The following is a 144179-nucleotide window of genomic DNA, read 5'->3' on the forward strand; positions in this document are numbered from 1 at the left end:
GTGAAATGAAAGAAAATGCATCAAGTCTTGACTCTCTACGACAAAGGGTCAAAATGTAAACACAAACTTAATTGAAAGGTCTATGGCCACCTTGAATCCAAGATGCCGCTTAAAACCTATGTCGAAAGTATAGGCATTCAAAACTGCTGAAGCTAGGAAAACCAAATTTGACATGAATGTTAATCAGTAAGGGCAGGTGACGAAAAGATACGAAATGTTCAAAAACGCGACATCTTGAGTTCAAAATGACAAGCATGTCCAGCTCAAACCATTGGAGGTGGAAAAGCGAAATGTGGTATACTATTTACGTTTATTGTCAATAGTAGATACAAACAAAAAGGGGTAAGTCTACAAATTTTAATATAATTTATCCTCAAATTGAATTTGAAACCCCTCCAAATGCATTTGACCCATCCCGAAATAAATTACTGCGTACCTGCTTGTATTTCAATTATATTTTATGAGAATGCTGTTCTATACAAAAGTCAGGGTTTCAAGTCTGAACAATGGGAGGGAATTGTGCTTTATATTGTGCTTATTATTATTATTATTATTATTATTATTATTATTATTATTATTATTATTATTATTATTATTATTATTATTATTATTATTATTATTATTATTAGCCTGAAATATATGTAACCAACTTTTTAAACATTTGGAATATGAGGTCGAGCGTACCGGCACCTTTATTACTAGAAAAAGAACGCTGTATATAATGACACCTGAAAGGAACAACTAATGTCTTCATTGACAATAGAAGCATGCAATATAATATTTTATACACTTCTTAAATAACATTGCTCGTCTTCTTCGGCCAACTCTTCAATTGTGAATATTGTAACTCATTATAAAATAAATTAGAGAGACAAATGAACAGTGCTGCCATCTGTTGTCTGTAACCGGTGCCTCTAACTATACATTAATAGGTTTCTTTTAATTAATAGGAGTAAATATTCTCACATGAAATCCAATATTAGTTTCTCTGAAGTAATGATGTCTACAAAAATATTAGTTACAATACTTGACCTACGTTACAATACAACATGCTGTTTTTGTGTATAAAGATATGGATTCTGTTGATTTCTTCTTGTTTGTCAACATATTCAGCCCAAATACAATAGAACATTTCAGTAACCTGTTTCGACGGAAGTAGTCCATAGATCAACAAACGCATCACCGTTTATTATGACATTTTATAATAATTTCATGAACATATGATGACGGTATATTTGTTATATGTAATAAAAGAATTTCGCAATCGAAAGTACATTAACAAACCTACACACCATGGGTTAATACCTTAACAGACCATATAAATTTCGAGGGAAAGTTACATGCAAGGCCATTGGATGCATGAGCATAAAATATCAAGCTGCACTTTTGTTAGTCACACAATGTTTAAGCTCTGGGTTTCGGTTTGGTTTGCGAGTTCTTTCATACTGCAGGTAAACACACTTTTATATCTTTCATTTTTTAAGAAAGAAAACTGGACTTTTTTTAAAAAAAGAAAATTACTGATTCACAAAATTTAATATCTTTATTTTAATTCACTTTACGGATATCAATTGTGTGTATTTTATTTGTATCTGTGCTGCTGGTAAGAAGGGAGTGATGATTTCATCTCTATGTATGTGTGAGTGTGTTTCTAAATTAATTATTTCACTTAGTACTTAAACAGAATGTACAAAAATTAATCAATGAGATATTGATACATTTCACGTAATCTCAAGAGCGGCACTGTGCCGTTACAGAAAACAGATTACTCCAGTATGCAAGGTTTAGTTGTTTTGAAGCAAATAGGTAAATCGGAATAGATTTTCTCCGCAGAAACCGAAAATGACCTTCAATATATTGCATTAGTCCAGGTTTTTCCACAAATAACTGAAAATGTGAAAATTGAAAAAAAAAAAAACTGTATTTTTAAAATGATTTTGATATATGGTAACGTTTGTAAGATGTTCAATAACATTCTAGATGGAGGAATGACTGTGTAAGGCCATAAAAAACATATTTCAAAGCATACATAGCTAACATTCATAGCTGGACTCCACTTGAATCTTCCTCTTTTTGGATTTTCTTCGGTGTTCTTCCGTATTACAGTCTCTTTTTATAAATAGTCAGCCATCATATGGACAGTTCACCTTCCCTGGTATATCTTTCCATCACTTTAATGTTCTGATGGAAAGCCTCGCCATGTTCTTCCGTAAAGTCACTAAGATTATCAGGAAAGTAATTTACATGAACAAGAAGTAAGTGCACTTTCACTCCTATTGCAGCCAAGCAGTTTATCAGATTCCAACATCTCATCGACTAAAACGCTGTAATTTGCTGTAATTCGTGTTCCCCAAAACGTTTTGTACCACATTTCCAAATGCAGTCCTTGCTTGCAATTCTGTCTTACTCAAACTTTTCTCGAATGTTTTGTCCGCCACCAATTTTCTTATTTGTAGGCCTGTAAACATACCAGCTTTGACTTTTTCTGACGTGATTGACGGAAACTTTAACACCGAGGTAATGAAAGCATTTACTGTCTCTGCTTAAAGTTGTCAAGAATTACTTAATTAAACCTACCTTTATGTCTAACGGTAGCCGCGGAATTTTCGAGGGATCAACCAGTGGAACTGAAACAGTGTTCTTTTCTCCAGATATAACGGTACTCCTGACTGGCCATTGCTTCTAAACCCAATGTTCAGTTCTTGTTCTGGAGACTCATTCATATAAAAATCAAGGTTATTTTGTGTACCCTACTTGTTGGCCGAGAATTATTCCAATCACCTTGAAATCCCCGCACAGAGACCACTTATAATCTTTGTACTGCACCTTGTCCAGCAGAAATTTAAGATTTTCTTACGTCTTTTGCATGGTGAATCTAATGTGCTATTGTGATGGACGGATGGATGTAAGTGTTGTGTAATAAAATATCTTTTAAGCAGCTAGAAATGTCAATATACTATATATCTATGTCATTATAAAGCGTATTTGTTTGATTTTGATAGTTTCGTTGTTTGTGAAATAACCTGACATAATACTAAACTTTAAAGGTCAGTTTCGGAATCTGCATTTAAAAAATCCATTCCGATACATCATTTTATTTCAAAACAACAGAATAAAGTTGAAAAATGTATATCAGTATTAGGGGGATACCTAAGCGCCATATTCTTAACCAAGTGCACTTCGTTTCACATTGCGAGTTACCTCGTGGCTAAGAGGTTAGGTATGTGCGTTTGGCATAGGAGACTCGGGTTCTATTCCCGAAAGAAACTCATGTGGTTCGGATCACACGTTAAGCTGCAGGTCCATGTCTCATATAGACTCGCTGCTGAAAGAGACACTAAAGCCAAACTCGCATCGCAAATTACAGGTTTCACATTAAGAAATTAGGTAGGCTAGACCAGAGCCACAATTAAGAGGGACCAAGCAAGGGACGTGCTCCGGCACGAGTTGGAGGGGAAATATATATACTGAGGGTGTCAAATTTCGTGTTTACCCCGGGTGACACAAACCTTAGTTGCAGTCTTAGGTTTATAAGCAATAAACATTCAATATTGTAATCAAACGTGAAGTAGATTTCCACCCTTTTGGTTTCAACACAAGGATAAGGATGGATATTCAACCTCTGCTTAGGATTCTGAACCAATATTCAAAAAACGTTTCTTGTTACCTATTCATAGTCATGAAATTTGGTAATGCAAGTGGTGCAATGTCTCGGTGCCCTACACTCTCCTTTGGAGCTCATTAGTTATTATTGAATACATAAACCACCTTGCCATTCATTTTGTGTATGTGAGATATTTACATTATAAAATTGCAAATTAATACTTACGCCCAAGCAATGTTGAAGACTTTTGAAAGTGAACGCGTTACAGTGGTTAAGGATTCCAGTTTAAACTGTAGGCCCATGTCCAGGATCGCGTCCACTGGGTTCTACTTCGTCCAGAACCCCCAGAGTAACTTCCTAACTCAACATATATCTGTACATTTTCTCAATAAAACTATATCGAAATTGATCTTACACTTTATCTGTAATTTTACTCTTATAAAAGCAATCTATCATTTTCCCCCCTGAAAATATAGGTGGAAGTATTTTACTGTTACTTATTGTCTTTTCGAATTCAGAATAATACCCCCTTAATACTACATAGATGTAGTGGTTTGTAGTACTGGGCCCTTCCCCAAAAGAGTCTGGTTGCGCGCTTGTCCACGTCTCATGTAGCTTTGGTACTAAAAATTGATGCTAAATTTTCATCAAACAAACTGCACATATAATCTTTCTAACAATACCAATGAGTTTGTGGCATCTTCTGAGCGTTCATTTCCCAAACTAAGGCATGATTTTTTTTAAACTTTATTGTTCCCTTTCTTTCCTACTCTGTATCAAACTTTTAATTTTTATTTTACTTTTCTTCCCTATTCTGTATCTTTTTTATTTTCATGTTCCTTTTCTTCCTTATTCTGTACCTTTGATATTTTCATGTTCCTTTTCTTCCTTATTCTGCACCATTTTTTTAATTTTCATGTTCCTTTTCTTCTCTATTCTGTACCAAATTTTCCATTTTCATGTTCGTCTTGTTCCCCATTCTGTAACATTTTTTTTTCATTTTCATGTTCTTTTTCTTCCCTATTTTGTACCTTTTCTTATTTTCATGTTCCTTTTCTTCCCTATTCTGCACCATTTTTTAATTTTCATGTTCCTTTTTTCCCTATTCTGCACCATTTTTTAATTTTCATGTTCCTTTTCTTCTCTATTCTGTACCAAACTTTACATTTTCATGTTCCTCTTGTTCCCCATTCTGTAACATTTTTTTTTCATTTTCATGTTACTTTTCTTCCCTATTCTGTACTTTTTTATTTTCATGTTCCTTTTCTTCCCTATTCTGCACCATTGTTTTAATTTTCATGTTCCTTTTCTTCTCTATTCTGTACCAAACTTTACATTTTCCTGTTCCTCTTGTTCCTTATTTTATAACATTTTTTTTTCATTTTCATGTTCCTTTTCTTCCCTATTTTGTACCAAAATTTTCATTTTCATGTTCCATTTCTTCCCTACATCTTATATTATTTGGTGTGTTTCTTTCTATCGCTGTCTTCCTCTGTATTTTATTTCTTCTATTCACATGATTCCTCCGTGTCCCCTAGTGTGTTAAATCCTATGCCTTCTTTTTCGAATAGTCATCACTAATAATTTCTATCATTCTTTCATTCGATATCTTATCCACGAATCTAATTTTCAACATTCTTCTGTAGGCCTACTTTTCTAAGACTTGTATCTATTATTATTATTTTACTTTCTTGTAAGACGGTAGGAGAAAAGAATATGGTGTTTGTGAAGAAAAAAAAGTTAAATTCGAGATTTCAACTGATTTACACCAATCATGGCCCTTACAAGAAGAAAAAAGTTATTGTTGGATGTCTGCTCGTCTGCTCGTCCGTCCGTTCATTCCGATGTTAATGTTTTCACTCGCCTAAAGGCTATACTCTTCTACGTTCCGTACTAAATTTTAAACTTTGGGTTTTGTTATAAAATTCACTACTAACGGTTTTGAAATTTTCTTCCTACCCGCAAATTAAGGATAGTTTATTAAAGGGTAGAAATAAAAAGAAAAGACTTTCTCGAAAACAGCTCTAACAAACTTGTTCATATTTTATACATCAATATTTCATTAGCGTTCGTTAGCATTAGCAATTCTTTCATTATAGCGTGGTATTAAATCATTTCTCTGGGAAAAGGATAGAGAAGGGATGGTTTACTCTTAGGATATTTTTTCTTGGGAGATTTTCTAAAATAAAAAAAGAAAAGAAAAAAAGAAAAGAAAAGAAAGAAAAGAAAAGAAAAAAGAAAAAAGAAATCGGGTAGTTTTGTTCGTACTCCAAGAATGAATATTTAATAAACAATTCGACAATAGTAAACTATATGGCATAATTCGTTTGTCCTGGAAAAAAATATAGGAGGACTAGTTAATTCTTGGAGTTGAGTCTTGCATGGACGATTTTGCTCATATTTCATTAAAAAAAATACTAATAACTTCAAATATAGCATGTTTTCCTTAACTCTTGAAAAATATCACAAAGGATAGTTTACACTTCAGGCAATTTTTCTTTCCGGACGATTTTCTTCATACTTCATAAAGAAATGTTTCCTTAATAATCTCACAATATGGTGTAAGTTACTACTCATGAAACAATCTACAAGGAATAATGGGTTTCTGGAGATGGGTTTCTTTTTAAACAATTTTCTCAAAAACGCCTCAGGCGGCTTTCTTCACATTTCCTAAATAAATATTTCACTAATAATTAGGATGTTGCATAAATTATTTCTTATGAAAATATCCAAAAGGGATCGTTTACTTTTGAGGGCAAATTTTGTTCAGACGAACTTACCCAAATGTGTTTTCTAATTGTGTTTGTATTTCACAAATAAATGCTTCAGTAATAACTGCAGAACAACCTGATTCAATTTAACAAACAGTAGAGAAAAAGCGTAGTGCGGTAGCCCGTGTTGTTTTTCTTGTCACATTCATACAACTATAATTTCGATAATTTCAAGTAGGTCTATCTGGGAAGTATTTTGACGAAACATGCTTACTGTACAAAGAGGTCCGGTCAAGAATTGTCGGAAAAAGCATTCTACAAGAAAAGATCACTCTTAACTAGCATTGTTTATATTGGACTAACGATTATATATGGAGCATGAGACTGAATGGTTCAGAGACTTGGACATTACGAAAGTTAGAGAAGGAATATTTAGAGAACTTCGAAACATGGAGTTGGAGGAAGGTGAAGAAGGTAAAATGGACATAGAGAGTAAGAAACGAAGATGTTTTAAAACGGATAGTAAAGAAGAGCACACTTCTATCCAGCATCCTTTGTAGGATGGCCAATTGCATTGGACACATCTTGCGAAGAAGTTGTCTTCTTCATACCGCCATAGAAGGAAAGATAGAAGGAAAATGGGGAATAGGAAGAACACAACTGATCGATGATTAGGAAAAAGAAGAAAATATTGGGAATTTAAAGAGGAACCTGAAGATCAAGAAACGTTCCAGGCACAAACCTATTTAAAAAAGAAGAAGAAGAAAACTCATTACTTCCAGGACCTGCTAACTAGTGTTGTAAATAGAAAAAAAAAACCGTTCGTATTTTTTCAGAAATGTACGTTTTTTTGAAAAAAAAACATTGCCTCTCGTTTTTTTTCTAAATTTCGTTTTTTTCAAATAGTAATTTGTAATGCATCTTACGTCTATTTAAGTATGAAATATTTTTATGTAGGTGTAATCACCGTAAAATGCAACATAAATTAAACGCTAGGTACTAATACGCTACAAACATTTTACAATTTACATGAATATCATACCTATTAACAATTCGGGTTTCAGCAGTTTTCATCAATATCAACTAAGAAATAAAAGTAGAAATGAAATTTTGTTTTTTCGTGAAAGCAGGCCTTTAATATGAACGAAAATAATATCACAAACAGCATAAAATTCAAATAAGTTGTCTAAAGGTAAAAACTAATACTAATTTGCCTAATAGTATTTTTCTAAATATCATATATAAATAATTTCTCGACTAGATATATATGATATGCAGAGCCGGCTCTAGCATACCTGTAACACGTGCATTTGCATGGAGCGGCAAGTTTGGAGGGTCCGGCAAAATCTGTTATAAGTAGAGGCCGGATGTTTAGGCATAAAAACTTGAAAAATAGGCAGGCAAATAGGCACTTAAAATTTTTAAAAAAAAGCAGTAAAATAGGCACTAAAATGTAACTTGAAATAATGAAGATAAATACTCAATACAATTTTAAAAAAATAGATTAGTCATAAATAGTGTTCAAAGAATATAACAACATACCTGTTTGTTAATATCTTCTTTCATTCTATATGTAAAGAACGAAGCTCGATATATCTATAATCCCCGATATAAACTTTAAAACGTTATTTTTGATCATATCTTTAGCATTAAAGAATAGGCATTTTGCCTAACATCCGGTCTCTAGTTATAAGTATATTATTTAAATTAAATGTTACTTGTTGGAAACAGACTTCATGACGATGGTAGTTACATTTACTAAGCTGACCTATTTGAATACTACATTCATAAATTCTGTTTAGGTTGCATTAGTTTAAGGTTACATGGACAATGCTAAAGCAAAAGGTCGAATCAATCCGAGCACAAATTGCTTGTTTGTTTTCAAATGCAAGAATTCAATTCTCGAATAGTAGCGAATATCTGTTCCATTTAGTAAGTTTTCACAGTTTTGATATGACAACTAGTCTTGTTTTTGTCAGAAACAAGTTCCTTATCATTGAAGATAGAAACAACTTTTTTAAATAATGTTAACAGGTGTAGAAGAAAAATCAAGAAATAAAGATAAAAGAACTACTTGCATTGGAATTGCAAACCGATACATTGAGATTGAAGCTCGATATTGAATTTTATAAAAAGGATTACCATCTTTCTTCTGCTGGTGTGTTTGGTTTATCTTTCACTAACATAATAGTTTAATATTTAAAAAAAAACAGACACAACGGGATTGCATTTTTAGTATTTAATCCTTTCTGAGTGCGACTACACTTACCCTCCCCTTCGTTGTTCATGTTGGAGTAGCATACTTAAAATCATGACTTTTAAGATTTGTTCTTTCTGGAGAAAGGGGGAGGCGGCAAAGTATGCCATTGCACGGGGCGACAAATTGCCTAGGGCCGGCCGTGTGTACGATGATGAAAGTTAGTAGTTGATAATAATGGCACTTCTTGTATATGTATATACAAGACATGAATATAGGATGAATGAATTTGAAGTAAAGCAGGGTATTTCAAAATTAATTTTAGGATTTTGAAACTTTGTAGTATCTATTACAATTAACTTACAATTATAAATATTATATCAAATGAAAAAACAACTCAAACAGTTTTGTACGCACGCATGTACATGCATTGTTTATTCTGTCTGCCGTAAGAAAGAGCAAGTAGCAAAGATGGAGACTCGAGAGCAGAAAGCTTTTTGTGTTTTAATAAAGACTGAATCTGTATAGTGCAACCGTTTGTGTGGAGAATATTAAGGAGACGCTTGCAACTACGTCCTTATCGTTTGCAGTTGCTACAGGTCTAAAGCCTACAGACTACGTTTACGTGCCAATTTCGCAAGTGAAATATTGCTGCATAGGAATGAAGATTTTCTGGATCGTGTCGCCTCCAGTGATAAATCGACATTTCACCTAAGAGCTAATGTGAACACTCATAATGTTTGCATCTGGCCGTCAGCAAATCCTAGGAGATGGTACAGTTGAAACGAGACTTCCCTAAATTGAATGTGTTTTGTGCCATATGCGGAAGGTTTATGGGCCTTTCTCGTCTATCGACTAGATATGTACCATGTGACGAATGAATCTCACATCGGACATTTGTAGCAAAGACTGTTTGAGGTGCTCTTTTACTTGTTTCATTGTTTATAATTGTACGTAAAATGTAATAAGTACTACGAAGACTTAAAATCCCGATATTCATTTTGAAACACCCTGCATTTCTCACCAACAGTGTTGGAACTAAGATGTAAAAAAGAGAGAAAATTTTCCTTATAAAGTTATTGTTTACAACAACGATATTATTATTAGTCGAGACTATAACTACAACAACAACACGGGTTAGTGGTCAAAAAAATGTAATCAAATGTACACTAAGTGGCGAAAGTGGCACACACGGGCGTGTCACTTTTTTAATCCGCTCCTGTGTGGACACTAATTAAGATATCGGGATATTATTCTTGCCAAATATGATTGGACCATAGTTTATCATATTAATTTCTTTTTTTCTGGTATCGAATTTCCTTCTCAAATTTTACCCGTCAAAAATTCGGGAATTTTCTAATTTCGAATTTCCCTTACTCCTTTTTTTCCCGGTAGCTTCCTTCGTTGTAGAAAAACCTCATTAAGATTTACCAGATAGATACCTCGGATTGATACCTAACTGTTGACATCAATTGAACGACCCTGCGCGTAGTGTTGCCAATTAGAGAAATTAAAACTTCACTAAATTTGGGCGAAAAATTCGAGATTTTTGTTTATAAATCCGTACCTATACGTCCGAGTGCAAGTCAATTTACGCCAATCGAACATTTATCCTTACTTAACAAACGCAAGTACAGATCGTTACAATGGGGTAATTAGAGGGCGCACGAAAAATTCGTATTTAGGTTCTAAACCTTGATTTTTCTAGTTTTTACCTTTTATGTTTACCGTAATATATTTTTGATAATTAGAAGGCTTTGTTCCTTAAATATCGCCATAATACTTGTAGGATATATTAGTGGTGTACCAATGTTTAATTAAGATAGTCTGTGTCTGTCTGGTAGCAGTGTTGCCCGCTACAGAAAATTTTAATTCCAGATTTTAGAGGGAAATTTTGGGAAAATTATCTGTTTTGTCTCTATTATTTCCCTCTTGTTGGCTACATCGGAACAAACGTACTAGTATCTGAAAGTCTCGTCTTTTCCCTATACAACGCACTATAGAAAGTTTCAATAGGATAATTAGGGGAAGTACAGTTGAGGTTTACAGTAGACCTTGTTCTCTAATTGGAAAGATAAATTGTGATTTTTTTTAAGATAGAATGAGGTATTTTTAATTGACATGCTTACTTTATTAGATATCGTCACAATACTTGTAGGATATATTAGGGGGATACCAAGGCTTATTTTAAGATAGTTTGTGTGTGTCTGATAGCAGTGTTACAAGCTACAGAAAATTTTAATTCCAGATTTTAGGGGCAATTTTGGAAAAAATTCCCTTTTTTGTTTCTATTATTTCCCTCTTGTTAGCTACACTCGAATAAACATACCAGTGTCTAAAAGCTTCGTCCTTGGCCTACACAGCGCACCATAAAAAGTTTCACTAGAATAATTAGAAAAAGTACAATTGAGGTTTATATTAAACCATGTTCTGGAAATGGTAAGAAAATGGTGAATTTCTGAGAGAGAATGAGTTATTTTTTTAAATTTCGTGCTTTGTTTGTTAGATATCGCCATGATACTTGTAGGATATATTCTTAGAGTACTAAGGTTTATTTTCAGATAATTTTCGTCTGTCTGATGGGAGTGTTTCCAGCCAAAACAATTAATTCCCGATTTTAGCTGAGAAATTCGAAAAAATTCCCTTTTCCCTCTATTATTACCCTCTTGCTGGCTACATTGAAACAAACGTACCACTACCTGAAAGCTTCCTCTCGGCCCTACAGAACCCACCATAAAAAGTTTCAATAGGATAATTAGAGAAGCTGTAGACCCGGCATATTTGTTGATTTTTGCTTCTGAGGCGTAAAAAGTATCAAAATTTCATGTGTATGATGACAAAGAATTTTTTCTTTCCCTCTTTGAATGGAAGCCAGCTACTTCAGGATTTCACTGTATCTTGCCAACACACCAGAGAATTTGTTTAGGTGATTTGAACTCATATAACAGCAGTGGTGCTAGATACAAAAAAATTGAAATTCGGTTAGAGAATTTTTTGTAAATTTTCACCCTTACATTTACCTCAATAATTTCCCACCCGTTGAGAACACTGCAATGCAAATTACACCATAACATAGCCATATCCATTTTCTAAAAAACAAGGCCTTAACCATATCAATCAAATGAATGGTTTTTGAGCAATAAGTCACTAACTGAAAATGTAGGAAAACGCCAAAAATGACCTGGGTCCGAAAGAAATAATCACACAATTTTGCTCGTATAAGTACAAAGAAACAAACGATTTGTAAGTTACGAGGGCTTCGACTCAAGTTCTGTTGATTGTTTCAATAATCTGCAACATAAATCAATAAATAATAGTTGCCAGAAAAAAAAACAGACATTTGAAAAAAAACAGACATTTTTTTTTACAACACTACTGCTAACAGTCAGAATGCTTAATAATAAAAATAATAAACCATGCAACACCACACTTCATACAAATCTATATATATAAAAGAGAACGTACAAATCCTTTGTCCGCTCATCACGCTAATACGGCTGAACCAATTTCTTTTATTTTTGGGGGGTTATTAGGATTTGGACCCTAGATGGTTTTTATCATATCACTTTAATTTTCAATTACCAGTGTCTTGAGATAATTGACCATTCAGGTGTCCATTACGTACAAATCCTTTGTTAGTTCATCATAGGTATAAAAATAAACGTATTTATATGCAACCCGCATGACCGTGTCACTCGGCGGGTTAACATACATGACAGGCGTTATAATGGTTTTTATCATATCACTTGAAAGCGAAAAAGTAAAAATTATCTAAGTAACAAAGTTTATTGCGTTCGGGGGTGACCGCAGCGAAGCGGGGCGGGTTAACATAAATGACAGGCGATATAATGTTAACATTTACTGCAATCTTCTATGGTTTTTATCATATCACTTGAAAGCGAAAAAGTAAAAATTATCTAAGTAACAAAGTTTATTGCGTTCCGGGGTGACCGCAGCGAAGCGGGGTGAACGCTGCTAGTGTTGTCATATTTAACAGAAGAATGAAGTAGCAATTCGGAAGATAAGTGAATAAATAAGCGACACATGTGTCTATAGCCATTAGTAACTAATACTTTACAGAAGTATCCATTCCTAATCCTGTAGTTCATTGCAAGAAACACATCCTTTTTCAAAAATTTCGTAAACTACCTATGGACTTTTGGTATGTAATACTCAGCTTGGGATAGTGGAAGGGGGTAGGTCATCAGGAATAACATAGTAGATGACCTATATGGCACCATCCCGATATTTACAACACAGTTTTCAGCAAAAAGGACAAATGTTTTTGTGCCTTGCAGACTATTATCATATAACAGGTATACTGAAAGAAGTGAAGAAAATAATAAATATTTAAATTTAGAAAATTTCCCCGTACCCGGAAAATTAATTCAAATTATTAATTCAGTTGAACTCCAGGAGGGGCCACACCCCTTTGTTCTCACTTGCGAACGTGCATGCTTCAATTAGTACTACTGAAGCCCTCTTCGGTATCACTTAAAACTTCAACTCTAATTTGGCATGGCATCCATCGATGTCCTTCTACCACAATTGATATAATTTGAGTTGATTTTTAGTTTAATGTCCCTTTCAGCAGCGAGGCTATATGAGAAGGAGACCTACTAATTAACATAAAATCCGAACCACATGATCTCCCGCTGGGGTCTCCCACGCCAAAGGCTCGTACGCTAACTTCTTTTTTTTAAAAAAAAAACTTACTGACTATTTTTTTCTATTTTAACCATTTCTCAGGACTACTAGACTCGATAAGGACACGAACACACAAACATCGAGGACAGTTAAAATTCCACCCTTGCTACTACAGGGGGACTCGAACCCCCAATGGGCTTCACCTCACGATCATCAGCCTAACACCTCAGACCGCTCGATTACACCCACCGGCCCCGCTTAGCCGCGAAGGAGATCTAATTTATACAATTTGTCACAGAGTGTTTCAAATAGCTGTATTTTGTGGGTGAGTGTAGCTGGTTGTTCAATTTTAGTTCTAGAGGATGCCAAATGATTTTTATAGGATTGATGTTCGGAGATTGTTGGGGACATGACAGAGGTTGAGTACCATTCAGCCGTCTGACAGCGGCCGGTCACCTTTGCCAGTCTCGTTAAGACGAAGAGCAAAATTAATCCATATTAATGTAAATGCATAGTGATTACTTATTTTCTTTTAAATTAAAACTATTAAATTTACCATCAATTGACAATCCGGTTTCCCAATTATTTAACGAAATGAGTATATTTTCCTTTACCTTGGCAACTCTGAAGCCCATGGAAAATACAATTTGATTTGGTTTTGGTGAAGAATAAATCTCATTTCAGGTAATGTCTTTTTTATTTTAGACTGCAAGATGGATGGAAACGCATGATATCAGCAACGACAAATGACAATCTGTACGAGTTGTCACTGGAAAGCTCAACAAAGGTGAAGGTTATTTTCAAATGAAAAAAAAAAAAAAGGAAAATGGAGGAGAATAATAATAACTTTCTATTGACCTTGTCACTTCCTCTACATATGCGTCCGTCCATTCATCACATCACGCAAACAGCTTTTTTTTTTTTCGCTTCAAACTGCGCAGTAGCAGTCATTATAATTATTAATACGCGTAAGGTATAACAAAATGTGAACAAAATAATAATTTTGATGGCTAATGTTTAAGGGAAAAATTACAAACTTTGTGAACGTTGTTTTAAGAATAAAATGCGTTGTGATGGGCTGAAAGATTTACACTATTATCATCCGTATTGCATTTTAGAAGAAGAGTGACAGATTGAATTTCTCTAAATCAAAACTGATATTGGCAGGCACAAAAGTTTGTATCTTACGTCTAGTGATTTATATTTGGCGCTGGAGACCCTAGCAGGGTCGGCCTTAGGCAATTTGTGCTCCATGCAATGGCGTCATTTGCCACCTCACCTTCTTTCCCGAAAAGAAACCAAACTTATGAAATTAATTTCGTAAATAACTTCAAAACGGAAGGGTAATTCGAGTACAGTATTCAGTAAATTAACAAAAAGAAACTAATTTTCTGTATGTTCCAATCATACTGCCGTTATTCCCAAAATAAATTTTACCAAACGTAAAGAACTTTTGTTGCCGACTGTATATATTAGTATAGATACCTGCGCAAGTAAATCAGATGTCCAACATGTTTGAGATGTGATACGCAGCATGTTCATGAGTGCACTGTTTTCCACAATTTGTGCTGTGGAAAAATATTCATATACTAACCCCAATTCGTGCTTACATCTCGAAGATTTATGCTATTATGATTCTAGAGAGATGTGTTGTCAAAGGAAAAATATCCTGAAGGAACGTGATGATAATACTTGAGAGAGTATGTTTAACTTAACCCAAAGAGAAAACCAAAAGAAAACCATATGACGTGAATTCTGGTCAGCTGAGTGACCACACGAAAATGTTTTCATTATCTCAAAGAAGATTATAACACCTTTTGTCGATTCGTTCAGTGGTGGATCTAGCCCATGGCCGAGGAGCCCAGGCCTCCATTTTTTGAGTGACGAATATAATTTAAGCTATTATTTATGTAGTTTTCAAAGTTTATAGGAAATTCACGATATTACTATGGTAGTCTGGATTCTGACTGCCCCCAAAGCAGTTATCTTTCTAGATCCGCCACTGGATTCATTATTTCTGAAACTGCTGAAACACATTCTAAACTACAACAGAAGATTTTCCTAACTTCACTTGTTACATATGTGTAATGTAGCAAATTCTTACCTTTCTAAATCTTGATAAATATCTAATACTAATATGACCTTTTTGTTTTTAACTGCGATAGATTATTCCATGTTACGTGTCTGCTATCTGAAAATAAAACTAAATGATGTTACGGTCTGTGTTTGCTTCTTACAGAAGGGAGCACCGTGGCTCAGTAGTGGAGCGCTTACCTCTGGTCGTTTTTGGATCTCCGGTCAAGTAAGTTTGTGGTGGTCAACATCGTGTCTGTGAGTTTTCTCGGGGTACTTCCAGTTTCCTCCCACATTTCATTCCCTCAATTCCTTCATCATCATTCAGTTGCTTTAATTATCCATCTTTCTTAGACTATAAGGTATAATTGTGAGACGTATTTCATTCTGTTTTCATTTATTCTTACAGAAATGTTCTCTTGCTCCTATCGAAGATGCTACCGGTCAGAAACCATCAACATTGGGTACGTATTATTCAACGTAACATCTTTTCTCTTTTCAATAAAAGTAACGCAAAATCGACCACATATATTGACCAGAGACAGGACAGCTAACTCAAGGTAGGCGAAGGAGGAGAGGATGCGAAGAGAGCCCTGAGTGCATTGAACAGAGGCCGGACAGCCAAGCTAAGGCAGAAGAAGGCCGGATTGGGCCCTGCGAAGAGTGAGCTCTAAGTGTGCATTGACCATATATTTCAATCACGATATTGGAAATGGCTTTGTCTTGCATGTGCTTGAATGAATATGCGATACAGCCACCAGCAAAAATATCTAAACCCTAAATGCTCTAATTCTACTACTTGGGGTTCAGATAATTTGCAGTTTGTAAAACGCGTGGACAGATGCAACCCAACTTACACGTAACCCTCATGCACTTCGGCACTGATAGCAGTGGGTAGCACTCAGTCAGGTCTTTATGCAAGTAAAATTGTAAATAGATGATGCACGAAAGAGAATCTGAGATGAATCTCTATCGTTCAGAGCGTGTTTTCCAATGAACACCATATATTAATCTCAATATTGTTGTGTGTGTAATGTATTATTTCATTATGTAGTGTATGTTCGAAAAAAAAAACATTGATCACGCATGAATCAGAAAATGATTCAAAGTAGGTGAAAATAACGAATCAACTCTGGAACAACTGCTGGAAATAAATTTGTAAATTATTGTTTCCATTGACAGAACTTATCCAATTCTCCTCAATCCAACATCTTTTTTTCTTTCTGGAGAGAATATCTTGCTTGTCACACGGAGTATGTATTGAAATTGAAATTGAAACATTTCAAAAAGTTTGAACCTGGCCGGGATTTGAACCCAGGTCCGCTAAATAGAAGTTCAATAAGCGAACAACGTACCTACCTCGTTACTTCAACTGCCACTCAAAGTATTAGCAAGTTAAAATCATTGCCTATAACACTATACACAAGGTAATAATTCTCGTATAAGGAGATGTTCCTTATGTCTAAATTTCACGTCTAATCTTAACGAATTTCGAGATGTGTCCATTCAATTATAACAACTGTAACTTCATCCTTTTTCTTCCCTTCTAAGGCAAATATAAAAATAATGGTGAAATTCATGTATTTTTTTACATGAGAAGTCCAAAACTGAAATTCATGTCTCTATCGCTAGGAGATTCCATGTAATTGTTATCCCTTTTTCCTTCTCACCCGTTTCTCCCCATTCTAGGTCAGGCAGCAACAAACACTGAAACACGTTGCCTTATATAATTAGTTTAAATGAGAAGTATATACACACCAAATTTCGTGTCTCTAAGTTTTAGAGATTCTGAGATATGTCACTCTAAGGTAAAAAAATGTCTCCCTTTTTTCTCCTCACCCCCATCAAATTTCAAAAAAATTCTTCCGTAGTGGGAACTTATATCACAATTGCTATGCCGCATCCAAATTTCAACTTTCTATCATGAAGGGTTTGGCCTGGGCGTTGATCAATCAATTATTCAGTCAGTTAAAACTTCTTTTTTATATAAATGTTTCTTTTCATAACTTTATGCATTACTATCTATATAATAAAGTAGATTTAAAATCATTAGTCAATGGTGATGTTTGTTTGTTGGTTGGTTCAATAAATTTTAGCAGCGAGGCTATATGAGACGTGGACTTAGAGCCTAAAATGAGATCCGAGCAACACAAGCTTCTGCCGGAAATCAAACCTGAGTCTCTCGTGCTAAAGACACATACGCTAACTATATAGTCAAGAGGAGCTCATTAATCGTTATGTTATCGTACGCCATACCAAATTTAGAAATAAGAGAAGGATTAAAGAAAATCTGTTCCTTAGTCATCTGATCTAAACTTCAACCATTTTGCCTTAACTATTTGATCTCAAGTAATTTCGGATTTAGGATGTGACACACATGCGTAGCTCAGTGTTTAGTTCAAGACATTTTTAGTGCGTGCGAGTCCTACAGTTGATTGCCGATGATAGTACATACTTTTAAGAGGTCACCCATCGTCATGAGTCATTTGAATTAAGAAATAGCAAAACTTTATGGGAACACAGGGAAAACCAACAACAAGAGTAATAGTACTTCCTATGTACAGACCACACATCTATCCAAGTTGAAATTTCCGATTGGTCTACTTAAACTCTTTGGAACGTCATGTCGTAAAGTTTAATTTCCAGTTAAAAACAACAATATTAAATGTTGTGATATTCCCAAATTTGGGACACCTTTACCCATTTCAAGACTTGCTCTAATCCCTTACATACTAAAAAGTAATATTCAAACAGCATACCGACACATTTAAGATAATATACAGGGTCATGAAGATATTGACTTTAGACTGTATTGTTACCCTATAGTTCCTAGAAGTTGAGGAAAAAGTAACTATATTACAAATATTTGTAACTTGAATACTGATTGATCGACTCCAAGGGTACAAGTTCTATATTTCTCATTAGAATGGTGCATATTTACTATGGTGTTAACATTTCATATAAGCACCAGTGTTAAAATTCCACATAGGCGCGAACATTGCTCAATATTCTTGCACTTGTCTGTCAATATCCTCTACTGACTTACGTGGTTTGTTTGCCAAATATGACGAATCCATTCACTCAAATTAATTCAAAGGTTACTGCATTTGCTCGATAAACCTTCACTATCACGGATTATCGGTCTGGAATGTTAATATTTGTGAACGTAAGGTGAACATTTCCTGCCCAACTTGCTCACTACCTTTGTGTCTGAATGTTGAGGGATTGTCAAGTATCTTCCACAGTCATGAGTTCTTATATGTCTTAGTCTTTACTGAAGTACAAGAGCCATGAAAACTGTGCTACTATCTTTCCACACTAAACTGTCACACATCGTAACACAGTTTGATCTCGACACATTCACGCAATGCTCAGCGTTGCGACATTTTGAGCAGCTGCTATCACTCTGAAATGAAAACAGAAATTAACAACACAATTGTCCTTTTTATACGAACTTCAATTTCTTTTGGTTCATGTAGATGCTATGATACATTTTATTTTATGTAATAATGATGTTTGAGCTTGGTTTGATTAAAATTTATAATACAGTGCTTGTTGTTCCTAAATAACTTTCCTCAATTGTCAGACAAGCTTCAATTTATGTCCTAAAACGAAGTGTTTATATAATTTAAAAAGTTAAGTTTCCCATGTTAACTTTGTTGCTATATTACTTTTCCATGTGTTCAATGGCATGCAAAATCAAATCAGTCGCAATGGTATAAAAGCTGTGCAAATAACTTTTGATCATGACAGTGAGATCTTGCAATCATTCCACTTTTTTTTTCAATACAAAGCTTCTTCGTGGCTATATAGTTAGTTAGTTCATGTGCCTTACGCATAGAAGACCCCGACTCGATAACCTGTAAGTGCATGTTTCATCTTGCTGCCGTTGAAGTTTAGTGGATCGTGTTAGCATCGAAATGTATATCCGTAATGTAATGAGACTGGATCTGGTTTGTCCGTAATGTAATGAGACTGGATCTGGTTTGTCCGTAAAGTAATGAGACTGGATCTGGTTTGTCTGTAAAGTAATGAGACTGGATCTGGTAAAAAAAAAAATGTATTGATTCAGCCTGAACATATTGTTAAAATTCTTTAAAATAGTCTCATTGAACGTTATATATCGTTGCCAACGCGATTTCCACTCTACAAAGGCTCCCTGGAAGTCATTGCCGTAACCTCTTTCAATGACTCTATGACAGTCCGTCGGATGGTGACAACATCGTCGAAACAGTGGCCGTTCAGGTTTTCCTTGAACATTCAGAACAGAGAAACGCCTGGTGGGTTCACATTGTGGTAGTACGGTGGCTGTGGCAAACTTGCAGGCCCTATCTAGGTCAGATAGGTGGTCACAACGAAGGCTGTGTGGGCTAGAGCGTTAACTAGATGGAGCTACCAGAGATCGGCAATCTCCGGTGGTTTCCGTTTGACGCGCAAGAATTTCTTTGTAGAATACGGTGTTGAGGGTTCGTCTAGGAGGTGACAAACACTCAAAAACAGCTTTTGCGCCACGCGTGATTCTCACTGCGTCAGAGCTCGGACGCTACTGCTGCCCGTTGTGCTGTTTAGTTTAGAACCCCAACCACAAATCTCCCCGTTCGGGAGTTTGCTTCTGGCGACTGGAGCGCCGCGGAGCAGCTAACGGAAAAATTCTTTATAAGTTCAGTTTAAGGTGGAATGAGAACCACGTAATGAGTTAAATTTCAATTATCAGTCATCGGAAATCGAACACAAGACCAAAAACACGAGCTCTCGTCACTAGACAAAGGGAAAAGGCTGTCAACGTATCACGTAGCCTAGCTGGTGAAACGAACATTAATTTCTAAACCAACCAACTTATTAAAAGTTAGTTACGTATTTTTAGGATGTTTCTTTCAATTCCCACTATATTTGCAGCATTTATTATCATTATTTCAAGTGTATGCTCTAATGGGATCTTTTTTAACCAAACTTTAGAGATGCTGAGATCATTGCACATACATAATGAGGATGATGACGAAGAATCAAGCATTGAAGAGGAGTTTCCAGACTACGTGGAATTAGCCGAAGAAGGAGGAGAGGACCCCGTCTCTTGTTACTACTACTACACAATGAAGACAGCAAAATCTGGGAAATCCAAATCAGGTGGAAAGAAGAAGAAAAGCAAGAAAGGGTCTAAAAAGAAAGGAATGAAAAGTATGATGGGCAAGATGATGGAAATGGGGAAATAAACATGTAACAATTATTTATATAAATATATATTATAAGTGCAATTGAAAATGGTTTTAAAATAGCAGCTCTAATGAATGCTTGCACAGATACGGGAAGCATGCATCTCCCTAACAATAAAAAAATGAAAATTTCTGCCCGGAAGCATGCAAGTCTACTAGTAGCGTTCTGTAACAACTAAAACCATGAGTTAGTGTCTGATGAAGATAAAGTCAAGTTGTTGAAACTGAAACGCTGTAATGCTTTTAATAAATAAGTGTATATATTCTGGTCAGTTAGTTATTCATATATTTATCCATTTATATATATATATATATATATATATATATATATATATATATATATATATATATATATATATATATTCAAAGAAGAAAGTACCAATTTTAAACTAAAATTCTATTTGAAAAAATTATGTTACAAAACATTTGCAATTATTTATAATTTTAATTAATTACTGTTGCTTACTTCATATTGTACAAGGAGAGACAAATGGATAGCTTGGATACCAGGTCCAAAAATAAAAAAAAAACTAGTCATAAATAAATTTTATACAGTGGTATATACCTAGGTACTTGTCTATCAAGTTTTGTTTGTATATGTATATATATATATATTCCCAATATTAAGATAAGTTGTTCGTAACATAGTATATATTGATTCTCAAATTTCTCTTATGGAAAATTCCGTTTGGACTTAGGCATCCAACCGGCCCAAATATCAATCAAATGATCTCATTCGGGAGGACAAAACTCTCATGAGTAGCCCAAACTCTCATGAGTAAATTTCAAGAAAATGTTTTAAACTCAATAATTAATGCTATACCAAAGGCATATTCACGAAGAAATTAAATGTCGGCTACAAAAAGAGAATTCATATTATTATTAAGCTCAAAATCTTGAACTCTGTCTTTAAATATATAAGACGACCTGTGGTGCTGTATGGTCAGAAACATGGGCGTTTACTCTTGAGGGAAGAATGTAGACTGAAAGTATTTGAGAATAAAATCCTGAAACGAATATTTGGACCCAAGGGGAACGGGAATAGAGAATGGCGGAAACTTCAGAATGAAGAACTACATAATTTATACGGTTTACAAAACATTTGTAACAACCTGCTTCGTTACAGTTTCTTTTCGTTAATTTCGTAAGAGTTTCTTTTCATTTATTTTATTTTATTTTGTTTGATTATTTCCTGATTAATCAAATGGTGTTATAATTTTCCAACGTTAAACAATTAATTTTCAAAATGTTTCTAGTGTGCGGTTATTTTTTCCATATGCGCCACATATTAAGAATTAAACTCTATAGACCATGAATTTAATGTCAATTTTGTTCTTTTTAATTGTGATTTATATAACAATCGTACTCAACTTTCATCGAGTAGGAAGATTTCGGAAAATATTTTGTTTCGGCATAATTACCGTTGTTTATTTTGATTCTTTAGTGCACATAACATTGAAAAAATAATAATTAATTGTGCTTAGGTCATTATTTGTTTAAAATATCTCGGAACTAAGTTTATTTTGTATTATTAGTTGCAGTGGCGTATTTACGATTTTGTTTCGGGAGGGGCTTTGCTAAGTTTCGGGGGGGCTTTGCCTGAAAATGTGAAAATTCTGCAAGATATTTCATATACTTGACTATAGTAAGTAAGATTTCGGGGGGGGGCTTAAGCCCGGAAGCCCCCCCTAAATACGCCACTGATTAGTTGACATATATAGCGAAATGATCAGCTTCAGCTAAGTTTCTTGGGCCCATTCCCCTTGATGAGCTAGAAATTGTAAATTTCTTGAACAAATATGCTCAACTGAACAATATAATTCCAATTTAAAGTTGAGAGATATTCAAACGGATGGATTGTGTACCATATGATGCAAGAATTGTGATCCAAGAATTTTGAATTCTGGTTTTATTTAGAAATTCGAATGCTAAAAGAATAACATTGATTACTGTCAGTTGTTTCAACTTCTCTCTTCTTGTGCACAAAGTCTATCACCTCCATAACATCTCCTTATCTGTGTTTTCGATCCGATGCCTTGCCCTATTGCAACGTAGCTGCAAATGCGTAGCAGTGTTACAACATAGTAACAATGTACAGTTCGATGTTGGATTGGCACATGACACATTGTTAGGATTCAAATCTAGTAGGCTCGGGTTAATAGGTCATGTAGCGAAAACGGAAGAAAGTAATAACGCTTTCAAATTTTTAACTGGAAGTCTAATCGAAAAACGGTCATTAGGAAGGCTTAGGCGCAGATGGGAGGACAATATTAAGATGGATTTCGCAGAAATAGTAATACAAAGTAGAAACTGGATCCAGTTGGCTAAGAATAAAAGTCAGTGGAGAGCTTTTGTGAACGTGGCATTGAACCTCCGGGCTTCATAGGCCACAGAGTTGATTAGTTTACAAATTACGTCATTCATTGCAAATCAATTGCAGGTGACAGTTTTTGCTTTGCTGGAGTGGTTGTATTTATTTATTTATTTATTTATTTTTGTACTGTAGAAGTTTATGTTTACATATACTTTTAAATACTAGATTATCTGTAGGCTTATCGTATTTTTTCTTCAACTAACAGTGACGCAATAATTTTAACAGTGAAAATTAAAGAGCAGAATCAGTTACTCCTTTGCATCAAGTATCCTCCATTAATTTCATTTTGATTGCTGGATACTACACTTCCATCATTTCACGAGCCAAGAATTAGACATAGTGTGGAATCTAAAGTAATAATAATAATAATAATAATAATAATAATAATAATAATAATAATAATAATAATAATAATAATAATAATAGCGGTAGTGGTAGTGGGGAGACAAATCAATAAAGCGATGTTGTATTCGGCTATATCAAAGGGTTTGGAGTTGAATTAAATAATCTACAGGAGAGCTGAGCACTCTGTGACTCAGGGGCCGCGGTGGCTCAGTGGTAGAGTTTACCTCTGGTGCATGGGATCCTAGGTTCAATCCCAGCTCGCGCCCATTGAGTGTTGTGGTGGGCAAACGCCGTGTGCGTAGGTTTTCTCGGGGTTCTCCCGTTTCCTCCCACTATCTTCATTCTACCATTTCCTTCATTTCTCATTATCACCGTCTCCTTTAGCCTAGCCGGCAAAACCGTGGGACATAAAACTTACAGATTTCATTTCATTTTAATTTATTTTGTCACTCTAAACCTCATGAGGGGAAGTTTACAGATTAAATTCTTATGAAAACAGTGCACATCTGAAGCCTAGTTGGCTGTTTAAGGTATGAACATACCGTGTGAGGTTTTAGGATAGACAAATATTTTTGCGTAATATTTCTGCGTTTTCCTAACATTTTGGGCAACTCACACTTATTCCACTACCCGTCTTCTTTATTGTGAAAAAGAGACTAGCTAGGAGTGGCCAGTTGAAGAGAGACAAAATCTGCAACTTTTGGTATGTATGTATAAATGTAAGGTGAACTCAAGTTAGCTTCTCCCCAAAATGACCTCAACTCTTTGTCTTAATGTTCTGATTACGGGCCTGCAGTGTAACCATTGGTTGTATATACAACTTCAATAAATTCAAATTACTACGTTTCCTCAAATATAAATGCCACCTTTTCGTTTGAAAATGTATGACTAAATTTCTTGAGGGTGTGTTTCTGGACAAATGGTAGAAATAGGTGCGCACTCAGATGAGGGGGGGGGGATACTAGAAATTAGGGTAAGATAACCTAAGTCGGTGATATATTTTTGATAGTTTTTTCTTCTTCTCTGACGAACACAACTGTGACTTGAATCATGTTGGTTATAGCTAATAGATGGTTCAGGTATATTAGTTTCTAAACCTTGAGGTAGAATTGTTCTTTCTTTCAGTCAGACTTGTAGAAATAATTTAATGATAGAGTGTCGAATTGAGGAGCGAGTTTGTGATCATCGGCAAGTAACATTACGTTTTATATTGTGTCAGAGACGTAGACTAATACAAAACACATCGATAGAGTATATTCTACTCTGAAGACATGAGGAAGTACTGTGATAGCTATATTTGTTAGCTTTCTTCATAATTACGTATTGTATAGTTTTAGCAATCTAGTAAGAAAATTAACTATTTTCAACACATTTATAAAGTTATCAGGCAGACCTTATTTCGAAGAATTAAAGAAGACAATTAAATTTATTTATTCTGGTTTACAATGCATTAAAATGTTAGACCACGCAAATAATTAACATTCTTTTGGGGGGTGACTACAGTGTCGTACAGGATATCACCAAATTAGGTGTATCACTTAAGATTCTATCACTAACTTGTCACTCAAAGCAGTTTGGCGAAAAGATTTCAATGTTTATTTGGTCAAAAAATGAACAGAGAAATCAAACAAACGGAATTTTCACAGCATGTTTAAGATATCCTTTGTGAAAGCACTTTCAGCACAAAATATATATAAAACAAAAAATGGTTTCAAGTCATGTGGAATCATACCACTTGACTGTCGTGTTATTCCCAAGGAAAAACCTGTTACATTCGTACTGACTGAGCATTCTAATCCGCAGACAGCAGCTCCATCTTTGAGAGGACATCCGAACATCCGAATCCACAGGTTCCAGCTTTACCTATTGAGAAGACACTCGAGCACTCGGATCTAGAGCCAACTATTCAAGTACCACCAACTTCATAAAGCAGAACCTCGTCGTCTCCAATAAATATTATCCTAAAACTTCCACCACCGAACGTCAGAAAGAAGTCTACAAGAATAAGGGCAATCGATAGAAAAGCTGATGTTAGAAATGTCTCATTTTATAGGTTTAGATGATAACGGGGAAGGCCGGATCCAGGATTGTTTGAGGGGGGTGCACCAATAACTAAAAAAATAAACAATCACACTGAAACTCTTCAAAGTGACATTTGACAATATTCTTTACACCTAACAACGCTGATACTTAGGACGGGGTAGGGGAGTATTTTAAAGAGGGTCGCAAGTGTTATGCAGGAAAAAAAAGTTCTATTCTCCTAGTTTCTGTTTTCTTCCCTACTTGGCAAATGCTATATTGTTTTGCTTGGCAGGAATCCTTTTCCTTCAACCTTTTGAAAATCGGCTTAAACTATTGCTTTTGCAAAGCTCAGCTTTCTTTTAAAGCCTAAAGGGAGCTGGCTTCTCATTTTAGATGGTGTACATTTACCACGAAGGAGGGGGATAAATATCCGTTATCAGGGCCGGATTTAGGGAGGTGCAAAGGTGCCAGGAATCGAACCCAGGACCAGGCGGACACAAGTCCAATGCTCTAACCACTGGTGCCGCATATGTCATTATAATTACAATATGTAATAGGAAATGTGTGATAATTTAACAATTTGTAGTGTTTATCTGTGGTATTAATGTATTACCAAATCAAGAACCCATATCACCAAATTAGGTACCATATCACCCACAGACTAGAATACATACAGACGAGCAACTTCCTATATGCGCTATTGAAATCAGTTCGGATTGTCTATACAGCGAAAGAACCAATCAACGCTCTCGGTGGGCGGGATCAGTGTCGTTGTGTGTGAATGGCGCTGCCATCGGTCTTGGAACGTGACGTCATGGGTTGTCATAGTAACCGGCTGATTGTTTTCGTCTGCTTCGCATCTTAGTGTTAGATGTAGTGCAGAAAGACCAGATAAGCTAATGTTCACATTTTCTTGTACTGTACTGTTCCATTGCAACTTTTTTTATTTTAATAGATTTTTTTTTTCTTTTAAAGAGTTCAGTTTGAAAATATCTAAGTTCCGCGAAGTACATCAACAGAAAAAGCTGTTCCCCAAATGCGACTAAAGGAGCGAAAATCTAGTCTGTGGTTACTTTCGAAATTTCCACGTAGGTGACGTCAGATCGATTGGTTAGTTCCGTCGTCATGTGTTAGAGGTGCTACTGTCGCCAAGTTTCCAGTTTTTTCGCAAAGTTTGCAGTCTGTATGTTCTGGTCTGTGATGTCACCAACTTAGCTAACAAAGCAATAGAATTACATCAGCACATACAACTCCCCTCACATGCATTCCAATAAAATTAATTAGTAATGATTATACGTATTATATCCAAGGCTTAATACCCCAACCATTTTTCACCAACACAGCATTTAGAGATAGGTTATTTACAAAAATGTAAATTTATCACCAAATTAGGTTCCTTTACCCTACTACTTCTATGTGGTATTAAACAAGTATTTTTCTGTACTCGAAAGGACGATAAGTAATTGGAAAATACTTCCATCTATTTTCAGAAAAAAATATGGAACTATAATATTTTTTTATAACAGAAAGAGTACAAATAGAGTGTAAGATTAAATTTTCGAGCTGCATCAAACATTTCCTAGTTAAACAAATATAGTTTTATTGGGAAAGTGTACAAATGTATGGTGAGTTAGGATGTTTCTTTGGGGAAGTATCCGGTGGACCCTCTGTGGGTGCGCCCTTCGGAAGAAATTTGTAGTGGGCACAAAAACCGGTTTTTGAAAATTAAAAAAACGGTTTTGGTTTTTCCCCGAAACCGGTTTCGGTTTTCTTCAAAACCGGTTCGGTTTTCACCGAAACCGATTATCGGTTTCCTCCAAAACCGGTTCGGTTTTTTCACCTGATCCGTTTTCGGTTTTCTTCAAAACCGATTCCGTTTTTTTTAATTTGTTCTATTTCTGACCAGAATCGTGTTTCGTTGTTCTCCGGAAACTGAATCCATTTCCACAGAAATAGTTTTATGTGTTTTCGAAAAGCTTTCACCGAAACCAGTTTCGGTGAAAACCGAACCGGTTTTGGAGAAAACCGAAATGTCGGTTTTTCGGGTTTCGGTTTTTATAAAAACCGGTTTTGCCTATACCTAGTAGAAATATGAATAGATTCCTTTCTTTAAATCGTTGCTTATAATAAAATTGTAAACAACAGTAATTTCAAAACTTTGACAACTTTTTTTTTTTTTTTTTTTTACTTTTTATTTTTTCAGTTCATAACATGCATGTAGTATGAAGCATTGTACTCTTCAAAATGAATAGAAGCACTGCCTGTAATTCTGTTTCGAAAAATATTTGTAACAAGTTCCTGTTTCTTTCAGTCAATAATAATGCATTCGTTTGGTAGTTGTGTGCATTGTCTATTAGTACGGGGTATTTGTGTCCGCATAACAAATAGATATTTTCAAATACAATATGATTTGTTTATAGGACTATAAGCTCGAGTAAATACGGTATTTGATCTTGAGATTAGTATCTTATCAAGTTTTAGATATTAGGAAATATTTGATTTCTGGGAATAGATGTATGAAAATACACAGAATATATAACCAATTAATGTTTTCATTTTAATATTCTGTGACAATATATGTGATTATTCTTACTTCCCTTCCATGTGTGTGCTTGGTACAGCAGGAAATGCTGTGTAGAAGTCACGACACTGTTCACAAAAATTTTTATTCTGTCTCAAATTATACTTCCACACAAAGAAAAATGCTTATCTGATCAACATAAAAAATATGGCTGTCGTCTACACTCCGACAAGATAAACTTATATTACGAAATCGTTATTACAAAATGACGTGAGTTGTGTAAAAACAGAAAAGGTTTCTGATGGATACATCATCTTGTATCACGGATATGTGTGAATCACAGAAAGTACCGGTATGCTGAAGTATCGGCTGATTTTGTTGTGTCATACTCTGTTAGTTTTTCAGGTAAACAATGAATAGAACTTAATTTTAATTATCAAGTTTATTATTGAGTGTTAAATTTGATGGGTTTTCCGAATTGTAGGACTAGTGAAGGTACATCTTAGAATGTATGCACGTGTGTAGAATAGTAGTGGTTCGAAAGGTGAACCAAGGGACTCTGGTAACAATTTGAAATGAAATGAAGTGAGATTTTAAAGCTTTACCTCCCATGGTAATGCAGGATAGACTAAAGAATAGAGTGACGATTATCCTAGTTTCAAATATCTAGGATCAGTATTAACAGAGAAAAATCATATTCACGAAGAAATTAAATGTCGACTAAAAGCAGGGAATTCGTGTTACTATTCTTTTCAAAATCTCTTGTCGTCGCGAATTCTGTCGAGGAATCTGAAGCTTAAAATGTACAAAGCGATAATCAAGCCTGTTCTATGTGGTTGCGAAACATGGTCGCTTACTCTGAGGGAAGAACATAGACTGAAAGTGTTTGAGAACAGGATCCTGAGAAGAATATTCGGACCCAAGAGAAACGGGAATGGGGAATATCGGAAACTTCATAACGAGGAACTACATAACTTATACGGTTTACCCAACATTGTTAGGGTCGTCAAGTTTAGGACGCTTAGGTGGACTGGTCATGTAGCTAGAATGGAAGAAAGTAGAAACGCTTTCAAAATCTTGACAGGAAGACCAATCGGAAAACGACCATTAGGAAGACCTAGGCGCAGATGGGAGGACAATATTAAGATGGATCTCGCAGAGATTGGGATACAAAGTAGAAACTGGATGCAGTTAGCTAAGGATAGATGTTAGTGGAGAGCTTTTGTGAACGCGGCATTGAACCTCCGGGTTCCATAGGCCATACAGTTAGTTAGTTTTTAGTTGGTGATGATGAGAAATGAATTAATTGGTGAAATGAAGAAAGTGGGAGGAAACGTGAGAACCCGAGAAAATTCACACATAGGGTGTTTGTTTACCACAAAGTCCACTTGGCGCGAGCTGGGATCAAACCAGGGACCCGATGTACCATAGGTGAACGCTCTGCAGCTGAGCCACGGCGGCCCTGCTAACAATTTGTTGGTTTCTAAAACAAAATTTATGGTTCTCATACAAAAACGGTACTTCCCAGCAGTGGCGGATCTAGGCTTAGGCCGAGGATCTAGGACCCCCAGTTTTTTGAGTAACAAAAATAATTAAAGCTATTACTTATATATTTTTCAAAGTTTATAGTAAGCGTTGCGTTTTATTCTTTACTGCAAAATTTTTGAAACATTAGATATACTTTCAGTTGCAGGTTTTCTGTTATACAATGTGTAGAACAATACTTGAAGTCCACAATGTCAACCAACGTCCAACCTAGCCATAATATCCATTCGAAGAGAGTTAAATTTAAAAACTTCCGCAGGAACCATGAAAAATTCTAAAATTATTATATACCTATCAGTCTAGATTCTAGCTACTCCGCCCCCAGTCCTACATCCGCCATTGCTTTCCAGTCAACCATTTATATTATTATTCTACGTTAGGAATGTTGAGTTCCTGTACCATCCTAGTTTTAGCAAATTATTTTAGACCTGTATACGAAATTATATTTGTGTTTCCTTCGAAATCGGCTATATCTTTAATCGTGTGTTTTACTAATTTCTGCTTGAAGACTAGTTAAATGTCTTATGTTTTGTCGAAAAGAATTTCTACAATACAGTAGGTCGTCAATAATCCGAACGCGTTCCCTAGAAGCATTTTACATTTTCTCTTAGCGCTAGCGATAAACAAACAATAAGGTTGTCCGTCAGCGTTGTGTGAAGTCAGTGTTTTTACAAAAACGCATTCATATGTAAATCTTTGTCATATACATTTTAATTTTTATTTTCCCTTAGGCCTATACAAGTTAAGTCTAAGTCTGAGTTACAAAAACAGTGTAATTTAGTGTACGAGCAGATTCTTCAGAAACATTAAATGTAAGTATCCTTACGTACGGTATTGTAATTACTGCATGTACTGTATAACCAGTGTATCGATAAAAGAGCATACCGCACAGTATATTTAAGCCTAAATGGCATTTTCTTGGTCATTTTTGAAAATCCGAACAATTTGAACATCCGAATTATCTGTGGTCCCAATTAGTTCGGATTTTCGACTTCCTACTATATATTAATTTAAGAGTAACTAACTACTTAACATAAAAGCTCGAGAATACTAGGGTGTTTAATTTTATCGAAAATATAAAAACCCGAGTACACCCATACATGTTCTAATACGACAAAATTTTACTCGTTTTCCTGTTTCTACATGTTTCCGCCAGGTGAACTCTTGAAGTTGTTGTTTACATGTCTCTCTGGTAGATGTCACTGTAATCTCCTCCATTCAGCATACCGATTTGTTTTCGTCTGCAGCAGCGGTTCTGATAAAGCAAATTCTGGCGTCTTGGTTTTCTTGACAGTAGGCCTATTCCTCTTGTGTTTTGTGTTTGATTATTCACATGCAATTCCTAGCTTATTTTCACAAGTACCATAGGTAATATTGGTCCTATTGTGAGCGCAAGTATACTCGAGATTTTATTTTAAGGGCTTTTCATTCCGATACAGGCATTTCACTGTAGATTTGTTAACATTCAATATAATCTGAACCATTTATAATATTCTTAAGAGATTATTTCAGTGGAGCAATAAAAAGAAATACGTTAAAATCTGAACATCTTTCTCTTCAAAATCTAACATTGAATGTTATGGGGTCAGACTACTGAAAAGCTAACCATTTTTCTTTTGCCCGTTTTCGTAAGCGAAAAGAGATAATGAAATATAACTTAGCACAATAATAGATAATGTTATTCTACACCTGAAAATACGAATCGGAAGAATTTTCAACGTTACCATCCATAGATTACAGTGTGGCCAGTATATGAGTTACTCAAAAATCTAGGTTAAGGCAACAACTAGAAAAATGAACTCAACGGTAATTGATGACTTATCATGTTGTCTTCGTTCCTTGTTAATTACTTTTTAAATAATATTTGTGTTTATTTTTTAATAAACAGAAGGTTCTTAAAATTATAAGAGACAACCAAGAGTCGCACTCCTGTAAAATGCATTTGTATATACAATGAAAGTAATGATATAAAGACAAGATAATATAAGCCTGTTGTATACCTATACGTAATGTAGAAAGAAACCAGACGAGAATGCTGCAAGGGCATTGCCAGAACGAGCTTAAAAGATTGGAAAGATGGGGCGGGAAGGATGACTGTGATTGTTCCTAGAAGTAAAAGTAAATCTTCTTGTTCGCACCTTGTTCTGTTTCTCGCAAAATATCATCTCTCTATGACTTACAGTTCCCGAGATATCGCCCCTTACATCTCCCGAAATTCGAAGGGGGACGGTGGCCAGTTGGCCAGTAGCCAGTTGATCAGTGGTCACCAGTTACTATTTGGTACCAAAATGTTCACCATTCTCTTAGGTATTGATCAACACCAATATGATCTCTCTGTGACTTACGGTTCCCGAGATAAGGCTTCTTAAATTTCCCGAAATCGGAAGTATTTTTGGTCAATATCACGGGAACGCTAAGTCATATAGAAATGATATTGGTGTTAATCAATACCTAAGAGCATGGTGAATATTTTGGTACCTATATTAACTGGTGGCTACTGGCCAAACCAGTGACCACCTGGACAGTGGCCACTGGTTACTATTTGATACCAAAATATTTACCATCCTCTTAGGTATTGGTCAACACCAATATCATCTCTCTAAACTTATGTTTCCCGAGATGTGTCTCCTTAAATATTTGGAAATCCTCTATTTTTTGGCCAATATGTCAGGAACGGTAAGAGTGACGCGAAATCACTTTCTCAGATAGTTTTTGATGCTTTATCGAATGCAGTGTTCAAAATTGAAAAAATCCCAAATAACAGACAGACGGACAGACAGATACACAGACATAGAGAATTCAGTAATGAACTTTTTAATTTCGTTGAATATAGATTAGGTTCCTCATTTAAGAAGAGAGAAAACAAAGAAAAAATCGTAAAAAAATCATTCAGATATTGATCGGTATTTCCATATTTCTGTGTTGTTCGGTATGATCTGTCAGGAAAGTAAATGTACACCTATTTTTCGAGTCTGGCATTCCTGCGCTCCATCCGTGGAGAGTATGAGAATTAAATCAATCAAATGTCTACTGAGGGGCAAAAGGAAAAGCTTAATCTGAATAAGACAGTGCAGAGGGGCACAAGCTGTGAATACGAATAGTGCATAGTGTAAATAAAGGACGACACCGAAAGAGAAAGCCAGAAACAGCTGTTAAACTTACGAAAAAAGAGTAAAAATTGTCGAAGTGGGAACATAAAATACAAATACAACAAATACGCCGACAACTAAACGATTACCATGCTATGACCTTAGTGTAGTTGTTAAGGTACTGGCTTACAAAATTAAAGGACGCAAGTTCGAATCCTCGGCAAGGACAGTTTTTAAAATTTTTGTTAATAATACATACAACTCATGAGAGATGGTAAAAGAGGTCGTATTTAGTTTTTCGTAGCAATTATTATTGGTAATGTTTAGTACTGATAATACTTTTTGTCTTTACGTATTGCTTTTGTTCTTGTCTTCATTTCGAAAGAGAAGAATATCCGAACAAATGCCACCAAAATTCCTCATATTTTGAATATAAACGCCATTTGCAATTAGTAAAGAATAAAAATTGAACGTTCCGAAGTAGCTGCAAAAAGTAAAAGGAAAAACATGGAAGTCGACCATACTCATGGTTACTAAAAATACAATTTCTACGTTAGCAAGTAAGAGGCTTGTGTTTAGGTTAGGCTCGTCAATACGTTTTGCAAAGGGGCCAGGTTTAGCTCTGACGCACCACAGGTGCGGGAAGGGAGAAAAACACTTTTTCTCTCTCCCTCTGTGTGTCTATTTATCTATCTATTTGTATATATATAACGCTATTTGTGAATGCCATAACCACCCTAATTTTCAGCGGATTGAGACGAAACTTGGCACAAACATTAATTGTTGAAATATCTTGATGAGTTCGTTAACCAGAATAATCAGATGAAAATGTTCAAAATGGTGGCCCTTCAAACTCTTAAAAAGTTCCAAGGGAACCAAATTTCGCCCATAAATAGGTATTCAGAAAGTTTGAATAAATTTTCCTCTTTTACTGAAATATTTGTGTGCAGAAACTTATTGAAATATTGGCCCCGATTAATCGCCTAAAGAAGGTTCACGCCCTTTCGCTACGGTCAGGTTTTTTTTTTTTTTTTTTGCAGGTGGGGGTTATTTTCCTATCGGAACAAGATGATTGTTAGTGATGATATGAAGTTACACATTGAAAGTGAAGTAACTTGTGTAATGTGTTATTTGAAAGAATAATATAATAAATGTGCATTCCTCTAACACAGAGAACTGTAAATCATGTATTTTGAGTTCGGGAGCCTGAATGGCGAGGAGTGTTATTTGATTTGCTTTTTAGTAACACATTGCATTGCAAATAAAGGTAGGCAACATTAGTGGTAAGTAAAACAACAACAACAACAATAATAATAATAATAATAATAATAATAATAATAGGTGTTGTTTGTGGCAAGGCAATATCTTCCTCAGTTCTTCGTCAAACGTAATGATTGTAACGCCATATCTCCCTTCCAAACAAAATATTAGCAATTTATATCGAGAGAACGGGAAACTGTAGAGCGATGGGACCAACGTTGGACAGTATGCACTCATAGTACTCAGAAAAGTAAGCGATTTCAATGCAAAATGAACGAAGAGTCATTGTCATGGGTACTCATGGGGCCACGGCAGAGCCCTCTTTAGGCAAAATGTCGATAGCTTATATCGAGAAAACAGGAGGTGATAGTGGGATGGGACCAACGTTGGACACCGTGGACCCATAAGGCGCATCGAAAAAATTAGGGAGGCGGGCGCCAGCCAGCCTTACTTATTTCCAAATAATAATATAAAATTATATTGTCGAAATACACACACGAGTTAGCTACTAATATTTCATATTATTATTATTATTATTATTATTATTATTATTATTATTATTATTATTATTATTATTATTATTATTATTATTATTATTATTATTATTATTATTATCTACAGCGTCTTTTCATTACGTGAGCATGTTTGACATGAAACCAAAGAGAAAATCCATCCTGTAGCGAAAAGAAACAATACTTTCTCTCAAATGGATAAAATATCAAGGCGAGATTGATTCGAACTCGCATGGACGGCGCGAAAAGCCAGTGCTTTGTCCACTATTTTTTTAACTGACTCACTGAACGTGTTTCAGTAACTTACTTATTGCTAATTTTACTTGCTTCACTCGTTTAACTTGCTTTTTCTAATAACTTATAACGACAGGGACACGAACACAGAAACATCGAGAACAGTTAAAAATGATAGATGCTCTCCCGCCGAGAATCGAACCCGAGACTCCATATACCCAAGGCTCACGTGCTAGCCTCTAGACCAGCGGCGATGGCAACGCTCACTCTCTGTGTCGTTAGGGATTACGACCACTGTATTGCCAGCTATCACTTCTGTGGGTTGTATACTATGATCACATGTTTCTTCTTTGCTGGAAGAGTAAAACCTACATTATATGTAATACATGAGGTATTTAGACCTACATGCTCTTCATATAATGTAATAAAAGGGTCATGGTGTCGGATTTTAATACATGACGTATTGCAGGATACAACATGCTTTGCATTACTTGTTTGTTTGGAGACAGCTACTAGCTTAGTGTTCTGAAAGGTTGTGTATAAACTAGGGATAGCCCGTTCCGGAATTATTAGTTTTCGGACTCCCGAAAGTAAAGCCGGACAAATTCCGAAATTCGGAAAATTCCAATTTTGTAATAATTTCGGAATTCGGAAAAATCCGGAATTTAGAAATTTCTGATTTCGTTAACATTCCGGAATTCTGAAAATCCGGATTTTTTCGAAAGTCGGAGTTTCTCTCAATCCCGGAATTTTCTAAATTCCGGATTCTTTCCGAGTTCCGAAATTCTTCTGAATTCCGGAGTATAACTTAATTCCATAATTTTACGAAATCCGGAAAGTGAAAGTTCCGCTTCCGAAAAATGAATTTATTTTGGTTAATATGAATCGTGGCGGAAATAAGTCTTTGACCAGGTAATGGCGACTGCTTTGAAAGAAATGGGAAGTATGAGAATTCAATCTGTCATATTTGTAGTTTCGTGTGGAGAAAGAACGAACTTGTGAACCAGTGGTTTAAGAAAAACTCAAGTTATTAATGTAAACTTTGCCGACTTCATAAAAGAAATACGAAAGACATTTTGAATCGAAAAATATAACATACAAGTTTGCAAGCGGAGACAAAGAAACCTAACGTAACCAGACTAAAGACGGATCGTTACCGCGTAGCGATCGCGGTTCAGTGGTCAAGGTGCTTCTGCGAATGCACGTTGCAATTTTTTTTTCTTACTTTAGAATTTTTGATGGCGATTGATCAGCGATAACATACGTTTTATTATATTCAGATATTTGAATACTCAGATGTTTCAATACTTGAACTATCAAATCTTCAGGAATAATAATAGTAATAATAATAATTATTATTATCTCGTAGAAGATTAAAAGCTAGAAGCTAAATTATCGCTCAGGTCATACCATTACAAGCAGAAACGTGACATTTGGAAAGAATATTTCGGTTTGGTTTAATGTTGCTCACGAGAAGAGGAGTTTCTCATCTCGTTTCTAAAACAAATAAAATAACATGAGAATTAACATTTTACATTCGAGACGGGTCAGGGCTAAATCAAAATTTTCGTCTCTCTTTGGAGATGAGAATCGAGACGAGACGAAAAGTATCGTAAACATTTCCCGTCTTGTCTCGATTCTCGAAATAGTGTATGTCCATTCTTTAAGTAACAATTGCTCTGTAGACTGAATCTCATAGGCTATTTCGTTACATTGTATTTCAGAGCTCATTGAATTATGCTCTTTGTAGGTATTTTTGTAGCAAAGCTTTTATATTTACCTCTGTATATTCTAAAAATTAGTTTATTATATGCCTTACTGTCGCGTGATATTCAGTTATATTTATTACAGTTATTTTCCTCAAAACATACTTTCTACATGAAACTTCAATGAAAGGTTCTAGTTTAAAATGTTGGTAGTTGCAGAGGTGTGTCTTGAAGGTACGGAACCCTTTCCCCGAAATTTCTACTTTTAAGAAAGTTTTGCCAAATTTCAGGGCAAGTTTGAAACTTTTATAATTATTATTATTATTATTATTATTATTATTATTATTATTATTATTATACTATTGAACTGGCACGGCGAAATTACTGTATAATACGATATCATTTCTGTAATTTTACTCCATTGTATGTTATTTAGTTTATTAATGGGTACTAAATTGTCTCCAGATCAACGAATAAATTAACTACGGCATGCACTTTGCTGGAAATATCATTACAATAAGATTATTGGTTCGTTCCAAACATGTTCATGTAATGATATTTCCACCAAAGTGCATGCCGTAGTTAATTTATTCGTTGATCTGGAGACAATTTAGTGCCCATTAATAAATTAAATAACATACGGAATAAAATTACTGAAATGATATCGTATTATACAGTAATTTCGCCGTGCAAGTTCAATAGTATAATAATAATAATAATAATAATAATAATAATAATAATAATAATAATAATAATAATAATAATAATAATAATAATAAAACATTTTCATCGGTCGTGCGCGGAAAGTGAGAATTAAATCAATCACATGTCAAGTCAATGTAAGGAGAAAAACCTAAACTGAATAAGACATTGAAGCGGGTCACAAGCTGGGAATAAGAATAGTGCATGGTATTAATAAAGGACGACACCGACAGAGAAATCCAGAAACAATAGGTAAACGAAGAAAAAAAGAGTAGAAATTGATGAAGTGGAAACAAAATACAAATACGAATAGGGATGAGCAGGAGTCGAGTCAAAGGTATTTTTCTTGAGTTGAGTTCCAAGCCAAGGCGCTGTTTTCGAGGTCGAGTTTCGAGTTGAGTCGAGTTTTATAATGGCTCTCTCGCTTGTTCAGCTCGTTTTAACTCGTTTTGAAGCAATGGCCTGATTAGACTGGAAACCGAAAGCCATGAGAAATGTAGGCAGTAATGTGGGATACTTTTAGTGTTGCTCACGGCAAGGGTGCGTCTCCTCTCGTAATTTTAGTGCATCTCGTGGGGCAATTTTAGTGTATCTCGTCTCGTCTAGACAACGAGAAGACAAGAGTTTTTTTATTATTATTACGAGACAGCCTCAAATGTCGTAATCACCAATATAAGTATATACTGTAGTTCTTAAAATTAAGGCTGAGACCTGCACGCTCGAATTCTTGAGCCCAAGCAGAAGACCAACTCGGGTAGTGATATCAACCGGCTCGGCTCGTATCAACTGAGCGAAGTTGTTGTATTACTATACATCTGCTTCCGCCCCTGTCAAATCTGGTCGATCTCGTTGACGCGACATATTTGCTTTTTTATACCCCTTTCTTCGGTTACTGAACAAAACAGTAACTATTCTGAAATATACTACTGCGCATGCCTCGTAGATAAATATTTCTGATGCCAATAGTTTCCGTTTTGTCCAAGGAATGTTCTTTTTCTTATTCCCAGCATGACCCTTTTATTACATTATATGAAGAGCATGTAGGTCTAAATACCTCATGTATTACATATAATGTAGGTTTTACTCTTCCAGCAAAGAAGAAACATGTGATCATAGTATACAACCCACAGAAGTGATAGCTGGCAATACAGTGGTCGTAATCCCTAACGACACAGGGAGAGAGTGGTGCCCTTCCCGCTGGTCTAGTCGCTAGCACGTGCGCCTTTGGTGTATGGAGTTCCGGGTTCGATTCCCGGCGGGAGAGCATCTATGGTTTTTTACTGTTCTCGATGTTTCTGTGTTCGTGTCCCTGTCGTTTTAAGTTATTAGAAAAAGCAAGTTAAACGAGTGAAGCAAGTAAAAATAGCAATAAGTAAGTTACTGAAACACGTTCAGTGAGTCAGTTAAAAAAAAAAGTGGACAAAGCACTGGCTTTTCGCGCCGTCCATGCGAGTTCGAATCAATCTCGGCTTGATTTTTTATCCATTTGAGAGAAAATATTGCTTCTTTACGCTACAGGTAGTCCACTCTTTTCGTATTTTTCGCTGTCGTTCACAGTTAAAGCAACTGACTATTATTCTTTCTACGAATGATGGATCTTCTCTTTGGCTTCATGTCAAACACGCACACATAATGAAAAGACGCTGTCGATAATAATAATAATAATATGAAATATTAGTAGCTAACTCGTGTGTGTATTTCGACAACATAATTTTATATTATTATGTGGAAATAAGTAAGGCTGGCTGCCCCCCCCCCCTATTTTTTTCGATGCGCTTTATGGGTCCACGGTGTCCAAAGTTGATCCCATCCCACTATCACCTCTCGATATAAGTTATTGACACTTTGCCTAAAGAGGGCTCTGCCGTGGCCCCATGAGTACCCATGACAATGACTCTTCGTTCCTTTTGCATTGAAATCGCTTACTTTTCTGAGTACTATGAGTGCATACTGTCCAACGTTGCTCCCATCACTCTACAGTTTCTCGTTCTCTCGATATAAATTGCTAATATTTTGTTTGTAAGGGAGATATGGCGTTACAATCATTACGTTTGAAGAAGAATTGATTAAGATATTACCTTGCCACAAACAACACCTATTACTATTATTATTATTATTATTATTATTATTATTATTATTATTATTATTATTATTATTATTATTATTATTATTATTATTATTATTATTATTATTATTATTATTTTACTTACCATTAATGTTGCCTACTTTTATTTGCAATGCAATGTGTTACTAAAAAGCAAGTCAAATAACACTCCTCGCCATTCAGGCTCCCGAACTCGAAATACATGATTTACAGTTCTCTGTGTTAGAGGAATGCACATTTATTATATTATTCTTTCAAATAACACGTTTCACAAGTTACTTCACTTTCAATGTGTAATTTCATATCATCACTAACAATCATCTTGTTCCGATAGGAAAATAACCCCCTCCTGCAAAAAAAAAAAAAAAAAAAAAACTGACCGTAACGAAAGGGCGTGAACCTTCTTTAGGCGATTAATCGGGGCCAATATTTCAATAAGTTTCTGCACACAAATATTTCAGTAAAAGAGGAAAATTTATTCAAACTTTCTGAATACCTATTTATGGGCGAAATTTGGTTCCCTTGGAACTTTTTAAGAGTTTGAAGGGCCACCATTTTGAACATTTTCATCTGATTATTCTGGTTAACGAACTTATCAAGATATTTCAACAATTAATGTTTGTGCCAAGTTTCGTCTCAATCCGCTGAAAATTAGGGTGGTTATGGCATTCACAAATAGCGTTATATATATACAAATAGATAGATAAATAGACACACAGAGGGAGAGAGAAAAAGTGTTTTTCTCCCTTCTCGCACCTGTGGTGCGTCAGAGCTAAACCGGGCCCCTTTGCAAAACGTATTGACGAGCCTAACCTAAACACAAGCCTCTTACTTGCTAACGTAGAAACGTGGTCGGGAGGTGTAAGGCATGTAGAAATTGTATTTTTAATAACCATGAGTATGGTCCACTTCCATGTTTTTCTTTTTACTTTTTGCAGCTACATCGGAACGTTCAATTTTTATTCTTCCCTAATTGCAAATGGCGTTTACATTCAAAATATGAGGAATTTTGGTGGAATTTGTTCGGATATTCTTCTCTTTGGAAATGAAGAAAAGAATAAAAGCAATACGCAAAGACAAAAAGTTTTATCAGTACTAAACATTACCAATAATAATTGCTACGAAAAACTAAATACGACCTCTTTTACCATCTCTCATGAGTTGTATGTATTATTAACAAAAATTTTTAAAAATGTCCTTGCCCAGGATTCGAACTTGCGCCCTTTGTATTTGTAAGCCAGCACCTTAACAACTACACCAAGGTCATGGCATGGTGATCGTTTAGTTGTCGGCGTATTTGTTGTATTTGTATTTTATGTTCCCACTTCGACAATTTTTACTCTTTTTTTGTAAGTTTAACAGCTGTTTCTGGCTTTCTCTTTCGGTGTCGTCCTTTATTTACACTATGCACTATTCGTATTCACAGCTTGTGCCCCTCTGCACTGTCTTATTCAGATTAAGCTTTTCTTTTTGCCCTTCAGTAAACATTTGATTGATTTAATTCTCATACTCTCCGCGGATGGAGCGCAGGAATGCCAGACTCGAAAAATAGGTGTACATTTACTTTCCTGACAGATCATACGTTTGTGTGTATTATCAAATGCAGGTGTAAGTATGCATGAGCTTGCTACATGTCGTAAGCGTGGGTGGACCACCGATGGGCAACTAACGACATCTCGCCAAAGATTGGCGGCCCCGCAGCTTCAATGCGCGGTGACTCCACTTCCATTTTGAAAATTATACCACCAGCGACCCACTAGTGCCAGAGACGCGACGAAACGCCAATGAACAACAAAACAACTCCCCCCCCAAAAAATATGTTAAATCGTCTATATGCGTAATTTATTTACATTAAGGTGAGTCTAAAAATCAATTTTAAACGTTTTTAAAAATCACCCCAAGATGGGCGCGAACTACCGAATTTTCTATCATTAGGCACGTGCGGTTCCGACTTGGCCACTGAGGCGATGAAGAAAACGTTGCATGTAAAGGGATAAATACTTGAGACCTTTTTAATTTTGCTAATCAGTGTGCTACTGTAACCGTGCATATTCGACGATAACCGTTTGCGATCAGATAAAATTCGCTCGCCATCCAATTTTATAACAAAATAACGCGCGTCTATTTACTTTATCTCATGATTCTCCCATATTCACATTCAAATGATCGGTGACAGTTGCCATTTAAATTCATATAATTATACGCACTCATTTCAAGATTGCTCACGCCGTGTGGTCTTTGTGGTGGACAAGCACTGTGTTCGTGGGTTTTCTCGGGGTTCTCCTGTTTCCTCCCACTTTCTTCATTCCACCATATCACCCATCTCTCATTATTACCGTCTCCTTCAGCCTCACCGGGTGATAATTTCAATACCCCGACTATAGATATCTCTTTCGACCCGACGAAACCCTGCCGCCAGTGGCACACTAGCGGCAATCCTTCGACGCGTCGCTATATCGATGATCGACATTTACTGGCAAGTGGGCCACTAGGTGTTGGCAACGTTTGCGGCATGGGGTATAGGTTACTACCAGGTATGATGTTTTATTTCTCGGTAACTACTGGCCGGATCTGTACTAAACTTGCTGGGAAAGTAGCTCATCGTCCATGAAAAAAGAAAAAAACTATACACTAGATCGTTTGCTTATATCCGACCATATTCGATTCGGTGCTGTTACCTGGTGTATCATACTGAAACTATGGGTCTGTTGGCAGAAGCGGTGTTGTGTGTGACCTTCTAAGTGCGTGAGTGTTATCAAATGTCGTCGAAAAACAACCAGTATGGGCAGATTAGGTAATGGTCCTTTTCCATGCTAAGTTTTCGTACGTACGCAAGTTCCAAGTACCTGGCAAATTCCAAATGGAAGAAAGTTGTCACAGTGGATTATCCATATGTCCATCTCACTGCTGGTGCTCTCATTCCGGCAATCATATACCGTGACATTGACGGTAAAAGACACAACAACTTTATTGGTGAGTGTAGGGACAGTTTTTCTCGTGGCATCATGGTTGTTGCGGGATTCAGATATGAGGATAAGTTGATGATACACAAGATAGACAAAAACGTGAATGTGAATGCTAGATACTTCCGAGGGTCTATTTCAACACCTATCTATTGGAAATAGATCCCATAATTGTATGGAATGAGCGCGAATCAGGTGATGTTCCATATAGACAAGACTTCGACTAATACCATCAGAACATTGCTACGGTTTTATCAGGTGATGGAAAAGGAATTGAGGATTTGTGTTATTCTTTTTGAATACATTCCTGTGGAAAGCTCAGATGCCAGCCCAATAGATTGTTGCGCCTTTGGACTGTTGAAATATCTTCAGAGTCACCGACCGCGCACCCTGGTAACCTGGTGAATATCATTCAACTCTGGGCCCTGGTTGCTCTCTTTGATTTTTCTTATAGCGTATTCCAGGACAAAGTTGAATAATAATGGAGACAATGCATCTCCTTGTTTCAGGCCATTCTCCACATAAAAGCTCATGGAAAAAAATCCTATCCGGACTTTACTTTGGGATTCATTCATTTACATCATCATCATAATAATAATAATAATAATAATAATAATAATAATAATAATAATAATAAAGGAATAACAGAAATACAATCCCAATTACGAAAACAATTCCTTCCAATAAAGAAAAATAGTTGCCATGACGGGATTTCGAACCCAGATCGCTGCATATAGTACCCTGCTTTCACACCTTTTATTTTTTTAAAATTCGTTCCAATGTATTAGTGTTATTGATGGTGATTGTTATTGGTAAGAGAAGGGCGATTTCTACATCAAATATGATTGTTCGCCAGGGGCACCTCATGTCCTTTCGATGTATTCCAAACACGACAGGGACACGAACACAGAAATATCGAGGACAGTTAAAATTCCGACCTTGCTTTTCAGAGGGATTCGGACACCTAGTAGATTGCGGCTCATGATCCGAAGCCGAAATCCCGAGGCTTTTTTTAATTTTTATTATTTTTGTGGGCTACTCGGCTATTGCCAGCGGCTACACTTCACCAAATTCATCATACGAATATAAAATAAACTAGTAGTTACGGAAGACAAAAATATAACTTTCTATTTCCACACGAGTTGATACAATTAAAAGAGTGCTAAACTAATGTCTGCCGTGTTTCCTTCTTTGGAAATCAGAAGTTAAGGTGATGAAATGTAATATAAATCGAGACCATCGTTGAAAACGATGACGTAGCGTCAACTTGAAGAACGTTTTGTGATATTTTTCTCATTGACGGAGATCTATATAACTTGTTTTTGAGTTAAAGAAAATCTCGAGTAAGTGATTGTGACGTTCACATAAAGAACGTCTCTTTATACGAGCATTAGGATCGTGTGTATAGTCTTACATGCAACGATTATAACTGGCTAATAGTGTGGATGGATGGCGAAAGTGAAGCGGTAGGTATGTGGTTAGCATATTGAACTTCTATTCTGTGAACCCTCGCTCAAGTCCCCGATAGGTCCATTTTTTTTTCAAATGTTTCAATTTCAATTTCAATACATACTCGGACGGGAGGGTCCCACAAGTTGTCACTAAAATCTGATTGCCCCATAGTACATCTGATAGAGAATCATCAGAAATGAACATTAGCAAAATTTAAGGTGCTATGGACCAGAAAGATAGGCGCTAGGAGGCTTCAAAATTTGAATATCCAAAATATTGTATTATAGAATTTCGTACGTTTAAAGTAAATATCTTGAAAACCGTTAAAGCATTCAAAACAAAAATTGCACAATATAATGAGAACAAAATGCCCTATCGAAAACCATAAGCAATGTTGCCATAGGTGAAGCAGTGTTGCCAACTCAGCATAAAATATTTTATTTGAAATAGCACCATATACAAATGTGCACAGATTTAAAATGCACTTTTAACACTAAACATAACAGTGAAGTGTAGTGGTGCAGTGTTGCACGTTATTGCACCTACGTCTGCTGAAAATGTACAATGGAGAAGTTTGATATGTGGCAACAGATGGTAATAAAGTAGTATGAATTTAGTTTAAATGCATAAGACAGATAGTATAACATAACAAAATGTCAGCAGTGTCACAAAATATTGATGCATTTGAAAAACGAAATTGAGTGATACCATTTTTATGTTCTATGTCAGCTTCGAATCTATATAGGAATGTAAACTGGGATCCGAATCACTATGAAAGAGAAAGATTACAATGAAATGTAAGGTGAAAAGTACACTTTGATGCTAGCAGTCTACTGGTCTACGCTTAGTTGCATGCATGGAGAGCATACCCGCGACCGTTCGGTCTATTTGATGGACGGGTACCGCTCAAATGTATCGCACCCCGCCCGTAGTTCCTCAATACGCTATTGAATGCTCGTGCACATGCTGCACCGTCAGAATTTGTCCCCTAATTCTGACTCGCCTAAACGATGTAACCCCCATTCTCTGAGGGAGTGGGATACGCCCACTGCACGGCCGGACCGAAGTCCTGAGTGCCTACCAGTTGACCTACTGGTTGAGGCAGACTGCTAGCGAATCAGTCCTACTATGCTCTGCAGGCATGACGCCCGAGCGTTATAAGGCGAGCTCACCTCCCGCCCGTGTTCACCGTTACCCAGATTCCTGGGATTGGATCCCACAAGCTACCGAATCCCACGGTATGACCACAGCCCGACAGAGTCCAACCAAATCCGGGGCCCCAGGCAATGCCCGAGGGGGCTTGTTCAATGCCGGCCCTGCCTGCCTCGTTCAACTGGCAACCGCCTTGTCGTGTAGAGGTACCACGCACACGTCGAGATACTCCCGTATCTCATCCCGGACCAAATGGTACGTGTTAAGTCACCATTTGAGTTTGGTGCCAGCCCATACCCACAGAATTTCCTCCCTTTAGCAGTATCAAAACCGTTACCCAGATTCCTGGGATTGGGCCCTCCCCACCTCCGTTTGGTCTCCCCGCAGGCAAGAATCCGACACCCCCCCGGTAGGGTCGTGCAAGCAATACTGGACTTCCTCTAATTACGGTAGAGGTACACCGTACATTACCAGAACCAATGACTGATGTAGACCGTTTGCTGAAAGGCAGACATTGTCATTTGGGAGCCGTGTCTGCCCTGGTAGGCCCGCTCAAACAATACGGGGCTACCTATCTTTTACGTGTTTAGGTACCACGTACACGTTTTAGCTAAGCTACTTGTCCGAATCCCATTGGTACGTGTAACCCACCATTAGAAGGGACACCCACACCCTTCCTTCCTTAGGGCCGTTCGAACAATACGGAACCACCTCTAATTACGGTAAAAGTACACCGTATATTACCAGACCCAATGGCTGATGTAGACTGTCTACCTTTAAAGACAATGGCCATTTAAGAGCGGCGGCTCCTCTAGTAGGGCCGTGTATTGCTCACTTCCTCAGCGCTCCTGAGGTACGAGTATGAGTTAGGATACTAAGTATCCCATCTCGGACCCAAGAGAACGCATTACACTCTCCTTGAGGGCAGTACCTACATCATCCTCCCGGTAGGGCGCAGGATCCGCCGACACTCTTGGACACATCAGCTACCCACTCTTTTTTAGTGTGTTAGGGTACCACGCAGCCTTCTCTCCCAGACCCAAGGTACGGCCTAGTTGTCCATTTCAGGGGATACCTGCATAGACACCTGGATCAGCGCTAGTAACTGCTGTTAGTGTACAGAAAAGTTTCGTGTAAGTTGGGTTGCATCTGTCCAGGCGTTTTACAAAGTGCAAATTATCTGGACCCCAAGGAATGGAATTAGAACACTTAGGAGGGAGATACTTTTGCTGGTGACTGTACATTTAAAAGAATAATATCACACCAGCGACCCTTAAGAGTAATAAAAGAAAGTCTATTAGTAATAAATTCAACGCGCTTAGTTGCTGATACTCTTCGTTTGTGAACGAAAAACCCTGTTCCTAATTGGTGAATTTTATTTCCTTCCCCGTAAAAGAACATAAAATTTCCGGAATTCACAGATCCATTTTCTTCCAACCTAACTTAATGAACTCCTACTAGGTCCATCCTGTATTCCTCTAACTCACTCGTTACGGATTTTAACGCGCCTGCCCTATAAAGACTTCTAATATTCCATGTTCGAAATCTCATGTCCATTTTCTTTTGCTAGGGACGTGCAAAGTTATCAGTTCCGGTCCAAAACTCAAAACTCTTGTCTGAAGGGGATTTGGCCTATAATTTTTTCGTCTTACGAAGTCTTTTGGTGATTGACACATGGAAAGGAACAAGACGGCGAGAGAAATTTTCTTGTACCTTACATGACATAAAGTTTGGCCCTTTTTCAAACCTTCGGGGTCTTACTGTAACCAAAAGCACCCGGTTTGACGCGCAAGACTTTTTCTTACGTTCCCGCCGACCTGCACCAGATATAGGGGTGAAACAATTTGTACCTCATGACGTGATTTTTTCATGTGCTAGCTCCCTGTCCAATACTAACTCCAAAGGATAGATAGTTTTTTTTGTTCCCTTCGTGTAACGTTTCCTTTTTCTCGGTAGTGGTAAACACAACACTCGAAACATTCTGCTCGATCGCCTGAAGGCAAGACAACACAGAGCAGCAAGCAAGCAAGGGCTACCTCTCTTAGAACGATTGGGTGCTGCCAAGTTTCAAGCTACGTCTTATCAGCAACATGCAAAGTTGAGTAACAGTAGCGAGACAGGTGCAATTATTCCGGTGCAATTACCGGGATATAAAATCATATGATAGCACAATAATATTTTACGTTTCACTTCTAGACAGTACTTTCTGTGAATCGAAGCAAAATAGAAAAATTTATTATTAACAATAGTCAGGGCCGGCTTTAAGCCGCTTGGACCGATTGCTCCTAACCGGGCCCTGCGCCTAAGGGTGCCCCGTGCTATTGCCGTCTACTCTACCCTCCAGTCTAACCTACTCTCTAGTAACGTTTTAACAACGTATTGGGCCGCAGAGTAAACAAGTGTGTTGTGGTACCTATGACTAAATTTTGTTCCTAGTACATGTACTTAATACATGGCATTTTGCTCGCGGGGCCCCGGCCAAGTGGTCATGGTACCATTAAGACGGCACTGCTACTTTCGGTTTTCAAGTACACAACATACGTATTGCAATACATGTACATCCGTGGACTCCACAAGGGAGGGTATGGCCTCTCCCTAACAAGTAAATGAATAGTTTGTATTAAGTTACCGGGCATAAGCAAACATTTTCTGAATTAAATGCTATAGTAGTTTCTTTATTTTTTTTACGCTTACAACTTTTGTTGTAAAAATAGATATTACGTCCAGGGAGTATTCTGCAGTGTTTCTACAAGAAAAAATGTTTCTCTGCCACTTTGGTTGTAAACCCTTAATTACGGAGAGAGCTAATTAAAAAGTAATTACTGGAATCAGTCATCCTCCTTGCCCTTTTATTATCCCTATCTCCGTAATTAAGCGTTTTCGATCAAAGTTGCTGATTTTTTCTAGCATTGAAGTTCTTAACACACATGCGAAGTTAGAGCTCCTTCGTGGTTAAGCGGTTAGCGTATGCGCCTTTGGCGTGGGAGACCCGGATTCCATTCCCGTTGGGAGCTCACGTGGTTCGGATTCCACGTTACTCAGTAGTCCATGTCTCATATAGCCTCGCTGCTTAACAGGACGTTAAACTCAAAATCAACTCACTCAACATAAGCGAAGTTTTGAGGTTTTTCCTGGAACATCCTGTATATGAATACGTTATTGCATATATGAATACGTTTACACATACATTTGTAAATTATGTGTTTGAATGTTTAGTATCACACACATGTATTTCTTTAATTAAAACTTAGAATTTATCTTATTAACAACTTTTTACTTTAAATCTCAAATTACATTTACTCCTGTCAGCCAAGGGCGCACATTAGGGGGGCAACGTGGGGCGCTCGCCCGCTAGAAGAAATCGTACTTCAGAATATCGAAAACTTAATTGAATTTTTAAAATAGTTACAACAAAATTTGAAACTATATCTGAAATGTCCATATACGTGCCCCCCCCCCTTGGAAACTACAACATGGGCGCCCTTGCTGTCAGCAGTTAATCATCATAATTATCATAGCAGAAAATCTGAGGGTGATATCGGTGCGAAAAAACGGATTGCATTTTCGTTTTCAGGATATGTGAGTTAGTAACGATTGTGTTGTTTTATCTCTGCATATTTTTGAAACTTGAAATTTGTAGATACTGTAGTCTATGTGTTGTCAGTGCTTTAAAGCTTATTACTGAAACTATATGTAAAAATATATAAGTAAATAAATATATAAATAAATAAATTGAATCCGGGGCTGCTATTACTTACGTTATAGAGAGTTTTAAATTTAGGTTTCGCCCTACATTTCTTGCTTCCTCGCTAACCTTACTAATCAACAAAAATAATTGAAAGAGGGAGCTAATGTAAGTTATGTGCAGAACGATACTGAAGTACACCCGTCGCGTCGACAGATTTACATTTGTTTGTGTCACAAAATTAAAAAAAAAAAGTGTCACTCGTGTGCGTTTTCGTGTTATAAACACATTTGATTGTACTCATGCCCAGTGAAAGGAATAACTCAAATCCTAGGACAACAGTTTAACTGACGTGAAACCTAATGCATAAATTGTCATTGAACCCAGCAGCGTTGCCAGGTTTCGGAGGGGGTTCGGGAGTCCTCCAGGAAATTTTTTTTGGCAGTGTGTGGATTCGAAACGCAATTTTCGGCTTTATTGTAATGACTTAAATCTTTCGGGGGTCCGGGGGTTCTCCCCTAGAAACTTTTAGCAATATTTAGACTGGAAACGGAATTTAAGGCTTTATTTTAACAGCTTTTTACAATTTCCGGGAGGTGGTAAACAGACTCCATGACCCTCCCGCTGGCTTCGCCATTGCATTGAACTCAGTGTCTACTAAATATTAAATTGAACTATTACTCATTTGAGTAATTTGTGCGTGTAGTAAAGTTGTGAATTTATTTGTTTTGAAGTGATGTGAACAACATGGCAGGTTTTCCAAAGAATCTGATTTTACTTGAGACAGTGTTGTAAATAGATAGTAATAGGACATTGACCATAAGAGCTCTGAAAAACCCACTCGGACTTCCAGTAATTTCTGTTTTGAGAACTGAACAAAGGATAATACCACAATTTCATTCCACTATTTTATTCATTCTCTCATCATCACCGTTTCTTTTAGCCTACCCGGCATAACCATAGAATTTAAAACTCAAATATTTCATTTCATTCTGTTACCTTTATTTCATCTTTTGGCAAACGCTCACAAGTTATTTCGCCCAAAACCTTGCTTTCCTTGTAGCTTTTGAACTAATAGTTATATCTGTTTTCAGCTAGTGTATTTTATATTTGCAACTTGTAAAACATTTCTTCCTAACACAATTTGAAAGGAAATGAGATGAAAAATAGTTACATTAAAGTGTTCTCAGTCTCGGGGTGAAGTTAAAAGAACATGACACAAATCACAGCTCAGAAATAAATTAGTGTTAGCGTATTACTCGAAACCACTTGACTTTTCCTCATTGCGAGTGACACTTTTGGGTCACTTGCTGGTTTTTATGTTTAAATAATGCTTTTAATTTATATATTGTTTTATATCAGTATATTGGTATTGATTTATATATTTTAAGTTATTATTATTATTAGGTTAAGAAATCCAGATCTGGTCATTGGTGATTAATTATTGTTATTATTAATTGTATGTAAATGTAATTTTTGTATTTACTATGTATATTTATATTATTTCTATTTTCTGCTATTACAAAAAATACCTCTAGTAAAAAGAATAGTTAGATAGCAACTCTGTTTCAGAGAATAACATATTTAAAGTGTTCAGAGAAAGCTTCTTTTTGGTAGAACACCCTCCTCCCTACCACTCGTTTTTTCTACATAGCTTATGATATGATAGCATTCCTATATAAACGGAAGATTTTTACAGGGAAGGGTGTCAGTTGACCGTCAGTCTTGGGGGAGACTTCGAACAGTTTTCAAAAATGTAGTCTATAGGAAGGACTCGGTTCGGTGAGCCGAGTGGGAGCTTTTTTCTACCCGTAAGAGAATATCATACTTCAAGTAAATGAAGGGGGAGTATTACGGAGGTCTTGCTTAGACTCGTTAGGTTCTCCGAGTCTTAAATAGGGCAGAAGGCATGAGCTATATTAGGTTCTAACTTCTAGTAGGTTTGAATTTTTAAGGGACTTCTTTCTTGGACTAAAATGAGGTTCTGTGAGAAGAAGGGATATAGAAAAATAATTCTTATACTAATTCAAGAAACAGAATGTTGCTAGGGAATTAGGCCCCGTAAAATAGGGACAGGATTTGATCCTTGAAATGCTACATTCCATATTTAGGTGGATATGGCATTTAGATTAACAATTTCCTGATACTAGAATTTTTGAGTACGTGTTCAAAACTGAAGCTGTATACGGTTTTGGTCGGTTATAAGGTAATTTGTTCCTCTTGCAGGACACAATAGTTTTTTTTATGAATACTCTGAACACAGATTCCTGGGTTCGATCCCTCGAAGTGGACTCGTAAGAGGCTACTGATAGAGCTTTTAGATTTTTTAAAATCACATCTCCTAATTCAGGGAGTATGGTTCTTACCTAACCTTTACATCCCAGATCTATTTAAGGATCTTTCGTTACTATAAGGCGAACTCATTCTCCTTACCTACCTATCCCTATAATAAATTTTTAGATAGATATCCTTCTAGTGCATCTCCTAATTAAGGGAGTACACGAAATAGGGTCGTAGGCCAGGGCTTTTGATGTAGTGAGTCAATGCCCTTTATAAGTTAAGGTTGACATAGGACGCTTTTAGTGAGGGCTAACCCTTCTGTCTGCCACATGCACATAATTAGAGAAACCTTAGCTTTATAAAGTGTACTAAAACTAGAGGAATTAGAGAAGAGGATACCCAACAGGTATTTCTCATGCGCTTTCAAAGATAGATATTTCATAGAATTATCAACTTTTTCTAAATAAACTTTTAATAGAGGTAACTCATGTGTTATGATTTCATATGTAGATAAGATCCTGAGTTATAAACCTGTTTATTAAGTTAATTACCCTAGAAATTGCTTATTTTGTTTTAAGATACGAGTCTGAATATAATTTATTATATTCTATTTTATTTTTTAAAGTTTGTCGAAAATTTTGTGATAGAGACACGAATAGCTATAGCTCACAGTCTGACGGATTTCAGCGTTACATATAATAAGTAACTTGAATCATTTATTATATTTTTTTTTTCCCACAAACATCATGCTCACTCTTTTTTTCACTTTTGTGTTAATTCTTTGCTTCACAAACGAGATTCAACTCAGGTCACGGCGAATGATTGGAAGCTAAATCTCTTGCAATGTTTGAATATATTTTTCGAAGAAATCAAATGCTCCGTTTTAGTCATAATATCTTACAAGGTTGAATTCACGTTTAATATACACCGTGATCAAAAGTACCCGGACACCTGTCTGAAAATGACTTAAAGTTCGTGGCGCTCTGCATCGGTACTGCTGGAATTCAATATGGTGTTAACCCACCCTTATCCTTGATTACGGCTTCCACTCTCGCAGGCATACTTTCAATCAGGTGCTGGAAGGTTTCTTGGGGAATGGCAGCCCATTCTTTACGGAGTGCTGAACTGAGGAGAGGTATCGATGTAGGTCGGTGAGGCCTGGCACGAAGTCGGCTTCCAAAACATTCCAAAGGTGTTCTATAGGATTTAAGACAGGAATCTGTGCAGGCCAGTCCATTACAGGAATGTTACGGCCGTGTAACCACTCCACCACAGGCCGTGCAGTATGAACAGGTGCTCGATAGTGTTGAAAGATGCAATCGCCATCCCAGAATTTCTCTTCAACAGTGGGAAGCAAGAAGGTGCTTAAAACATCAATGTAGGCTTGCACTGTGAAAGTGCCACGCAAAACAACGAGGAGTGCAAGCCTCCTCCAAGAAAAACACGACCACACCATAACACCACCACCTCAGAATTTTACTGTTGGCACTACACACGCTGACAGATGACGTTCACCGGGCATTCACCATACCCACATACTGCCATCAGATCGCCACATTGTGTACCGTGATTCGTCACTCCACACAACGTTTTTCCACTGTTCAATTGTCCAATGTTTACGCCCCTTACACCAAACGAGGCGTCGTTTGACATTTACCTGCGTGATGTGTGTGGCTTATGAGCAGCCCTCGACCATGAAATACAAGTTTTTTCACCTCACGCCTAACTGTCATAGTACTTGGAGTGGATCCTGATGCAGTTTGGAATTCCTGTGTGATGGTCTGGATAGATGTCTGCCTATTACACTTTACGACCCTCTTCAATTGTCGGCGGTCTGTGTCAGTCAACAGACGAGGTCCGCCTGTACGCTTTTGTGCTGTACGTGTCCCTTCACGTTTCCGCTTCACTATCACATCAGACACAGTGGACCTAGGGATGTTTAGGAGTGTGGAAATCTCGCATGCAGACTTCTGACACAAGTGACACCCAATCACCTGACCACGTTCGAAGTCCGTGAGTTCCGCGGAGCGCCTATTCTGCTTTCTCACGATGTCTAATGAATACTGAGGTCGCTGATAATGACTACATGGCAGTAGGTAGCAGCACAATGCACCTAATATAAAAACGTATGTTTTTCGGGGTGTCCGGATACTTTTGATCACATAGTGTAGCTTCTGATACGAAATGGACGCAAGACACTAGTCCAACCAACCAATCTCACATCTAGTAAGTGTTTAGATAATACATTAAAGACGCAAAGAGTTCCAATGCCATTAATATATGATATTAAACAACACGCTCAAAATAATAGAGATTCATCTTACCGTTAGAATGGAGAAATGTTTCTTTCTTAGGTCCAGGGTCTTAAGGAAGTGGCTGTACCAGTGATCACAACATAATGTACCTTGGATCACTCACTTCATGTAGGCGGAATTATAAGAAGAGAAACAATAAATTCGGCTTTTTGTAAACATTTTACATTACACACCTTATTGCAAATTTTGCATTACTTTTTGTATGACTATCTTTTAGATATGTATGTTTTGTATCAGGTGATATGAAACTGTTTGAATAGCATTCTTCATGACTTTAAGGTCTACAGTATTTCGTTTTCCCTTGTTTTACTTCGTGATATTGTTCTGCAATAAAATTTATCAATAAATATAGCATTATATACAGGGCCGCAATTCCCATTAGGCCAAATAAGTTCGTGCCTAGAGCGCAAACTCTTTTAAGGGCGTGAAATTTAGTAGTTATAACCTTTTCCAAAACACTTTGAGTTACAAACTTAAAAAGAGCAAATTAAGGATCTTTTACGTTAGATAGAAGCCAGTGCCCTTCAAATCTATGTTGTAATAAATACAAAAACAGTCATCTACATTAACAAAGAAGCACCCCGCATCTCCTCAGTAACGATACAACACGCTTCTTTTCCTATACCAGGAATGGTCTCCACGCCCCTTCAATTAATTTGGAATCAAAGGAAGGGGGTGGGTGCCAGCATATTTGTTGGGGGAAGGGGTCGCCGAGGTTCTAAATGCGGAACTGACCGTGTACCTGTAGCCCCGATGAACACGGGCAATAAGTGTCGCACGATCAATCCACGACTATGTCCTGTGTTGTTGATGCGAGGTCGTGTAGGCACTGCAGTGACAGTTGGCATTATTGGCAGCAGAAACAAATCTATGGATAGCTAGTGATGGCCAGACGAATCCGGATCTCGAATATTCGGATTCTATAAGATCCGGATCTCGGATACGGATCCAAATTTCGGATCTTGGATCCGGATCCGGAATTTCGGATCTTGGATCCGGATCAGGATATCCGGATCTTGGATAAGGATCCAGAATTTCGGATCTTGGATCCGGATATCCGGTTCCTGGATCCACACCCGAAATTTCGAAGTTCAGATTTCGACTCCTGTTTTGAATATTTTAGGCCTTAGATTGAGAACCAGAACTAAAATATCCATATGTATAAAATTTACTAGGTGAATTTTATCTAACTCTGTGGGAAGACAATTCAATTTAAATGACAAAAGATTACATCAAAATCTCATTTTCACATTTTTCGCGATTAGACCACTGTTGCGCACACCCCATCATTTAGCCTTTAGTAGGCCTATATCTTTAAACGTACTACAAGTATGCCACTTTCATCTCAAGTCAGTAGTTGTATAGATCTGCCTTATATTAATCGAGTTAGGATTAAAATTCGATTGTTTGTGAGACCTATGATAATATTTTCAGACTGAGTTATAACGTTGAAAAACTGCATAGTAATGTTGCATATTTTCTTTGTGCCACATTGGAATTTAATGTAGTCTATCTTATACAGTCGGCTCTTATGATTAATTCAATGATCTGAACTCCTGCAGCATTACGCTAAAATCATGGATGTCTGAATATTCGCCATCATTTCTATTTTTTTTATTACGAGCAAAATAAATATCATAAGCGGTATTTTACATAATACATATAGACGCGGATCAGTCAGTTGATTGCTTAAAGTTTATAGCAAAGCTATTACATTTCTAAGACACTGGCGGCCTTAGGACAAAATCCATGGCTTTCCCATAAAATCTTAAATCTCTCTCTATATAAAGGGCAAAGTCCTGAGTGACTGAGTGAGTGAGTGATAGATCACCGTACAGGCCAAATCGCTTAAGCTACAAACTTGAAATTTGGACAGTTTATAGGCTTTGTGACGTAGGATACCACTAAGGAAAGACTTTGGGAAATTCGACGAGGAAGGGGGGAAATGGGGTGGAAAATATTGATGATTCTTGACGTTAGATACTTCAAATTTGGTATTTGGGTTTCTCTGTGAAAATAATTTGATACTTGTTTAAGTGTTTTTTGATATTTAAATTAGAAGGGGCAGGGAAGATGTAGAAAGTAAAAGAAGGGGTGGTAATTGCAATTATTGCAATTAGTATAATAATATGCCTATATCTCGGAAACTTAAAGGATTAGAAACATGGAATTTGGTATTTGGACTTCTCACTTAAAATAATTAGATACGTGTTTCAACGTTTTTTATATATGTGGCCCAGAAGGGAAGAAAAAGGGCAAGAAGAAAATTAAGTATGGATTACAATTATTGTATTAATATGTTCAATCTTTTAAGGTTAGAGACTTGAAATTTGGTATTTGCATTTCTCATTGAAAATAATTTGACATATGCTTCAGTGTTTTTTGACGTTTTAGTAAAAAGGAAAAGAAAAGAGATGGAAAGGAAAGAGGGTGGGGATTGTAATTTTTATAATAACATGTCGATATCTGGGAACCTCTGAAGGTTAGGAGCATAGAATTTGGTATTTGGACTTTACATTTGAAATAATTAGGTATGTACTTAAGCGTTTTTTTATGTATGTCTTAGAGGGGAAGAAAAGGGGCGGGGAGAAAAGACTTTTATATCTCGGAATCCTGGAATGTTAGAGAAATGAAACTTCTTATTTGAACAAAAATTCGTTATGAAATGAAATCCTTGAGTTCTATGTCCTACGCTTATGCCGGTTAGGCTAAAGGAGACGGTGATTATGAGGAATAAATGAAATGAAGAAAGTGGGAGGAAACGGAAAACCCCGAGAAAACCCACGAGCACGGTGTTTGTCCACCACAAAGTCCACACGGCGCGAGCTGGGATCGAACCAGGGACCCCAAGCACCGGAGGTGAACGCTCTACCACTGAGCCACCACCCTCCGACTTTTCGCCCTCCCCCTGCATCCGCCTGTGTGTTTACATGAATGATATAGCTCCTTATACAACCTATGCAGAGTTAATAGTAGTGGATTACTAATTACAAAGATACATGTTACTGCTCGAGGCTCCATATGGTATTTTGTATACACATACAGTACATTAATACATTGATTTTGATACATTAATTGCCATTTAGAACTTCATCTCTACTACAATTCTTAATTCTAACTGGAGTGGTACGGTCACTGAGAAACGTATTTTTAAAGAAAGAAAAAAAAGCTCATCAAGAGCAAGAAAAGGTAGTTGCTCCTTAATTTGATTTGATCTATATTTTATGGGTTGTTCTATTAGCAATGGCCTAGCCCATCACGACTAGGAAATGGCCTCATTCAGTGACCACAATAACTCAGAAAGAATTAAAAAAGTAAGCAGCCTGAGTCTAATGAAGAAGCTTGGGCTTGAGACTAAGGTTTCATTCCAGCATTTGACTAGTGTTACAGAAAACAAAGGACAAATTTCCATGAGGACGATCGCTTTAAAAAAGATTTACTACCTTTTCGGTCAAGTATTTCCACTAGAATCGAATCTGACAGTGAGATTGCTCTCACCTAACTCGACAGTTTTACTCAATCAAATTTGGAGTAATTGTGACATATTAAGGCACGAAAACCAAATATCAACAGAATGAAGAGAACGCAAGGCTGTCACACGATCAGATACCAAAAGTGTCTTAAAATCTTATTTTAAGCATAGGAATGAAAATGACTTTGTCAATAATTTCGAAAATTTTGCTGATTCGGAACACCCGAATTTTCTGACACGGAGTTTCGAATCCGAATCCAAGATCCGGTTTTTCAGGTCCGGATCCAAGATCCAAAATTTCGGATCCGGATTTTCGGATCCGGAACCAAGATTCGGTTTCCCGAATCCGGATCCAAGATCCGAAATTTCGGATCCGGATCCAAGATCCTGATTTTCGAATCCGGATCTAAGATCCGTTTTTTCGGATCCGGATCCAAGATCCTGATTTTCGGATCCGGATCCAAGATTCGGATTTTCGGATCCGGATCTGGCCATCCCTAATGGATACGCATTCAAGATCGAATTTCACAGGAAACTAGTTGCTTTCGTATAGTTAGTTTATAACTTTGTAAAGAAGAGAAGGAATTAATTCCCATTTCTTTATGTTCGAAATGCAATGGGAATACAACACTCGGGTACATCAGCTTATTGATTTTAGATAGGCCTACGACTTGGGAAATATTGTACAATATTCTTACCGAACTCGGCATATACCAAAATAGCTAATTAGATTAGTAAAGATATGTTTAAATAAAACTCAAAGAAAAGTCCGGGTAGGAAAATATTTTGCCATGATCTTTCACATACAGAAGGGACTAAAACAATGAGATGCACTGAGAGAGGGAGGAAATAATGAGAGAGGGACTAAAACAATTATTATTCAAATTTGTTCTGGAATATGCTATAAGGAAAATTAAATATAGCAACAAGGCCTTAGAGCTTAATGGCATTTAGCAGGTTATGGCTTATGCTGATCATGTCAAACTGATAGGAGATGATGTGAGGACAATTGAAAGACATGCAGAAGTTTTATTAAATGCCTGCAGGGATATGGACTTAGAAGTAAATACAGAATAAAACTAAATACATGAAAATGCACTGTGATCACAATACTCAAGTAATGGATACGTTAAAATATCAAACAATACTTTCGACATAGTAGACCTTTTCAAATATCTACGATCCACATTATCAGACCAGAATCATATCCGTGAAGAAGTTAAATGTCGATTGAAAGCATTGAATTCAGTCCAAACTCTTTTGTCTTCGTGAATTCTCTAAAAAGAAAAACAAGTTGAAGCTTAAAATATATAAAACACTTATTATGCCTCTTGGACTGTATGGTTGCAAAACTTGCTCAATTACTGTGAGGAAAGAACGCAGACTGAAAGTATTCGAAAATAAAATCCTGTGGCGAATATTCGGACCAAGAGGGATGAAAATGGTGAATGGCGGAAACTTCATAACGATTAACATAATTTATACCATTTACCTAACATTGTTAGAGTCATTAAGGCTAGGAAGTTCAGGTGGGCAGGTCATGTAGCGAGAATGGAAGAAAGTAGAACCACTTTAAAGATATTAATTGGAAAGCAAATCAGGAAAAGACCATTAGGAAGACCTAGGCGTATGTGGAAGGACAAAATTAAGATGGATCTCACAGAAATAGGAGTACAAAGGACAATTGGCTAAAGACAGAACTCAATGAAGAGCTTTTTTGAATACGGCTTCGAATCTCCGGGTTCCATAGGCCACAGAATTCGTCAAGTCAGTTAGTTATGAGGAAGAAAATGAGGCGTTACTGGAGTAATCCTTACGTAAACTTCACCTGCCTGAAAGACCTTCACATCTATATTTATAGAATTGAAATAGCAGTGAACCAAAATGTTTCATATTTTTTCACATAAACGTAAATTCATTGGATGAACTGTTGTTGGTAAACTACACTGGAAGATAACTTTACTTGAAAGGTTTCATAGTGCTGTTGCAATTGATGGATCTGAAGTCCGAGTGCTTTGTTTTTTTCTATTATTTTTTATGCTATTGTTTAAAAATAAACGCCCTCCATCGTAAGCAGGCACAAATTTTAAAGTACTACACTTCATATTTTCGTGGCTATATGATTACTGTACAAACCTTTGGTGTGGGAGAGCAGGATTTGATTCCTGGCAGAAAATCAAGTCCTCATAATTCTACGTAAACTATAGAACCACGTCTCACATAGCTTCAGTGCTTAATACGGGTAAACTCCAGACCAATCAATTAACCAATCATAAACAATGGAAAATATGACATTGAAGAGTGATTAAAACAAGCTTACATGTCTGGAGTTTAATGTAATTTTTACTGTCAAAACTTTGTGTGATGTGTCCTACGTAGGATCCAAATCACATGAGCTCATGGCGGAAATCAACCCCAGGCGTCCCGCACAAAAGACAAGTAAGTGCCCAGAAGAAGTAAAACGCTGTTTATAATTTAATCGTTTGGATTCAAAATTGAAATAGTTCACTTTCCTGTAACATTTACGAGTTAGGATAATAATTCATCAAAATTTCTTCAATTTCCGTGCTTAACATTTTCTGAAGCGTCTATGGATGGAATTCCAATACTCTGTCCCTTTGGGAGAACGTATTCGTAAATTTAACAAATACTGGATATTGGTTAAGTTTTAATATACTTTTCTTTAATTACATAAAGGATATTAGTCGTGCATGAAAAAGGAATGAGGCCGCGGTAGTTCAGTCGTAGAGCGTTCACCAATGCAACGTGGGGTTTCCGGTTCGATGCCAGCTTGCGCCAAGTGGCTTTATGGAGGACAAACACAATGTGTGTGGTTTTTCTTAGGGTTATCACGTCTCTTCCCACTTTCTTCAATCACTTCATTTATTCTTATCATCGTCATGCACTTTATCCTATCCGGCATAAGTATGGGACGTAAAATTCAAATATTTTATTTTCATTTTCTTTTTAGCAAGTCTTCTTCTTTACGACTTACCACACTAATATTCAATAACATTAATGCAACTGTACGCAACTGATTCTTAATCGTAGTAACGAAATGCTGTTTTTCTTTTCTGTCAATAACATTATTTTTTTATACAAATGGAAATGGTAATAACGTACCGTATATTTTAATGAAATTATATTACGTTTAAAAGTTCTGTCTTTTAAATTATAATCCAATCTATTAAGTTAGCATTCAATAAGTTATTGCAACTGTACGATACATGTGCGCCGACTACGTGGGTGCTCCGAGGCTCTAGCACCCACACAAATAATCTTATGGGCGAGCCGCAGCCACGAGATTTTTAATTTGATAGAAATAAAATAAAATAAACATTTCTCACTTGATTGCCATTACCAAAAAATAATAAGCAATTAAAACATTGAGATGGAAGTTAAAATTTCTAACCTCTAAAACATAATTGTTTGTTTCAAATGTGTTTGTGCAAAGGCAACCAAACAGCACACTTAAGGGCAGGACATGCCGAAGAAACCTTGCGATCGACGTCGAGGTTTAAGTCGCGGTCGCACCCTCGATACTAGCACATAAACATGGATTCAAATGGGTAAGCGCATGCCAATGACGTACGCTACATGACGACCTAGAGGTCGACCGCGAGGGTGAATTAGTGGTCGCGATGATAAACAACTGAGTTTGTTTTGACATCGATGTTCAGCGGAAGCATTACTGTGGCTCGTATTTTCATTGGTTCTCCCTGAAGCGCTGCACGGAATAAAGTCTTCATTTGTTTAGAAGTTCGTCTGTAGCGGATTGAGTGTGTCTATGCTCAAGGTTTTGCTGCACTATTATATTTGATTAGGGCCAGTCCTACAATATCCTGATATTCTTTCTGATTACTATCAGTCAGAATTAGATATCAGGAAGTTGTCAGTTACTTTAACCCGTGGTTCGTTCTACAATATACTGTGCCTGATATATACTCTGTCAGATAGTTAACCCGAATCAAGGTTTTAACGGACCATTTGATTGGTTGGTTTTCTGTTGCTCATACAGAAAACAATTGAAACGTCAAGTGCGTTTTCAGTATGCTTGTTTAAATTATCCTATTGAAAACATGGGAAACAGAAATGAGTACCGGTATTTTTTCTTATGCACGTTATTGTCCAGGGGTACACTATCGTAAAGACAAACACAGACTTAAGTAATAAACACTTTTTAGGCTACACTTACATATGCATTGGTATTATATACATAGAAATATTGTTGTTCGTCCTTACAACCTAAGAAGCATTACTAAAATATATAACGTTATATATTACACTCGTTATATATTACACTCCATTTTCGTTATATATTACACTCCATTTTATAATACTACACGCATGGGCGGCGATTAGGGGGGCAAAGGGGGGCAGTTGCCCCCCCCCCCACTTTTTTGAAGTGACCCATTAATGTATATATCTAGTTTCATTTGGAAATGTAAAGTTATTGTATGTATTACTGGTTCATAGGAAAAAATGATGCCATATAATATCTGCTGTTGTGTGAGTACGTATTGATTGTCTCCCCGTGGAATTAAGGAAGCTACAAGAACTGCATTGTGATTGCCACGGATAATGGCACAAAAATTAATGTATTGGAGCGCAATTCCAGTGTACTTTAGTTTCTTCTTACAAGGGCTCGATATGTTAGTCAGCCGCTTTGAAACTAATTGAGATAACATTTCACACACACACGCGCACACACAGAAAAACATCTCTTATAAATTTATTCTTTAAATGAACAAAAATTGACAATACCTAAAATGTCTTTTCTTCTTTTTAATACTAAGGATTAAAAACAGAGTCATAAGAAGCAACTTCTACCTTTTCCATTGTTTTGCAGTGTAAATACGAGTGAAGTGGTGTGTTTAGGGGTGTACGAGTGCATATACAATTAAATTCAGTGAATTTAACATAATTCTAGGTTTTAGGATTATTTTGTATAACTGCAGTATGGAGTGATTTTAAGTATTGTTGAGTTTTGATGTATCCCAAGAAAGTGAAAACTGCACCTAATAGCAACGAATATGTTTCGGAAGGGCCGCGGTGGCTCAGTAGTAGAGCGTTCATCTTCGGTGTGTGGGATCCTTATTTCGATCTCCGTTCAAGCCAAGTGAACTTTGTGATGGACAAACACCGCCTGCGTGAGTTTTCTCTTCCGTTTCCTCCCACTTTCTTCAATCGACCATTTCATTCATTTCTTTTCATCACCGTCTCCTTTAGCCTGGCCGGTATAACTGTGGGACGTAAAACTGAAAGATTTCATTTTCATTTTAACATGTTTCGGGAAGCTGCAAAAGTACTTCTTTAAATGTCGTGTCATATGCTTGTAATATTTACTGTCTTTCAAAGAGTAATAACATACATTTAATAGCATGTGTTTAATTAAAATTATAAACTGTTCATTAATCCCAAGTTCAATATAACTTTTGCAAAACAAACCTCGTTATTCATTACTATGATTAATATTATCCTTTCTATTTATTTGTTTTGCAAATTTGTTACTAAATAATCCGATCACACAATTTTCCAGACAGAATTTTAAGCAAGAAATCAAATCTCTTCTTACACCTTCGTTGTTTAAGAGTACACACGGAAAAGAAAATATTTGGCAGTTAACAAATTTTCTTTTGCCAATAACTCGGGAACAAATGAATTAATTTGGATCTTTTTGTTGTTATCCTTAGAATAGTTATAACTTGACAGCTTGCCAAAGTCAGTACTCTAATAGGTTAATTTATTGTGAGTTATTAGGAAAAGAAATTTAGTCACCTGAAGAATACTGTCTTTCGTGACTGTACAAAGACTAGTATCTACTTGCGTTGCTTTTGTCAATTTCCTTAATAAAATGTGAAGTACGATATACGGTATTTTAACTGAAAAAGATAGTATCCTATTAGTTATGCAACCTTTCGTCAAAAAAGGTTAGCATCAACCAGGGAAACTAACATTGATATATAAATATTCAGATCATGTCTTGCCCCCCCACTTTTAACATCCAATCGCCGCCACTGACTACACGTAATAACATAATCTGAGCTTTTAATTAATTCATTTATTTGATATTCCACCTCTAAAAATATGTAAATTAGATCATTCATTTTATATTATTATTTTATTAATTATAAATTAATATATTATTATTTTATTAATTATAAATTAATATAATTATAAATTAGATATTATTTTATAGATCATTCAATTTCAATAATTAAATTCTATATTTTATATAGAATATATTTCTTCATCTTCTAACTATACAAATTACATGGCGCTTATGTGCGGGCACTTGTAGCCAACGGGTACTACTTATCGTTATAAATTGGCATATATTCGAGCTAAAATGGTCTTCTAGGCCTCGCTATATATCGAACAATCTCCTCATCGTCCTCGGACAACATCAACAATTCTTCGATTTCGTCCATGATTCACTACACGACAACTAACAAGTAGCTGATAGCTGTTAACAGGCAATTGAACTTCCTGTCAAAGTACCAACCAGCCGAAAGGGTTTATCAACCACCTGATTGTTATCAGGACATTGTAGAACACTTATCGGAAAAATGTCAGGAGGATATTTATATCAGACAGATATCAGAAGATGGTAGGATTGGCCCTATGAAAGATATATTAATAGAACTAATAATGTTCCAGCAATATGGAATAAGAAATACAAACAACTTCATAATAGGCACGTTTTAAATACAGAATGGAAGAAAATAGCAACTGAAATGGGAATGTCAGATAAGTTATTTATTTGAGAATTATATTGTAGCTTATTATTATATAAGGCAGTGGCGGTCACAGGAAGGGGGTTTTCGGACTGAAGTCCATAAATTGTAGAATTTTTAAAGAAAAAAAGAAGCTACTGTTAATCATATCTATGCTTAAAAACTCCACGCCGCCCCCATTTCGAGTATTAACCCTTTCCGGATCCTGGCTTTTTGGGCTATTTTTTAGACTTTCAGTCAAGCAGCTACTGTATCCTCACTATTTATCCTAGGATCATGGTTCATACCTCATTCTCTTCAGAATAGAGCTGGCTTTCGAATGGTACCACTTGCATGCTCATACCATATACCAGAAACGGGGAAAAATGTCAAAGTGAAAATTTCGGAGGAAAAAATTTTTTCTTGAACTTTGGCCCCCCTGGACCCCCCTGTGTGATCGTAGCCATCAAAAAAATCTGATAAATAGTACTTGGTATACTGAATGTGTGTGCCAAATTTCAAGTTTCTATCTTGAATAGTAAGGGCGGGAGAATTTTTATCAAAAATTCCCACAATGCCCCTAAGTACCATAAAACACTATGATCTCAGGGAAAAAAATCCTGAGACATCCCTAATTACCCTAGGACTATAATCCGCCAATCATTCTCTTCAGAATAGAACTGTCTTTCAGGCGGTACCATTCATATGTCTCCATCATGTATCTAAGGCGGGAAATTCCTGAAAAAAGGGATTTTTGGGGGCAAATTTTCCCTTTTTTCAACTTTTGCCCCTCTGGATCCCCCTGTTTTTACGCAGAAATCGGAAAAAACTTCTGGTAAATACTACTCGGTGGACTGAATGTTTGTGCAAAATTTCAATCTTCTATGTGAAAAAATAGGCCCGCCAGAAAAAAAATCCCTACCATGCCCCACTTTTACCCTATACAGAAGTACGAGGGTCGTTCAGAAAGTAAAGAACGTTTTAGCATTATTAAATAAAAACAAAAGATATCAACACAAAACTTCATTTACAAAGCCACAGGACTCTACTTTGCTTTTCTATATAATCGCCATAGTTGTAGAGATACTTGTTATAATGTGGGACCAGTTTTTTAATGCCGATATTATACTCATCTGCCGCCAAAGATTTCAACCAGGCTGTCAGTGCTTGCTTGAGTTCTTCATCGTTTGCGAACTGTTTTCTACCCAAAATTGTCGGGAATAAGTGAGAATCACTTGGTACCAAGTCAGGAGTATAAGAAGGATGACAAAAGATTTTCCCTTCAGTTCTTCCGTAACAAGCGATGGCCTGCCACTCCAATTTTCATCATGCACGCTGATTCTTTCTTGATTAAACATAATGCACCATTTCCTCAGTGATGACTCGTTCATTGCACTATCGCCATAAACATTCTTTATTTGCCTATAAATTTCAACAGGCTTAACTTTTTTGCGCCTTCAGAAAACGAATGACACTCCGTACTTCACATTTGGCGGGATTTTCGATTGGCGCCGCCATTTTGAATCGCTGTAAAAACAAGTAGCGTGACCGCACAGCATTGAGACTCGGCTCACACTGAGATAAAGGAAGGAGCTACTGCCACGCATGCGATCGCAGTGGTAGGGGGTCGGAGCCGCGCCCAATACGCAATCGTTCCTTACTTTCTGAACGACCCTCGTATATTTGGATAAAAATTCACTGAGACGGCCCTAATTACCCTAGAATAATAATTCGACCGTCGTTCTCTTCAGAATGGAACTGCCTTTCAGACGGTATGACTCACGTGGTCCTATCATGTATGTAAGGCGGGAAAATTATGAAAAACGGGATTTTTTGGGTAAAAAATCCCTATTTTTACCTTTTTGCCCCTCTGGTTTCCCCCTGTTTTAGCACTGACATCGGAACAAAATAATCTGGTAAATACTACTCCGTGGACTGAATGCTTGTGCAAAATTTCAGTCTTCTACGTTCAAAAATAAGTCCGCCAAAAAATATATACACCGACAATGCCCCATATTACCCTATATAGAAGTATATTTTTTAAAAATTCCCTGAGACATCCCTAATTACCCTAGGATAATAATTCAACCGTCGTTCTCTTCAGAATGGAACTGCCTTTCAGACGGTATGACTCACGTGGTCCTATCATGTATGTAGGGCGGGAAAATGACGAAAAACGGGATTTTTGGGGTAAAAATCCCTATTTTTACCCCTTCGCCCCTCTGGTTCCCCCCCTGTTTTAGCACTGACATCGGAACAAAAAATCTGGTACATACTACTCCGTGGACTGAATATTTGTGCAAAATTTCAATCTTCTACGTAGAAAAATAAGCCCGCCAAAAAATATTGAACATACACTTAGAAAATGAGAAAATAAATTTTTGACTTATGACGTCATCACCTCCTATGTCTGGACGCAAGACGGTCTGAAACCATACGTAATGTCTTCTGCAAGACCTCTGAACTTGGAAAAAAAAGAACCCGGACGAAAAAGCTCAAATAGAAGAGAAATAACGCAATGTACCATGAAAAGTGCATATGGTACAAATTGTACCATAGGATCCCGAAGGGATTAAACGTATATAGTGCCTTATATAATAATAACCTACAGTATAATTCTCAAATAAATAACTTATCTGACATTCCCATTTCAGTTGCTAAGAAGCTATTGTAAATAATATCTATGCTTAAAAACTCCACGCCCTCCCCCAATTCCGAGATGAATAAAAAGGGTTTCTTCTAAATTCGTTATTGACGTAAGGCAAAGAAATACCTGTAAAGACGGGCACGTATCCATTGGGAGGAAATGTCGAATAATGGAATTGCAGTGCTGAAATTTCATTTGCTGCAGTTAATACCACCTCCACCCCAAAATCTGAAGACATACCTGATTTATTTATTTATTAAATTTTACTGGGAAACGACTTCTCGCCTGAGTGCTGAAAGAGGACATTTTCTTCACAGAAAATTGAATAAAATGTAAAAGTCTTTGATTTAGAATATTGATAGAGATGAACAAGAGGTGAGACTCAAATATTTTTGCGAAACAAGAGACGAGACTTTGGTATTTCTCATATCCCGTCTCGCGTCCATCCCTATTTATAAACTGTTTGGTGTTTCCAATTTCAAACTCTGGTTTTGCAGTGATTTTTGTGCACTGACGGAATAATTTCACATGCGTCACAGCAATATTTTCCCCTAAACTGAGAACTTAACAGCGAGGGTGCGACCTCCTCGCTATGTGCGCCCTTCATCATCGCGACCTAAACATCGAGGTAGCGACCGCGACTTAAATCTCGATTTCGATCGCAAGGTATCTTCGGCATGCATTTACTGTAAGTCAGTTATTTTGTAGTTTATGATCACAACAAAACCCTTATACAGTTCTTTCTGCAATACCATTAAAATTATTTGTTTTTATGAAGATTTTTTCACTTTAATATGTATGAATGTGGTGTTTTCTTTTAGTAACGTGGTGATAATATCATTGCCTATTGCGATCATTGTGCATCATATAAGTTATTTTAAAGTATACACTTAATGGTACGATTACATATGTTGAGGATATTCATTACAGTAACTTATCCTTAACCTTGGACCCGGGTTTGAACCCGTTTCTCTTGCGTTTAAATCAGACGTGTTAAGGCAGCCCCAACTTGTCCTTATAGTACCGATATGTTTTATTTTATCACACCACAGCCCTTTATGACAGTGTTCAGAAAATCTTTTAACTAACAGGAAATCAATGAAAAAATATCGAGACTCCCCTGAAAACGCATAACAAGTCCTGCCATTGATATGCACCCACATAAGTTTTGGAAAGTCGGCACCGTTGGTACGATAACCTCAACAACGAAATGCTTTCTTCGCCTGCTAATAACGTTATTTTTAATAAGTACCGTAAATGTGAGAGTAACGTTTGAAATTATACCTATGACAATAACGTTACTAAATTGGTTTCGTTTTTCGTTACGATACAGGAAGTGTAACAAATAACGAATATATTTGATGCAATTAAATACAATGATATTAAGTTAAACAGTTATGTCTTTAACATTATAATTTTGTTGCAACTTATTACGTTATCATACTTTAACGTTACTGCAGCATAACTCAACGTTAGTAACGAAATGCTCTCTTCGCCTGCCAATAACGTTAGTTGTAATAAGTACCGTGATTGTGAGAGTAACATTTGAAATGATACCCATAGCAATAACGTTACTGAATTGGTTTCGTTATTTGTTACGATATACGAACGGTAACAAATAACGAATATATTTACTGCAATTAAATGCAATGATATTAAGTTAAACAGTTATGTCTTTAACGTTATCATTTTAATGAAACCTATTACGTTACCATACATTAATTTGATTGCAGCAGTAACCCAACCTTAATAACGAAATGCTCTCTCCTCCTGCCAATAACGTTATTTTTAATAAGTACCGTAATTGTGAGAGTAACATTTGAAATAATACTCGTGGCAATAACGTTACTGAATTGATTTCGTTATTTGTTAGGATATAGGAACGGTAACAAATAACGAATACATTTACTGCAATTAAATGCAATGATATTAAGTTAAACAGTTATGTCTTTAACGTTATCATTTTTATGAGACCTATTACGGTACCATATATTAACTTTATTACAGTACTAACCCAATCTTAATAACGAAATGCTCTCTTCGCCTGGCAATAACGTTATTTTTAATAAGTACCGTAATTGTGTCGGTAACAGCTAAAACGGTATTTAACGCAGTAACGTTATTCATTTAGTCTTAGTTTTTGTTATCATATAGGTATGGTAACAAATAACGAATTAAAAATAACGCACATTATGTTAAGTTAGCAAGCCCTGATTTAAATATCAAAAAACACTTAAACAAGTATCAAATTATTTTCACAGAGAAACCCAAATACCAAATTTGAAGTATCTAACGTCAAGAATCATCAATATTTTCCACCCCATTTCCCCCCTTCCTCGTCGAATTTCCCAAAGTCTTTCCTTAGTGGTATCCTACGTCACAAAGCCTATAAACTGTCCAAATTTCAAGTTTGTAGCTTAAGCGATTTGGCCTGTACGGTGATCTATCACTCACTCACTCAGTCACTCAGGACTTTGCCCTTTATATAGAGAGAGATTTAAGATTTTATGGGAAAGCCATGGATTTTGTCCTAAGGCCGCCAGTGTCTTAGAAATGTAATAGCTTTGCTATAAACTTTAAGCAATCAACTGACTGATCCGCGTCTATATGTATTATGTAAAATACCGCTTATGATATTTATTTTGCTCGTAATAAAAAAAATAGAAATGATGGCGAATATTCAGACATCCATGATTTTAGCGTAATGCTGCAGGAGTTCAGATCATTGAATTAATCATAAGAGCCGACTGTATAAGATAGACTACATTAAATTCCAATGTGGCACAAAGAAAATATGCAACATTACTATGCAGTTTTTCAACGTTATAACTCAGTCTGAAAATATTATCATAGGTCTCACAAACAATCGAATTTTAATCCTAACTCGATTAATATAAGGCAGATCTATACAACTACTGACTTGAGATGAAAGTGGCATACTTGTAGTACGTTTAAAGATATAGGCCTACTAAAGGCTAAATGATGGGGTGTGCGCAACAGTGGTCTAATCGCGAAAAATGTGAAAATGAGATTTTGATGTAATCTTTTGTCATTTAAATTGAATTGTCTTCCCACAGAGTTAGATAAAATTCACCTAGTAAATTTTATACATATGGATATTTTAGTTCTGGTTCTCAATCTAAGGCCTAAAATATTCAAAACAGGAGTCGAAATCTGAACTTCGAAATTTCGGGTGTGGATCCAGGAACCGGATATCCGGATCCAAGATCCGAAATTCTGGATCCTTATCCAAGATCCGGATATCCTGATCCGGATCCAAGATCCGAAATTCCGGATCCGGATCCAAGATCCGAAATTTGGATCCGTATCCGAGATCCGGATCTTATAGAATCCGAATATTCGAGATCCGGATTCGTCTGGCCATCACTAGCTATCCATAGATTTGTTTCTGCTGCCAATAATGCCAACTGTCACTGCAGTGCCTACACGACCTCGCATCAACAACACAGGACATAGTCGTGGATTGATCGTGCGACACTTATTGCCCGTGTTCATCGGGGCTACAGGTACACGGTCAGTTCCGCATTTAGAACCTCGGCGACCCCTTCCCCCAACAAATATGCTGGCACCCACCCCCTTCCTTTGATTCCAAATTAATTGAAGGGGCGTGGAGACCATTCCTGGTATAGGAAAAGAAGCGTGTTGTATCGTTACTGAGGAGATGCGGGGTGCTTCTTTGTTAATGTAGATGACTGTTTTTGTATTTATTACAACATAGATTTGAAGGGCACTGGCTTCTATCTAACGTAAAAGATCCTTAATTTGCTCTTTTTAAGTTTGTAACTCAAAGTGTTTTGGAAAAGGTTATAACTACTAAATTTCACGCCCTTAAAAGAGTTTGCGCTCTAGGCACGAACTTATTTGGCCTAATGGGAATTGCGGCCCTGTATATAATGCTATATTTATTGATAAATTTTATTGCAGAACAATATCACGAAGTAAAACAAGGGAAAACGAAATACTGTAGACCTTAAAGTCATGAAGAATGCTATTCAAACAGTTTCATATCACCTGATACAAAACATACATATCTAAAAGATAGTCATACAAAAAGTAATGCAAAATTTGCAATAAGGTGTGTAATGTAAAATGTTTACAAAAAGCCGAATTTATTGTTTCTCTTCTTATAATTCCGCCTACATGAAGTGAGTGATCCAAGGTACATTATGTTGTGATCACTGGTACAGCCACTTCCTTAAGACCCTGGACCTAAGAAAGAAACATTTCTCCATTCTAACGGTAAGATGAATCTCTATTATTTTGAGCGTGTTGTTTAATATCATATATTAATGGCATTGGAACTCTTTGCGTCTTTAATGTATTATCTAAACACTTACTAGATGTGAGATTGGTTGGTTGGACTAGTGTCTTGCGTCCATTTCGTATCAGAAGCTACACTATGTGATCAAAAGTATCCGGACACCCCGAAAAACATACGTTTTTATATTAGGTGCATTGTGCTGCTACCTACTGCCATGTAGTCATTATCAGCGACCTCAGTATTCATTAGACATCGTGAGAAAGCAGAATAGGCGCTCCGCGGAACTCACGGACTTCGAACGTGGTCAGGTGATTGGGTGTCACTTGTGTCAGAAGTCTGCATGCGAGATTTCCACACTCCTAAACATCCCTAGGTCCACTGTGTCTGATGTGATAGTGAAGCGGAAACGTGAAGGGACACGTACAGCACAAAAGCGTACAGGCGGACCTCGTCTGTTGACTGACACAGACCGCCGACAATTGAAGAGGGTCGTAAAGTGTAATAGGCAGACATCTATCCAGACCATCACACAGGAATTCCAAACTGCATCAGGATCCACTCCAAGTACTATGACAGTTAGGCGTGAGGTGAAAAAACTTGTATTTCATGGTCGAGGGCTGCTCATAAGCCACACACATCACGCAGGTAAATGTCAAACGACGCCTCGTTTGGTGTAAGGGGCGTAAACATTGGACAATTGAACAGTGGAAAAACGTTGTGTGGAGTGACGAATCACGGTACACAATGTGGCGATCTGATGGCAGTATGTGGGTATGGTGAATGCCCGGTGAACGTCATCTGTCAGCGTGTGTAGTGCCAACAGTAAAATTCTGAGGTGGTGGTGTTATGGTGTGGTCGTGTTTTTCTTGGAGGAGGCTTGCACTCCTCGTTGTTTTGCGTGGCACTTTCACAGTGCAAGCCTACATTGATGTTTTAAGCACCTTCTTGCTTCCCACTGTTGAAGAGAAATTCTGGGATGGCGATTGCATCTTTCAACACTATCGAGCACCTGTTCATACTGCACGGCCTGTGGTGGAGTGGTTACACGGCCGTAACATTCCTGTAATGGACTGGCCTGCACAGATTCCTGTCTTAAATCCTATAGAACACCTTTGGAATGTTTTGGAAGCCGACTTCGTGCCAGGCCTCACCGACCTACATCGATACCTCTCCTCAGTTCAGCACTCCGTAAAGAATGGGCTGCCATTCCCCAAGAAACCTTCCAGCACCTGATTGAAAGTATGCCTGCGAGAGTGGAAGCCGTAATCAAGGATAAGGGTGGGTTAACACCATATTGAATTCCAGCAGTACCGATGCAGAGCGCCACGAACTTTAAGTCATTTTCAGACAGGTGTCCGGGTACTTTTGATCACGGTGTATATTAAACGTGAATTCAACCTTGTAAGATATTATGACTAAAACGGAGCATTTGATTTCTTCGAAAAATATATTCAAACATTGCAAGAGATTTAGCTTCCAATCATTCGCCGTGACCTGAGTTGAATCTCGTTTGTGAAGCAAAGAATTAACACAAAAGTGAAAAAAAGAGTGAGCATGATGTTTGTGGGAAAAAAAAATTATAATAAATGATTCAAGTTACTTATTATATGTAACGCTGAAATCCGTCAGACTGTGAGCTATAGCTATTCGTGTCTCTATCACAAAATTTTCGACAAACTTTAAAAAATAAAATAGAATATAATAAATTATATTCAGACTCGTATCTTAAAACAAAATAAGCAATTTCTAGGGTAATTAACTTAATAAACAGGTTTATAACTCAGGATCTTATCTACATATGAAATCATAACACATGAGTTACCTCTATTAAAAGTTTATTTAGAAAAAGTTGATAATTCTATGAAATATCTATCTTTGAAAGCGCATGAGAAATACCTGTTGGGTATCCTCTTCTCTAATTCCTCTAGTTTTAGTACACTTTATAAAGCTAAGGTTTCTCTAATTATGTGCATGTGGCAGACAGAAGGGTTAGCCCTCACTAAAAGCGTCCTATGTCAACCTTAACTTATAAAGGGCATTGACTCACTACATCAAAAGCCCTGGCCTACGACCCTATTTCGTGTACTCCCTTAATTAGGAGATGCACTAGAAGGATATCTATCTAAAAATTTATTATAGGGATAGGTAGGTAAGGAGAATGAGTTCGCCTTATAGTAACGAAAGATCCTTAAATAGATCTGGGATGTAAAGGTTAGGTAAGAACCATACTCCCTGAATTAGGAGATGTGATTTTAAAAAATCTAAAAGCTCTATCAGTAGCCTCTTACGAGTCCACTTCGAGGGATCGAACCCAGGAATCTGTGTTCAGAGTATTCATAAAAAAAACTATTGTGTCCTGCAAGAGGAACAAATTACCTTATAACCGACCAAAACCGTATACAGCTTCAGTTTTGAACACGTACTCAAAAATTCTAGTATCAGGAAATTGTTAATCTAAATGCCATATCCACCTAAATATGGAATGTAGCATTTCAAGGATCAAATCCTGTCCCTATTTTACGGGGCCTAATTCCCTAGCAACATTCTGTTTCTTGAATTAGTATAAGAATTATTTTTCTATATCCCTTCTTCTCACAGAACCTCATTTTAGTCCAAGAAAGAAGTCCCTTAAAAATTCAAACCTACTAGAAGTTAGAACCTAATATAGCTCATGCCTTCTGCCCTATTTAAGACTCGGAGAACCTAACGAGTCTAAGCAAGACCTCCGTAATACTCCCCCTTCATTTACTTGAAGTATGATATTCTCTTACGGGTAGAAAAAAGCTCCCACTCGGCTCACCGAACCGAGTCCTTCCTATAGACTACATTTTTGAAAACTGTTCGAAGTCTCCCCCAAGACTGACGGTCAACTGACACCCTTCCCTGTAAAAATCTTCCGTTTATATAGGAATGCTATCATATCATAAGCTATGTAGAAAAAACGAGTGGTAGGGAGGAGGGTGTTCTACCAAAAAGAAGCTTTCTCTGAACACTTTAAATATGTTATTCTCTGAAACAGAGTTGCTATCTAACTATTCTTTTTACTAGAGGTATTTTTTGTAATAGCAGAAAATAGAAATAATATAAATATACATAGTAAATACAAAAATTACATTTACATACAATTAATAATAACAATAATTAATCACCAATGACCAGATCTGGATTTCTTAACCTAATAATAATAATAACTTAAAATATATAAATCAATACCAATATACTGATATAAAACAATATATAAATTAAAAGCATTATTTAAACATAAAAACCAGCAAGTGACCCAAAAGTGTCACTCGCAATGAGGAAAAGTCAAGTGGTTTCGAGTAATACGCTAACACTAATTTATTTCTGAGCTGTGATTTGTGTCATGTTCTTTTAACTTCACCCCGAGACTGAGAACACTTTAATGTAACTATTTTTCATCTCATTTCCTTTCAAATTGTGTTAGGAAGAAATGTTTTACAAGTTGCAAATATAAAATACACTAGCTGAAAACAGATATAACTATTAGTTCAAAAGCTACAAGGAAAGCAAGGTTTTGGGCGAAATAACTTGTGAGCGTTTGCCAAAAGATGAAATAAAGGTAACAGAATGAAATGAAATATTTGAGTTTTAAATTCTATGGTTATGCCGGGTAGGCTAAAAGAAACGGTGATGATGAGAGAATGAATAAAATAGTGGAATGAAATTGTGGTATTATCCTTTGTTCAGTTCTCAAAACAGAAATTACTGGAAGTCCGAGTGGGTTTTTCAGAGCTCTTATGGTCAATGTCCTATTACTATCTATTTACAACACTGTCTCAAGTAAAATCAGATTCTTTGGAAAACCTGCCATGTTGTTCACATCACTTCAAAACAAATAAATTCACAACTTTACTACACGCACAAATTACTCAAATGAGTAATAGTTCAATTTAATATTTAGTAGACACTGAGTTCAATGCAATGGCGAAGCCAGCGGGAGGGTCATGGAGTCTGTTTACCACCTCCCGGAAATTGTAAAAAGCTGTTAAAATAAAGCCTTAAATTCCGTTTCCAGTCTAAATATTGCTAAAAGTTTCTAGGGGAGAACCCCCGGACCCCCGAAAGATTTAAGTCATTACAATAAAGCCGAAAATTGCGTTTCGAATCCACACACTGCCAAAAAAAATTTCCTGGAGGACTCCCGAACCCCCTCCGAAACCTGGCAACGCTGCTGGGTTCAATGACAATTTATGCATTAGGTTTCACGTCAGTTAAACTGTTGTCCTAGGATTTGAGTTATTCCTTTCACTGGGCATGAGTACAATCAAATGTGTTTATAACACGAAAACGCACACGAGTGACACTTTTTTTTTTTAATTTTGTGACACAAACAAATGTAAATCTGTCGACGCGACGGGTGTACTTCAGTATCGTTCTGCACATAACTTACATTAGCTCCCTCTTTCAATTATTTTTGTTGATTAGTAAGGTTAGCGAGGAAGCAAGAAATGTAGGGCGAAACCTAAATTTAAAACTCTCTATAACGTAAGTAATAGCAGCCCCGGATTCAATTTATTTATTTATATATTTATTTACTTATATATTTTTACATATAGTTTCAGTAATAAGCTTTAAAGCACTGACAACACATAGACTACAGTATCTACAAATTTCAAGTTTCAAAAATATGCAGAGATAAAACAACACAATCGTTACTAACTCACATATCCTGAAAACGAAAATGCAATCCGTTTTTTCGCACCGATATCACCCTCAGATTTTCTGCTATGATAATTATGATGATTAACTGCTGAGAGCAAGGGCGCCCATGTTGTAGTTTCCAAGGGGGGGGGGCACGTATATGGACATTTCAGATATAGTTTCAAATTTTGTTGTAACTATTTTAAAAATTCAATTAAGTTTTCGATATTCTGAAGTACGATTTCTTCTAGCGGGCGAGCGCCCCACGTTGCCCCCCTAATGTGCGCCCTTGGCTGACAGGAGTAAATGTAATTTGAGATTTAAAGTAAAAAGTTGTTAATAAGATAAATTCTAAGTTTTAATTAAAGAAATACATGTGTGTGATACTAAACATTCAAACACATAATTTACAAATGTATGTGTAAACGTATTCATATATGCAATAACGTATTCATATACAGGATGTTCCAGGAAAAACCTCAAAACTTCGCTTATGTTGAGTGAGTTGATTTTGAGTTTAACGTCCTGTTAAGCAGCGAGGCTATATGAGACATGGACTACTGAGTAACGTGGAATCCGAACCACGTGAGCTCCCAACGGGAATGGAATCCGGGTCTCCCACGCCAAAGGCGCATACGCTAACCGCTTAACCACGAAGGAGCTCTAACTTCGCATGTGTGTTAAGAACTTCAATGCTAGAAAAAATCAGCAACTTTGATCGAAAACGCTTAATTACGGAGATAGGGATAATAAAAGGGCAAGGAGGATGACTGATTCCAGTAATTACTTTTTAATTAGCTCTCTCCGTAATTAAGGGTTTACAACCAAAGTGGCAGAGAAACATTTTTTCTTGTAGAAACACTGCAGAATACTCCCTGGACGTAATATCTATTTTTACAACAAAAGTTGTAAGCGTAAAAAAAATAAAGAAACTACTATAGCATTTAATTCAGAAAATGTTTGCTTATGCCCGGTAACTTAATACAAACTATTCATTTACTTGTTAGGGAGAGGCCATACCCTCCCTTGTGGAGTCCACGGATGTACATGTATTGCAATACGTATGTTGTGTACTTGAAAACCGAAAGTAGCAGTGCCGTCTTAATGGTACCATGACCACTTGGCCGGGGCCCCGCGAGCAAAATGCCATGTATTAAGTACATGTACTAGGAACAAAATTTAGTCATAGGTACCACAACACACTTGTTTACTCTGCGGCCCAATACGTTGTTAAAACGTTACTAGAGAGTAGGTTAGACTGGAGGGTAGAGTAGACGGCAATAGCACGGGGCACCCTTAGGCGCAGGGCCCGGTTAGGAGCAATCGGTCCAAGCGGCTTAAAGCCGGCCCTGACTATTGTTAATAATAAATTTTTCTATTTTGCTTCGATTCACAGAAAGTACTGTCTAGAAGTGAAACGTAAAATATTATTGTGCTATCATATGATTTTATATCCCGGTAATTGCACCGGAATAATTGCACCTGTCTCGCTACTGTTACTCAACTTTGCATGTTGCTGATAAGACGTAGCTTGAAACTTGGCAGCACCCAATCGTTCTAAGAGAGGTAGCCCTTGCTTGCTTGCTGCTCTGTGTTGTCTTGCCTTCAGGCGATCGAGCAGAATGTTTCGAGTGTTGTGTTTACCACTACCGAGAAAAAGGAAACGTTACACGAAGGGAACAAAAAAAACTATCTATCCTTTGGAGTTAGTATTGGACAGGGAGCTAGCACATGAAAAAATCACGTCATGAGGTACAAATTGTTTCACCCCTATATCTGGTGCAGGTCGGCGGGAACGTAAGAAAAAGTCTTGCGCGTCAAACCGGGTGCTTTTGGTTACAGTAAGACCCCGAAGGTTTGAAAAAGGGCCAAACTTTATGTCATGTAAGGTACAAGAAAATTTCTCTCGCCGTCTTGTTCCTTTCCATGTGTCAATCACCAAAAGACTTCGTAAGACGAAAAAATTATAGGCCAAATCCCCTTCAGACAAGAGTTTTGAGTTTTGGACCGGAACTGATAACTTTGCACGTCCCTAGCAAAAGAAAATGGACATGAGATTTCGAACATGGAATATTAGAAGTCTTTATAGGGCAGGCGCGTTAAAATCCGTAACGAGTGAGTTAGAGGAATACAGGATGGACCTAGTAGGAGTTCATTAAGTTAGGTTGGAAGAAAATGGATCTGTGAATTCCGGAAATTTTATGTTCTTTTACGGGGAAGGAAATAAAATTCACCAATTAGGAACAGGGTTTTTCGTTCACAAACGAAGAGTATCAGCAACTAAGCGCGTTGAATTTATTACTAATAGACTTTCTTTTATTACTCTTAAGGGTCGCTGGTGTGATATTATTCTTTTAAATGTACAGTCACCAGCAAAAGTATCTCCCTCCTAAGTGTTCTAATTCCATTCCTTGGGGTCCAGATAATTTGCACTTTGTAAAACGCCTGGACAGATGCAACCCAACTTACACGAAACTTTTCTGTACACTAACAGCAGTTACTAGCGCTGATCCAGGTGTCTATGCAGGTATCCCCTGAAATGGACAACTAGGCCGTACCTTGGGTCTGGGAGAGAAGGCTGCGTGGTACCCTAACACACTAAAAAAGAGTGGGTAGCTGATGTGTCCAAGAGTGTCGGCGGATCCTGCGCCCTACCGGGAGGATGATGTAGGTACTGCCCTCAAGGAGAGTGTAATGCGTTCTCTTGGGTCCGAGATGGGATACTTAGTATCCTAACTCATACTCGTACCTCAGGAGCGCTGAGGAAGTGAGCAATACACGGCCCTACTAGAGGAGCCGCCGCTCTTAAATGGCCATTGTCTTTAAAGGTAGACAGTCTACATCAGCCATTGGGTCTGGTAATATACGGTGTACTTTTACCGTAATTAGAGGTGGTTCCGTATTGTTCGAACGGCCCTAAGGAAGGAAGGGTGTGGGTGTCCCTTCTAATGGTGGGTTACACGTACCAATGGGATTCGGACAAGTAGCTTAGCTAAAACGTGTACGTGGTACCTAAACACGTAAAAGATAGGTAGCCCCGTATTGTTTGAGCGGGCCTACCAGGGCAGACACGGCTCCCAAATGACAATGTCTGCCTTTCAGCAAACGGTCTACATCAGTCATTGGTTCTGGTAATGTACGGTGTACCTCTACCGTAATTAGAGGAAGTCCAGTATTGCTTGCACGACCCTACCGGGGGGGTGTCGGATTCTTGCCTGCGGGGAGACCAAACGGAGGTGGGGAGGGCCCAATCCCAGGAATCTGGGTAACGGTTTTGATACTGCTAAAGGGAGGAAATTCTGTGGGTATGGGCTGGCACCAAACTCAAATGGTGACTTAACACGTACCATTTGGTCCGGGATGAGATACGGGAGTATCTCGACGTGTGCGTGGTACCTCTACACGACAAGGCGGTTGCCAGTTGAACGAGGCAGGCAGGGCCGGCATTGAACAAGCCCCCTCGGGCATTGCCTGGGGCCCCGGATTTGGTTGGACTCTGTCGGGCTGTGGTCATACCGTGGGATTCGGTAGCTTGTGGGATCCAATCCCAGGAATCTGGGTAACGGTGAACACGGGCGGGAGGTGAGCTCGCCTTATAACGCTCGGGCGTCATGCCTGCAGAGCATAGTAGGACTGATTCGCTAGCAGTCTGCCTCAACCAGTAGGTCAACTGGTAGGCACTCAGGACTTCGGTCCGGCCGTGCAGTGGGCGTATCCCACTCCCTCAGAGAATGGGGGTTACATCGTTTAGGCGAGTCAGAATTAGGGGACAAATTCTGACGGTGCAGCATGTGCACGAGCATTCAATAGCGTATTGAGGAACTACGGGCGGGGTGCGATACATTTGAGCGGTACCCGTCCATCAAATAGACCGAACGGTCGCGGGTATGCTCTCCATGCATGCAACTAAGCGTAGACCAGTAGACTGCTAGCATCAAAGTGTACTTTTCACCTTACATTTCATTGTAATCTTTCTCTTTCATAGTGATTCGGATCCCAGTTTACATTCCTATATAGATTCGAAGCTGACATAGAACATAAAAATGGTATCACTCAATTTCGTTTTTCAAATGCATCAATATTTTGTGACACTGCTGACATTTTGTTATGTTATACTATCTGTCTTATGCATTTAAACTAAATTCATACTACTTTATTACCATCTGTTGCCACATATCAAACTTCTCCATTGTACATTTTCAGCAGACGTAGGTGCAATAACGTGCAACACTGCACCACTACACTTCACTGTTATGTTTAGTGTTAAAAGTGCATTTTAAATCTGTGCACATTTGTATATGGTGCTATTTCAAATAAAATATTTTATGCTGAGTTGGCAACACTGCTTCACCTATGGCAACATTGCTTATGGTTTTCGATAGGGCATTTTGTTCTCATTATATTGTGCAATTTTTGTTTTGAATGCTTTAACGGTTTTCAAGATATTTACTTTAAACGTACGAAATTCTATAATACAATATTTTGGATATTCAAATTTTGAAGCCTCCTAGCGCCTATCTTTCTGGTCCATAGCACCTTAAATTTTGCTAATGTTCATTTCTGATGATTCTCTATCAGATGTACTATGGGGCAATCAGATTTTAGTGACAACTTGTGGGACCCTCCCGTCCGAGTATGTATTGAAATTGAAATTGAAACATTTGAAAAAAAATGGACCTATCGGGGACTTGAGCGAGGGTTCACAGAATAGAAGTTCAATATGCTAACCACATACCTACCGCTTCACTTTCGCCATCCATCCACACTATTAGCCAGTTATAATCGTTGCATGTAAGACTATACACACGATCCTAATGCTCGTATAAAGAGACGTTCTTTATGTGAACGTCACAATCACTTACTCGAGATTTTCTTTAACTCAAAAACAAGTTATATAGATCTCCGTCAATGAGAAAAATATCACAAAACGTTCTTCAAGTTGACGCTACGTCATCGTTTTCAACGATGGTCTCGATTTATATTACATTTCATCACCTTAACTTCTGATTTCCAAAGAAGGAAACACGGCAGACATTAGTTTAGCACTCTTTTAATTGTATCAACTCGTGTGGAAATAGAAAGTTATATTTTTGTCTTCCGTAACTACTAGTTTATTTTATATTCGTATGATGAATTTGGTGAAGTGTAGCCGCTGGCAATAGCCGAGTAGCCCACAAAAATAATAAAAATTAAAAAAAGCCTCGGGATTTCGGCTTCGGATCATGAGCCGCAATCTACTAGGTGTCCGAATCCCTCTGAAAAGCAAGGTCGGAATTTTAACTGTCCTCGATATTTCTGTGTTCGTGTCCCTGTCGTGTTTGGAATACATCGAAAGGACATGAGGTGCCCCTGGCGAACAATCATATTTGATGTAGAAATCGCCCTTCTCTTACCAATAACAATCACCATCAATAACACTAATACATTGGAACGAATTTTAAAAAAATAAAAGGTGTGAAAGCAGGGTACTATATGCAGCGATCTGGGTTCGAAATCCCGTCATGGCAACTATTTTTCTTTATTGGAAGGAATTGTTTTCGTAATTGGGATTGTATTTCTGTTATTCCTTTATTATTATTATTATTATTATTATTATTATTATTATTATTATTATTATTATTATTATTATTATTATTATTATTATGATGTAAATGAATGAATCCCAAAGTAAAGTCCGGATAGGATTTTTTTCCATGAGCTTTTATGTGGAGAATGGCCTGAAACAAGGAGATGCATTGTCTCCATTATTATTCAACTTTGTCCTGGAATACGCTATAAGAAAAATCAAAGAGAGCAACCAGGGCCCAGAGTTGAATGATATTCACCAGGTTACCAGGGTGCGCGGTCGGTGACTCTGAAGATATTTCAACAGTCCAAAGGCGCAACAATCTATTGGGCTGGCATCTGAGCTTTCCACAGGAATGTATTCAAAAAGAATAACACAAATCCTCAATTCCTTTTCCATCACCTGATAAAACCGTAGCAATGTTCTGATGGTATTAGTCGAAGTCTTGTCTATATGGAACATCACCTGATTCGCGCTCATTCCATACAATTATGGGATCTATTTCCAATAGATAGGTGTTGAAATAGACCCTCGGAAGTATCTAGCATTCACATTCACGTTTTTGTCTATCTTGTGTATCATCAACTTATCCTCATATCTGAATCCCGCAACAACCATGATGCCACGAGAAAAACTGTCCCTACACTCACCAATAAAGTTGTTGTGTCTTTTACCGTCAATGTCACGGTATATGATTGCCGGAATGAGAGCACCAGCAGTGAGATGGACATATGGATAATCCACTGTGACAACTTTCTTCCATTTGGAATTTGCCAGGTACTTGGAACTTGCGTACGTACGAAAACTTAGCATGGAAAAGGACCATTACCTAATCTGCCCATACTGGTTGTTTTTCGACGACATTTGATAACACTCACGCACTTAGAAGGTCACACACAACACCGCTTCTGCCAACAGACCCATAGTTTCAGTATGATACACCAGGTAACAGCACCGAATCGAATATGGTCGGATATAAGCAAACGATCTAGTGTATAGTTTTTTTCTTTTTTCATGGACGATGAGCTACTTTCCCAGCAAGTTTAGTACAGATCCGGCCAGTAGTTACCGAGAAATAAAACATCATACCTGGTAGTAACCTATACCCCATGCCGCAAACGTTGCCAACACCTAGTGGCCCACTTGCCAGTAAATGTCGATCATCGATATAGCGACGCGTCGAAGGATTGCCGCTAGTGTGCCACTGGCGGCAGGGTTTCGTCGGGTCGAAAGAGATATCTATAGTCGGGGTATTGAAATTATCACCCGGTGAGGCTGAAGGAGACGGTAATAATGAGAGATGGGTGATATGGTGGAATGAAGAAAGTGGGAGGAAACAGGAGAACCCCGAGAAAACCCACGAACACAGTGCTTGTCCACCACAAAGACCACACGGCGTGAGCAATCTTGAAATGAGTGCGTATAATTATATGAATTTAAATGGCAACTGTCACCGATCATTTGAATGTGAATATGGGAGAATCATGAGATAAAGTAAATAGACGCGCGTTATTTTGTTATAAAATTGGATGGCGAGCGAATTTTATCTGATCGCAAACGGTTATCGTCGAATATGCACGGTTACAGTAGCACACTGATTAGCAAAATTAAAAAGGTCTCAAGTATTTATCCCTTTACATGCAACGTTTTCTTCATCGCCTCAGTGGCCAAGTCGGAACCGCACGTGCCTAATAATAGAAAATTCGGTAGTTCGCGCCCATCTTGGGGTGATTTTTAAAAACGTTTAAAATTGATTTTTAGACTCACCTTAATGTAAATAAATTACGCATATAGACGATTTAACATATTTTTTGGGGGGGAGGAGTTGTTTTGTTGTTCATTGGCGTTTCGTCGCGTCTCTGGCACTAGTGGGTCGCTGGTGGTATAATTTTCAAAATGGAAGTGGAGTCACCGCGCATTGAAGCTGCGGGGCCGCCAATCTTTGGCGAGATGTCGTTAGTTGCCCATCGGTGGTCCACCCACGCTTACGACATGTAGCAAGCTCATGCATACTTACACCTGCATTTGATAATACACACAAACGTATGATCTGTCAGGAAAGTAAATGTACACCTATTTTTCGAGTCTGGCATTCCTGCGCTCCATCCGCGGAGAGTATGAGAATTAAATCAATCAAATGTTTACTGAAGGGCAAAAAGAAAAGCTTAATCTGAATAAGACAGTGCAGAGGGGCACAAGCTGTGAATACGAATAGTGCATAGTGTAAATAAAGGACGACACCGAAAGAGAAAGCCAGAAACAGCTGTTAAACTTACAAAAAAAGAGTAAAAATTGTCGAAGTGGGAACATAAAATACAAATACAACAAATACGCCGACAACTAAACGATCACCATGCCATGACCTTGGTGTAGTTGTTAAGGTGCTGGCTTACAAATACAAAGGGCGCAAGTTCGAATCCTGGGCAAGGACATTTTTAAAAATTTTTGTTAATAATACATACAACTCATGAGAGATGGTAAAAGAGGTCGTATTTAGTTTTTCGTAGCAATTATTATTGGTAATGTTTAGTACTGATAAAACTTTTTGTCTTTGCGTATTGCTTTTATTCTTTTCTTCATTTCCAAAGAGAAGAATATCCGAACAAATTCCACCAAAATTCCTCATATTTTGAATGTAAACGCCATTTGCAATTAGGGAAGAATAAAAATTGAACGTTCCGATGTAGCTGCAAAAAGTAAAAAGAAAAACATGGAAGTGGACCATACTCATGGTTATTAAAAATACAATTTCTACATGCCTTACACCTCCCGACCACGTTTCTACGTTAGCAAGTAAGAGGCTTGTGTTTAGGCTAGGCTCGTCAATACGTTTTGCAAAGGGGCCCGGTTTAGCTCTGACGCACCACAGGTGCGAGAAGGGAGAAAAACACTTTTTCTCTCTCCCTCTGTGTGTCTATTTATCTATCTATTTGTATATATATAACGCTATTTGTGAATGCCATAACCACCCTAATTTTCAGCGGATTGAGACGAAACTTGGCACAAACATTAATTGTTGAAATATCTTGATAAGTTCGTTAACCAGAATAATCAGATGAAAATGTTCAAAATGGTGGCCCTTCAAACTCTTAAAAAGTTCCAAGGGAACCAAATTTCGCCCATAAATAGGTATTCAGAAAGTTTGAATAAATTTTCCTCTTTTACTGAAATATTTGTGTGCAGAAACTTATTGAAATATTGGCCCCGATTAATCGCCTAAAGAAGGTTCACGCCCTTTCGCTACGGTCAGTTTTTTTTTTTTTTTTTTTTTTTGCAGGAGGGGGTTATTTTCCTATCGGAACAAGATGATTGTTAGTGATGATATGAAATTACACATTGAAAGTGAAGTAACTTGTGAAACGTGTTATTTGAAAGAATAATATAATAAATGTGCATTCCTCTAACACAGAGAACTGTAAATCATGTATTTCGAGTTCGGGAGCCTGAATGGCGAGGAGTGTTATTTGACTTGCTTTTTAGTAACACATTGCATTGCAAATAAAAGTAGGCAACATTAATGGTAAGTAAAATAATAATAATAATAATAATAATAATAATAATAATAATAATAATAATAATAATAATAATAATAATAATAATAATAATAATAATAATAATAATAGTAATAGGTGTTGTTTGTGGCAAGGTAATATCTTAATCAATTCTTCTTCAAACGTAATGATTGTAACGCCATATCTCCCTTACAAACAAAATATTAGCAATTTATATCGAGAGAACGAGAAACTGTAGAGTGATGGGAGCAACGTTGGACAGTATGCACTCATAGTACTCAGAAAAGTAAGCGATTTCAATGCAAAAGGAACGAAGAGTCATTGTCATGGGTACTCATGGGGCCACGGCAGAGCCCTCTTTAGGCAAAGTGTCAATAACTTATATCGAGAGGTGATAGTGGGATGGGATCAACTTTGGACACCGTGGACCCATAAAGCGCATCGAAAAAAATAGGGGGGGGGCAGCCAGCCTTACTTATTTCCACATAATAATATAAAATTATGTTGTCGAAATACACACACGAGTTAGCTACTAATATTTCATATTATTATTATTATTATCGACAGCGTCTTTTCATTACGTGTGCGTGTTTGACATGAAGCCAAAGAGAAGATCCATCATTCGTAGAAAGAATAATAGTCAGTTGCTTTAACTGTGAACGACAGCGAAAAATACGAAAAGAGTGGACTACCTGTAGCGTAAAGAAGCAATATTTTCTCTCAAATGGATAAAAAATCAAGCCGAGATTGATTCGAACTCGCATGGACGGCGCGAAAAGCCAGTGCTTTGTCCACTTTTTTTTTTAACTGACTCACTGAACGTGTTTCAGTAACTTACTTATTGCTATTTTTACTTGCTTCACTCGTTTAACTTGCTTTTTCTAATAACTTAAAACGACAGGGACACGAACACAGAAACATCGAGAACAGTAAAAAACCATAGATGCTCTCCCGCCGGGAATCGAACCCGGAACTCCATACACCAAAGGCGCACGTGCTAGCGACTAGACCAGCGGGAAGGGCACCACTCTCTCCCTGTGTCGTTAGGGATTACGACCACTGTATTGCCAGCTATCACTTCTGTGGGTTGTATACTATGATCACATGTTTCTTCTTTGCTGGAAGAGTAAAACCTACATTATATGTAATACATGAGGTATTTAGACCTACATGCTCTTCATATAATGTAATAAAAGGGTCATGCTGGGAATAAGAAAAAGAACATTCCTTGGACAAAACGGAAACTATTGGCATCAGAAATATTTATCTACGAGGCATGCGCAGTAGTATATTTCAGAATAGTTACTGTTTTGTTCAGTAACCGAAGAAAGGGGTATAAAAAAGCAAATATGTCGCGTCAACGAGATCGACCAGATTTGACAGGGGCGGAAGCAGATGTATAGTAATACAACAACTTCGCTCAGTTGATACGAGCCGAGCCGGTTGATATCACTACCCGAGTTGGTCTTCTGCTTGGGCTCAAGAATTCGAGCGTGCAGGTCTCAGCCTTAATTTTAAGAACTACAGTATATACTTATATTGGTGATTACGACATTTGAGGCTGTCTCGTAATAATAATAAAAAAAACTCTTGTCTTCTCGTTGTCTAGACGAGACGAGATACACTAAAATTGCCCCACGAGATGCACTAAAATTACGAGAGGAGACGCACCCTTGCCGTGAGCAACACTAAAAGTATCCCACATTACTGCCTACATTTCTCATGGCTTTCGGTTTCCAGTCTAATCAGGCCATTGCTTCAAAACGAGTTAAAACGAGCTGAACAAGCGAGAGAGCCATTATAAAACTCGACTCAACTCGAAACTCGACCTCGAAAACAGCGCCTTGGCTTGGAACTCAACTCAAGAAAAATACCTTTGACTCGACTCCTGCTCATCCCTATTCGTATTTGTATTTTGTTTCCACTTCATCAATTTCTACTCTTTTTTTCTTCGTTTACCTATTGTTTCTGGATTTCTCTGTCGGTGTCGTCCTTTATTAATACCATGCACTATTCTTATTCCCAGCTTGTGACCCGCTTCAATGTCTTATTCAGTTTAGGTTTTTCTCCTTACATTGACTTGACATGTGATTGATTTAATTCTCACTTTCCGCGCACGACCGATGAAAATGTTTTATTATTATTATTATTATTATTATTATTATTATTATTATTATTATTATTATTATTATTATTATTATTATACTATTGAACTTGCACGGCGAAATTACTGTATAATACGATATCATTTCAGTAATTTTATTCCGTATGTTATTTAATTTATTAATGGGCACTAAATTGTCTCCAGATCAACGAATAAATTAACTACGGCATGCACTTTGGTGGAAATATCATTACATGAACATGTTTGGAACGAACCAATAATCTTATTGTAATGATATTTCCAGCAAAGTGCATGCCGTAGTTAATTTATTCGTTGATCTGGAGACAATTTAGTACCCATTAATAAACTAAATAACATACAATGGAGTAAAATTACAGAAATGATATCGTATTATACAGTAATTTCGCCGTGCCAGTTCAATAGTATAATAATAATAATAATAATAATAATAATAATAATAAAAGTTTCAACTTGCCCTGAAATTTGGCAAAACTTACTTAAAAGTAGAAATTTCGGGGAAAGGGTTCCGTACCTTCAAGACACACCTCTGCAACTACCAACATTTTAAACTAGAACCTTTCATTGAAGTTTCATGTAGAAAGTATGTTTTGAGGAAAATAACTGTAATAAATATAACTGAATATCACGCGACAGTAAGGCATATAATAAACTAATTTTTAGAATATACAGAGGTAAATATAAAAGCTTTGCTACAAAAATACCTACAAAGAGCATAATTCAATGAGCTCTGAAATACAATGTAACGAAATAGCCTATGAGATTCAGTCTACAGAGCAATTGTTACTTAAAGAATGGACATACACTATTTCGAGAATCGAGACAAGACGGGAAATGTTTACGATACTTTTCGTCTCGTCTCGATTCTCATCTCCAAAGAGAGACGAAAATTTTGATTTAGCCCTGACCCGTCTCGAATGTAAAATGTTAATTCTCATGTTATTTTATTTGTTTTAGAAACGAGATGAGAAACTCCTCTTCTCGTGAGCAACATTAAACCAAACCGAAATATTCTTTCCAAATGTCACGTTTCTGCTTGTAATGGTATGACCTGAGCGATAATTTAGCTTCTAGCTTTTAATCTTCTACGAGATAATAATAATTATTATTATTACTATTATTATTCCTGAAGATTTGATAGTTCAAGTATTGAAACATCTGAGTATTCAAATATCTGAATATAATAAAACGTATGTTATCGCTGATCAATCGCCATCAAAAATTCTAAAGTAAGAAAAAAAATTGCAACGTGCATTCGCAGAAGCACCTTGACCACTGAACCGCGATCGCTACGCGGTAACGATCCGTCTTTAGTCTGGTTACGTTAGGTTTCTTTGTCTCCGCTTGGAAACTTGTATGTTATATTTTTCGATTCAAAATGTCTTTCGTATTTCTTTTATGAAGTCGGCAAAGTTTACATTAATAACTTGAGTTTTTCTTAAACCACTGGTTCACAAGTTCGTTCTTTCTCCACACGAAACTACAAATATGACAGATTGAATTCTCATACTTCCCATTTCTTTCAAAGCAGTCGCCATTACCTGGTCAAAGACTTATTTCCGCCACGATTCATATTAACCAAAATAAATTCATTTTTCGGAAGCGGAACTTTCACTTTCCGGATTTCGTAAAATTATGGAATTAAGTTATACTCCGGAATTCAGAAGAATTTCGGAACTCGGAAAGAATCCGGAATTTAGAAAATTCCGGGATTGAGAGAAACTCCGACTTTCGAAAAAATCCGGATTTTCAGAATTCCGGAATGTTAACGAAATCAGAAATTTCTAAATTCCGGATTTTTCCGAATTCCGAAATTATTACAAAATTGGAATTTTCCGAATTTCGGAATTTGTCCGGCTTTACTTTCGGGAGTCCGAAAACTAATAATTCCGGAACGGGCTATCCCTAGTTTATACACAACCTTTCAGAACACTAAGCTAGTAGCTGTCTCCAAACAAACAAGTAATGCAAAGCATGTTGTATCCTGCAATACGTCATGTATTAAAATCCGACACCATGACCCTTTTATTACATTATATGAAGAGCATGTAGGTCTAAATACCTCATGTATTACATATAATGTAGGTTTTACTCTTCCAGCAAAGAAGAAACATGTGATCATAGTATACAACCCACAGAAGTGATAGCTGGCAATACAGTGGTCGTAATCCCTAACGACACAGAGAGTGAGCGTTGCCATCGCCGCTGGTCTAGAGGCTAGCACGTGAGCCTTGGGTATATGGAGTCTCGGGTTCGATTCTCGGCGGGAGAGCATCTATCATTTTTAACTGTTCTCGATGTTTCTGTGTTCGTGTCCCTGTCGTTATAAGTTATTAGAAAAAGCAAGTTAAACGAGTGAAGCAAGTAAAATTAGCAATAAGTAAGTTACTGAAACACGTTCAGTGAGTCAGTTAAAAAAATAGTGGACAAAGCACTGGCTTTTCGCGCCGTCCATGCGAGTTCGAATCAATCTCGCCTTGATATTTTATCCATTTGAGAGAAAGTATTGTTTCTTTTCGCTACAGGATGGATTTTCTCTTTGGTTTCATGTCAAACATGCTCACGTAATGAAAAGACGCTGTAGATAATAATAATAATAATAATAATAATAATAATAATAATAATAATAATAATAATAATAATAATAATAATAATAATAATAATAATAATAATATGAAATATTAGTAGCTAACTCGTGTGTGTATTTCGACAATATAATTTTATATTATTATTTGGAAATAAGTAAGGCTGGCTGGCGCCCGCCTCCCTAATTTTTTCGATGCGCCTTATGGGTCCACGGTGTCCAACGTTGGTCCCATCCCACTATCACCTCCTGTTTTCTCGATATAAGCTATCGACATTTTGCCTAAAGAGGGCTCTGCCGTGGCCCCATGAGTACCCATGACAATGACTCTTCGTTCATTTTGCATTGAAATCGCTTACTTTTCTGAGTACTATGAGTGCATACTGTCCAACGTTGGTCCCATCGCTCTACAGTTTCCCGTTCTCTCGATATAAATTGCTAATATTTTGTTTGGAAGGGAGATATGGCGTTACAATCATTACGTTTGACGAAGAACTGAGGAAGATATTGCCTTGCCACAAACAACACCTATTATTATTATTATTATTATTATTATTATTATTGTTGTTGTTGTTTTACTTACCACTAATGTTGCCTACCTTTATTTGCAATGCAATGTGTTACTAAAAACCAAATCAAATAACACTCCTCGCCATTCAGGCTCCCGAACTCAAAATACATGATTTACAGTTCTCTGTGTTAGAGGAATGCACATTTATTATATTATTCTTTCAAATAACACATTACACAAGTTACTTCACTTTCAATGTGTAACTTCATATCATCACTAACAATCATCTTGTTCCGATAGGAAAATAACCCCCTCCTGCAAAAAAAAAAAAAAAAAAAACCTGACCGTAGCGAAAGGGCGTGAACCTTCTTTAGGCGATTAATCGGGGCCAATATTTCAATAAGTTTCTGCACACAAATATTTCAGTAAAAGAGGAAAATTTATTCAAACTTTCTGAATACCTATTTATGGGCGAAATTTGGTTCCCTTGGAACTTTTTAAGAGTTTGAAGGGCCACCATTTTGAACATTTTCATCTGATTATTCTGGTTAACGAACTCATCAAGATATTTCAACAATTAATGTTTGTGCCAAGTTTCGTCTCAATCCGCTGAAAATTAGGGTGGTTATGGCATTCACAAATAGCGTTATATATATACAAATAGATAGATAAATAGACACACAGAGGGAGAGAGAAAAAGTGTTTTTCTCCCTTCCCGCACCTGTGGTGCGTCAGAGCTAAACCTGGCCCCTTTGCAAAACGTATTGACGAGCCTAACCTAAACACAAGCCTCTTACTTGCTAACGTAGAAATTGTATTTTTAGTAACCATGAGTATGGTCGACTTCCATGTTTTTCCTTTTACTTTTTGCAGCTACTTCGGAACGTTCAATTTTTATTCTTTACTAATTGCAAATGGCGTTTATATTCAAAATATGAGGAATTTTGGTGGCATTTGTTCGGATATTCTTCTCTTTCGAAATGAAGACAAGAACAAAAGCAATACGTAAAGACAAAAAGTATTATCAGTACTAAACATTACCAATAATAATTGCTACGAAAAACTAAATACGACCTCTTTTACCATCTCTCATGAGTTGTATGTATTATTAACAAAAATTTTAAAAACTGTCCTTGCCGAGGATTCGAACTTGCGTCCTTTAATTTTGTAAGCCAGTACCTTAACAACTACACCAAGGTCATAGCATGGTAATCGTTTAGTTGTCGGCGTATTTGTGGTATTTGTATTTTATGTTCCCACTTCGACAATTTTTACTCTTTTTTCGTAAGTTTAACAGCTGTTTCTGGCTTTCTCTTTCGGTGTCGTCCTTTATTTACACTATGCACTATTCGTATTCACAGCTTGTGCCCCTCTGCACTGTCTTATTCAGATTAAGCTTTTCCTTTTGCCCCTCAGTAGACATTTGATTGATTTAATTCTCATACTCTCCACGGATGGAGCGCAGGAATGCCAGACTCGAAAAATAGGTGTACATTTACTTTCCTGACAGATCATACTTCCAGTATTTTTTCGATTTTCTGTACGGTTCGGTATTTTTGATCTTATGGTTTTCGGTATAGTTCGGTATGTCGGTATGGTTCGATATTTCCGTTTGGTTCTTTATTTTCAGTATGGTTTTGTAATTTGGCATAACATTAGTTGAAATTTTTCGGCCTATCGATATTTGGATTTTACAGTTCTACGGAAGCGCGACCATGTGGAACCTAGAGGAACTGTGTAAGCGTGAATTCTGTCCTACAAAACGTCTTAGAACATATGGCTCGACGATAATTGCATTTCTTCATTAAATACATTATATAAGTAATGTTCGTTTCATATTTGAATTCGAACGTTACAATTTCAATATTCGAATAATTTTAGTAGCAGTACTTCATTTCTCCTTGTCCCATATAGTATTAAATAATAATAATAATAATAATAATAATAATAATAATAATAATAATAATAATAATAATAATAATAATAATAATAATAATAATAATAATAACAACAACCTCACAAACAACGAGATGCAATATCTTAATATGTAAGACAATTAAAAATAAAAGTAGTAATTGTTTTTGTTGTAGTAGTAGTAGATAAAAATGAAGCAAAAGAAAATTAAATTAAATTCGGGTTCTATTTTCTATTGAAGTTCGTGTTGGTTAGTCTATTTCTCAATAATTGTTTAATATTTGATGTTTGTTCTGAGCTTAGAAGGAAAGACTAACATTCAAAATTTAAAGAAACATTAAAACTAATGGAAAACTATATTAAATTCATTATTGCTAAATATCAATGCAAACAATATTGTGCATAAAACATTTAAACTTAAGAAGATATTTTTCTCGTATGAATATGCCTGTCTATTCTACTGGCAAAAATAATGTTATGTTTTTACTTTAAGCTTGGCACAACATTACCGATTGCAGCAGATGAGGAGGAGGTAAAACAATCAGGTAAACAGTGTATTTTCTTATCTTTACTTGTAAATGTTGTTAATTACATTGTACGTTTTAAGCTTTTTTTTTTTTTTTTTTTTGGAGTTTATACAACTCCGAGGATATGAAGGACGAGATTCTACCAACGTTGACTCTGGCCCCGAACTGTAGCATAAACTCGATGCATTTGGCAAGTCAAGAGATCATCATGAAAGTTCAACCCGCACTGAATAGCCCATTCCTCACCAAAAAAAGTTGCATTATAGCATCATGCTATGGGTTTTCAGGCCCGTAGCCAGCGCAAAAACTTAGGGTGGGGAGCTCAGCTGAAGTTAAGGGGAGCCCGATCCAACCATATGATAGTTCATCACCATATTATAGTTCTTTTTCAAGCATACTGTAAAACTTTTAGAGGGCCAGCAAAAATTTAGGGGGCCCGGCCCCCTAGATCCCCCTGGATACGGGCCTGTTGGTTTTGTTTCAACCTGAATTTTGAATTGTGGTGCTTACCAGGGATACCCGTAGAATTTTTCCCAAATTAAAATGAAAGACCGGTACACAGAGCAACTACGGATATTCACACACTTTGTTGCAGTCATAAACAAAATATTAATAGTAAATAACGTAAAACAACAATTATTTACACATGTTCCATAATTTTATTAACAACATTAAATATATTGAAGTACAATCTAATTCAATATAAATACGCATATCTCCAGAGTCCCACAAAGTAATAAATTACATATAATCTCACAAAAAAATTTGATGCAATATCCTAATAAGAAACACTATTAAAGCAATGTGGACTTTGTGGTGGACAAATACCATGCTCGTGGGTTTTCTCGGGTTCTTCCGTTTCCTCCCACTTCCTTTATTCCACCATTTCATTCATTTCTCATCATCACCGTCTCCTTTAGCCTAACAGGCATAATCGTGGGACGTAAAACTTAAAGATTTTTCAAAGACTATTAAAAATAGAAGTAGTAATAGTATTAGTAGTAGTGGTAGAAAGATAAAAGCAAGAAAATTAAATTGTGTGAGCAGGGGTAAAAGTGGGTCTGAAAAGGTAGGGGACGCATGACTTCACGCCGTTCCCCTTGTCTATATTTACCCATTGTAATTTTTTAAGGAATTGGGGAGACGCCATAGATATTTCATGGAAGTGGGAGGATGATGTCCCCCGCGTTCCTCCCTCACCTTTACCCCTGTGTGTCAGTAATACATGAGTAAATAAATCTAGTCGTTTAACATTTGGAAAAACTGGACTTTCGCAAATACAGAAGGAGCAATTGCACCATTGCCTCACCGTGCGGGTGACCATGTGCTTAAATGTTGCGCTGCCAATGTCCTACATTGATGCAATCACCGACCGCGAAGGGACCGCAACGAGTCGTGAAGCCTGGGCATTGCACGAATCATAAAATTGCTTTCCGTCACGTTTAGCAACAACAAACGTTACAAAGGCGACAATATTTATTCCCAACCATTCCGAATCAAATGTAAAATTTGTTCTGCTTTTCAAGTCGCACTATTCCTTTCACAATGCACAGGAGTCAAGAAATCAGTTATAATATTGGGAATGAATTACAAATCGTATTCATACGAATCCTATTGGAGAAACTGTTAACTCTCCTATGACCTTGGGGTCAATATGACCCCAAGGGACACATATTTCTTAAATAATTACTTTCTACGATGTTTTCAGTTACTGATTATTTTGGTATTCCTAGACCTAGTATAGTTCTTTATATAATGCAAATATTAAAAGTTAATAATTATTTTAAATAACAGTGTTAAATAAAAAGGTAACACATCAGACCTTGGGGTCATATTGACCTCAATGTTTAATATTATATATTTACTACTATTTTGTTTTACTTTTCCACGATGTTTTCGGTTACTCATTGCTTTTTGTACTCCTCGACTTACAAAGGACGTATGCGAACAGTGACAGCTAGATATTTATGAAAATTAGTACCTCGACTAATTGTTGATCGCTAATCATGGTGGTAATAGACAATCAGTGAAATACCTTGTTTATCCGCTACGTATAAAACGTATACCAATCAGTGACCGGTTGAAACTGTGCCAAGTTATACCCAAAAAATCAAAAATGTATGCAGGTAACCTGATACCTGCGGAAGTGGAACACATGACCAAGAACATGGCAGTAGTGTGACACAAGCAGTGTTGCTATCCCAACACAAACTTATAGTTTTTTCAAATAGAACGTATACCATTTTATAGCACTAAAACAATTTACATAAAAAGTGAAAGAAAATAAGCAAAAGGTGGGTTATCAGTGTTGCCAAATAAGGGTTAAAAGGTTTAAAAGTTGGAAAATTATGGTGTCCATACAATGAAATGAACAAATTTAGAAAAACAAGACTGCAGAAGGAACAAACGTACAGTTGGGAGTAAACTACAACATGCACAGCATCCAATGACTAACAGGCCTAGTACGTCATATCGAGTGTGCGGTTAGGGTGAGCAATGTCCGTATTTTGCCATACTATCTATGGATTTTCTGTTGAATGTATTGGTGTATTATGTTAAAATATTTTGTGCCTGTATATTACTGGTAACCAGAATGCAGTCTGTTTCATCTTCATCGTTGTCTCAACCTTTCCTATACTCTCGGCTGACACCTATCACAGGGCATTAGTCTTTGCGAATCGATTCTGACGTACTTTATTCCCACATGTTACCTTTCGTGCCACAGCTTCTCTGTATTCTTTTTAGGCGCTACACCATCGTTTCTGCGGTTTGGAAGGTATGCAAAATTTTATGCAGTGTTGTAACCCAAAGACAGTTCGTTTTATAGCTTTCGGGAACGGTTCGAGATATAGACACCACACAAACGCCATTGGAATTGGTGCGCTACAGCAAGACTTCCTGTTCACATTTCCTCATTATGGTTCACGGGACTTCTGCTTTCTACGGCTAGGGATGCGCTCGAGTCGAGTCGAGACAGAATTTTCCTGACAAAATTCGAGTCGAGACACAGCTCTTCCAATAGAAATATATATATATTTCGAGTCGAGACATCACTTTTACAGCACATTTTCGAGACGAGACAGTCTCAAATCTTGTCTCGTGCGCATCCCTATCTACGGCTACTCTAGCATATGCCCTTTTTTGGATTAATCCTGTATGAAGCCCGTTAGTCAGTGAATGTTGTCCATGCTGTATTTTACTCTCTATTGTACATTTGTTCCTTCTGTAGTCTTGTTGTTGTACGTTTGTTCGTTTTTCTGCGCATACCCCATAATTTCTCAACTTTAGAGCCTCATATGCCTATTATTTGGCAACATAGATAACCCACCTTTTGCTTATTTTCTTTCACGTTTTATGCCAATTGCTTTAATAACATAAAATGGTATAGTTCTATTCGAAAAACTATAAGTTTGTGTTGAGATGGCAACACTGCGAGTGTCACAAACTGCAGTGTTCTCTCCCGTAGATATCAGGTTACCTGCATACATTTTCCATTTTCTGCCTTTTTCCCGTCGTTTTTCGAGTATAACTCGGCACAGCCTCACCCGGTCACTGGTTGGTATATACAGACACATAGCAGGTAAATAAGGCATTTCCGCACCAAGTGACTATCGCCACGATGATTGGCGATCCACAATTAGTCCGGGTATCAATTTTCGTAAATATTTAGCTGTCACGGTTCGCATACGTCCCTTGTTAGTCTATCTTTATACAATCCAAAATAATAGTAATAAAGTCATAATAGAAGTTATTATTTTTAGTAACGTTGTTAAATTAAAAGGTAACACATCAGACCTTGGGGTCATATTGACCACAATACCTAATATTGTATTTTTGCTATTATTCATTATTATTATACCCTATTATTATTATTATTATTATTATTATTATTATTATTATTATTATTATTATTATTAAGCCACTCTAAGACACTAGAATAACTCTTACTTCGTCTATCTTTCATGTTTGCATGTCCTTATCAAAAATTAAACAATTAGGGTCAAATAGACCCCAAGGAGGGACGTGTGTCTATATTTGAAGGACCATACGAGTGTTAAACTATTTATCGTCTTTCATTGTCCGCTTTTATTAAAATCACCGCTTTCTCTCACTTGTTTTATAGTATCAATCAATATCAAAGTGTGACTAATGAGTCGAATATTACGTTTCAATAAACATAAAAATGATAAATAAGTATACGTTAATAAGTTTCATAAAAGCTGGACTCACTAGTGCAGTTAAAATGAACAACAGAAAAAAGATGAGGGAGAGAGAAATCACAAATGAACGAGTGTGTACTTGAATACTACTCCAATAGAATAGAGTTTGTTCTATTTATTTATTTAAATTTACATACCGGTATTGTATGCATTTTGAGATCTTAATTTATAACAGGCATGCCATACCAGTTCGTATCTGCATTTTACACATTGTTAGAAATTACATAAAAAAAAAACTTTTAAATGGTAGACTTTAAGTAAAAATCCACTATTTGATTCTTTTTGTGTATGGTTTGCATTTGCAGTTATATACCTTGCTTACGTAAAACTAAAAGTAGTGTTGATTCTTGAGGGAAATCACAACACTTATAATTTTAAAATTTATCACTAGATGCTAAGGGGCTAAAAAGCTTACCTACTTACTAATTCTTCTATAAAGCTTATGGGGGGCATGGTGGCTCAGTGGTAGCGCGTTTATGTCTGTTGTGTAGGGTTCTTGGTTAGATTCCCGTCCAAGTAAGTTTGCGGTCGACATTATCGTGTCAATGGGTTTTCTCCGACTACTCTCATTTCCTCCCGCATTTTCATTCCAGCAATCTTTCTATCATCATTCACTTGCTTCAATCATCCGTTTCTCTTAGCCTAAAGTGCATAAACGTGGGACGTTAAACTTAAATAATTTAATTTCAATTGTTGTACACAGCTTTCTTCCCTTAACTAACTAACTCTATGTAGAGATGCAAGGGCTCGGAAAAAAACCGGCTTTTTGGAAAAAAAACTCGGTTTTTTCTGCTTTGTTTTTTTGCTTCGGAAATTTTGGGCTTTTTTCAAAATACTGCTTTAAATTAATAAAACAGACTTTGTATCGCTTCTCTATAACACAAAAAATCATTTAATTAGTGGTTGATGCTGATAATAATATAAAACATCGAAAATAAACTATGAATTTCGAAAAAATATTTCAAACAATTTTTCTTCAACATATTTACATTATGAATTCCACAGGATTAACCAATGTATATAATAAGAACTTTTTAACCTCCTATATACAAAAGTAAGCAGAATTGGCAAGAACCGTGGTTGTTTTTGAAAATGCCAAAAACCAGTTTTGGGGGGATGTTTAAACCAGGCTTTTTTGACTTAGATTTTTTGCTTTATGTATTTATATTACATATTCACAGAAACAGCCTAAGTTTGTTTCGCCTTGATGTTATTATGCAACAGCGGGGTTATGCCGGAAGAACTCCCATAAGCTCAAAGAAGTGCGGTCAGTAAATTTCTTAAGTTGAGAATCTCCCGCCCTAGCCATTGGGAAAATCCCGTCATTACTTGAAATGTAAGACAATAACGGGAAAATCCTGTTATTGCTTTGCATGTAAAATTTAAAGGTCAACGTACCATAATCAGTACGCTAAAACTGAGGTATTAAATTACAAATTTAGTACCGGTACGTAGATATCATTGAAAGTCCAATCCAAGCTAATGTTGGAAGCTACGTAGGCAATCGATAAATTTTGCCAATTTCTAAGCAATATTGGCTTCTTTATAAAACAACATGCATTTAGGCAGATAGAATTATACAATTTGGTTTGTTTCGTATATTTAGGCTTAACATCCTTACGAAATACCGAAGTTATCAAGGAGAAGACTTTCGCTTAAACTGACATCCGAACCGCTACTTGGGTTACGCATGAAAGAAGGATTGTGGTTCGACCGAGAATTGAACATGGGACACCTTGATTAAAAGGTGAAAGGGAAATAAAACTATTGCAGGTGGTTTGATATCTGGAAACGTTACCATGAAGTTCACACGATTCGCATTTTTCATTCTTTTTATTTTTGTGGTTTAAACCAGTTATTAAAAAAAAGTTGGTGTAAATCAGACAACCCTAAAAGTAAACACTTCTTTTTAAAGAATACACAAATAACTAGCAAAATAGTATGTAGTATTTTTACTTCAAAATATTCCATACCCTCTTTTTGAAACAAAATAAGATTAAAATAAAACATAAGAGAAATACTTAGATTTATATGATACACTTAAAAGCTGCACATCTAGAGCTTTTGGTTCTGTATATTCTTGAAATTCTACAGTTAAGTTTTATAGAACCACCATCACAGTTTACCCAATCCTCAAGTTTTCTGAATTTTTAACAAGAGGGATTCAACATATCATTACGGAACTCCCCCCCCCCAAAAAAAGACTACGGAATATATTTAAGTTAAGCTAAATACAACTGCACAACAAACATGACTGAGTGATTAGCTTTTGCGCTTCTATCGGGAAGTCCGGGATTCAACCAGCATTCGACCATTCTGACAAAGCTTTTCTTGATTCCATCTGTGAATGTAGAAATAGTGCGTGTACTGTGAGTTGGGCGACTTCCTTTTTTATTGTTTTTAAATCGTTATTATTACTAATTACCAGCAGTGACGGTTTTGCGAAGGTTAGGGGGGCGGTCTTTCGGACTGAAGCCCGTTCCCCAAAGTTACGGAATGTCTGCAACAAACGAAATATTTATTATTTATGCCTTTACTCATAAACTTTAAGCTCCCGTCAAATAAAAATTACGAATGTTTAAAAAAACTAAACATTAGTAAGAAACCCTTCCCAAAATACTTTTCTAAATCCGCCACTGATTCTCAGTATAAAATGATTTTTAAAGTTGTATCCGGAAGATTATTGCTAAACATATAAACGAAACGAAATATTAGTTATGCCTGTACTCATAAACTTCAAGCACTTCCCAAATAAAATTAGGACTTTTTAGGAAACGAAACAATCAGAAAAAACCCTCCTAAAGTACTTTTCAAAATCCGCTACTGATTATTTGTATAAATTGGTATTCAAGGTTGTGTCCGGAAAATTATTGCTAAATCACTTCACAGCTACAGTATAACAGAAATGTGGGAGTACGGTTTGACGGATATATTGAAAAACGTACGCTTTGACGGATAAATATAAAAACGAGCAAGTTTAACTTTTGCGCTAGAAGCTAGAGTACTAAAAGCTCTTAGAAATGAAACACAGATGACAAACTAGAGAAGTAAAAAGATGTCGATAACTCAAAAGTTAAATAGCCTCTAAAATTACCCTCAAATACTACATTCTTCATGTTAGCTTTAATTCCTAAAACATGTGCTCCATCCATCTTGATGATGAATTTCAGAGCGAAATATCACATTCAGGTCATGGAATTCTTATCTAACTATAGAATAGGGTCTATACTATAAGAAAGCTATTTAGATAGAAAAATCATGAAGTTGAAAAAAAGTCAAAATTTCCAAAATTCTCGTTTTTTTCCCAAAAAAGCCGGCTTTTTATGTGAAAAAAACCATCGATTCAAAAAAGCCGGCTTTTTTTGCATCTCTAACTCTATGGCTTATGGAACCCGGAGGTTCAATGCCACGTTCACAAAAGCTCTCCACTGACTTCTATCCTTAGCTAACTGCATCCAGTTTCTACGTTGTATTCCAATCTCTGCGAGATCCATCTTAATATTGTCCTCCCATCTGCGCCTAGGTCTTCCTAATGGTCGTTTTCTGATTGGTCTTCCAGTCAAGACTTTGAAAGCGTTTCTACTTTCTTCCATTCTAGCTACATGACCCGCCCACCTAAGCCTCCTAGATTTGATGACCCTAACAATGTTGGGTAAACCGTATAAACTATGTAGTTCCTCGTTATGAAGTTTCCGCCATTCCCCATTTCCGTTCCTCTTAGGTCCGAATATTCGTCTCAGGATCTTGTTCTCAAATACTTTCAGTCTATGTTCTTCCCTCAGAGTAAGTGACCATGTTTCGCAGCCATACAAAACAACATGCATGATTATCGTTTTGTATATTTTAAGCTTCAAATTCCTCGACAGAATTCGCGACGACAAGAGATTTTGAACCGAATAGTAACACGAATTCCCTGCTTTTAGTCGACATTTAATTTCTTCGTGGATATGATTTTCGTCTGTTAATATTGATCCTAGATATTTGAAACTATCCACTTTATCAAAAGTATTTTTTAATATTTTAACGCATCTATAATTTGCTGTATTACGGTCCCGACGCACTTCCATGTATTTAGTTTTCTTCTTCATTTAACTTGTAGGATAAATTTTAAAATTTTTGCAACGTGACTTCCCTCAAAAGCCACCACTAACTCAAGTAAGCAGAGCAAAATTGTGGTTTTGGTAATATTCTGCTACTTACACACAACGAAGATTAAATAAAAATAATGCAATTTAAGTGCTCAATTTAAATCTTTCTGTTTTATAATCCTGTTGCCAAGACTATTAATGTTTTATTGAGCTCTGTGTGACCAACATATTTGTTTACCATTTTTTTCTTCCTTCCAGCGACTTAGTTTGCTATCTATTCTGATGCTGCTGCGACAAAACCGAATAATATTTGCTCCCACTTTAAAAATATTAAAATACAATTCTCTTATGTAGGGATACAAGCAGTGTTTTAACTGACGTAATTTTAATTTTAATTTTACTAGGCAGTGTTTAACGATCATCAAGTGATGTAGATTCGAGCAAATTCTTACTGAAAAGATTGTAATCTTACTTCAATTTGTTAATATCTTAATCGGATTTTCGTGCATACGTGGTAGTATTATAAAAGATGTATAACATTGAGTTTTTATTATTATTTAAAACATCACTAACATATTGCTCATATTTTGTTATATGCTCATTCCGGTGACACATCTTAACCTATGAAGATTTAAGTAAACGAGAAACTCACGAGGACGAGAACAGTGAGCTGAAAGGAACGAACGGTGACTCTAACGATTTTCCCGACTACATCAATAGCCTCAATCCAGATGACGATGACTTAGCCCACTGCTTCTACAATTGGGGAGGAGGGGAACCTCCAAGTGAGGAGCAGATGAGGATGGCAAGGAGGAGGGCCAAGAAAATGAGACAGATGATGATGAAGATGATGAAAATGGGGTAAAAAGAAAACTGCTCTTTTGTACACGTTATTTGTAACGAATATTTCAAATAAAAAAAATGTGTCTTTAATTAATTCAACTTAATTCACATGATTTACCTTTGTATTAAACTAGGTCTCTTTACTATACATACAACGTCACAGTAAATGAAATACAATTTGTTGAAAATTAAGAAGCTTCTAGCACTGTGGTTTTCATCTTTACATACGATTTATCCATTATAATAACGTTGATTAATCATAATCCGCCTTATGCATTGTCGTTTTGACCTATGATTAGCGTCATATTAAAGGCCTGACTACTGCAGGAAGCATATGTTAATCGAACTCTTTAGTATGGCACTAATCACGAGTCAGGACGAATCTACATAAGCCCCAATGCTATTTCCCTTTTTCTAGTTTCTTTCCACCATACATTTCTCTATGTTCCTCCAAATAGGTTAAAACTTCTTATCAAGCAGTAGTCTAACCATTCTTGTTCTCTTTGTAATTTACTTTGAATATTATTTTTTACTATTATTCATAATACTTCCTCACTGATTTCAGGCTTTTATCAACTAGTTTTTTTTTTTGCTTATTTTCGCTAATATGCATATTTCGCAGGTTATTTCTAGTCAATTCTCATTTGATTTTCAGAATGTCTTCTTTTCTGTCCAACACAGCACAACACTGCACTAGAAATATTTGAAGAGCGTTAATTTTTAGGTTTGGAAAACCATTTCAAACTAACCATGACAAATTATACATAGCCTATAATCATTAAATCTTTCGTATTATTTCTGATGTACTTTTCATGTGACAAAATGGTAATGGAAAACTGAATCTTCGATTAAGGTAAAATTCAAACCACTAATTGAGCGAATATCCAGTCCCGAATTTATGTATAATTTAAACAAGCTATAGCTTAGGGCCCAACTCACTTGGGGCCCCAAAAAAATTAAAGAAAAAAACTTACTGTAATGTACCAAATAACAAGAAAAAGTAAATAAGAGATAACACACATTTAACAATGGTGTTTTGTATTGTTATGTACTAGGCTTTTATGAAGCAAGTAATAGGGATCTATTTCTCAGCCCCACTTGTAATGAGGCAAATGTTATTCAGCTCCTCTTATAATGGAGCCCTGCTTGTAATGGACCCTTGCTTCCATTTAAATATCTATTAGATCCATAAATTATCATATAGCATATATTCAAACCTAAAAAACGGCGACATTTTATCGCTGAAAAAGAAAGCTTGACGTATAAAGGTAAAGCTTTACGTATAAAGAGTCTCTTTCAATAGCTTAGGATCCCATGAAACCTAAATCAGACAATGTTAATATCGAATAATTGCAGTGTAGCTTGAACCTCAAAGATTAATGAATTGGTTATTAAAATGCTTACAAGGGACATCACCCAATTGTCCGGCTCCGATTTCAATGACTTTTCTTTTTCTGATAGAGGACATGTATGCATTATTTATGATGACAGAAATGTTTGCCGTGGTGCATGTTTTCTATGTTTTTATAATTTTCAAGACTTGTCATGTGGTTATTAGAGACTACTGCAGAAGTCCCCTACTACCCTTTGTAAACGGAGTGTTAATGAAAGAGCAACCATGTAGATACATATAAGGCCTAGGGGAAGGTCGCATGGTAGGTATGATCTTGACGGCAGCCATCTTGAAATCCGCCATTTTGAATTAAAGTGAAATTTTGACAAATGAAAACCATAGCATGTGACACCTCATTTTAATAGCAAATTTTCCCAAAAAGCCAATGGTATGCTTATTTTAGTTCTATAGTTAATCAGTATGAATTTAGGACTGCTTCTAATGTGCACGAAACGTCCATTATTCGATCTTTCAAACTGGCAACACTCCTAATTTTCACCGCATGTTTTAAGATTTCAACTGGCACTTTGCAATTATTGGCAGGGCTCATGTTTTCAAAATTTATTACATTTTTTTAAGAGTTCTGATTTGTGAGTTCATTGAAATCAGAAATGAAAAAAAAAATCATTGAAATCGGAGCCGAACAATTGGGTGATGTCCCTTGTTAGATAATCTTTTAGGGAGATGTATGTGACGAATTGGAATGTTCGAGATATGTTAATTATAACAAGACTTCATTATAACAAGAGCTGTGGTATTCTGGAAGTTGCTACTTATGATATAGGTCTCTGCTTCCACTAATCATTTTCTTGTTGTTCTTCATACACTGACTTGTAAAGAGTAAAAGTAAACAACAACTACAAAATCAATTTTTACCTTTTTTCCTGAAATAGCTGGAGAGGATTGTGTTAAAATTGTTAGCTTTATTAAGAATGATATTGTCTGTATTTGAAACTTAAACTAATGAAAAGGATTTGTTATTTGCTTAGAAATGAGAACTGTAATTCATATATTACTAGAAACATAAGTCATAGTTGTAAGTTAAATATTCAATGAACAAAAATGTTGTATTTTAGAAATATTGTTGTCCTTAGTTATATTACTAAAGCAAATAGCAGAACGATACTTCTCACAGTTCCTGAAAAAAAGGTATAGAATTGACTAAAAATGCACTTTTGGGAAAATCGTATGTAAAGATTAGAAAACTATTAATATCATACTCAGGAACACCTATCCATATTCTTCGTTGTTTTGTTAACCATTATTCTCTTCTGTTGTTTTATTTGTTCTACAGATTTATCTTTATTCGCGAGACGTTTCAGATCAATGTTCTTTATAACCACTGTTATGTAAGATCCTTGAATGAACGCTTACAAAACTTCACAGTTTATGAAGAAACCACTATTGAAACAGAAAAGATTTTATAGGCAGCTGTTTGTACTACTTTGGCAACAGAAAACGAGGTTTTCGGACTGTTTTCAAACTGTTAAACTTTCACTGAGGTTCTTAATCTTGCTGGCTTGAGGTCCAGCAAATTGTCGCATCATACGATAGCAAAACACTACCGCTCCGTCATCCTGTGTGATCGCGGCAGGAGTCTTTGGTTGTACAGAATTTGGTTAAAAAAAAAATACCCTTTACAACAGAAGTTTCTCTCCAGAGCTGTTGTTAACAATATTGTAGAACACAGCCGATGGTATTTTCATATCATTTCTTGAAATAATATTATTTTCAAAATTGTTTCCATATATTTCAATCACTATATAAAGTAAGAGAAAAGAAATTACAAGTAAAAAAAAAAAAATAATATGTATAGAGCATCAACTTTGACAATGTTTAAGAAAAAAGAAGACACTGTTCACAAAAATATCTTTTATTAAGACTCTTTACCTTGTTAATGTGACAAATATAAAAATTGTACTTTCAAAATTACAAGTAGATCTTCACACCACTGTGCAGCGAATAAAGATATCAATTTTCTTTTTACCTGAAGCAAAGAAAGATTTTTTTGAAATGTTTATACGTGAAATTCAGGAAACATTTTTTGAGCTACCAGCACATCACAAATATAATAAGAAAAATGATTAACTTTTTATCCACAGGTAAAACACTCACAGCACATTCATTTCAATTTGTTCTCAACCGAACACAATTTACGAAAAATAAACACTTGAACATTAAATGATAGAAAAAAATATTTAAATGTTTAATCTTCAAGATTGTAATTCTTCCTTCTTTGTGGTAGAATCCACTTCGTCACTCTTTTTGATTTCTTCTATCTTCTTCCTCTGTTGTACTTCTTTGGCAAAATTCTCAGCAACACAAACAATTTCTAGGTGAATTCGTACACACAAAAGAAAAACAATAAATAATGTGCCCTTGTACTTATCAAGAAGAGCATGCAATGCATGAAAGCATCCAACTGGATGGACGAGTTCCTTATCATCAGGATAGATGGCCTTGACAAGATTAGAACTTCTGCAGCATGTCACAGGTATGGTATAACGCTGGCTATTATCATCCTCATTCAGCGGCAGTTTCCGAAATATTCCATTCCAGTCCTCGACACCATGGACGCCACAACAGTTGAAATTTTCCTGCATCAAATCCCATACGTAAGGAACAACAAGACTTGTATTATACATTGACAGCGAAATGTTGAGGCCGGTTTCTGCACTGTATCCCAAATCAGGACCGAGGAAATACATCGGTGTTAGTATTAGCAATTCGCAGAGAAGAACATTTCGTAGAAATCTATAAAATCGCCATACATATTTTTCATTTTCAGTGACTATACCAAGCAATCCTAGTAAAGAGTTCCCAGATCCTATAACACTTATTATGTTGAGAAGGGACGAAATGATGCCAGAAGTGTGACCACTCGAAATTCGGTTTGTGTGAAGAAACCAGTCCAAGATCTGTTTGCTATATTGGGTTAGTATTATACTGCAAAATAGAGATGTTACAGCCACTGAAAGTAGTAAGCATTTTGTAAAGATAAACGTAAAAGAGACCATATTTCTTCCATATATAAGTAATGGACTTATTTAATATGTTATGTCTGACTAATTTATTGTTAACTGCAAATTCTAAATTATTCCTTCATAGTCTTTCTCCTAATTCAATAATGTACTATGTAATATATTATAACCTCAATTTGTGACACATGGAATCACCATGGAATAGAAACAACAGAAGACAATTCGTTCTTTAACAATTGACCAATTTGTTTGTATGTACTTTTATTTTACAAATATAAATCTGTTTAGATCCTTCAACATAATCAGTGGCACAGTGAGACTTTCTTTGTGGGGGAAATCATAATGTAAACAAGTTTCTTGTAGGTTAGTGTTTGAGAGTATATCATTAGCGAGTGATAATTTAAGGAGGTATTTCCGGGGGGCAAATGCCTCATGAGCTACAAACTTTCTTTCCGAGACCATATGTTCCACTATGTTCAATGTGCGTTACTTGTATCACATACAGTACTATTTTTCATTCTTCGAATATTGAAATTCCTCTCCGAGGGAAATATTCTTAAACAGCCACTGTCATCACGAACTGCATGTTGTATAAGAAGTTACTTATGTACAAAATAGTATCTTACTTTGGAAGAATTTTAAATGCATAAGAGAAAGAGAGTATTTCATTAGCTTGTACTAGATTAAATACTTTAGTTAAAGGATGTAAAAAGACATAAACCTCTGTACAGTTTCCTTTAATTTTGCAACTTGATTTCAAACATTCAAAACTTTTAATAAAAAGCTTTACGCATCACATCATATATGTTTGAGCGTATTTACGAAATTTTTTCTCTGTAAAATATTGTATAATTTGTGAAGTGATATACAATAAATAAAGACGAATTAAATATTGGATTTTGAGTAATAATTCATGAGCGTTTTAAAATCAAATTACAACAACACTGTCGTTGTTCACGACTCTTCCCCATTATTCAATTAATTTTTCCATGACTCTTCGGAAGAAATTTTCCAGTCTTGACTCTAAGAATTCGTCAGATCATGCTCTTAATTCTACGTCGTTGTTGAACGATACATTGCGCAAAGTGTTCGAAACCTATGGAAAAAGTTGGAAATATGACGGCGCTAAGTCTAATGAATATTGAGAATGAACTTGTATTTTCCAATCCAGCTCTTGAATTGTGACTTTAATTATATTCGTGGCTTTCTTCGAGGTATTTTTCCTTTCCCAATTCCCTCCATAGCTACTAGCATGATTCCTCCTTGTTTCATAACATGACCAACCATCCTAACTCCTCTTTTCGACATGTTCATCGGTACATTTCATTCATATACTGCCATTTCCAATGCTCTCTTATTTGATCAGTTAGGTAGGTACATACAGTTCAGATGAACGACAAGGTATGCGGGTAGGTATGTATGGCTAGTTGTATTTAGTCAAGAAAAAATGTGGTAGACGAACCTATATTTCATAATATAGACTCTTACAGGATGCTTAGTTCCTATACTTTACAAAAGAGAAAGTGTTTGTATGTGTAGAGAGGATTTGCTTACGATCTTAGGTTTACTTGGATTTGGGTGTGTATGTGTGTGTATGCTGCATCAACACAATTCAGTGATCAAGAAATAAGTTATACCGAGGGAATTTAATAATACCTGAAGAATCACATAAACAAACAGAGGAGGACCTTACAACTTTTTACAGATCTGACATGCGATCTTTGTTGAAAGCTTGAATTCCCAATATTAATACTATAATAATAATAATTATTATTTATTTATTTATTTATTATGAGAAATTGCGACCACAGCCGAAGCCATAATGGTCATATATACAATTATATACAATGGAATATTACAGGGAAAAATACAACAAAACAAAAAAAATTAAAATACATGAAATCATGACAATCAAGCAAAGCAAAGGAAAAAACATTAACACAAGTTTAATTCAAACTAAATTACAAAATAAAATTACAAACATATCCTCATTTCAATAAAGATTCAATCAAGTAAGATGTATTACTAAAAATTTACATAAGTAGATTATGAAATAAACAAATTTAAAAAAAATTAAAACACATGAACAAATATACACCATATAGGTAAAAAAAAAAAAGAAAATTCAATAGACAATATACAAAAAAGGGTTAAATTAGGTATTTTAATTAAATATAACAATCCAAAAACTGTTTTCTAAGCGCCAAAAAATTCGAATCAAAAAAATCAATTTTGAGTGACTTTTTGTTTATGTTGTCAACACAAATAAATAATGGCGAACCAACTAAATTACTATTACACAATATAGGACGGTAAAGCCTAGATTTATACAAGGGAACTTTAATAAACAAATATTCAATTAAGTTCAGTTTCGCATGTATTATATCATGAATAAATTTAATTTGCCTTAAATTACAACGAACTTCGAGAGCAAGTAAATCCAATCTAGCGAGAATCACCCTATTGGGCAGATCATATAGTTTAAATTTATATTTTAACCAGGCCAGGAAGGAAATCTGGACTGACTCCAAAACTTGTGTAATACTAATGAGGTTACGGTTCCAAATCAAGCTAGCAAATTCCAAGTGGGAACGTACATATGCACAATATAAAATTTTGCAAGTTGTAATATCCTTAAAATCTCTAGCAGCCCATTTGATGAGTCCCAAATTCCTTCTAGCCTTGGAAACCATGGTTGAAACATGATGGTCAAAAAGTAATTTAGAATCAATCATAACACCTAAATCTTTGTTAATTGAAACGGGTTGTATTCTATACTGATTTATTGAATAAGAAAAATACGATATATTCGTTTTCCTGGAGAACGCTATACTTTTTGTTTTATTCATGTTTAATGGAAGTAAATTTTGTACAGACCATTGGTAAACTGAGGTAATATCAGCTTGTAATTTAAGGTGATCCTGATTACAAGTTATTTCAGAAAATATCTTGAGATCATCAGCGTACAGTAAAAAAGGACATTTCAAATAATTACCAATATCATTCACATATATTAAAAATAATAATGGACCCAAATTGGATCCTTGAGGGACACCCAAAGAAATCTTGAAAACAGATGACTTAGAACCCATATATCTAACTACGAATTTACGATCAAATAAGTAAGAAGCGAACCAGTGAATCAAGGATTTGGAAATTTCAAAGAAATGAAGTTTATTAAGAAGCTTATGATGGGATATTTTATCAAAGGCTTTAGCAAAATCAAAATAAATAGTATCAACTTGACCACGTTTATATACAACAGGAGAAACCAAGGTCAGAAATTTATTCAAATTTAGTTCAGTTGATTTACCCTTTAAAAAGCCATACTGTTCAGGTATAATAGAATGTTCAACAGAACTATAAAGATAATTGTAAATAAGCTGATCAAAAATTTTTGGTATTACATCAAGAATAGAAATAGGTCTATAATCAGTTACAGACCTACCATCAGTTTTTGGAATTGGAGTAACAACAACAGTTTTCCATACACTAGGATAGAAACAAGATGCTAAACTCCAATTAAACAATGATGTCAAAATTGGTGCAATTATATCGGATATACCTTTTATTATAAAAATCGGAATTAGATCAAGACCTACAGAAGCTTTAGCATTTAAAGATTTAATAACATCTATTACCTGTTTAGTAGAAAAAAATATTTGATCACTACAAAATTGACTGGCCATAAAAGTAACATTATTATCATTCACATTAATATCATCTTTATGATAAACAGCTGCAAAATGTTTAGCCATGGCTTCAGATATCAATTGAGGGTCGGAAAGAAATTCGTCATCGACTAATATTGCCTTATGTCCATCTTTACCATTTATTTTATTACTTGTATACTTCCAAAATCTTTTGGGATTATTTTTTAAACTATTCTCAATCTTATTATAATATTTAGTTTTATCAATAATAAGTTGCTTCTTAAAATCAGAACGAAGTTTAGAGAAAATATTATAATCTTGAAGAGATTGGGTTCTTTTATACTTTTTATGAGCATTATTCTTTTTTTAAGCAAATAAATTAAATTACGAGAATACCATCTCGGATACTTAGAAATTGATTTGGTTACTAGAGGAACATTGTTTCTGATTGCATTCAATATAACATCATTAATATTTTGAGCAACAAGATCAATATCTGTATTCAACAAAATATTGGCCCAGGGGAACCCTTCAATTTCTTTATATAAAGAAAGATAATCACCCTTTTGATATAACAAAAAGCTATCTCTAGGTATCTCACGTATAAGAGATAATAATTTAACAGTAATCTCAATGGGATCATGATACTGATCGGGCGGAACCAGAGATACTACTGAATTATTAGATTGAACATAAGTGTTGTACAAAATTAAATCAAGACCAGATGTTCCTGAAACAACGCTCAAATTCATATCATCTAAAAAATTAAATAGGATTTTCGCCTTGGTTTTAGAATAATAGTTTATATCGTTTGATAGATTTCTATTCGTCCAGTCCACTTTAGATATATTAAAGTCACCAATAATCACTACTTCATAGTTCAAAAAGTTCACTTTGGAGACAATATAATTAAGATAATTCGTAAAACTTGTGACAGGATAAGTTGGACGAAAATAACAGCATGCAACTAATAATTTTTTCCCATTGGACGTGTCAATCTCAATCCAAACACACTCAATTTCAGATTCCAAATCAAATCTCCTTTGACAATTTATATTTGTTTTAACAGCTAGCAAAACACCACCACCTCTACTACACTGATCGATAGTATAATTATAATCTATATTATTATTATTACTATTATTATTATTATTATTATTATTATTATTATTATTATTATTATTATTATTATTATTATTATTATTATTATTTTGAAGTTTTTAAACTGAAACAATGTAGTTTGCAAGTTGAAACTTAATAGTCACAACAATTTTAAATCTGCAAATTTCTGCATATTACCGCCATCTACTGACCAGGCATGGAATGTAGTGGAGCTGTGATTGTTAATTCGGAAGTTGTGTTTCTCTCAGATTTGGGCGTTTTCCTTTTATAATAGTACAATCGTAACAGAATATTTAACTTGGTCATAACATAAATAGTTGTAGAGTTATTTAGATGTAAATGCAAACTGTATAGTGCAGAAAAGTAGCAGTATTAATCGATACCCATATCCTAAATGAGTAAAGTATAAGTAGATACAGGGGTGTAGACAGCAGGTTTATGTAGGGGGGGCCCGTCGTTTTTGAGGGGGGGGGGCAGCTACAAAGCCAAAAGAAACTATGTTGCAGCTAGTGTTTTTGAGGCATGAAAAAACCGGCAAATTTTGGTTTCCAGCTTCTTCTTCTTCTTCTTCTTCTTCTTCTTATTATTATTATTATTATTATTATTATTATTATTATTATTATTATTATTATTATTATTATTATTATTATTATTATTATTATTATTTGCTTTTTGTGCATAAATTATATTCCAGGTAGTTTTTATTATGTTTAACCAATAATCACTGTCCCGGACCAAATTCCTTACCGGACCCGGTATATACCTTTTGCATAACTAGTTTAAGCCCTTGTACGCAGAACCTATCTACATAAGGCTAATTTTCTTTGAAATTTCACTTATTTTCTTTAAGATTTCCTGACAAAAATAATTATTTATTATTCGTGACTAAAAAAAAAAAAAACATAATTATTTTATTAACATCTACAGTACTGGCACAATTAATATGGATTTTTGATAAAGACAAAACTTTTGTGCAAAAATGTCTTGCAAACAATTTTATTAACTAATATTTTATTTACTTTACCACACCAGTACCAAATTAATATTTATTAGTTATTTTAAGTTGGTTTTACAGTCTTATACGGGAGTGTCTGGCAATACAGAGAGAAAATGTCTGACAACCCTGACACAATCGCTGCATTGTCTGGACAGAGCTCAGTAATAGTCTGGCATTTGCGTGCAGAAATGTGTGTTTATTGCATTGTCCGCCTGCCATTTGCATGTTATCACTTTAGTTTTGTGTGTTTGTGCATTCAAGTTTAATACCAACTTTTTTCCCCAGATTTTCTAATGTGTTTATGCAATTGAGCAGACATGGGCAAAGTTCGTGATTTGAGTCCTCGCAAAGTTGGACAGATTAGTGTTTTATTGAAAGAAACCAGCTCAAAACAGAAAGAAATAGGGAAGAAACTTAAAGTTTCAACTCAAACCGTCAGTAATATCAAGAAGAACTTGGAATATGGCCACAGTTTGGCATCAAATAGGGTTGGAAAATGTGGTAGACCTAAGAAAACAACACCGAGAATGGACAGAAAAATAATTAAAATGGCAATTAACAACAGAAGAGCATCTTGCAGAATGATTTCCAACCAACTTGCAGCAGAGGGCATTACCATTGCTCGCAGAACAATAAATAAGAGACTATTGGAAGGTTGACTAAAAGCATTTCGTCCCAGAAAAAAGCCTCGCCTTACTGACAAGATGAAACAGGCTCGTAAGGCCTGGGCAGAGGCTCACGTTGACTGGACATCTGAGCAATGGGAGAAGGAAAGAGTTCAAAATATTCATGTAAAAACGTTAATAACACAAATAATTAAAATTATGCAAAATATTAAACTTAATTTCCAATTTTAAGCCTTGCAGACTTTCACGTCATTAAGCCTATTCGTTATTCAATTGCTTCCATCACTTTCTTCAGCTGTTCAATGCCTTATTTTGTGGCCTGTATTGTTGCAGATTGTGTTCTGTGATGAATCTATCATTGCAGTGCTTAACGACCGTGTGCAGACTGTAAGAAGGCGAGCAGGTGAGCAATTTACACCGGAATGTTTAAAGAAGACTGTAAAATTCCCTCAGAAGGTCATGGTCTGGGGAGCCATTTCTGTGCATGAAACAATTCGTTTGGAGATTGTTGATGGCACCATGGGCAAGTATAAGTACAAAGAAGTACTACAAAGACGTTTGCTACCTCAAACAAGGGACTGGTTTGACGATAGACTTAGGATTTTTCAACGGACTCTGCCCCGTGTCATACGGCAAGGTCAGTGAAGACCTGGTTTGAAGAAAATGGTGTAGAAGTGCTCTCATGACCTGGAAATTCCCCGGATATGAATCCGATTGAGAGTTTATGGTCTGTATTGAAAGATGAAATACATGAAGTTCCCATAACGACCAAAACAGAACTCATACAACGTCTTATCAAAGTATGGGTTCATTCAGGTAGAATCAGTGAATTGTGCAGAAAGTTGACCACTGGAACACCCAAACTGTTAAACCACTTGTTAATGGAAAGGGTGGACAAACTAAATATTAAAATAGTTGTTTACTATTGAAGTACTCACTATTTGTGAATAAAATTGATTTGCATTATTATTTATTTGCTTAAATGTCGTTTTTGTAGAAAAAATATGTTTTTTTCCAAAAATCCATAATAATTGTGCCAGTACTGTATGTCTTATTTCCTGTTCTAGGGGCCGTCCACATATTACGTAACGCTATTTTTGACCAATTTTACCCCACCCTCCTGCTTGTCACACTTCGTAAAGCAAGGCCGAACCCCACCCCTTTGTTACGTAACACTTTTTGACCTTTATTTTTTCATTATTTTGATTATTTTAGGGGTTATTACAATAAAAAACTATTTTTAATGGTAGAACTTTTTATTAGAAAATGCTTATATTATTGTGAATATATTTATAGCGTTTTTCGCCAACAAATCAAAGTATTAGAAAATGGTAGACTCGTAATAATCTTTTATCCCCATAAGGTTGTTTAATTAACCAAGGATGTCGCGCCCATCATTTTAGGTCACTGGTGTTTGGCAAGAAGAAAGTACTGCGGAAGATGCAGTTAAAACAGGATTTAAAGAAATAACATCGACCTCTTCTTCCGAGATACAGGGTGCTTCGTGCATTTGAAGTTCGCCAGTATTAACGATGCAGAGTTCTGTTCCTCGTCGACCACAGATTCGAAGTGGCTGCACACGTGAAGGAGCAGGGACATCTCGTTTGTAAACAAGCTTTCGAGCATCTTCTTTTCACTTCGGACTTCAGTTTACCACTATACAAATTCTTTTTTTAAAAAAAATAGTGCGAGAATGCGAATAAACTCAATTTCTTCAGAAATATTCAAATCCAATAATAATAATAATAAAGTAGTACGACAATAATATCCGACGAATTAGGTTTTTAATATCTTTAGGTCTGCAAATCGAGCATTGTTCCGTCAAAAAATGTTTCAAGAAAGAAAAAAAAAAGTTTCTTCTGTTTCACATGCGAAACTTCTTCGAAGGAAAGAGTAGGTAATGATTCGAATCAGAAGTTTTAAATAATATTCTCAGAAATAGCGATACAAGTGGGAACGCGAAGGAATTTTAAAGCGGTGGTTACAATCTCTAACTAACAACTAACTCTAGAAAATCGTGTGACGTAAATGCAATGCTGCGATAGCCGCAAAACCGAGTTTTATTGTATTGTGATACACACAGAGTTCTTCACCAGTCATGCTGGTGTCTAGTGCGTCTTCGAATAACTTGTGTATGATTCAATTTATATAGGCTATAGTTCGAAACTTTCCGAAATAATGTAATTATTTATTTATCTATCTATATATCTATATATACAGGATGAACGGTAACTACGTGGACGAACTTGGACGGGTGATATTATATCTTTAAAAAAGCAAAGATGTCCTAGTGAACATGGGGGAAATTCCGTTCCGTTGAGGAATGAAAGAGTGTTGAAAGCAGGGGAACATGTACTTCAGAGGCCAACAGCTTAAAAACAAGTGCGGTTAAAAACGTCACTTAGAAAATCATACCTACTCTATTGAAAAATTCATATTTGAAAACGCAGCTACGTGTGCGCACGGGATCAACAACGTGTGACACTTCTTTCCTTTACAGCATATCCGGGAATCCCCCCGTCCCTTTGGGGAATTCCGTGCGCACGCATAGCTGTGTTTCCAAACATGCATTTTTCAACAGAGTAGGTATGACTTTCTAAGTGACATTTTTAACCGCACTCTCTATGATGTATTGCTTTCGACACTCTGTCAGTCCTAAACGGGACGGAATTTCCCATGTTCACTACGACTTTTTTTTTTTTTTTTTTTTTTTTGCTTCTTGTTAGATGAACTATCACCCGCCCGAATTTGTCCAAGTAGTTACCATTCACTCTGTAATATATATATAATGAAATTACTACATTTGTAACAACTCTTGAGCCACCCGACTGATTTCGATTAACTTTTCAACGTAGATGAGTTTCGGTCCTGGAATGTTTTTTATAGCTTTACTTTGAATGTGCACTTTGAAGAAAAGGGGAAGATATACAAAAATGATCGAAAATGACCAATATTAATGTTGAATCATAGTTTTTGGAGTGGCTGATACGAACAGTGCCACTTCTGATGCCGTTTAAATCCAAATTCAGTCCCCATTATTACTCCTAAGGGTGATGGTGACATGTAAAAATAATTGAAAATTACCGATTAATTGAAATCCATACTGAAAAACGTTCTTTTTCACCAAATTTTTCATCTGATATAAATATTTTTTTTAAATACTACTTACAGCATATAAAAAATGTAATGCAGGCCTACTTAAAAATCAGTTTAGTACCATTGTTTTATGGTAGTATTTACAGTAAATTGTTGAAACGTTTGTTTTCAAAGTGTCAAATATATATCGCAGTAAACTGTGTGATCTGCTGTAAAAAAATAATAAACCATACTGTTTTCCGACTGGTATAAGTAGGAAATACCATACTATTTTCCGATTGGTATAGTAAAATAGTATTTTTCCATACTGTTTTACCGAAAATTTCAATTATATGCAAACTTTGTTAGTTTCAAGTGACTGAAGCGAGGTAATCTTACAATGATGTTTTAAAAGCTGGTCATTTGGGGGGGCAGGAAGTCATTTGGGGGGGCCTGGCCCCGATAGGCCCCCCCATGGCTACACCCCTGAGTAGATAAGATACAAAACAATCTATCTGCTCATACCAGAGCATAATAGAAACGCGTCTCTTCCTATCTTTTCCTTCAACATGAGTAACATAAGGAGAGCTACCATTCAGAGGAATTTCGTGGCGCATTGTAGTTTTGAGTTCCTTTTTGACAAAACAATAAATATATATTTGCACAGGGATTTTTCATCAAGATGACACCTAAACGTTTGATTTTCTAAAATTAGTTAAAATATTTTAATGACCATGTACGGACTAAAATAGTTTCATATGTAAATATCCATAAAAGACATACACTTGTGCTATAACTTATTCTGACAACACGGTAATTAGATTATGCAAGAACTTTACTAGCGGAAGAAATTTCTTTTCTCAACAGTCCGTGTGCAAGGGTAGATTAGTAATTTGTAGGTCTAGTTCAAACTATTTGACTTGGCTGTAACATTAATTTGAATTCTGATTTTAAAACAAGAACTATAAACTGTATTAAAAGTTAAATTTAGTTTGTGTTTTTCCAAAACATTTTCACACACTTTTCAAAAAAAAAAAAAAAAAAAAAAAAAATGAAACAATACTCGTATTGTTTAGGAAGACAGCACAATATCTACAGTAACCAATATGTTTTCACGTTTATTTATTATTTATTTAGTTTCTACTTAACTAAAATTTTATTTAAAAAACAATGTGAACCACTAAATCTTAACTACGAAATACTACAAACCAATAAGAAACGATTTTCTCCATTAAGAGTATGTAAAATAGGGGGAAATCATGGGTAGGAAGAGGTTATCGTCTTGGCTCCGATTCTCGAAATACTACCTTCTGTTCCTAATGCTACTAGTTATGTTCTGCGGTTGTGGCATTACCACCTTGGGAAATTCTTTGATAAAAACCTGCAACGGTATCAGCAAGGATTTCTACTGTCTACAATACAGTGTGATTGGCTATGGTCTACTCGTCGTAGGAAGTATTGTGACTGGTAACTCTGTGCTGGGCCTTTGTGCTGTATTACGAAACAAACAACGACAATTGAAAATATTCGTCAGGTTCATTAAGTTGTGCCTTGTCACTGAAGTAATTCTGTTTCTGATGGTTTATCTCTCGGCTACCACTCTGAAAATGAATTTTGATCCGGAATGTAACTGTGCGATGTTGTTAAATAATCATAATTCTACTTTTAGATGTTCTGTCACTACCTGTTCTGCCTTGTCACTTTGGTACCCGGGTGGCCAACGAGATGGACTATGTAATGCCAATACAAGTAACTCAACTACTCAGATTGCCAGTTGTAATCATGGTGATAACTGTAAGAGTGAGTCAGGAAACAATTTTCAAAACAGTGTGACAAAACCTTCAAAGCCAGCCCAAAGTGCATTTCCTGCTATATGTGTACCTAAAGTTACAAATAACTTGTATATTAGGAACGAATATTGGCATCACTTTCTGACAAATGTTGTAGGGACAGATTTAATTGGTTTTCTCATTATGTTCACGGAAATACTAATTTTCCAGCTGTTCACTCTTGTGGTGGCGATTGAGTACACGCAAGTACGTTTCACGTCGAAAATTTGTAAGAAAGTAGAAAACTGAAACCTTTGTTTTACACTATATGATCTAATAATTCCCGACTTTTAAGAATGATCCCTTGTACTGTACCGTTACTTACAAATGCACGTAAATTTAATTTATTTTTTTCTTTTTTTTGTAATTACAGTGAAAGACAATACTCTCACTAACTATCATGTTGATACTTTGGTATTAATATGTGAAATACATATAGTCTGAAAAATAAATCAATATATATTTTTCTTCATAAATACCTAAACAGAAGTTTCAAACATGTAGATTGAACATATTATTAGAATCGCATACAAAAGGAATGGGGAAAAGAAATTTCCTCTATATTTTATTATTCAGTGCATATTTTACACTTGGTGATTACTGATCAGGAACGCATGTTCAAATATGACCATCACATGTCAAAAGTGAAATATCTCATTGACTATCACACCATTAGAAACCACATTGGTCTTCAGTTGCAATACGAAGAAAAAATTGCCCCTGCACTGTTCCTTAAAGTAAGCAACAAAACATTCAAAGTGCAAAGGTTATTAGTATATAACGTGTGTTCGCTACAGATAGGCGTTTTGATATGGATTCAGCATTAGAGAAGTGGTTTAATCTCTCAGATTAGTCCATTGCAGCCAGAACTTGTAGGCTGTTTCAATACTGAACTCGCGTAATTTTTTAAGCCTACCATTTTTCACAACTAACTAACTGAAATAAAACTAACGTGTTTTAAGCATGATCGTGGAAGAAACAATAACTGATATAAATTAATATATGTTAACGATACTTACTTTTATTAATTCTGCATTTGTCAGTCCATATATATCTTGAATACAATCAAGTCATTCAAAGAAAATTATTATCTTATTCAAATTCTGATTCGTTTGAAGTTTTGTAATTGAAAGTTTCACTGTCATTCATTGCATCATCCTCGGTTAAATCTCCTTTTGTCTCGTTAAGTCATTTGTAATCTAACTTTACAATTTGTAATCTAAGTCTTCCATAGACTACTTGGATGACGATCCAAAGTGTTCCTCCACTAGACTCGAATCTAACGATTCACAAATAGCCTACTTGGATGATGATCCAAAGTGTTCCTCCACTAAACTCGGATCTAACGATTCACAAATAGCCTACTTGGATGACGATCCAAACTGTTCCTCCACTAAACTCGGATCTAACGATACACAAATAGCCTACTTGGATGATGATCCAATGTGTTCCTCCACTAAACTCGGATCTAACGATTCACAAGCTGCGTTCTAACTGTTGAACACTAGATACTCAATATTAAGACAAACAACAAAGACCTCCTTCGGGATACGGAGAGGAACAGAGCATCTTTACATTATCTCAAAGATAGTCACTAGATCAGCGAGTAGACCTGTAAAAAATAACAGCCGATAAAAAAATAAAGAAAAATAGTTTATGACTATGTTCCGCGTTTGTGGACCAACGAAAACTCCGAACGCAAAGGGAATTCTGAAATTTCTTAGTTTGCTATCTCGGAAATCATTTTTCAATAATGATTTCTCGGCACACAGTGGTCAAAATGTAGGCACACAGTGGTCTAGTTTAAAAGTATTATTATGCCTAGTGTGAGTGATAGTTCGTGTAGGAGCTTGTGATCGACATTCATTTCCTGTAATCTACAGAGCATTGCAGAGTGTTGTTAACGTTCCATTCAGGACGATGTGTCGCATATAATACTAAAACACTCAAGTTATTACTTAGAAACAATCATGGGACAGTATCTTCCAATATATTTGACATTATTTTTCTAACTAGCCTATTTAGTTTGTTAAAGCTCTTGAGCGACGTAAAACGTATTAAAACAGATATAAGCTTACTTTTGATTTGAATATAATGCTTCATTTGAAAAATAAATAATTCGTTATTCTGGAAATTGATTAATCTACGACTACACGACTATATTTTCTTCTCTTGATTTCTAGGTTTAATCAATTTATGGGCCTAAATGAAACATAAGTAATCTAATCTAATATAAATAAAATAAAGAGTTTGCTAGTGTGTTTGTCTGTCTGTGTGAGGCCTGGGGACCAGACGAGTGGGCCGAGAGTTACCAAATTTTGGTCACGGGTACCTTGGTCCAGGCCGCAGATCAAGACAAAGCACTTTTTTTTATTTCGAACCAGGCGGGTCTCAGTGGAGGGCGTTTAGTAGAAAATGACCGATATTAGTATCAAATTCATAGTTTTCGCGGTCGCTGAGATCAATGCTGAGACTCTGATTGCATTAAATTCCAAACTCTCCCCTTTCGGCTGCGGGCCGAGACATGTAAAAAATAATCCAAAATAATCGATATTAGTGTCGAATTCATAGTTTTCGCGATCGCTGAGATCAATGCTGAAACTCCGATCGCATTCACCCCATTCGGCTGCGGGTCGGAGTTCTCCGGGGGGGAAGTACCGAGACATGTAAAAGTAATCCAAAATGACCGATATTAGTGTCAAATCCATATCAGTGTTCTTGCTGTCGCTGGGATCAATAGTGACACTGCCACTAGCGATGAATTGCAAATTCAGCTTCCATTATATGCGGGCCGGGGCTCAGCGGGAAGGGAATGTCGAGACATGTAAAAATAGCCCAAAATGACTGATATCAGTGTCAGATCCATAGTTTTCGCGGTCGCTGAAATGAATTGTGATACTCACACAGGCGTTGACTTTTAAATACAATCCCAATGCAAAGAATGGGTAAATTCTGCTAGTAATTAATCGAATCGAAAATTAGGAATATAAGAATGTCTTACGCTAGTTCAGTGATACGCTACCGGTATAACGTTTCATTTTGTAATCTGTTATAATAGTACTCTATAAACCAATTATGAATTTACTTGGTGGAAACGTGAAAAAGGTTTATTGCTGATATGTTATAGATTGAAAGTTTTTTTTTCGATAAATTGCATATCTGATCTTGTTAATGATCTGCGGTCAGGGTAAAATGATAGAAAACATTACAGGCCCGAATCTCATATGTTGAAAATTTGAACAAGATCGGTTATATGTGTGTGTATCTGTGTGTGTGTGTGTGTGTGTATGTGCGTGTTTTATATATATATATATATATATATATATATATATATATATATATATATATATATATATATATATATATATATATATATATATATATATATATCCTCCCCACTGCTACGTAGTACTGTCAATGATAAAAAATATCCCATTCCCGAACCTGATCTATGTTAAAAATCCGATCGAGATCGGTGGGGTGTGGTACAATAGTGACTTTCAATTTTATAATATAGATTATAAGGTTGAACAATCCTACAATTCTTACCTATATATTACTAGCATATATTACCCGCTTCACTGGGTTGAAATAAATAATAGAAATGCACATATTTGTATTTCATGTATTTTCTTTCCTTTTTTTTTTATTCGCCGCATACGAACCAGAGGAACGTAACTCCAAAAATGCTGTTTTCGTGTTCTTCATGTTTAGACATAATTTTGAAAGCCCCACTTGGTGTAAATGGAACGTAACGCCATCTGTTCACCTTGTCGATCATTTGTTATAATGTATCTCAATTACCATCCTTTTAAAAACACATCTTTCTCAGAAAATAATATTTTTGTTCTCTCGCCAGTAAACTAACGAAAATGGAGTTAGGTTCATCTGTTTCTCATGCGACGTATTGCAGCAACCATGTTTACACAGTTTTTCTTATGTTTCGGAACGTTATGATGTAGTAAGAATATTTTCTCTTAGTTGTAAATTAAGTGTGATTCGTGTTCTAATACTGCAGAAATAATTAAATTTTTCCGTAATTCAATTAGTGTCACTGTTCATCTCGGCTACCTCAAGAGCTATAGATTCAATACTAATATCGGTCATTTTTGACTATATATCCTCCTCTCTCATGTTGCGGGCCATGGCATCGGAAGCGTCACCTTCATCTCAGCGACCCCAAAAATGTGGATTCAGTACTAACATCGGTTATTATCTATCATTTTTATATATCTATTTCTCCCCTTCCCCAAAGAGGCGGGGCTAATTTTGGATTTAAACCGAATCGGAAATGTCACTGTTCATCTGAATGATCCCCAAAACTATGGATTCGACATTAATATTAATCATTTTCGATCATTTTTAAATGTTTATCCCCCTCCCTCACGCTGTACCCTCCCCCCAACTATCAGGGCTGAACTTGAACGAAATAGCATCAGAATTGTCACTGTTTCTCTCATTGATCCCGAAAGCTATGGATTCAACACTATCATTTTTGATTATTTTAAAATTTCTCTCCCCCTCCCCCTCCCCTATGTTGCATCGTCAAAGTGAATAGCCTAAAGTAGTCCCTGTCCCTAAACTCATGTATGCTGAAAATTTGATTGAGATCGGTCGGGTGGTTCAAGAGTGATGAAGTCACAAAGGCAGTCATTTTTATTTTATTTTTATATATATATATATATCTCCTCCTCCCCCTCAAAGTCAAGGTGGCTCGACAAAAAGCACCCAATGCCTGACCCTCATATATGTTGAAACTTTGATCATGATTGGTTGGTTGGTTCAAAAGTTATAAGGTTTTATTAGTTTTTATTTATACGCCCCCCTCCCCTCCACCTCCCCCTGGCATCTTCCGTTAAAGTAAAATTACAAAAATGTTTTCAGATCCGAACCTCATGTATCTTGAAAATTTGATTGAGATTGATCGTATTGTTCAAAAGTTATTAAGTTACAAAAATAGTCACTTTCAGTCTTATTGATTGATTTTTACATATCTCCTCCACCTTCCTCTCCTCTACGTTGCTCCGTCAAATTGAAATCATAAAAACGATCCCAGGACTGAACTTCATCTTGATCTAGATCGGTCGAGTGGTTCAGGAGTTTATTTTTACACCCCCTCTCCTGCCCTTCAGTTCTACCATCAAAGTGAATAGCCTAAAACCAGCCAAGCCTCAAACCTCATCCATGTAACAAATTTGATCGAGGTTAGTGGGGCGGTTCAGGAGATTTAGAGTCACAAACAGTGATTTTCAATTTTGTATACCTAGATTAATATGGAAATACAATGATATTTATAACGTATTAGCTTTAAATAACTTATCTAGCGCTGTTCACATCTTCGACTTCAATGACGTCTTGCAAGGAAAACGAATAACGTTACGTATTTCTGGGCTGATCCCAAATGCAAATGCGAGATATTGAAACAAGATGCTAGCGATATTTGCGAACAGAACATTCGAGAAGTGAGTAACTACAGTACAAATAAGAAATACAGAGAAAACACATGAACATGTAGATGCGGAAGAGATTTATAAGTACTTTTCACAGCTGTAGGAGTACAAAGCCTCAACTAAATATTTCAATACGTTTTGATATTATCCAGACTCTTATGAGAAGCAGATGTAACATCATCCGTTACAATCAAAAGTAAATTTGAAAACAATTTCTACTTGAAAGAAAGGAAAATTAACAATAGCAAACATTACATTTGTATAATGCTAAAAGAGACCATCAATCAGTAGAGGACATCATCACAGCTGCAGGAGATATATAAAACTTTACTTCATCTTTACTTCATTACACAAAATCCATTTAGCATTATACAATACAACATGTACATAATAATTAGGAAAGTATTGAGGGATACAAGTGCATAGTGCGTAATGTCGACATCTGCACTTGGTAGATATTTGATTTCTTGTTGTTTACTAGTGGTTAAATCTCCGATACCTCACTTGTTACTTCATACGATCTTCACTACCAAACTCGAATATAGGGTTGCGAGATGACATGCAACATCTGCAATCAGAAATTATAACAACTTCAACAGGATTCTCAAGACACGGTAAATAAGGTAATTAGCTGCTCGTATTCAGGGATGCAAATAAGCAACAAAATTTTACTCGCAAAAGAAAACGGTTACTAGCCCACATCCCACAATAGAAATCATTTACTTACCTTCGGTATGAGATTCAATACTCGCCCTCACCGATAAACCACTCGCCCCGGGCGAGTGAGCGAGTGGTTGTTTGCATCCCTGTATTAACAGCACACAAAGAAGACGAACAGAATTACTAAATTATATAAGGTACAACCAAGAATGTTATAAATGAAGGATCTGCCCATATGTATCATCATCCTATTAAATCGATGAAGCCAAAAAACAACCGAGCATCGGCACGTCTGATTGGCTACTCTCGTTTCCGCCATCGTCTGATTGCCTACTTTCGTTTCCGCCATGATTGTTGGCTCAAAACATTGCTATCCTATCGGGCGGAGTGGGCAGAGTAGGGGTAGTGAAACGTATGGCTTCAAAATTTTGTTATAAGGGCAGATCCTCTATTTTATAAGATCCTTGCGTTCAACTGTTATGGTTGTCAAATAAACCACATATCGTCTATTTTCCGATATACAAAACATGGTGCAGATATTATTTAACTGACCGGAATTAAAATTTTAGTTGTTCTTTGTTTAAATCGATAACAACTAAGTGTAAACAGCACATAACAGTAAAATAAAATAAACAAAGAACATATTTTAAAACAATAGTAAGGTTTTGGAACTGCATTTAACTACTTTATGTTGTCAAATAGATGTATGAGTACTAAATGCCATTTCACTATGGTATCTTTAATATGCACAATGAAAATTATATTTAATTTAGTGCAAAACGTTATAACATCACAATTGAAGGATAGATACTGTTCATCTTTAGGTACACCACCTTTTACAAAATTTACAGGTATAACTCAATAGTCTGTAGTGAAAGACATGTTTATAAAGAACAATTTTTTACCGTCAACAGAATTGAATAGCAATTCAGTATTTTATGTTCACATATGTATAGTTACTAGTATAAAGTTATTTCAAATACTTCACAAACATTAGCAGTGCTATAGAGACTGGTATCACTGTGAAAATACACATGTCTTCATTGCCTTTGCATAGTACTCATCATCACTGACGCGACTGCTCCCTTCGGACACACCTCCGCACAGGCATAACAGCATCGCCCTACTTTGACTCGGTTACATACAATTCGTCCTTTTTATTGGCCACCTATTGCATGTTGTTTTGTATTTCTTGCACTGTTTCTTTTGCATGTTCGGACACTGTATTTATACGCTAATTGTGAAAGAATTGTAATTTCTTTAACAATTACTTCTAGTGGCCTGTTGAACTCCATCTAAGTTATGTGGGATATTTTCATGCCGTCCAAAGCAAAATCTTTTAGAGGATTTAGGATTTTGGTTTCTAGGTTTTCGGCATCCATGGCCATGTTAGCCCGTCACGTATGAGGGATGACGTCTCTCGGTGAGCACACTATCCGGGAAAAGGGAAGGAAGGAAGCGGTCTGGAACTTGGAAGTTAGGTACCACCCCAACATTTACCTGGTGTGCATGAGGAATATTGGCATTTACAGGTTCAGCATGGTTGGCATTTACACTTTTCTTCGACCGAGTGCCCCCACCGGAAATTGAACTCGTAATCGCTCGCACCGAAGGCGAAAGCGTTGGCGACTACGCTACGCCGGGTCACAATCTTTTGGACCCAAGGAAATTAGTGAAAGAATTATAAGTTTTCAACAATTATTTGTATTGATATGCATAAACGTAACCTGCATGTAAGAATATATCGATCATAATTTACACACGAGAAAGTAAACTCTACTTTATTTTAAAATAAATAATGGTTAAGAATCAATAGTTATTGAGATAGGTGACTTGAATGCACCTGAAAAACACAAAATCTCAATATGATGAAAAAAGAATGAATAAATGAAAAAAAGTTAATATCGTAAACTGATTGATTGTGCACTAGAATAATTTAATACAATGTTATCCTTTCGCTACACAAAACTACTATTGATTTTATTTCTATTGGTGGATAATCTTAAAATTTTGTCAACACATATTGAGTCCAGACCTACTGATATTTCACGGTATTTGAAAAATCCGAAGGAAGAAGAGTTATCAGAGGGAAAATGCACAGTTTTAAGATTTCCTATTATTTGGTTTTTGGATGATTTTGAAATTCTCTGGTGCAAAGGAACACCATGGCTGGAAGACATTTTATTGTCATAACAATTCAGATAACTAATTATTTCAATCATCTTAGCGATTAAGACAATTATTAGTTCATTAATATTTTCCAATTACTGTTTAAATATACGTAATCATATTTGTGAATCGAAGTTTGAAGCAAATAAAATATAGCTGAAATGTAGCATTGGTCCAATTCATGGTAACGTAGATTTGTGAAACTTACAGAATAAATATCTAATATTTCAAAAGAGGAACGCGATAAGTAATCAAAATATTTGGAGATTTTAGCTCTGGCATTTCTAATAATGTTAGAAAGCGTCAGTCAAACTGTATCCTTTTAACCACGTTATAGTCCATAAGGAACCAATGTTGAACTATATTCCTGTGTGAATGTAGTGTGTTAAGTCATGATCAGTAACAATAGAGCTGTATGACAAGTAACATATCTAGGATCCCTGGAGGTTTCTTAATAGCCGATGGCAAAGCCCGAATGGTCTCGTGCGTTCAGCTTCACATCATGAGGCACAAACCATTGGGGATTTGAGTCCCTATGGTCGGATTTTCAACTATTCTCGATATATCTGTGTTTGTGTTCCTGTCGTGACAAGTAGTCCTGAGCAGTCCTAGAAGGAAACAATTTGAGTCTGGAAGTTAAAATACAGTAGTGGACTCACCTATAGCACATGAGGTATCTGGTTTGATATCTGCCAACACGGTTTAGTAAACAAACACCGTGTGAATGGCTTATTTCGGGATTCTCCGTTTCCTCCTACTTTCAATATTCTACAAATATTATTTTCCATTTCATCGTTACCGTCTCCCTTACACTCGGTATATAATCGCGGGACATTAAACTAAAAAATAGCCTACGCAACTATAACATAAGAAACACAGTGTGTTTCCACTATTCTAGTTAGTGCACAGAATCACCATCGCTGACGCATATGATCCCTACGAACATACCACCACCGTGCTGCACGGATCCACCAAATTCGCCCCGCCCTTACTCGGGTTAGATACAATTCTTGCTTTTAGTGGCCACCTAGGACATATTGTTGATGTGTTCACACTGTCGTTGTTATGGTATACGTTTGCATGCTGTATCTATATCCTTACCGGTTAAGTCCTCCTATAGTGGATCTGAAATATAGAATGAAATTCTTGACATAAGAAATAACTTAATATTAAAAGATATTAGAAGTCGTTTTATGATACGTCATGACTTCGTGTGTTTTCTGTTACTGCATCTTCCCGATAATATTGCATGACATATTTGGAATTTGCAGTTTTACTAGTAAAATTATTCTGTCCACACATGACTGACATCTTAAAGGCGATAACACCATTATCCAAAATATGTCACTAGTATATTGGTAAACTCTGCACGGAATATTGCAATATTTGCAAGGATATACACTTTTCTTTATCATTCTAGGTTTCATTGAAATTTGCCATGCAGCGTTATCCTGGGGAATGCTTTAATTATATTTTAATGCCGATGTCCCATTGTAGCGAAATTGAGTCGGAAACTGATTTTTTGGCATGTTTATGTCTACTTCGTACAGATGAACAATACGAGGACGTATTTATATAACAAGGAAACTCATATTCCACTATAATAGTATTCTCATCCCTTCTACCCGGGCGACACCCTCAAAAAAAAAAAAAAAAAAAAAAAAAAGCAAATGTGATTAACAAAGGAATGCAATGAAACATGTGGTAAGTTATTTCCATCTGATCTCGAAGAAATGTGTTGTGCAGTTCAAAAATAGCAACTGATCTTACAAATAATAAAGACTCTCTAAAAATATTCTATCAAAATGCTCGTAGCTTAAGTGGTCGAACATGTGTTTTCTTTTGTGGTGTATTAACTAATAATTATGATCTAATTGCAATCTCTGAGACATTCATTAACGAATCTCATTATGATGCTGAGTTATTTGATAACAGATATAATGTGTTGAAACAAGACAGAAACTCTATCAAAGTCTGTAAAACAAGTGGTATGGGTGTTCTTATTACATCCCCAACTAAACATTGCATGTTCTTATTGGACAGGCATGATGATAATTATGACTGATTGATTGCTAAAATAAACAGTGAGGGGGAAACCATATATATTTGTGTTGTGTATTTCTCACCGGGATCTAAGATTGAATTGTATAATGATTCACTTATCCCCCTTGGAATTAATTGTTTTCAAGGTTGTCCTGGTCCCCATGATTGGTGATTTCAATTTATCGAAAATAAACTGTATGGGATTTAATTTTGAAACAAGCTCTTCTAAATGTAAGAATTTATATGAATTATTATAATGATTGCAATGTCTTATTATAATTTGCAATCATTGAATAATGTGACGAACGAAAATAATCGTACATTAGATCTGATTCTGTATAATATAATGAATATAGAAGTCAGTAGGGAATGTTGTCCACTAATTCCAGAAAATGTACATCATCCATCTATAGTAATAAACTTGATGGAGCAGGAGACCGGGAAGATCAAACAGAAAACCAATATATCAGGATACAATTTTAGGGAAGCTAACTAGCCTTAGGCTAGCTGGGGGCTCCGCCCCCAGACCCCAGAGTAGGCTCGGCCTACGGCCTTGCATTGCTTATCTGTTGGCCTTTGCATCAACAGTGAATCTCGTAAACTTTCTCTTCATATTTCCTGAATCTGCCCATCCGGGGGCTTTGACCTTTCGACCTGACACACTGTCTTTGCTCGGCCTACTGCCTCGTACCCCTTGAAACCACAATTCTATCTTTTCCTATTTCAACTATCTAAAAGATTAGATTTTGTATCCCAAGTAAACGCCCATTTCAATAGAATGGGAATTTCTTTATCCCCTATAGACTCCTAAAAATTAAAAATATTCACTTTTGGCAATTTTCCTGTCGGTTAGTCCTGGAAGGCTACAATCATACTAAATTTCATCATTCTAATCCTGCCGGGAGTGCCTAAACATTTTGGGATGTAGAAAACGTCCCATATAAATAACATGGGAAAGATTTTTCAGTTCTTCATAAAACCACTCTAAGTTGGAAATTTTGATAATTCACTTAGGTAACGCTAACGAAAACGTACAAGTACCGAATTTCAAGTTTTTATTCCAATTCTAAGTACCTGAAACATGAGATTATAGGTTAAAAAAAAGGCCCATTTAAATAACATGGGGAAATTCTTCATCCCCTCTTTATACCCCCTAAAAGTTAAAAATATTCAGTTTTGGCAATTTTCCTGTAGTTTTCCAGAAAAGCTACAATCATGCCAAATTTAATCATTGTAGCCCTACAGGAAGTGCTCAATAATTTGGGGATGTAAAAGGTGTTCCATATAAATTACATGGGAAAGATTTTTCAGTTCCCCATAAAAAAAACTCTAAAGTTGGAATTCTTTATTTTTACTGATTTACTTAGATAGTGCTAACAAAAACGTACAAGCATACCGATTTTCAAGTTTTTTTCCAATTCTAAGTACCTAAAACATGAGATTGTAGGTCCAAAAAAGGCCCAATTAAATAATATGGGGAAATTTTTCATCCCATTCTTTAGACCCCCTAAAAATTAAAATTTGGTAATTTTCCTGTGGGTTTGTCCAGAAAAGCTACAATTATGCCAAATTTAATTATCGTAACCCTATAGCAGCGTTTCCCAACCTTTTTCAACTTGCGGCACACTATGGGTGTAACTTGAATTCTCGCGGCACATTCATAGATATTATTTGCAAATATAAAATACCATGGTATTTTTTTTCTGTGATTACTGATCTCCTTCTCACAGAGATGAAAGCTCAATCACTGGTTTTCCCACATGCTAATTCAATATGCTTATTTTTTATTCTAATTTTAAAATAGAAAACAATTGCAATGAAATAAATGACTCAGATTTTTAAACATACGCTTTCTTTTTCGAAAACTGTATGCAACCTTTCACTAAAAACGAAAATCACTAAATAACGAACGAACAAAAAAAAAAAAAACACTGCTGTACTTTTAACTTTGCTGTTTTAACTAAAACCGGTGCATATTAATGCAATCACACAGATTGCGCTGCCGTGTCGTGACAAAACGCTGTAACTTTGGCGAAGAAGTTTTGCGAAAATGAGCCTTAAAGTTTTCATCCGAAAATGTGATCTGTATCGTGTAGAAATAGTGTATCTTGACTTTGGAAACACGTGGTTACATGTAATGTTACGTAAATGCATGTTGTGTGATTAAATTTGGTGAAAATTGATTGGTTGACCATTATTGCCCAGTTACATTGGTTCTTCACGATACAGATCACATTTTCGGATGAAAACTTTAAGGCTCATTTTCGCAAAACTTCTTCGCCAAAGTTACAGCGTTTTGTCACGACACGGCAGTGCGATGCGTCGAAGTCAAAACACAGCTGTTGAACAAAGTGTTGTTCTGTCATTCACGTGCGAATGAGTGTTCTACGAACGTTCATTTGACGCGTACTGTAAAAGTGCTTCCATTTGTCGGTGTTAGTATGATTCTCAATTGAGGCGTAACATAACAGCTAACCGTGGAAATATGTACGAGCCGAAATACTGCATGCTACACAGTAATAGATGTAGAATAATATATTACAATTACAGTAACTTTTTCCATGGTAGTGTGGTAGAAGCTGGTACCACACGTTCTCGGCGTGGGATCTGGCAACACTCCTAGCCACGTGCTGTCTACTACCTATAAAGGGCAGTCCAAGCATGACTTGCCCTTCTACTTCTTCTTCGTCTTGGTTCGAGTCCGGCAGGCAGCAGCGGAGGAGGCGGCTCATAGAAGACCCTAGTTTGGAATGTGTTATTGCAAAGTGGCAGTGCTGAACTTGTGTGTGAAAATGTTACAACCAACAAAGTGAAAGTGGACTATTAGAGTATTTGCACACGTCCCCGGCAATGCCGGATCCGGCACCGACAATGCCGGAACCGGAACCGGGGCTGCTTTGCACACGCAGCCGGCAAAACCGGAGCCGGATCCGGCAATGTCGGTGCCGGCGCTGCTTTGCACACACATCCCGGTAATGCCGGTGCCGAAAGGTAGTTTGAGTTTGAACGTGAAGGAGAGAACATGAGTCCGTTTTATACATTATATGAAAAGCTGCGTACATATGATTCGAATTTTTTTTATTAATTACTTTCGCATGTCTAAACAAACGTTCGATTTCTTAGTACAACGAATTAGTAATCATATTCAGCGCTGTTCAGATTTTTTTTTTTTTTTTTTTTTTTTTTTGCAAGAGCCGTGTAATATTACAGACTGACTTGAATAAATGGAAGGGTCGTTCAATATCTGAGAAATAGCTCAATGCAAAAAACAAGGTTAATTGTATTACGTCAATCAAGTGACGTAGGAGCATTAACGTCTAAATCCCCAAATATCTTTTCTTTAGTACACAAAGGTATATTTGCTCTTTGTGTGTGTGGATGTGTGCGCACGAGGTATATGGCCTTCTTTTGGTTTCTTTCTCTTTTTTTCACTTTTGTTGCCATAATTTTAACATCTATTTAAATTTCTCAAAATTGAAACATGCTGAGATCAAGCTATTTAAAATAATAATAATAATAATAATAATAATAATAATAATAATAATAATAATAATAATAATAATAATAATAATAATAATAAGCTCTACAAAGGCAACATTGCGGCTGCCTATTCACTCAGTATACAATCGTTCTATGGAACAAATACCAGACAAGACAGGGTACATATTTTTATTACGATCTATAAGGTAAAACAGTATGCAACCACAAGAATAGAAATTTTCTTGTTCTGTTTGTGCATTTTCAGTTCTTTCTGTAGCTGTGTTGTAGTTTTTATTTACTTTAATTTTATTTACAACCTTTGTTATGCTTGAAAATGCCTACTTCTACGATTATGATGGATATTTATACCGTACATACTGGGTTGCATAATTAACAAGATAAGCACTGGACAACTATCCTAGATTCATAATTTCTTCGTATCTCCATTTTGTTCATTTCCTCCAAGTTGATTTCTTAAAAATTATGACTTCATATATGCTAAGACATATTCTCTATCAAAACGAATCCAACGACCCCTTTGTTTAAATCGTTTAAGTAAGTTTCAGCTGTAGAAGATAACAAATTATACATACATACATGTGTGAAACTCACTTTACGCGTTGCCGTAGTTGGATAATTCAAACAAGATCCGAATTTCCCTTGCTGAGAATTTATGTAAATAGCAAGCCACTATATCTGTGGTACCTCACAGCCATTTTTATTATTTCATTCTTCATTATATATTCATATGATGTGAAAAAAAGAAAATAACAAAAAACGTGAAGTAAACAAAAAATCCAAATACAGGAAAAGAAACAAGAATACACAACGCCTTGCCACTCGCTCACTGTAGCTAGATTGAAGAAACCTATCAACAAGCCGGCTCCGTCTTTGCCGGCTGCGTGTGCATCTACGCATAATAAAACATTGCCGCCGACAAAACCGGAGCCGGAGCCGGAGCCGACACCGACATGTCGGCGGCTAGTCCGGCTGCATTTGCCGGAGCCGGGAGTTCCACCGGCTTTTTTGCCGGGTCGGAAAGCGTGTGCCAGCTACCATTTGATTACATTGCCGCCGACTCCATCGCCGGCATTGTCGGAACCGGATCCGGCATTGCCGGGGACGTGTGCAAACGCTGTTAACCCAGCAGTTTCCGAAACTCAAGTAGCTGGACAGTGCTGAACTTGTGCATGAAAATGTTATAACCAACAATAGTAGAGGCAATATACGGTTTGACCCGGAAATAATTGCAACACAAATGGTTTTTTCGTCTATCACTTCCAAATAGCGTTGCTAATAATATATTCAAAATCCGCTTTCGTAATGCTTGGGGAAAGTCCGCCATCTTGGATTCAATATGGCGGCCACACCGAGACATCGACTCACACTTAAATGACAATATCTACTCACAGATTTAAGCTGAAAACTTCGTTCCTGCGCCATTTTCAAGATAATAGCATACCTTAAGAGATGCAAGTTTGCATGCCTCTATGTACCACCGCCATATTGAAAAATGGCGGCGATTATTAAAAATATGGTTTATTTTTAAATTGGCAATAATGTTTTATTGGCAGATAACTCAGAAACTAACAGAGATATGCAGAAATTTCTTGAAATAAACGTAAAAGCTCATGATCTTAGCTTTCCAACGAGGGTACTTATGTTCGTTTATCTTACAAAGTAACGGAGCTAGTCGAATTTATGTGGCACTGGGTGTGCGATTTTCGATAATATGACTTTTTTCTCAGGTTTCTGCTAGAAGCTAAGTAGACGTAGTATACGGATTGACCAGTAAATAATTGCAACACAAATAATTTTTGAACCAAAACGTGTAACAAGGTGTATTTAGCTACATATTAAAAATCTTCTACTCACCTCCTTGGGGAAAGTCCTCCGAAATTTCGTTGAAATATGACTTCTGAGATTTCGTTCAGATGTCGCTACAGATCGCGATAATCCATCATTGAAATGAAAGAAGATGTGAAAAATTGCTCAAAATTACGATATTTCTTCAGTCCTTGTTATGGTTAACGCTACATGTCTATTTGAAAGGCAACAAGTAAAACAGTGTAGCAACCTTTTCACTGAAAAAATTGTCCTCGTCTTTACAAAGTTTACACCGTTTTCCTCATTATCACAAGTTTCTTCCAGCCAATTGTCACTAATTTATATTAGTAATAGATCACGTTTCCGGCATGAATACTTGGTGTCTCTATTGTTTTCATGTATGTGTATATATAATGGATAACAATTAAAACAGTGTAGCTATGTAATCATTAAAATGAATGATCATCTTCATAAAATTCTAGAATTTCTTTACACATTGCACAAGTTTCTCTCACATAATGCCCACATTCAATGTACAAACTATATCTACTTTGCACCGCATACGTGTATGTTCATACCTTATATGCATATTCAATACATAAAAGCTACATTAATAACTAAAACTAATAATTTTCATTTTCAAAAACTTCAGTTTTGTCTCACATTATCAAAATATTTAACCAGAAACTGGTCACAAATTGATGTACAAAACTGTCCATACTCCTTGCATCAACACACCATACTGACATAGTTTTCTGCGGATATGTATATTTAGTAAATGGCAAATAAGCAGCACACCAACCAGCATAGAGATATTTCATTGAAGAAGATAAGTAGGGATGCAGCCGATACTAAAAAAAAAAAAAAAAATTGATTTCTAAACATTATGTCAGCCTTTCCGAACTGAAGAGGAACTTATTAATATTAAAACGGTTTAACTGACCAAGGTCGTGTCAATGTTGATAAAGCAAAATGTGTTGGACAAAATATGTTACTGAAAATGAAGGAAAATTCGTCAGACTCATTCATATTTTCGAAGAAGGATAAAGCCATTACAATGGCAGACAAGAAATCCATACGATTACCGGATCAATCAGTATGGAACATAACAAGCTTTTCCAAAGATTAGCAATTGTTGCTATGAGAGGAAACATGAATCTAGAAGACGTTTTCTCCTCTGAGCTTTGTTCTGTTCCAAGATCTTTATTTGAAGATTATGAGAATCTACGACCAGCAAATAAATCAGCACTTGCTAATGCTTTATGGAAAATTACAAGTTAACCTTCAAATACACCAACGTCTTGTAAATATGTGATTGACGGTGGGTGGTTGCTCCACCAGGTCAATTGGCCAGTGAATCATATATTCAAAACAGTATTTGAGTCCTACGTTTCTTACATGAAGACACACTTCAGTGACGCTTCAGTTATTTTCGATGGTTACATTAGTGGTCCATCGATAAAGGATTGCACACACCTAAGGAGAACTAGAGGTTTGAGCGCTCCTGAAGTGCTCCTTTCTCCAGAAATGAAACTTTCTATGAAAAGAGAGAGACTAATTCGAAAATTGGGTTTGGAGCTTTCTGCTGTTGGATTTCAAGTTTTGTATTCAGACAGGGATGCTGACACACTGGTAGTCAACACAGCTATTCAAGAATCACGAAACCAAGATACTTGTGTTGTTGGAAATGATACTGATCTGCTCATTCTTCTCCTAAGTCTATCACCGTCAAACACGAACGCTTTGTTTTTTTAAAATAGAAAGTAGGCTTCGGGACATTAAATCTACGAAAACAGACCTTGGCGAACTCTGTAACAATCTTCTATGTATCAATGCATGTCTTGGTTGTGATACAACATCACGATTTTTTGGAAAAGGAAAACAAGTGGCATTACAACTAGCTAATTCAGATGAGGCCTTTCAGAGATCCATCTCTATTTTTAATTCTAAAAATGCCTTTAAAGAAGAAATTATTCGTGCTGGAGAACAGGCAGCAGCAAGGCTGTACAAATGCAAGGAAGATGAATCTCATGTTGTTTTAAGAATAAGAATGTTTTCTAGTAAAATCAGTACAGCAACAGATTTTGTACGACCAGAAAACCTTCCCCCTACTCCTGATGCACTTAAATATCATTCTCTGCGTGTTTACTACCAAATCATGGAATGGAAGAGTCTATCCTCTCAAATGCGACCAGAAGATTGGGGATGGCGACTACATAAGGGAATGTATTTTCCAGTGATGATGGACAGGAAACCTGCCACTGATAATATACTGGAAATCATTCATTGTAATTGTCATGGAAATTGTATAAGCATGAAGTGTTCTTGCAAGAAGTATGGTCTGTTTTGTACATCATTTTGTGGACAGTGTCTGGGACAAACTTGTGATAATGTAGAAAGGGAATCAGAACATTCTGACAATGAAGACGACTTGTTTTAGTAATTAAGTTGGTGTGCTGCTTATTTGCCATTTACTAAATATACACATCCGCAGAAAACTATGTCAGTATGGTGTGTTGATGCAAGGAGTATGGACAGTTTTGTACATCAATTTGTGACCAGTTTCTGGTTAAATATTTTGATAATGTGAGACAAAACTGAAGTTTTTGAAAATGAAAATTATTAGTTTTAGTTATTAATGTAGCTTTTATGTATTGAATATGCATGTAAGGTATGAACATACACGTATGCGGTGCAAAGTAGATATAGTTTGTACATTGAATGTGGGCATTATGTGAGAGAAACTTGTGCAATGTGTAAAGAAATTCTAGAATTGTATGAAGATGATCATTCATTTTAATGATTACATAGCTACACTGTTTTAATTGTTATCCATTATATATACACATACATGAAAACAATAGAGACATGAAGTATTCATGCCGGAAACGTGATCTATTACTAATATAAATTAGTGACAATTGGCTGGAAGAAACTTGTGATAATGAGGAAAACTGTGTAAACTTTGTAAAGACGAGGACAATTTTTTCAGTGAAAAGGTTGCTACACTGTTTTACTTGTTGCCTTTCAAATAGACATGTAGCGTTAACCATAACAAGGACTGAAGAAATATCGTAATTTTGAGCAATTTTTCACATCTTCTTTCATTTCAATGATGGATTATCGCGATCTGTAGCGACATCTGAACGAAATCTCAGAAGTCATATTTCAACGAAATTTCGGAGGACTTTCCCCAAGGAGGTGAGTAGAAGATTTTTAATATGTAGCTAAATACACCTTGTTACACGTCCTGGTTCAAAAATTATTTGTGTTGCAATTATTTACTGGTCAATCCGTATACCGCGTCTACTTAGCTTCTAGCAGGAACCTGAGAAAAAAGTCATATTATCGAAAATCGCACACCCAGTGCCATATAAATTCAACTAGCTCCGTTACTTTGTAAGATAAACGAACATAAGTGCCCTCGTTGGAAAGCTAAGATCATGAGCTTTTACTTTTATTCCAAGAAATTTCTGCATATCTCTGTTAGTTTCTGAGTTAACTGCCAATAAATCATTATTGCCAATTTAAAAAGAAACTATATTTTTAATAATCGCCGCCATTTTTCAATATGACGGTGGTACATAGAGACATGCAAACTTGCATCCATTAAGGTATGCTATTATCTTGAAAATGGCGCAGGAACGAAGTTTTCAGCTTAAATCTGTGAGTAGATATTGTCATTTAAGTGTGAGTCGATGTCTCGGTGTGGCCGCCATATTGAATCCAAGATGGCGGACTTTCCCCAAGCATTACGAAAGCGGATTTTGAATATATTATTAGCAACGCTATTTGGAAGTGATAGACGAAAAAAGCATTTGTGTTGCAATTATTTCCGGGTTAGGCCATTTTTTCTCGTTTGTTTCTTCTACTACAAAGTGAAAGTGGACTATTAACCCAGCAGTTTCCGAAAGTTAAGTAGTTGACTATTATTTTTTTCTTTTCCTTTTCAAAACATCATTCCTTAACTTGGTAAATATGTAATTCGCAAATATATTCTCGAAAGTCGAACGAGGTGTTTCGTTTCCAATTGCATCCCTAGATTTCATCATCTACTTTCGTCAAAATAATTTTGCAGGTAAAAGACGCGGTACTCCTCTCGTTACCGGGCAATGTGCTCGTTGAACGGCCTTGTACGTTGAACGACCACAGTAGAAATTCATAGTAATGTGAAATACAAAAATATATTTTTTTCCTATGTCTTGCAATTTGGTTGCTATAGAATTAATAATTTTATTTCGATTTCCTTGTGGCACACCAGCGGCCCATTCGCGGTACACCGGTTGGGAAACGCTGCCCTATAGGAAGTGCTCAATAATTTATGTCAGCTCATCTAGTTTCATATATAGTTAAGATTTCTTAGGGCTGTATCTTGAATTCTCGTATATTGACAGGAACTGCCTAAAGAACTATGAAAATGTCAACGACGTAGTTGATAATCTCTGTAATATGATTCACAGCGTATTTGACAACTGAGTACCACTTAAAAACAATTCTAGAACAGCTTATCCGTGGTGGTTTACGAATGAAATTATCAAAGAAAATCAAAAGTAAAGCAATCTATCATATATAAAAAAACATAAATGTAATAAAGGAGTGAATTATTTCAATAAATTCTATGAATTAAGCAGGGAAATAAAGAAAGACATTAAGCTGGCATACAAAACGTTCTTACAAGAGTCTGAAAATAACATTAATAACAACACTAATGAATTGTGGATCTTTATTAAAAATAAGACTAAATATCTTCTTAGGGGAAATTAAATTATAAGAGACACGAACTTTATTATAATGATGAAATAGCCAATGCTTTTGCATAGACGAGAAACAATATTACCACACTAACAAAAATGTATTATTCCTATGTAAGTCAAAACTGGAATATGCTGCTGTGATCTGGAGCCATCACAGCAGCAATATTGACACCAAATGGAAAAGGTCCAATCTGAATTTATCAAATACTTGACGTACAAGAGCCCTGGAATCTATCCATATTGTGGAAATTATTTAACATTAATAGATAACTTCTGTATCCGTACAGTTGAATAAAAGCGAAACGTGATAGATTTTTCTTTTCTTCATAAAATAGCACAAAACGAGTTTAATTGTACGGATCTCATATCAACATTAAATTTTCATGTCCCAACACTTAAAACTCGTGCTGATAACTTTGGTCTGTTTTATTGGAAAAAAGCAAGGACCAACGTATTATTGAAATCAGCAATCTGGAGAATCTGCTCTTCTTATAACAATATATGTATCGAACACAAGGAAATTGACGTATGGAATATGAACACCATGTTTAAGAAAACTATTGTAAATACATTATGTAATACACCAACACTATAATTGGGCTTAAGCCTGTTGTGTTAATGACAAATAACTAAATAAATAAATTTCTTGGCACATCCAAATACCCAATTTCGAACTAGCAAAATTAAAATCCCTCCATCCGATATACTTGTTCATAAACTACTAGTTCTTTTGTTATTATTTTCTAATACCTTCTAGGTCTATTTTCTCGGTTTCTGCAAAGTTACAGGCTATAAACGATATGTTTGTATATTTATATGGCATAAATAATCAACCTGCAAATATATACAAATGAAAGAAACACTAAAGATCACTGCAAGCTTGCATGAATCTATTTCGGTTTACAACAGCTGAAAGACTTAGGATCAGTATGCGTGGATATGTCCATAGAGAGTAGGCACGTCAGCGCAGGCCGGTAGCCAGCCTAAAAATGTAGAGGGGGCGACTGAAGTTAGGGGGCCCCGATCTAACCATATTATAGTTCATTATCATTACCATATTATAGTTCATTTGCAAGCCTACCGTGTACAACGACTCACCAAAGGTAGTCATCAACCTGGTTCGGCTAATAATATAAATAGATTTCGAGTGGTAGTAATTGTTTACACATTAAAATATCTTCTGTGATTACATTTACTAGTATTCTCACCTTTTATATTGAAATCACAAAACGATGATACCTATTAAACAATTTTATTCGTTGATTTTCTTTGAACGAATATGCACATAGACTGTATTGCAATCGTACATGTTTGTTAGGTATCTATCAACAACAACATAGCAACTCATTATCCTATACTGTATATTTCTTACATATATTAGAAACATTCTTCTTTTGTTATTTTTAAATTAACATTATATCTGGTATAGTGCTCATGTAGAAGCACTTTCTGCCCAAAAATACAAGTAATTATCAATTTATACAAGTATCTCGTTGTATAAAAATGTCGCCCGACGATGGGACTGAATATAAAAGTTACAAGGGAGCTTGGTTTTTATATTTAAGAACCACTGGTCCGTTTATAAGAACAATATTCCATAATTACGTCCTTTACATTTTGATCGACCCTCGCATATATATAACATTATTTATTTTCATTCATATAAATATATTTATAATAAATCTTTCATTTCATTATCATTTATCTTTTATTACATTAATATATATTTTATTATTAAAACGTCGTCGCTTATTTATATAATTAACGAAGGGTACGAGTTCAAAATAGTAAGAAGCAATTACATTTTAAAACATGAGTCACCATGATCAAGGGCGCATTATATATTAATTACTTTAGATGATACTCTACAGTATGCAGTGTATCAATTGGGCGTCAGAATATAGAAGGATCTTATTCAAGTAACATATAAGATTGTGCATGAAGACAGTCGTCGAATAATTAGCTTAATAGAATGAATCATATACTTAACATAATCTTTGACAATTAAGTTTCAACACAAATCAAATATACTATAAATAACCTTTGCTTTTAATGAATCGAACTATAATTCTTCATATTAACAAGAAAGAATTAAAAATCATTTGAAAATTATCATTGGTTAATGAGAATTAAAGAAAATTAAATTGAATAAAAATAAGATAAATGTTCATGAGAATCTATAGCTGATATGGGTTTAACCCTTACTTCATCAACTGTAGTCAGCTTAAATTCGTACTTGCATATGATTCTAATAAAGTACATTGTACAGCACAATCATGATTATGTCCCGTATTACTGTTCTGTACAGGAATTGCATCAATATCTGGATTTTGATGCGAAGTGCCATCTCTTAACACCCGATTACGTCTATCCACGTAGTTTACTGTATTCCTGGAATTTCGCCATGTATTTCGTCTATTTCTGAACCTATTTTGGGTATATGGTCTTACATAAGGATTGCCACGACTAATTAGGTTAGGCGGATTCCCTACATAGCTCTGCCTATTTTGCTCGTTCTGATTGCTTGAATTTACTCGGTTTCGGTTGTGTTCCGTATCGTTCACACTACGGATATTTAGATTCCGAACAGGTACAAAATGATCTGAATTATTTTTACTTTTGCCTATTCCTGCTTGTTGATTCAGAGCATAGTATTGAGTTTCATAACATTGAACAAGCATTAATAAATGGTTAAAACTCATACACTGGGTAGAAAACAGGATCTGTTGTAACTTAAACGGTAACAAATTTCGAATTGATGCTATGATTCTAGATTCCGATTGCAATGGATTTACGACTTTTAATTCGTTGTATGTATTTACAACAAACTCGACAACAGATTTGTGCAAACGAGGATTGAAATGTTGGTTTCTAATCGTGGCATCTCTATTTGCAAGCAAAAAGTCATTTTCGTAATTTGCGATTAGCGCTGCTTTGAATTCCTTATACGTACTAACGTGATCTCGTAGTGCTTTAAACCATAAAGAACATGGTGGGAGTAATAAATGAGGGATTAGTTTCATATATTGTGATCTATCTATACACATTATATTGCACTCGTCCTGAAATTTTTCTAGGAAAGAAGTAGCATTCTCATTACATTTACCACTGAACTTACTCATAGCACGTATTTCACTCATCTTTACGCTTAACTTTACCTTCCTTTTATCATTCCGTGTTCTTGTTGAGTGACAATTCCTACCTATGGCGTGGTGTGTAGTTGCACCATCTCTTTTCCGCCCATCTGTACTCCTCGGATGAATTTCTTCCAAAATAATGTCCTCATCAGATACGGGTGAAGGCGAAGTCATCTCTTGTGAACAAGGGAATTCTACACGATCATTATCCATGTTGTTGTGGTATGTGTTGTCCTTGATCTGTAGTGTCCTGATTTTCTCTTGTAAGGTAGCTATCAACTGTGTATTCATACGTATCTGGTTGGAGTTATCCGTGACCTGAATCTTTTGTTGCTGTACCGAAGATTCTATTACTTCCAAATCCCTTTTTACACCACTGACTTCTTGGATTAGATGGTTTTGATTATCCTGGCAATCCTCAGATATTCTTTTTAATTTTTCATCAAACTGCGAAGTGATGTCATTCATTGCCTGGATAATAAATTGTTTCGTCTCATCTGACTTCTGCTCCAATCGTCTGTTGGATTCCTCGGACTTCTGCTCCATCGTCTGCTTTAATTCTTCATATTGTCTGTTGGATTCCTCGGACTTCTGCTCTATCGTCTGCTTTAATTCCTGCTTCATGGCTTCCATATCGTCTTTTCGGCTTTGTTCTTGCCGCTGTAAGACTAGTAAAATTCGGTCTTCTAATGTCATTCCTGGTGCTGCACTTTGTTCACCGTTATTACTATCACTGGTTCCTTTCTCCATTGCCTCACCGTTCATTTCTCTTGTGATTATTCTACCACTTCTAAGTCTTGTCAAGTTCGTAGTCATTAACCTTATTACAGAAGTAAATTCACCCTTACTTTACTTCGGGATATGAATTTACAAGAATCCCGGGTGAGGTAAACCAAAATTTTTACAACGACTCACCAAAGGTAGTCATCAACCTGGTTCGGCTAATAATATAAATAGATTTCGAGTGGTAGTAATTGTTTACACATTAAAATATCTTCTGTGATTACATTTACTAGTATTCTCACCTTTTATATTGAAATCACAAAACGATGATACGTATTAAACAATTTTATTCGTTGATTTTCTTTGAACGAATATGCACATAGACTGTATTGCAATCGTACATGTTTGTTAGGTATCTATCAACAACAACATAGCAACTCATTATCCTATACTGTATATTTCTTACATATATTAGAAACATTCTTCTTTTGTTATTTTTAAATTAACATTATATCTGGTATAGTGCTTATGTAGAAGCACTTTCTGCCCAAAAATACAAGTAATTATCAATTTATACAAGTATCTCGTTGTACGTGAAAATTTTATGGGAGTCAGCAACAATTTGGGGGGCGGCCCCTAGACCCTCCTGGATACGGTCTTGCGTCAGTGCACAATAAGAGAACAAGAATGGAACACAGGACCGCGTACATCAAAGGGGTGAGCCAATATGTGCTGTTAAAATGCATAACTATTATTGTTACCTCTTTAGGTACACATCAAGTACCATATACAAAAATGAAAAAGGAACTTTTATTTAAGTTTGGGGGGCCGCGGTGGCTCAGTGGTAGAGCGTTCACCTCTGGTGCTTGGAGTCTCGGGTTCAAACCCTGCTCCCGCCAAGTGAACTTTGTGGTGGACAAACACCGTGTGCGTGGGTTTTCTCGGGGTTCTCCCGTTTCCTCCCACTTTCTTCATTCAACCATTTCATTCATCTCTCATCATCACCGTCTCCTTTAGCCTAACCGGCATAACCGTGGGACGTAAAACTCAGATTTCATTTCATTTCATTTCATTTTTATTTTAGTTTGATATCCATCGTTTTTATCTTTAAGATAAAGGAGAAGAACGATTAATGAAATCAATTATTGTAAAATGATTTTGTTGTGCTCCCTCACTGGGAATCAAACCCAGGACCACATCCTCCAAAGACCACATCAGCGTTTAGAACAAATATGGTATTATAGCTTTTCTTACACATTTTGGTTCTTGTACTTGTTTCAGAAACGTGAGGTACTTGTTACTGAAGCTTAGAATGTAATTCTGGATATGAAAAAGAGTTTTCAGAAGCAACAATAGGTCAAACTGTGAGGATCAGAATTAGAAGGTTGGAATAGATGCACACAGGGCATAAAAAAATCACCTTTTATGTTACATAACAGGAACAACCACAATAACAAAACATTCTTTTAAATTAAAGAAAAAAAATAGGAAGCTGAACTTCCGCACAACATCACGCTATTTGCTATGGTATAAACGAAAGTAGGAAAAAATGTTACTTTTCAAAACTTGCAAAAAAAATATAATGTTATAAAAGATAACCTTGAGGTAAATTACGTAATCAACTATCATTTAATATATATTGTATGTTCTAAGGATTCTGTTTGTCCAAAATCGCTTCTTGTCACTGGGGTTTGAGAATCGTTTAATAATTTCAGTATGCATATCAATAATAGGGTACAGGACTGTACTTTTATGAAACAAGAACAAAAATTAGCTAGCATAACAGGGCGTGAAGAAAATCATTACCGAGTTCATGACTAACTAACAAACTAACTCTATGGACTATGGAACCCGGAGGTTCAATGTTACGTTCACAAAAACTCTTCACTGACTTATATCGTTAGCCAACTTGAACCAGTTTCTACATTGTATTCCTATCTCTGCAAAATCCCTCTTAATATTGTCCTCACATCTGTGCCTAGGTTTTCTTAATGGTCGTTTTCCAATTGGTTGCCAGTTGAGACTTTGGAAGCGTTCCTACTTTTTTCCATCCTAGCTACATCACCTCCCCACGTAAGTCTCCTAGACTTAATGACCATAAAAATGTTTGGTGAACAGTATAAATTATGTATTTCCTCCTTATGAAGTTTCCGCCATTCTCTATTTCCGTTCCTCTACGGTTCGAATATTCGCCTCAGGATCTTGTTCTCAAATACTTTCAGTCAACGTTCTTCACTCAGAGTAAGGCGATCATGTTTCGCAACCAGACAGAACATGTATGGTTATCGTTTTATATATTTTAAACTTCAAATTCTTCTACAGAATTCGCGAAGACAAGAGATTTTGAACTGAATAATAACACAAATTCCTGCTTTTAGTCGACACTTAATTTTTTTGGTGAATATAGTTTTTGTCATTGAGTTCTTGACTTAAAAATCAAACAGTGCGCAAAAGTTTCGTTTTAGTTTAAAAATTAGGACCTTGCTTTCTTGTGAAACCGTCTCCATTAATTGGTTGTATTAAAAAGAAATGGGTCTTTTAGCACGAACAAACCCAACAGTTTAAATGTCTGGTTAGGTTTTACTGATTTCCTTGTCCTTGCAGCCCAAGGTGTCGGTGATGAGAAGAATTTGATTCAACGTCACTAAAACTGACACAAATCATTCTTCTCACAGCCAAGTTAACTTTGTGGTGGACAAACACCGTGTGCGTGGGTTTTCTCGGGGTTCTCCCGTTTGCTCCCACTTTCTTCATTCCACCATTTCATTCATCACTCATCATCACCGTCTCCTTTAGCCTCGCCGGCATAAGCGTGTGACGTAAAACTCAAAGATTTCATTTCATTTAATTCTCCTCACAATTCGTGATGAAGTTTGCGTAAAACTTAGTGTCCAATCACTTTAGATTCCACGTACTGGCGGTTTCCACGTCGAGAAATAAGAATCGATATCTCCTCCTTTCGAATGTGTAATCTGTGACAACGTTCCACAATTGCATTGAAAAATAGTATAACTTCTATTGAGTCTTCTCAGATTACATTTAAAACTATCCTGCACCTGAGACCCTTCAATCAACTAGGAATTGCTTGCTGTTATAGGCGAATTATTGCACAAACTAAACTACTTCTGTCTCTGGTATATTAGTGTTTCCAAAACTGAGTCAGTACAGGTAAGATGGCCTTGACTCAGTGTACCATTACTCCAGACCAAAATTTAGGAAGTGTACATAATTTTGGCATTTTTTGTTGTCAAAGATGAATTTCATATATTTCGATAGCGGTACCACCTTAAACTAATTAGGTAATTTTAATAAGACCATTTTACCCTTAGATTGGTATTTTTGACAGTACCATATTAATTTGAAAAGATGTATCGTAAGGTCAGTGTACCATTGGAGACAAATTTTGGGAGGATTACTTTGACTCGAATTCCCTCTTAAACTTTTGGATATTGTCTTGTTTACTGAGATGTCATATTTCCTCTTGTTTCATCCTTACTGACTACTAATTAGTCAAAATTATCTACTATATTAAATTCTGATCAGTGGAAAAGTTATCGATGCTCAAATATGATTAGTTGATTAGCCTGAGTTCGAACGAAATCACAGAAACAAGATGTTAAATACTTTTTTCCTTGTGCAGGATTGTCAAAATTTAATCAAGTAAGCCTGTAAAACTTGTGTAGAATACAAGAGATACTACTGTGTCCATACAGTATAATGTTAAATATCTTTTTTTTTTTTTTTTTTTTTTTTGCTTGTGTTCAAAACCACTTCATTACTTTACAATATAGGGGGACGAATAAACATAAAACTATATTTGAAACAGTCCAGACATGGACCTTGATTAAGAAATATCACAAGGAGAAT

At 36.1% G+C, this 144179-nt stretch overlaps 2 protein-coding genes across 2 annotated transcripts; one reads left to right on the forward strand and one right to left on the reverse strand.

Moving 5' to 3' along the window:
- The first annotated feature begins 27971 nt into the window (after positions 1–27971).
- LOC145691595 (uncharacterized) lies at positions 27972–100448 on the forward strand. Its single transcript, XM_081766998.1, has 3 exons — positions 27972–28109; positions 91209–91260; positions 100180–100448. The coding sequence occupies exons 1-3, from the start codon at positions 28059–28061 to the stop codon at positions 100413–100415; spliced, it is 339 nt and encodes a 112-aa protein (XP_081623124.1). The 5' UTR covers positions 27972–28058; the 3' UTR covers positions 100416–100448.
- A 3551-nt stretch (positions 100449–103999) lies between these two features.
- On the reverse strand, positions 104000–104494 carry LOC145692070 (tetraspanin-14-like). The gene has a single exon (XM_081767359.1). It carries the CDS (start codon positions 104492–104494, stop codon positions 104000–104002), a length of 495 nt encoding a protein of 164 aa, XP_081623485.1.
- Positions 104495–144179: the final 39685 nt, after the last annotated feature.

The sequence above is a fragment of the Thermobia domestica genome, chromosome 8 (assembly GCF_964235325.1).
Source record: "Thermobia domestica chromosome 8, izTheDome1.hap1.1, whole genome shotgun sequence".
Classification (NCBI taxonomy): Eukaryota; Metazoa; Arthropoda; class Insecta; order Zygentoma; family Lepismatidae; genus Thermobia; species Thermobia domestica.

What these genes read in the sequence shown, in the direction of transcription:
- LOC145691595 (XM_081766998.1), top strand. Translation starts at nt 28,059, where the DNA reads ATGCTGAAGTATCGGCTGATTTTGTTGTGTCATACTCTGTTAGTTTTT. An exon ending in ATACTCTGTTAGTTTTTCAG is followed by an intron (nt 28,110 to 91,208) that starts GTAAACAATGAA and finishes TTTTACTTTAAG; the next exon opens with CTTGGCACAACATTACCGAT. An exon ending in GGAGGAGGTAAAACAATCAG is followed by an intron (nt 91,261 to 100,179) that starts GTAAACAGTGTA and finishes TAACCTATGAAG; the next exon opens with ATTTAAGTAAACGAGAAACT.
- LOC145692070 (XM_081767359.1), bottom strand. Translation starts at nt 104,494, where the DNA reads ATGTATTTCCTCGGTCCTGATTTGGGATACAGTGCAGAAACCGGCCTC.